The following is a 144179-nucleotide window of genomic DNA, read 5'->3' as shown; positions in this document are numbered from 1 at the left end:
TCAATCAAAATGACGGGGAAAACACAGTAAACTACAAATGAGAAAAATAACATCTAAAAGAATAAACTAACCTTTGGGGATAAAACAAACACTTGCTTGTGAAATCCAAAAACAAGTGCACGCACTGCAATATGTAAACACAGAATTAGGGGAAAGAAATAAATTTCAAACTGATACAACGACGATCAAGGCATTTAAAGTCACCTCCGTTTACAATGAAGTTCATAAGATGAAAAACCTTCTGTGTAGTCCAACCATACTCCGGCACTCGCAGTTCAATCCTAATTAATTGAATCTGCAAAACATTAGCAACAAAAAAAAAGACAAGATCGTGAGAAAGCCAGGGTAACCAGTGGCAACCACTCAAATATAACTAGAAACCCAAAAAGCTCCACTATTCCAGCAGTCAAGGACTTGAAGCATCAGAAGAAAAAGATTCGAACTTTAACAACCACATTATTCCTAATCTAACTTCCATGTCATGTACAAAATCCAGAACCGGAAGTCCGGAATCTCATTTTCGACAAAAGAAAGCTGAAAATGATGATCAGCAAAAAATTCCTCCAAACAATTACACTGTATGCAACAGCCAACAATCCCCGATCACAGAAACAGTACAAAAAGAGGATCGAACCTTCATCACAAACCAAAACTAATTCAATCAAATCGGCCATAGAGGGAGAGAGAAAGAGAGATAAGCAAGCAGACCAGAGCAACGGCGGAGACGAGGGCATAAGTAGCGCAGAGAGAGAAGAAGATTCCATCCTGCCAGCGAGTAGACTCGTTGATCTCATCCCACCAATTAGAAGACAAGGCACGAAGCTTCGTAGGGGCCATATTTAGAAACATTCTCGTCATATTACCTTCTCTGAGCTTCGTTTAGCTTCGTTAAACGAAACGAAGCTCTGCAAAACTCAAAAAAAACGAAAAGGAAAGCTCAGAATCCAAGAATAGAGTGAAAATCACCATAGGGACTAAGTACAAAGAGAAGAAGAACGAATCCAAAGAGAAAGATAAAGAGAGGGAAGAGATCAGTATACCAGACGGTCTTGGAAAGAGACGTAATTCACCTCTCGGCTCCTCCGGAGTCTCCCACCTAAGCTTCCAAACTTTAGGGCCCCCTGTCTGTCTGTGAAGGTGTGCCGGTGGGAGTGTAAGAAAAGAGAGGGAAGAAGACAGAGAAAGAAAAAGCAAATAACAGTTCGATCCTATTATGCCCTTAGCTATGTCTGAATATACAGGTTTACCACTATCTTTCACGGGAAGTGGTGGACTTCCACACTTCTTCACTGTAAAGTCTGAGCTTGTAGCTCAAATGCTCAACGCGCGTCAGAGACCGTGGTGACGTCATTTGAATGTCTTTGTGTGGTATGCAAATGTAGGGGATCGGCGTCTGGCACGCTGCACGCGTGGAATAGAATCTCCCACGTATGGATGCTTCTAATAAGGGGCTTTGGTCATTTCGACCAACCGATTGTTCCCATTAGATAGCCTATTGCATGATCATTCATTTGCACGGTCGTGAAAAAAACAAAAAAAAATTTGCCAAAAAACAGAAAGAATAAGAGTGCAGGAGGGAGGGACTAGGGAGGACTGAGGAGGCATAGTATTATTTCGCAAAACAGAAGATCCATATCAAAAGGGTGTCAATCCAGTACCCAAACCGTATACCGGAACCGAAACCATACTGTTTTATCATATCGAATACAATTTGATATGGTACCGGCATAGAAATCTGGTATCGGTATGAAGGTTAAAACCGTTGGTACATACTAATACTATACAGTTTTACCCAATACCGGCTGTACCAAATTAAAAGCTATATACATATAATTGTATGTCTATATATACAAGTATATATGTATTTTATATATATAATAAGGGAAGTAGTTTTCTGTCCAGGAGTGTGGCCTATGCCAGTACTCCCATGTGTCTATCTATCTCCTCCTCAAAATAAGGGGGTAGATGTGTCTTTTCAAATGGAAATGAGAGAGATAAACTCATGGGAGTGTTGGCATAGGCCACACTCTCCGACAGAGATCTTTCTCCCATATAATAATTTATATATACAATATAACATATTAAATATAATCTATTTCATATTCCCTAATTTTATTAATTTATATATAAAATATAACATATTGAATAGCATATATAGGTACAATATCGAATACCATAGCAAATATGGTATCGCATAAAAACCTTACCGAGTCAGTACGGTATCGGTATGGAAAATTCACCATTTATCCGGTATGGTATGGTACGGGACTGGTATGGGGTATAAGACTTTTGTGCCGTACCGAATACCAGTACCGTACCGGATTGACACCCTTATCCATATGTTGAGTGCAGGGAATGTTCACATACGCGCGTACATGAACAACTCACAGCTCTTCAGATGAAATCTATTCTGTGGGAATGTTCTATCTGAACGGCTGTGAAGGGTATAGGGATATCAATTTCCTGTACGAATGGATTAGATTGAAAAAAACGAGCAATTCAACTCGAATTGGGTTGAATGAGCCCTTATTGATTTGATTTCAATTTTAGTTTTATGGAACAGTAGAAACCAAAATCAAATTGGACTGACTGAATGGACCGATCAAAACAGATAAAAATCGAAGGAAAAAATATTGATAAAAATCATTATTTTCAATATTTTATAGATGTGAAGTAGTTTTCTGTCCGGAAGTGTGGCCCACCCCAACACTCCCATAGTCCCATATTTCTATCTCTCTCCTCAAAACAAGGGGGTAGAGATGTCTTTTCAAATGGGGTGGAAAGAAATAGACTCATGGGAGTGCTGACATAGGCCACACTCCTGCACATAAAACTTTCCCTCTTTATATATATATGGGAAAAAGTTATCTGTCTGGGAGTGTGGCCTACGCCAGCACTCCCATGAGTCTATCTCTCTCCTCCCCATGTGAAAAGACACTTATGCCCCCTTGTTTTAAGGAGGAGAGAGATAGACACATGGGAGTGCTGGCGTAGGCCACACTCTCGTACAAAAAACTGATTCCCTATATATATGTAGGGAGAAAGTTCTCTGTCTGGGAGTGTGGCCTACGCCAGCACTCCCATGAGTCTATCTCTCTCCTCCCCATATGAAAAGACACTTTTGCCCCCTTGTTTTTAGGAGGAGAGAGATAGACACATGGGAGTGCTGGCGTAGGCCACACTCCCGGACAGAAAACTACTTCCCATATATATATATGAAAAAATGACCTAACTTACAATAAACAATAGGGGCGGAAGGGTCTTGAAATTCGAAACCAACATACCCCAAACACCATTACGACCAGTGGTCCCAACTCCCAACCCTTAGTCCAAGACTGATGTCCCTAAAAGTAATAAAATTAATACATAGTAATTATGTGACTTAAATGCCATTAAGGAGACTTGATTAATTGATCAAGTCGTTGAGAATCCTCCAAAGAGAGTAGTGTCAACTGCTTGACCAAATCCTAGATTCGCGTATCCATGTATTCACTCAATCCAATTCTGATTTATAAATTTGTGGGCTTTGCACAACACGAAGCAGTTTAGGCTTCAATTCCAAATCTCAAAAGTTTAGACTTTCAAGTTAAGCCCCACATTTCCACTTGCATCCTTACAGTTTTTTTTTTGTTTTTGTTTTTTTTTTTATGGAAGCATCCTTACAGTTTTTTATCATGTGTTTTACGTGGTTATCCTTTCCTTACAAAAGGATCTCAAAGGAAGGACTTTTAAGACCGAGGAAGGGTGGATGTACACAACACACATCACGCTCATACATTCGATGTGGGATTAAATTCACTCATTGAACGCACATGTCGCAACTTTTTGATGAAAATGTTTCCCACACTCATTCTTGATCATGGTGTTCAAATGATGTCCATAGGGGATTGAGAATAGTGATGTATTATCAACTTGGTCACTAGAGGGGTAGATGTTACTATAAAGAGGTAAAACATTTACGAGCTTTGATTGGTGTATTTTTGTTGCACCCATGGAAAAAAACCTTTTACCTTTAAAATGAAAGGTTCTTTGAGCCGCTAGGGTAGGGCATGCTTGCACTTATGAAACTATCTCTCTTTCTTCACATGAAATGACATTTTTGCCCTCTTATGGTGGATACCATTTTGCTACAATCCATTGGTTCTATCATGCTCAGAAAACTATCTCTCTTTAATTAAATATATCAGATTTTTATCCCTAATATTAAGAAATCAAATATTGGGAGAGGGTTCTCTGAAAGGCAGTGTGGCCCCGGCACTAGCGCGGGAGCCAATGGGAGCATGCACGAAAACATCAACGGGTTGGGATTTCTACCTTTCATGGGGTTAGGGCAGTCATTTTGCACCCCTTTGTGTTTGGGCACACGAGCCAAGCTGCCTTGCAGGGTTCTTTTTCCTCAAAAGATTTTAGAGCAAGGGTTCTCTAAGTCGTTAGGGTACTCTACGTTCCCTCACAATAATTTTTATATGGGAAAGAGATCGTTGTCTGGGCCTCTAAAGCCTGCACGTGTGCACATGCAAGCATCGTCTTGGGCGGGAATTTCACTTTTCCATGGGGGCAGTGCAGTACTTTTGCGTACTTTTGTGTTTAGGAGTAAGAGCCATTTGGGCCACATGGTCAGGTAGCATTCCCCCCCCCCCCCTTTTATAGGAAAGAGATCGTTGTAAAAATCATACCAAAACCGATCGAGCTATTTACACCGAAACCGTGAAACCATTTAATAAATGGTTTTGTTTTGTTTTGTTTTAAAATTTAGACCGTTTAGTTAAATGGTTTAAATCGAACCAAACTGTTTAAACCGATGGTGAACCATTTAGAAAACCATTGAAACTGAAACAAATATTAGTACTATGTAATGGCAATATAAAATCTACATTTCCTAATATAATCCCATGATATCGACCTCATTTCTTATGGGTGAAGTGAAACTTCGGTCCATAAGTTTTTTGTTTAAGCTCCATTTGTTTGGCAGGGACTTAGGTAGGGTAGGAAAGTGTTGATGTGGCACGTCAAAATCTCACCCCAATTTTGTTTGTTTTAACCTGGGAAGGTGAATTAATAAATGCTCAGGGAGCAATATTAAATGCTATGTCTGCTGACATGACACCTGAAAATCCCACCCCTATCTTATCTAAAGTTCCACAACGAATGATTTTGGTTACTATTCTTGAGAAAAGTAAAAAATCCCATCTTTATTCCCCAACTCACTAAAGTGTATTCCCACCTCATCCTCCTAAGGGTGTCAATTTAGAACTGAAGATGAAAACCTAAACTCAAATCCGACGTTTAAAATCAAACCGAAGCAAAGTGGTTCAGTTTTGGTTTCCACAATTGGAATCTTTTCTAGGTTCGGTCGGTTTTGATTCATGCCTAAAACTGTTAAACCGAACCAAATCAAACCATGTAAAATAATATTTTTTGAATCAAATGTTAATGATAACTTCTTTTCCATTTTAGTGTTTGGGAACAGTTTGATGCACTATGATCCTATCAAATAAATGTTATTTTATTGGTGAAAATGTAAAAAAGATGACCCAAACATTTAAAATTTGAGCTAAATCCAATATGAGACCAAATTAAAATCCACTACGAAGCTAAATACAAAATCGAATCGAATCGAATCAATTCGATTCGGTTCTAAAAATGTATTCCTATTATCGATTCGGTTTTGATTTCTACATTTTGTTTCTTAAATTGAACCGAATAATCGACACTGAACCAATTGACATATGATCCTCCCCTAGAATAATTATCACCTCCAATTCGTCCAATAGGGGGGGAGTGAACCCCACCTTGGATAGTGTTTTCGGGCAAGGGGTTGGATGATCATTTCCACCCCCATATGAGGATTTGGAGGAATTGGAGGGGACAGCGAATTGGAGAGAACAACGATTCCCCTCCCCCAAGTCTAACAAAGGGAGCCTTAATGTTTACAAATTATTTGGCGTATTGCTAATCACGTAAATAGGATAGGAAACTATGGTCTAAATTGCTGTGATGCAATTGCTTGAGGTGTCTCACTGTGGGCCTTAAGTACAATTGTCGTTTATATTTAACTTCCCTTGTGGCCTCGTTAGATAAGCATCAAGAATCTCCAACTCTGTCTCTAGTCTCTACTAAACAAAGCGTGACGACAAATCTCATTTAGCAAATCCTTGTAATCTGACCCCAGCCCATGACCCCACTTTAAACGTTTAAAGTTGAAAAGGCATTTATTAATATAGAAACTGACATATTATAATCAAGTTTATCAAAAAACAGACTCTTATGTTATAACGAATATACTTCACATATCCAAGTGCTCACCATAGGTTTCTTGTTGTTCACCCATGCTTTAAGGGGTTGATTGGGAATTTTAAATCTCAAATGTCACAATCATGGTTCTAAATTTTGGTATCATGGGATTTCGGTCGATTCGTATCGATATTGTACAGAGACTGATAATGATATGATATCGATATCAATATCGGCAAAAAAGTGGATCAAATTAACGTCTGGTAACAACCTGATGTGGCCCGATTCCAAACATGGTTCGTAATCTGGCATCAGATTGGATTGGTATCGATCGAGATTTGATCGATCCGACAAAGTATTCTTGGATCGGTCAACTTGGTTGGATTGACCAATTCGATTCGATGCTTGTTATTTTGGGGGGTTTTCTGACCAGTATTTTGGGGATTTTGACTGATTTGTAGTGATTTTTACTATTTTATTAATATTTTTGACCGATCCATATCAATATTGGCCAACACTGATAAAGATGGTCACAACCCTTTGTGCATAAGATATCCTTCTACCACTTCCACAACTACTGAGCACACTTAGAATTGGACGGCTGCATACAATTTAGAATATAAACTAACAACAAATAAGCCTTATCTTTGATTATTGGCAAAAGTATTTTTTTTACCAACAATGTAGGAATGTTGTATTGTCTAATAATCAGGATATAAGTGATCATTTTAAGCTTCATTTACCTACTTTGGACTTTCCTGTTTTGGTTTGCGTAGGGCTTGATCCCACGGACATAGACTGTTCTGGATGGACTCTTGGCATCTTGTTAGATGGGAATTTCATTTTGTCAAATGCAAGAAGAGTTAAAAGTCAACATGAGTTGGAACCAAAATTGTTAGCTATTCTCAATGGTTTTGATCTGGCTAAATCGAGAGATTTGAAGCTGAAAGAAGTTTGGTACTCTAACAAGGTGCTACCTGGACTTCTTCCAACTCCATCCCTTTCTCGTTGACCGTTAGAAGTTCTAGAATATTTTTTGCAGATTTTGGATCGTTCATCAGGCATCTTGTTTAAACATATACCTGACCTCTCTCTCTTTTCTTGGCTTAAATCCCTAGCTCAACAAACTTTTCTTACTAATGTAACTTGGCTAGACGATAGTTGTACATCTTTTACTTCTTAATATAAATATTTCTCTCTTTCATCAAAAAAATAAAAAAAAAAACAATGTAGGAATGCTTTCTTATGTCCTCTCATTTTCTGACCCATGTGGGTTTTGTAGTTTTATGTCCTCTCATATTCTTCCCTCTGATCGTGTGAGTGCCCTACAAAATAGGCCAAATGTTTTTTGTGTTGGCGGCGTAGGTTGCGCCTAGACACATGGGGTAGGCAAAATGATCACCCTACCCCTGAATGGCAAACCCATGTGTCTTGATGCAGGCTATGCTGTGACACAGAGAACATCAGCCCATCAAGATAAAATCATTTTCAACATTATGATTGATGTAGGGTAGGAGATTTCCCCCACACTGTCACTGTGGAAAACCCTCAGAAAAAGATCTTCTATCGGTAGTGTGGAGATGCTATCTTACACCCTCATCTATCCTAAGTCCTAACCATGTTACTCTCTCTCTCCTTTCTGATCATATGTGCATATTATTGAAAAGATTACCCCACATTGTCGGCGTGGGAAACCATATCTTTTAATTATTTTATTCAATTTAGACTTTAGACTTATGTGAACAACTGGTCGGTCGACTGAGCAGGTTTGGGTCAGGCTTAGTGTGGGGTTAGCACATCAGGTCGGCAGCTTATGCCTCAACCTAACCCTTTTAAAATGGCTGGTGGTCGGTGGATTAACCGTAATGAGACCGACTGCCCATGCATTCATCAGTAAATATCGTTGTCCACATCAGGTATATGTTGTGCATATCCGTCATTTCGTGGTCCCAAAAATTGGTTAATCTTTTAGGATTGATGTGTGATTTGTGTGATTACATAAAAAAAACCATCACTTTTGTCAAATTTATTAATTTTTATTAGTATTTTTTGAATAAAAAATTCTATTCAGCCTGGTGCTTAACAAATATGATAAAAGAGAGAAGGTTCTTTATGCCGCAGTGCAGCCTGCACCTAGGCACATGCCGGCGCCCCAAAGAAATATTCAAGTATCTATACGGTTTTCAAAAACGATATTGAATCAATAGTGTCGATTAGACCGATCAAACCAAAATCCAAACCCAGAAAAAATGAGAAGTTGATAAAACATTAAATTTTTTTTATAGTATATATATAGTAAACCGAACCAATAACAACCCAAAAACAGACCATTAGGAGTCTTGAGCCAACCTATTAAAAGGACACGGAACTGAAACCAAATATCTTCTTAATGACTCAATTATGGCTTGAACCGGTACATGAAAAACTGATCCAGACTGATCAAACCAGACCAAACCAACCGTTTGACACCTCTAGGTTGAGCAGAGAATTGCTAGAGTTCAGCTGCCATTCTCGTATGAGAATGGGTCTTGTACGCTCAAAGGCGTACACATAGAATCCACTCAAGTGAGTCCCATATGATGGATTCCATATGCGCGCATCTGAAACGTACAAGAATGGGATCCCATCTCGAATTGCCATAGCTCTCTCTATCTCTCCCAAGAATCTGGTGAGAACTATGTTGTAATTTTAGAGACCAGAGAATGGGTAGGTACGGGTTGGAATTGGACTAACTGTATATCCAACAAGAATTCAACTGTGTCCAACACCAGCGAAGGAGGGTTTCTAACTAAATTTTAGTTTAGGTCCATGGAGAGTTACATTGACTGTTAGGTGTAGAACGAAGCAGGCAGCAACAACTAGAAATCAATCAAATTAAACAGATAACTATATTTTGAATCTTTGCCCGCGTAATTCTCTCACTCATCCCATAATGTTTGAATTTTGAAGCCTCCATTACCGCCAACTACTCAACCAAATGGAGGGAAAGAAAAAATGTGGGGTTAAAAGCTTTTTGTTTTTTTAAAGGAGAGAGTTCTCAAACCTCCAGTATAGCCCACTTCACACCAATCACATCATGGGAAATTATTTTGTTAATAATGAGTTTATATGATTATGGCGGAGAGAGTGTCAATGTGAATTCCACACAATTAGAATGTGAGAGGCTGTGGAAAAGGATCACCACACTCTGGGCCATAATTTCAAATATTGGTATCGGATCGGTCTATCCGACGATTTGTATTGGTTTACTTGGCCCATCCCATATCGGTGGAACTGGTTCTTATGAAGGGCAAATTTGTTTACTTTTTAAAAAAAAATGAAGGGCAAAACCATTGAATACGACCTATGTATCGATATCGATATCTGTATCGAGAGACCGATACCGATATTAAAAACCATGCTATAAGGGTGGAGATTTTTTTTTCTTTTTTTTGGATATGCTGAAAAGGAAAGGGGGAAGTAGATTATCAGTGTCTTCACGAGAGTAGTAAATACATAATATGATTAGGTAGATCATTAATTAACCCACGTGGATCTCTTTGAATGGAGTTGTAAATGGTTTGAGGCCAACCTAACCTTCAATGAGATAATATTATTCATCTAAGAATTGGTCTCCTGTCTATTAAAATATGTTTCAAAAGCTTAAGGCCAAAATTATTTAGTCTAAGTATATATTAGGAGTGCATCACCATATTTGGATTTTTATTTATTTGTTTTATGATGTTCCATGTAAAACTATTTCTGTTCTACCAAAAAAACAAAAAAAATGTAAAACTATTTCTGCACTTGATAGTTCCCCACACGATCAAAATACAAATAGATAGAAGTTTGAGAAACTTCTATTTTTAGGTAGAAAATATATTTATTCAAAGAACCTAAGAGAGCAAATAAGATGCCAACAAGTTAAGGGTGAAAAAAAGTAAACCTAAGCTAAAACTATCAAAACATAAGCACCTTTGGAAAAATCTCTAATACATCAAAAAGAAGAAAGGTTCATAAGTTGGATGTGGGTGCCTCCCGTCCTATCACTTTCAAGTTAGTGAAGAGGACTCATTTCCCTTAAATTCCTAAGACCAGCTTCTCATCTCCCAATCAATGTTTTGAAGAGATCTAAACAAGTACTAAAGAATTAAATCTCTGGCATGAAAGCTCCTTGATCCCCATCTCTTTAGCAATTTCAAATGAGACCCTCCAATTGGAGAGAGATTTGCTTTCACTTTGTAACTATACTATGGGAAAAAGAAGAAATCTTTTCAGATTGGGGTGTGGTTTGTGTGATTACACTTTCATCAAAAAAAGAACACTACCTAGTTGCATGGCCCTTGTGCAGTCGCGCCTAGATACAAGTGGATACAAAATGACCACCCCGCCTTGATTGAAATGCAGAAATCCCACCCCCATGAGGCTTGCACGCAACACGGGCCACACACGACCAGGTAGTGATCTCTTGCCCCTATACCATTGGGAAAAAGAAATACTTCCTTCTCACGTTCTCTCTCTTTATTAAGTGTGTGGGTCTTCTTCTCTCTCCTCATTAAATATGTGGCGAGTGTAAGATGTTAATATAAATAGGCAGCATGTAAATTTCCACTTCCATCTTATTATTTTTTGGGGAAATAGTTTTCTGTCCGAGAGTGTGGCCTACGCCAGCAATCCGATGTCTCTCTCTCTTCCTCAAAACATGGGGACGAAGGTGTCTTTTCATATAGAGAAGAGAGAGATAGACTCATGGGAGTGTTGGCATAGACCACACTCTTGTATAGAGTCCTTTTTCCCTTCTTTTTATTTGAGAGGGAGGAGGGAGGAGGGGGGAGGGGGGGGGGGAAGAGATCGTTGTTTGGTCATGTAACGTTTGCACCAGTACGGGACCAATGAGAGTGCAGACAGAGGCATCAACATAGATGCAATTTGAATATAAATATTTTCATTTGATGCATGGACCACACAATAAGCACATTTAATATCACCCAATCAAGAAGAGGAACAGAGGTGATTTTCTACAGGAGTTTCAATCAGACTGAAAACACATTACATTCCAGAGGGATAGTTATTTCATTTCCAGTAGATATTCTACCTGCAACAATTATAAATTTAATTTTTAGCCTTAAATTAGCAAGCGGCATTGCCTATGCCTCCTCACATGATTTTTTTTTATGGGAGAAGGATCGCTGTCAGGCTGCGCCAACATAGAGGCCAATGAGAGGGTGCAGGGGCATTCAATAGGGATCGGATTTTTCATTTCACAGTGGGCAAAGCGGTCATTTTGCCCTTCCCATTTCTGGGTGCAGGTACCACGCAGTCTGGGATGGGAGCCTTATTTCTTCTTCTTTATATTCTTTTTAAAAAAATCTCTGTGAAGGGACGCAAGCAACCCGGCTTGCTTCGAGAACCCTCTCCCTACAATTTAACAACATGGACAGAAGCACAAGGAAAACTTAGAGAAGCTAATGGGAAGAAAGTTGCAATCTCATATTGCTGACTAATTTGCTAGTTACAATTCTGCCTATGGTTAAGGCAAAAAGTACTAATCTCTGCCTCTCAGAAAAAACCACCAATCTTTCAAGATTCAGGTTGTGTTTATGCATTCTCAGAATAGATTCTGGGTTTAAAACGCATTATGAAGGGAGAAAATAGAGAAGAATCAGGTTTCAGAAAGCATTCTAGACCCAAAATTTATTCCGAGAATGTTTACCCAACACAGCCCCAGAATGAAGTTAAGATCATGAAAAAAAAAAAAACACTTTGCACTAGGAAGAGATGAGTTCTTATGGACTTCGATAAACAATGAAGAAGGGATATCTCCTTTGAAAAGCTAGGTTCACATTAGAATGCTTCAGAAACCCTTGTTTTTACCTGTAAATGAACAATTGTTCGTCGTCACTAGACTGGTGGAAAACATGAGAAACAGTACCCTTCAAAATATATGCCTGTCTGAAATACCAAGAATAAAGTTGAATGGTAAAACAGGATGACGTTGTCAACCTCTCCAGTGTAAACCAGAAACAAGAAGAGCATTCATTTTGTGAGTTCATATATATATGTCAACAGGCATTGGCAGTGGCTGCTCCAAATGATCATAATGGGATCCCTCTGAAAGTAGATGGCAAGCACATTTTTTTCCCAAGATAACATGAAATTATTTTGAAAAATACTAAATGTCACATGTGGAAGTAATATGCAGTAAAGTAGAACAAAAAGGAAATGGAGGGCAGTTTTTTTTTTTAAATGGAAATGGAGGGAAGGGGGTGAAGAGAAAATATACACTAGGCGGCTGAAACTTTGAGGAAGGAAGTCTAGTGCTTTTCAACACTCCTAAAAAATTCCTTAAGCAAACATCATTCACCTAATGTGAAAAAGCAAACAAAAAAGGGTGGTTGGGGCAGAGGGGGGCGGGGGGCGAAGGATATAGTAGGGGACTGAATTGCAGACAATTGGGATACTAATCTCATGAATTTCAATATAACTTAAATAATTGCTTCTGTACACATCATTCACTTCTCATGAAGTAGGCTCATTACAACTTTGTATCACTGGGAGTGTCTACCCACATTGCCCTACAAACTTCAACAGCTAATAACATTAATATATGCCAAAGATTAAACTGCTAAAACAATCTCAAAACATTTTAGCCAATTCTATTAGTTAACAACTAACAAAAATTACTTCCAAAGCTAAGTTAGAATTCTGAGGCCAATAGTTGTCACTTTCACTCTCCTCCAGTGTGTATAAGATACTTCACTCCCAGAAAGAAGAAAAAGTAGTCCACAACTAAGCTGTTATCCCTATGGCTTCTTTTGGTATCAAGAATAAGAATCCAATTGGGATGAATATGCAGATCACTTGAACAAATATTCCTAACAGAAGGTTGTCGAAGGAACCCGATGAGATGTTCAGCACAGAGGCCAAACCAGCACCTACAAATGATCCCAATGTGGATCCAAGGTTATTTATGGACATGAAGAGCGCAAATAGGGTCCCCTCAATACCTGGTGGACAAAGCTGTCCAGAGAGTATCAGGAATGGCATAAACCTGCACAAAAGAAAATAGGAAGTCAGGATATCCATGAAGTATTTGCTGGTCTCCTCAACCTTCTGCTAATAGAAGACTTGGTTCTTGGAAAAGTTATTAACACTAGTTCCTAATTAACAAGGCCTGTGCTATTTCTTTCCATTGGACGCTAGAAAGTGTGTACTTTTCCCTTATCTGTTTAGCTATCTGAAAGTTATCATAGTTTGGCACTTTCCATTGCTATCTGAAAGTTATCATAGTTTGGCACTTTCTATTGCTATCTGAAAGTTATCACAGATTGACGCTTTTCTACAAGTATCTATAAATATGGATAAGATATATGAATGGCTTTGGGTTCACAACAAACATGGCTTTAAATATAGTTGAATGGAAAACCAGGACTCATGCAGCCAACCCATTAAGTTGGCAAAAGGCTTTGTTGAGTTGAGTTGTGTGTATCACTATGGGCATCTGAAAAGAGACAAAAGATTCTATATCCACCAATAGAAAGAAAGGAAAATGATGCCATGCTGCAGGTATCATTAACCCTCTAACACTCTCTCTCTCCCCCCTGACATGTGGGCGCCGCGCTATATATGAACTGTGCGCCACCTCTCCTGTGCTCCCATTGGCTTGGCATGGGAGATCCGTTCCCACACTGGCAGTGTGGCGATCCCCTGCCTTAAAAAGAAATAGATGCTGGACAAACAAAGTCATTTCGCCAACTACTGCCCAATAATAGCAGACGAGTACAATATAAAATTGCTCAATATATTAACACTACTTTGGTTGATAATTAGTTGAAAGTTGAGACCAAGATGTCTCAATTAACTAGGGTAATGTGTTGCAACTAAATCTGGTTGAAATAGGAAAAGTTTGGCATGAGTGCATGTTTTGATGTGTCCTATTGATTCAGTAGTAGAAAGGGAAAATAGTAGGGAAGGTAAAGTACACATACTTAAATTGATTGACTGCATCGGCAAGAGCAGACCCACATAGAACCATAATTTTATCTGAGATGCCAAATGAAACATTCACTCGAGACACTAGAGCGATATCGAGGAGACTCAAAATAGCAAGACCAACATGGGCCAACCTGCATGTTTTATTTCGTGGATAAAAGAAAGTAGTTTCAGTGATAACATCATTAGTAATGAAAAAAAAAATCATGACGTAAGACTTTCCCGCCAAAACAGAAAACATGAAAGAGAGAAAGACTTCTAAACAAAACTACTTACATGAGAATTCTTCTTAACTTCATGTTCCTCATGAAGCGATTGAAAATGAAGGTTCCAACCATAAGGCCTAACCACCCAACAATGCGTGAAGTACCCAGAAAGGATGCATCCAAGTTTAAGAATTCGGTCTGGTAATAGAACATGACCGACGACAGGTTTGGAACAGTGACATGTGCTAAGAAAAACCAAGTCATTGGTCTGGCCTTCCCAAAATGAATTCAATCACAACCATAATTAGTAAGAATAACAAATGGAAGATTCTCAAAGAAAGGGAAAAGTATTTAACCTTGAGGGAACCTACCAAGGATGGACATTACATTGGGAGAAACTGATGGTAGTGGCCTGGTGGGTCCCACAGATGAATCTTCCAAAGAACACAACACAAAGCACAATCAAATGGTCAGAATCAACCCAGCTACCACTCTTTATTTGAGTTCCCTAACAAATTTTCAGGTTGGACAGTTAAAAACATAACATTGGAATTTGTTTGTGTTTGGCGTTGAAGAGAAAGAGTGGGAGAGACAAACTAACAGTGACCACCACCACCACCACCACCAAGGGTGCACCAAGTTAAACAATATGACATTGGTAGATGATCCCCAAGGTCTACTGATACCATTGATTTCTTCAAAACCTACCTGAGGATGATGGGTTGCCCAAATGCCCGACACAAACTATAAATTGCTGATTTTAGAGACTGGAACCACTGTTCAGCCAAGGAACCATCCTTTTGCAGAGTTTCAGATCCAGTTGAGATGAATTTTCGTTTTTTGCTGTTTTTATGGCTCTTTTTTCTCCTTGTAGTACTTGCCTTGGAATTTTTGACTGATGAATCGTCAGAATCTGAGATGCTACCATTTCTATCCTCTCTATGAGAGCTTCTTGAGTTACTAAGCTCCAGAAGACCTTTGACACCTAAAGAATCTTCTTCAACCAAACCACATGATAATAATTGCATGGCTGGGAGTATAGAGAAAAGTAGAAAAATCGTCTCTATCTGTAAGTTGGTAAGTGCGAATCCACCTAACAAACTCCCGCAGATTCCTCCAACAGCCATTGCCAACCAAGACATTGACTGAAGGTCTCCAGCAAATGCTGCCCTGATCAGGAGAACAATAAGAACACAAGTCAGATCCCCCAAACATGATTGACAACAAATTCAGGTAATGACAGACTATAAACTTCCAAACAGCAGCGTACTTGCAACCGTAGCTACATCCAACAGTTGGCATACACCATTTTGACAAGTCATACAAATGAGATAAATGGTAAAAGGTTTGGGCTGCATGACCGTGTTCAAGTCTTGAGGGTGACCACTTTGCACAAAAATCCAAAGGTTAGAACCGACTCCAAACTCACCCCTCTCAGGACCTTGCTTAGGCAGGGCCAACACTGAGTAATGGCCCTTTTATACATGTGAGATCAACACTAAGAATCGATTCGTGCAGAAAAAAAGGTTTCCATTGGTATCTCTAACCCAACCCCCCCCCCCCCAAAAAAAAAAATTTGATTCACAGTAATCCTGCTGAGGGGAGTCATTGCAATCCTCTGTTTGGTATAGTTTTGGCACAAGGAAATCTCAAATGTGGCACTCATCAAATGGTGGGTCCAGCATCTATATATAAAGTGGTATGCTATTGATATATCTCTGTCGCAATCTGGTTGACAGGTACCTCAGAACTCATCTATACAAAGAACTGAAATGAGTAGCAAAATGAAAGAACGAACATACCGATCACACCGTACTGCTTCAGCAATCATTGCATCAACCACAACATCTGTCATTGCTGAACCTAAGTTTTGCACAGTTAAAATAATCATAAGAGGTCCACTGTAACTCCTCAGAGATGCTTTTAGCCCTAGAATTAGCCATGGGAACAGAGAGAGTATGGTTGAGATGACTAAGTATGGAATCCTTTTCCTCCCTCTTATAGGAATACAATCCGACACTATTCTGCATAAGAAGAAAAAAGTTAGGCTTCTGCTGGAAAATATAACTACAATAATAACACAAAATGCCATGTTGTACACCATATACCTGCATGATTGTATACACAAAACCTTCGTCAATAAATTTTCCTTCTGCCATTACTTATAGTCTTATACATTATCAGACATACAAAAGTGCGAATATTGGCACCAAAAACGAAATCTACATATAAGTCATTTTGTACAACTCAAAACTTAAAAAGGCATGTGATGCTTTATGTTTTCATTTTATTTCTTTAGGCAAACATAAAGCAGCTCATGCCTTAAAGCTTACACTTCAGTGGTGAAGCACATAGACTTTCAGACCATGAAATGCTGGGGCCAATTGTTTCTATTATCATTACTTCCTTTCAAAATTTTGTCCCCACATTTGTTATATACTTCCTCTATATTGTTGGTTTTCTCCAAAATGGATGAATATGTCATGTATTTTAATTATTAAAGAGTAATGTAAAGCTAATGTTCCATGTTGTGAGGCTTACACATTACTTTTTATGCAAGTTGGACACCCCTCATTATACTTCACGTTAAAACACTGGTCAAAAGTAAAAGCTACATAGCAAGACAAGATAAGAGAAAATCACAAGTTCAAATATAAAGAGATTGAATAACATAAAAAGATGATATGCCCCACATAAACTTTGTCTCCTAAAGAAAAGCAAAAGGACATGGAATGGTGATGGAGCAATTTCGGCCATTGAATATCCAGGGAAATGGTCTGGATTGGCCACCTTTCAAATTTTAGACTAAAATTCAATCATATACCCTCCCATATATTGGCATTTTCCCCGCGTACTTTTCCAGCAATCCATTTCTTTCCAATAAGTTTCATTTATCCACTGGATTTTCCAATGCTTTGTTTTGCTTCTTGGCTAACTCCATTTGAGCTGGAGCTAGAAATATAAGCAGGGACCTTGGGTTCTATCCTATCCACATAATTTCAGCCCCATCTGACCTGCCACATGGAAATACTTTTGCACAACCTAGAGGTACCCTCCAGGCCATGCGACCTAGATAGAAACCTGGGTCCTAAAATAATTTATCAAGGTTTCATAACACAACTACATAGAAAAACATATATGCTTTAATGTTTCAATAACTTACCACCTACACTTTTGTCTCTTAAAAATATTTTGTCTAGGGTTTCATAATTTTGTATTTTCTGCAGAAATAGTTCTAATACATTTTGAATGAATATCCTATTTTCCTCTACTTGAATATGCTTGTACATTTTTGTTGCTTATTCCATGTCTAACACCCATTTATTGGTCGAATACAAAGTAAGATGTCATTTTCAAGTAAAAAAGTTTAAAATAGAAGATTCAAGAGAGGTAGATAGACCAGTACCCATAAAGGGGCTTTATACTCCATGGGAAAAATGATACAGAAAACACAAGCTGAGAGGCTGAAGGTGACAAATTAAGGTTGTCTTTCAGTTGATAAGAAACTGCAGTCCATACAAATGATCTGAAACCCTGCATTCACATGTAACCATTGAGATTCAGAAAGCGAAGATAGTGTAATTGAAGCTGAGAAAGAGAAAGTGGGGAAATATCCTCATTGACAGTTCAGAATACCACATATAAAAACTGTTCTAAATGTGCATCCTATAAGAGAAAAAATAACTATAAAATGCAGGATGCATGCAGTTCTAGAAAATAGTTATTAATTTTAGTATAGGGGAAACCATTGTGTCAGACTAAGGTCTCAATTCACATGATCACAGTCCTACAATATAAATCACAATTTTTCACCAATAATTTGGGTTTGAAAGATACGACACCCTTCTTGTATTCTTTGGGTAAAATTTTTCATAATTTCAGGAAAAACCACTTTATGGTGACTAGCAGTCGATGTGTTGAAGTCACAGGATGCAGCCAAAAATAGGGTAGAGCATATTATCATGGGCTAAAAGGGCCCATAGAAATGTGTGAAAAGAAGAATTAAAGAATGCAGTATATTTCATCACTTTTGCATTATGCTATTCCCCCTCTTGCCTTGCAGTGATGAATTTCTTATATAGAGGAGATAAGGACATTGGGGATGAATTTCTGTTATCATGGATGTTTGAATGAGAGCTCACATTGGGTCTTCCTTCGGGGGAAATCCAAGAAATAGGGAGCCTCAGTGTCCGATCACAGAGAAATGCGAGGAGAAATTTTCAGTTTGGAATAGGAAGTACGTCCAATTAAGAGGTAGCCAGTCTTCTGATTTACTATCACTTCATAATTAAGGCTCTAGGAAAAACATTCAAACAATTGTCCGCAAACCAGAGAGGGTCTTTAGCTTACTTATTCTTTCTTAGTCTGCAAAGCCCCAATACTGACTCAATAGGAGGAAATGCCTTACTTTATAGGTGTGTTCCCGAACAAACAAAATGTTGAATTAAATCGTACCAGTCTCTACTGGGGGTTATTACTCATTATTGTAGTTGCTCTTTTATTTTCCAATAATTTCTTCAATTAAGAGAAAGAAAGAGAATAGTAATAGTAGGAATTCTCTTATCCCATACGTATTTTAGTAGGAATTCTCTTATCCCATACGTATTTTTTTGTTTAAGTGCACATCGGAAAGAGATAAGACAGAGATAAGACCCAAATTCTTATTCCAATTAAAAAGTGTAATCGTAATATTATTACTGTATTGTAATTGACTGAACAAAACAAATCAAAATACCCACAAAGAAAACTACTGCGCAGCTGCGCTACCGTGCTTTACTTACTCTAAAGGGCACGCTAGCCATTGTATATAGTCAGGCCCTTGCTTGTTGCATCCGTTTGTGATCGTAGACCACCCTCCGTTTGGTCGTGCTGCTATGATGTAACAAGCAGTCATCCCAAGGCAGCAGGATGTATGGTATAGGGTCCCCTATTTCCTCTCACCTAAAGTCTCAATTGGCAGTGGCTTATTTGGCGCTATATCACAATTCATGAGCAAAAGAATGGGAAAGGACGCCTTGGGCAGAGAAATATCCAATTAATAATGAAGCGCTATTTACCAAATCACTATGGCAGTATCCTAGGAGCCAGAGAGCTTGTGGCATACGTTACAGTTTGGCAGGTGGATAGGACTCAGGTCAGCCGACAGTCATCACCCTTGCACGTTTCCTTGGAATAGCATGAGAAGACTGCTTTGAAAAGTGTACACAGTTGTGACATTAATGTGGATGGAGGAGGCAATGTTGCAGTGTGGCAGAAGACAGACTGAGAGCTTGTCGTATAAGGTCCCTTTCTCATAAACTGTGGCATAAGGACACTAGATCTTGTTATGGTATTGGATATAGGAGGGAGTCAAATTCAGCCACTAGTCACCCTTGCATGCCCTTGGAAAAGCTTCAGGAGACCACTTCCAAAATTGAACAGCAGATATTTTATGTGGGTAGAGCAGATAAAGTTAAGATGTGGGAGGACCTTTGGTCGGTGCATTCTACTCTTCACAATAGATACCTTCACTTCTTCAAATTCGCTATGTTTAGCGAAGGCCATTGCTGAACATATATTCTTTCTATAGCTTGGGCTGGTCTACAACCTGGTTTATGGAAAGAGTTGAAGGAGGTGGAAGTAGAGGAAATCGCAGATTTTGTTGGCCACTCAGAAGATGTAATTATTCATTGTGTCAGATGGACAGAAGGATTAGGATTTCCTCTGTAAGAGACTTTTCCCTCACACTCCATCTGGTACATTTAAAATTTAAAGAGGTAAAGTAAAATCAAAACAAAAACAAAATAAAAAATTTTCCAGTCATACCAACGACAGTTTTGTACCTTATAATTTTACTAAATATAGTAACTAACATTACCAATCCTTCAGCTTTTGTTAGAAAAATATTAAAAGAAGAAATATGTTACTTTAGTTTCCATATACTATCTAAAAGTCTAACCATTTTCTGTTCTGTCATTGGTCTTCCTTGTGAAAATACTTTATTTTCATATATTTTGTATCCAACCAGAGGGAGCCTTCCTTCTTGACCTACTAAACTGACCTAACATAAACCAACCCCCCAAGTTCCATACTCCCTACAGTATTATTTGGAAAAGTAAAGGGTCACTATCTGTGACATGATTCAAAGAGAAAAGAAAAAATATATTCTCATCCCCAAATTTGTTGGGTAAATTGAATAGTCCTTCAGCCAAGCCTCCAAACAATTGTTTGAAACAATATCCTCAACATTAAGATGGAGGGAAGCATATAACTAACATTAACATGGTCCTCTTCAGTCAGCAAATCTTCCAAAAGGTGGAAACCTCGTGCACATCTCCAATTAAGGCATGAGAAAATTGTCCTTGGTTGAGACTAAAAATAATGCTCTTTTACACTCAAATTTATGTCCAAGGTAGCCACACCAACACTCAGCTTCCAATTAATCAAACTCTTAAGACATCCTCCCATAAAAGGCAGTCATTGGTAATTTAGTATTTATTATCTATCTATCTACTCAATTTCACTCAACTAATTCAACAAGAAATCCAGGTCCATCACTCAATAAAAGTATTTGATAAGTCTCACCAAATAAATGAGCTTCGAAATCCTGAATCAAGTAAGGAAGGTAAATGTTCCAAATCTAAAAGACCCAAAATCATAAGAATAGATAACCTCAAACCTACAATATCCTCGAAGCTCATCACCAAAACCCCTAAAATAAATAAATTTTAACGCAGCAAACGAAAACGATAGGATCACAAATACACAACAACTCAAAAACCAAAACCAATTTAAATTCTTCAAAAACCATCAATGGATGAATTCAATTCAATCAAGCCAACAAATATCATAGCTTGACGTGCGAAATCCAGACCTGAATGAAGTAAACCAAAGAGATAAGCCATAGGAACGTAAACCCGTACGCGGCCTGCAACTGTTTCAGCCATACTATCATTTTGAGTGGAAAAAATGGAGTTTCTCTTGAAGCATGAACGAATTTTCTCTCTTCTTCTCTCCTTCTCTCCTTCCTTTTCTTCTTGGACAATGAAAAGCTTTCCATATTTGAAGGCCATTCGGGTTCTCTTACACAGCCTTGGACTTTCTTCTTACGAGTTAACCGCCATTTCCCTATTTTCCGTTGTTGCTTTCTTTCTAAAAGTTACAGTGTAATCTGAAGTACCAGCCAGCATACTCCCTTGGACATTTGGACATACGCAGGGATATCGTGGCTGTTGATTTAGATTTACACCTACATTTGTGGGACCACTTGTTGATCTGAGAGCTTAGATTGGAAGATGATCGGAAACACTTGATCAAATAATTAGCACCGCGTGGGGCTCTCTTGATCCAAATTTAACGATCTCAAGCCTCTATGGACCAATCCAACGGTTGTGACTTGTGAGGATGTGTTGGCAGTTGGGACTTGGGACCAAAGTCTTGGACTACTTGTACACGACTACTACGTGTCAACAATCTTGACCATTTCGATTTGTTTGACTATCTTGCAGAATATCATTGACTTGTGGTTGATGGTCAATACTTAATTGTACAGATGAAGGACACATCATTCGATCTAGTTTTAACCGTCCGATTAAAAATAAAAAACTTCCCTTACTTTAAGTGATTAATCAACGGGAAGAAAAGGAGAAAGTTTTCCTCCTTAATGGTTTTGGGTATCTATATTGGTTGCCCGTATTGGTCTCGATTGATAACCATATCAGGCCGGATTGGACCATTTTACCTCTCAAAATATTGATGTCTTGATTTTTTTGGATCATTCTACATTCTCTTACTGTTCCTTGGCACCCATCTAAGCACAATGATGGCCATCATGACGTGGCTTAAGATAAATTAGGTTCCGAAGGTAAACCTATAATTCTTCAATTAACATTTTGTGTCCATCTCTCTCTTTCTCATATGAAATGTATATGATACCATTTTACCACATCTCATAGTTGGGCTTTTTTATGCCGCTTACTCAGAAAATCCTCTCCCTTAAGCTTAATAGGGGCAAAAGTTTTCATTTACCGTGGTAAAATGTTCACCAACAAATCTACTGTCAACATTAGTTCCCCACTATATGTTGGAGGTCTGAAATGCCCTTCACTATTCCAAATTAATTTGGTATAAGTTTTACAGGGTATTGGCACATATTTTTTGTTGTTGGACCCTTGCGTGGCTCCTTGCCCATTTGAAACAAAATCAATCAGAACGAATGGGTTGCAAGATATTCGGGTTAAGTTTTCATTTCATAAGAATCACTAACTCGACTACCCGATGGACCTTGATCTGCTCCATTTCTAGGCAAGTCCATTTCCCCAGATTCCTCTAATAGAGAGGGGGGGGGGGCAGAAATGACTACTCTACCTTTGCCTGAACACACTGTTTGGGTGCGATCCAACCCCCTCTATTAGAAGAACTTGGGGAAATGGAGCAGACAAGAAATGGAACAAATAAAAATACCTACCCGATAATCTCACAAAGAGTAGTAGATTAACTTTGAAGCTTTTATTGCTTCCAACTACCTATATATGTTTTCAATAATAATAAAAAACCTGGGGATGTGAAAAAAGACTTTATAGGCGACTTAATTTGGATCGAGATAGATGAGGCACACATCCCGGTGCAATGGAGTGTGGATCGAGGCCTCCCCAGCCAGACGATGTGCGCTGGACATCGTCCCACGCGGGAGAGGATCTCAATCCACTTAATTTACCAGAACTACTAGTGGAATTATATAATTTCTTTTTAGGTAATGAAATGTCGCTTTATTCAATACAGAAAATCTTCCTTCCCATCGGTTAAGAATAGGGAGCCATGGAAAATTCATTTGAACGGCTCCTTTGCAGCTCATTCTCATTGTGGCACATGGAATTTTGATCCGCAAATTGTTGTATTCATAGTAAGTGTTCTAAATTAGCCACGTGTCAAATTTCAAAACCAAGTCAATCGAATACCTTCATTTGTGCTGGCATGCATCCCATAAATATTCCATGCATGCCTACGATACTTCGCCCACTACTCTGCACTCTCCCTTAACCTTGAATTTTCAAACATCTATTTTGCTGATTTATATTCCCTCCATCCCACATAGCAGTGGGTAATACTTTGCTGTTCATGAAATCATCCTCTCTAAAATACTAGCTCTTGACAATTTTTTGCAAACAAAGAATCAGGGCAGGTTAGTAAACACCAAGCCACTTTGGCCAGCATTGCTTGGTTTAAGCATATCAGTCTTTTTTTCTTTCTTTTTTTGCACAGTTGCTTTAACATGACAATTGGCAAAATCCAAGTGAATATATTGCACCAAGAACAGCTCAACTAAGTTATCTAACTATATGAGGAGTTCCATTGATTTGAACAGCATTACAGCCACCATCAAAAAAGAGAAAGGTGTCATCTTAGATAGGGTTCATCAATATGAGGGTTCAGATCCATGTGGTACGCAAGAGGCAGAACATGGGAATTTTACTGAACATAACCAAGTAATATGAACACAGCAATAGAAGTTGCACACATCCAAGGAATTCGAAATACATATCATTTCATGTTTATCCATTTTCTTACTAGCACAAATTTATACTGTATTATACATTTATATATATATATTAAGTATAACATTCAGATGCAGTACATCGGAACATTGGCAGGCCGATAGAGAAATGGCTTGACGGCATGAGAATAACCTGATGGATGACTGTAACTGAACTTGACCCCAGAATTGGCATCTGCCAGTTGGGTACAATGCTCATGGATACTACTCATTGGCCTTGCCAAGCATGCATCCCAGCGATCACTTTCTGGCATAGTCTCAGCCACTGAGTAAATCCCCCTTGAATTCGTGAATGCTTGATAATTGAGCACCTCCCCAGATTTCGTAATGCAAAGAACAGCTACCTCTGCACCTGCATTGAGCAAGCAAATCTAAGAAACCAGTTACTGAACTAAAGCTTTTTTTGGCTTTCAATGAAAAATATCCCTTTATAAATGGTCAGTTTACAATATAGAGACATTTAGAATTTCATTTTTCAGTACTTTTTTGTCTTATTCCATGGTTGAAACATACAAACTACGAGTCAAGTGTGTATGACAGGTCAAATGCTTCATAGCAGCGGGTTACCAGAAAATTCCCCAAGAACAGTATGTTTTGCAACCGCATACCATTTGTGCAGATACCACAGTCAGTGGTACCCAAATGCTAGAAGTACTTCTAATAATACCTAATTTTATAAAAGTACTTGAAGCCACTTTGGCCCTGAATAAAATACTTCACTGAAAAATACATTCAACATCAATTATGCAAGCACTCAAGCAAGGACCTCTTTTTGAGGTGAAAGAAAGGGGGGAGTTTCACTTAAAACATAGAAGAAGCTAGCCTGTCCCTCTCCAACATATTTCCTTGCACATTTCGGAAGACATTTACTTAAGTTGTCATAATCAAATAAAAGGCCAATTACCTGAGCTCTTGCCTTCATTAAAAGCTTTTCTGTAACCAATTAATAAGTGTGACAAAATTGTCCAAATAATGACTATGTACACCATTGGTCAAGAGGGCCATGAACAAGCAAAAATTCTCATGCTTTTTTATCCCCCAGTCATGAAACTAATTAAAAATAGTATATCTATTATCAGAAATTCAATGCCATGATAATTGGGAAAATGCTTTATTGGATGACTGGTTGTTTAATGTGTCAGAATGAGTTTTTTGGCCAACCCCAGCCTCAAACAGAATAGATAAGTCCAATATATAAGCACATTACCTTAAAGAATGCTGATAAGCAAAACACAACACAGATCAGCTTAACTGAGACAATAGTCATGAGAGACTCCTTAGAGTTCGTGTTATTTCTTTTTGACAATGAAATGAGGCACAGCACTCAATGGTATCCCCCAGACACCCCATTTTCTGCACCTTTCTCTTTAACTGAACAAGCACAAATTAGTGATTTGTAGGCTAGTAGTAGTATGACTTTAAGCCCAGTTATAGAGCTCATGCAGGATCAAGAAATGAAAGAGCGTCCCAGTGCACGAGGCTCCCGCTACTGCAGGGTCTGGGAGGGGCAAATGTACGCAGCCTTACCCCCTGCTTTGCAGAAGAGGCTGTTCCAAGTTTCGAACCCACAACCAACAGGTTGCAATAGTGCAACTTAACCGTAGGGCCAAGGCTCATGCAAGATCAAGGAATAATGCAAATAGGATTTAGGGGATGAATTAGCTTTACAAAATACAGTTGCTGTGTTCATCATTGGTTGATTAAAGATTTTAAGAATTGCACGATTTGAAAAGCCAACGGGGTCAACTGAGGCTATGGGAGCTAGTGAAGTGAGGAAAAATATGGAGTTTGTCTCTGGTTTAATCTTGATAGCTATAGTGTTGAATATTAAGAAGGCAAGTTCGATAAGATGGTTGGTAAAGTGTTCTTTGAGGTTTTCTTTGTTTGAAAATGGATGACTACTAACGGTAAAGGTTGTACCAAGCAATGGCAGTGGGAGAATAGTGGGAGAATTATGTAAGTGAAAACTTTTACCAATATCCAGCATAACCTTCCAATCACTTGGGAAATGTCTTTTGTTTTTTAAAAGGGTAAATGAGACCCAACATCCCTTACGCTTTGAAAATTACACACAGGATCTGCAAGTTTAATTACGGGAATCCAAAACACAGGAACTGCTCCCGTGACCTCTAAAGTTTAAACATGCAGTTGTACTTGCCCATCTTCATTTCCATTTGAAAGAGAGAAATTCTTGGATCTGAAAGAGCATTCTTCTTCCATGTTGTGCGTGACAATCGGGATTCTTGGCCCTGTCTGCAACAAAGCAAGCTATTCCTTGTTTAAGCCAGTACAAGCCTCTGTACACATGACAGCTACCGATCTCCATTGGAGGAGGAAGGACAGAGCCTTAAGCAAGGATATTCAAGGTGAAGGAAATGAGAATGAGATGTGAGGGGTAATGGATCAGGAACTGGAACACAGCACACAAATTAGAACCTCGGTTGAGTAATTGAAAAAAACGAATCTTCCCAGACGGGGAATGTAATAAAATGGGAACCACAATACGAGACCAGTGATGGTGTGTCAGGAGTTGGCTTTTCTTTAGGTAGTTGCATCAATGCCCTTGGAAATATGTAAGCTAACAGCATAGCCTAAACGGATGCAGATGAAATTGGGAAGATGAGAGGAGAATTGCATGGGGATGATTGAATTCATTTCTTAATGGGCGGAAAAAAGCAAATTTGGGGGAGATAGGTTGGGAGATTTTACCTGTTTCGCTTCCCAAACTTGCAATCCTGATGATTAGAGGCTTAGGTGGTCGGTCCATCAGAAGACTCTTCCTCTGGATCCAAGAAGAGCTTTTTAGAAGGTTCAGATGGTAGTGCTGCATCCATGAAGCAAGGAGGGGCTTGGCAACAGCTCTAGGTTATAGACAGCAAAGTTCGAGAACTCGCGAGATCTCGGCGTTTCTCGGATATTTGAAATCTCGAGACGAGATTGCCTGCGAGTCTCAAAAGTGCAATATCTCGGCGAGATCTCGGATCTCGGTTGGATCTCGGTTTCAACCCATTATTTTAACCCACCTACCATTTAAATACCTTACCTAATTGGACAAAACTCGACATATCTCGGCGAGATCTCGGGTCCAGATCTTGGGTTGACCCAAAGTTGAGGCTTCGAGTTGAAAAAAAAAAAATGCACCAACTCGGCGAGATCTCGACTCGTCTCGGTTTTTCCAAGAGTCGAGTTGGCACCGAGACCCAAGTTTTAGTACCTTGATAGACAGTTTAATCGTACAGAAAAGACCCAGTATCACATTTCCTTGGTTTAGGATAGACTCCAATACTGCTGAAGACAACAGTAAGTTAATATATTCTCTCGATGGCCGAAGAACAACCTATTGCTAATTTGCTACCCAAAAGCACCATTACCCCATAGGAAAATTTAAATATACTTCACTTCTAATCACTGCTTTATAGCAGTTATGTTGATAGATGTGGATCCATTAAAACTTAAAAGTGTGCAAAAGAATAAATGCATGACAATGCCCAAGCAGACTTTTGGGTGACAAACCAATCTCCTTCATGCAGCATTAACAGGAAAAAAAAATCTTCTTTGTGGACCTCCCAAGTCCAAAAGACTCGGAGTCAAATACCACTTTGGATTGGAGATCAGGAATAAAAGGAACTTCTACCAGAGAGCATAAATGAGTGCAAAAACTAACATATGATACAGCATCTCTCTCTCTCTCTCTCCAAAGGAAATTAGTGTGGGTGAGGATGAGCAGAGGTTTATCCAATATTCTATGGAAGAGAAAAGTTTTCATACAATAAATTTTTAATGGTCAATGATTCTTATGACTTGCACTCACACCAAGTTAACAAAGAGAACCCTCGAGTGTAATTTAGAAATACGAGGGGACCTTGGGACCCTTTGTGTAATTTGTAAACATAAGGAGGCCTTGGGAGTAATATACCCTTTTTACATTGAAATTTCCTACGAAACTACCCCTGTGGCTCACTGAAATTTCCTACAAAACTTCCCTTTGGCACAGTACATTTGGAAGTATGAAAACCTCTGAACTAAGACTTAAACTAGCAAAGTAGCCCAGCCACACAACACGTATGAATCTCCAAAAAAAGATTGGGGAAGAGGGGGGAGGGGAGTGAAGCCCACACTCAATCAACTTTTTGTCCCTCGAGCTGCCTTTTTGAATTATGATTTTCTAATCAGTTTAGCTATCTGATCCCATCAGCAGTAATCAACCGTCACCAGGATTTACCAACAGATTTAGCAACCATACTTGAAAATACCATAGAATATATCTGATAATCTACATATACCGAGTCCCATGGAAAGCTTATAGAAGTTATCTTCATGCCAATTTAATGCCCATAGCAATTACCTTGCAACCAAATGGATACAGATAACACCGTCACATTGGCCATAAGTCCTATAGCCACATTCTTATTTTCTGGTTTCCAAGTAGATTTCAGACTGGCTTGAAAATGAAAATTTACCAAAATACTATTGAAATTTTGAGATTGTGGACTAAAAGCTAGAATATCCTACTTCTCTATCTTTCATTACATCCTATTTGTTCTACTTTCTCCTCAAATATTCTACCTCTTTCTCCCTACCCCTTCTTGTCTCACAAAAACAACAACTCAGCCTTATCCCAACTAAATGGGGTCGGCTACATGGATCCTTGCCCTCCAATCAGCTCTATTCGAGGTCATACTTGATACAAGGTCTAAGCTATGCATTTCTTTCTTCACCACTTCTCCTAAGGTCATTTTAGGTCTGCCCCTAACTCTTTTAGTTCCTTCAATCTGAATCAAATCACTCCTCCATAGTGGAGCATCCAAAAGCCTCTGTTGAACATGGCCACACCACCTCAAACGACTTTCTCGTAATTTATCATGTATCAGAGCTACTCCCAAATCAGCTCTAATATGATCATTCCTTACTTTATCCTTCCTAGTTTTGCCACTCATCCATCTCAACATCCTTATCTCAGCTACATTGACTTTATCTATATGATGCTTCTTAACTGCCCAACATTTCGCACCATACATCCATCTGTCCTTAATCTTCTTATGTCATCTCCTTTGTGTTTTATTTCACAAGAAAATTCCTTTCCATTGTCATTTTAACTTTATTCCAGTCTCTCTCAAAGCCAGAACAAAATCCTAAAATGTAGTGGATGTGGATCTCCTTTAAATTTAAATCCCGTACTATTGCCGAATCTTAAAAACACTCCATTGCTCAACCATAAAAGTATGGAGTTCGTAGATATCTGCTGTGTTTGTGAATTTGTGGAATAATTTACAGACTAATGTTTAAAACCTGGAGAAAAGATTCAGCTGGACAGGGAGAAAGGGCAGGCCAATCACGTCATTTGGCAATTCAACAATCACCACCATGCTGATCTCATCCAACTGAATGAAGACTTATTCTATCCACTGAGAACCAGAAACACAAATTCTTCTTCACCACTCCACTCCAAGGCTATGACTTCCATTAAATCAACAACCCTTGCTGTCTCATTAGTTCAGCCCCAAACACCTTGTTCCGTCTTCCCCTCTGTGGTTTGAATACCTTCAAGTTGCACCACAAAACTCCTTTTTGATAACTACAATTACTCCATCTTAAGTGCATAAAACTTTCAAAGAAATAGAAAAACAGAGAAGGAAGGAACTACTTCATTCTCTAATGTTGCATAAACCCCAGGTAGTTCGGATTATAATCAAACTGTCCACATCACAATTTCTGTCCCACTCCCTCGTTTCAGTGTTTTGGGAAATCAGAACACCGTATATGATAAAGAGTTTGATAGTTCTAATAAAATTTAAAATATATGTAGATGTTAAACACTCAAAATGAATTTTATGTGACACATACAGCAAGAGTAGTTGTCAAATGAAACGCAACCAAGCCACCAATCACCAACAACCTATAACATTCGAAACCCACAAGCCACATGAAGTTGAAATGAATTACTCTATGTATAAACTGCAACCCGCATAAATCATAAAATGAGAACATCCCGAAAGCAAAATTAGAAGATGGATTTGCCCAATCTATAACCCATGGAAGAAAATCCAAATATCAATTCAATAAAATCCAACAAAATCACGCTCATGTTTCCCAACCTGCTTTCCCAATTCAAACCCAGCCAGACTAATGATACTTAAGATCAGTTCAAAACCCCTAACAAACCCAATAGCCCTTTCAAGGCAAAAATCAGAAACAACCACAAATATATTCAACAAAGGATTCAATTTCTAGCAGAAGACACAATTCTAGTCAGCTACCTTCCAAAGCATAATCTCGCCCATAGCAAGAGAAAGTCAATTATGATAAAAACAAAAAAAATTTTGAGGGGAGGGGGGGGATGGGATGAAGACCCACATAAAAAGTCTGAAACTGAACCTACCCTCCAAAGCATGGTCTTCAGGTCCGATAGAAGAATCCCCACATACGTCACAGACCACTCTGCCATGGATTTCTCCCGTCCAAGCTCTCACACCAGATAGCATGATTAAAAGAAGAAAAAGACCCATGACCATACTCTTTTGCATCTCCATTTCCAAACTCGAAGTCCCCGAAAGCGAAAAACTCAAGCTTCTACCGCTATATCTCTAAAGGCTTAGCTCAACTGCTTAGGCTAGTTGAGGTGAGTCGTGAGTGAGAGGCGTGGCTCCTGTTGCGTGTTGTCTTTTTGTACGTCTTTCTTTCGAAGAAGGAATGCCAGCCGCACGCGCTCGTCCACGACGATTCCGGTGAATGACTGAAATACCACTCTGGTACAAAAAAAAAAAAAAGGGACAAATTTCACGGACACCTCCTATAACTATTTGAAATGACAAGTACATCCTAAATTTTGTCAAAATGGCAACCTTCCCCCTAACGTTAAGCAAGGTTACCCCCAAAATTAAAATGTCGATTTTACCCTCTTAGTAATTTAAATAAAAATTACTAAGATTCCATCATCTTCCCAAATCGAACTTCCTCATCACCGACCACCACTGTCTCTCCGACCGCCACTGATTTCACCCAGAAGCCCATAAACAGGAAAGTACGACACAGTGAGCAATAGCACCGCAGGCGACGCTCTCTGCAACCGGACAGAATAAATTCCGGTCACAAAAAACTCTCATTTCATTTCTTTCCCTCTTCTCAACCGCCATAGCAAATCAACGAGCTTGCGCACATCGTTTTGAAACTCATATTTGGAATCAGAGTTTGGAGCAACATCACCAACAGTAAGAATCATCCGAACCAATTGCATTCTCCGACAACAACCATGGAAATTAAACCAGAAAAAAAAAATATTACAAAAACCCAACAAAAATAAATTCAATTTTCTCTGTCAAAGTCTCTACCTAACCCCTCACAACCCTCTGTGTCTGCAGACAAAATTACGGTTTATTTCTTCAAAAAAAATTCCTAACAAAGAGACTACTTTTTCTAGACTGAGATTTATAAATAGCATTCCATCCAACAGTGCCAATATATGAAGAGAGAAGCAAAGAAAGAACAAATTAAACTTTAAGTGCTTCTTTTAGATAAGGAAGAAGAAAGCGAACCTCCACTCCCCCACCTTCCCTTTCCTTCTCAATTCTTCTTCTTCTCAGTAACACACTGGCTGAGGCAGAACTGAAACATGCCCAAACCAACACCCTATTGCATCTCTAGAGGCCATATAGGGTGTGTCAACTTTCACAAGGTGTTCTGGTGGACTGCATCTAAATTTTCTTCTGGTGTTTTATAAGCTTTTGCTGTGTGTTGTTCCAAGTCAAAATAAGAATTCTTCCATGTAATTGCTAGCCTGGATAATGATTTTATCTTTTAGCTATTTAAAAAAAAAATTGGAGCACTTCTTTTTCATATATTGGTTTCTAGAACTCTTATTGTTCATTTTAGGATTTTCGCACATCTTCGAGGAATGTGATATCATTCATGCTCCCAAAAAAAAAAAAAAAAAAATTCTCTCCTATTCAAATTTTGATTGATTCATATCATCATGGCAGTTTCCAGCTGCGCTAGGGTTCTTCCTTGTTCTTTTGATTGCCGCCTAGATCCCCATTTCACCGGCAACCTTCGCCCTAAGATACCCTCGTTATCTTCTAGCAAAGCCCGTTCGCTTCCTTTCCACGGAGGATCATCGCCTTCCTATCCCTTCTTTGGCTCGAGTTTATCTTCTCTTATCCTCAAGTTCCCTCCCAATTTCGTCTGTCAGCTCAGCAACAAAGCTCGGAGGAATTGCAGCAACATCGGCGTGGCCCAAGTCGTGGCGGCTGCTTGGTCAAACAATCCTTCTTCTGCTGTACCTGCTTCTGCTACATCACAACCACCACCTCCTCTGCTTCTCCCAATTTCTAGACTGAGCATGAAAATTGGTCAATAATGGCATCTATTGCAGGTGGAGGAATTCTCTGTTCTTGCTTCTTCCACCGTTAGCCAAGCGAAAACAATGAAGAAAATCTGATTTGTATTTGGGATATTGGGAATTTAACCTTATGGTAAGGGTATAATAGGAAGTTCACCCTATGGTAAGGGTAATTTTGCCATTATAAAAGAGTTAACAGCCACTTAATTGCACAGACCTCCCGGAGTGGACTAAGTTGAAATAAAAATATAAAATAAGGGTAGTCTGTGCCATTTTGATAAAATTTAGGGTGTCCTTATCATTTCGAATAGTTATAAGGGGTGTCCGTGAAATTTGCCCAAAAAATATAAAAACAAATGGAAGAATGTTCTCTATGCCGGGGGCGCAAGTTGTTGCGCCTAGACACATGGGGGTGGGCACATTGACCACCCTGCTCCCACTCAGCGGCACAAAGAACATGAGCCCAAAAAAAATATGTGAAAAGTGAAAACTCAGTGCGAGCGTTCCCTTACGAGCGCGTGTAGTTATCATCAAGGGTAAACTACTCTTCGAAACCTGGATCATATTATTTTCTGGAAAAATTACACAAATCTCCCTTGACGAATGCCTAAATTACACTATTCCCTTGTGTTTCTAAAATTACAGACATATCTCGTGGTACCCTTGGAATACAAAATGTTAGATAAAGACCAAAGTGCCCTTTCTTCTAAATGACTTCAATCCTAGCTGCAAACCCCGTTCTCTCGAATGTGGAGAATTTAAATCACGTACCTCCTACTCATTGATTTGTAACAATTCCCCTTACAATTTGTCACTTCTCTCGTCTTAATCTCAACATTTTTCAAATCGAAGGTTCAATTCAGCCCTAAAGTCCAGTAAATTAAAAGGATTAATGCAAATAGCAAGGTGTTGTGCTGCGTGAAGTGAGATTGGCTGCCCTAAGTGAAGTGCTTCCTTATTACAACATGATCTTGCTCAGTATGATCTGTTGTCGCGCTTTTCTTGAAATCTACAACTCTACTAAGAGAAGTACTTTTTGACTCCCTCTGTATCTTCCCCTCATCTAGCATTAATACATACATATTTGGGGATTCCTTTTCTATGGAGAAGGATCAATAAAACCCATTGCCAAGACCTTGGCATTGCAGGTCCCCATACTCTTATTCAGTCGATCTACTCTATCATCTCTTACCCAATACTATATGTATTGATTCTCTCTCACTTCCCTTGTTTTATCCCATCTTTATCAATTTAGTAAAAGTTTCTTTTGGTCATGTGAGGAAAGAAAATCGGTTCCAACGATCAATTGGCAATCAATTTGTACTTCCTAAAGATCTGGAGGTCATGAACTTGGCCTTGCTTTCTAAAAAAAGCTTGGGAACTTCTACATCCTGAATTCTCTCTTCAGGGTTAGATGATGAAATACAAGTATTGACCCTGTTACTTCGCTCCTCTAAGCTTCTTGTGGTTGGAAATCCCTTATTCGTAAAGGCTTATTCTTTCAAGCATGGAACAAAAACTCGATCGAAACCTGTTGAAATCATCGAGTTAACTTGGTTTCCCAGGTTTTCAAGACGAGTTGAAGGGGGATTTTATAAAATCCCTGGATTCGACCGTGTTTCGATGGTTTCGACTAGTTTCAATCATATTTCGGTGGTTTTGACACATATGCCCATCGAAAATAGGGGAAACTTGACTCGAAACTAGGACAGATAGATATTTATGCCAGAAACTGTCAGAAATCAGGACAGACACTTAGTTAAAGTAAATGTTTTTGTATTTTTATTTCATTTACTTAAGATATTATTTATAAATAAATAAATACCCCCTATTTGAATCCAATAAAAATAGTTAAAAAATAAATTCCAAAAGGATAAAAAGTCAACCCCAGTTTAAGAACAAAAACTGGGTTTTTTTACGGTAGGTGCAATTTTCAACTTTCTAATGCTGGGGTTTTTCTCAAATCTAAAAATTCCATAAATCTTAATATGGTAAAACATTGTTAAAAACCAAAAGTGCGGTAGAATATTCATTTGTTTTTATTTCCAAAAAAATATTTTCATCATAGCGATTTTGATAGTATTTGCGCACACCAAATTAAATTTGACCGGTACATAACTCCTTCAATATAAATCAGATTTAAGCAATCTTGGACTTATTGGAAAGCTATCAAACAAAGGTTTCTAACAAATCCAAGATTGCTTAAATTTCATTTATATTGAAGGAGTTATGTTTCGATCAAACGTTATTTGATATCATGTCTAAGAACAATATACAGTATCAAACTTTGATCAAAACCACAAGTAATATTTTTAGTGTTCTCTATGTGAAACTAATGCATGGATTGAGTTTAAAATGTAAAAAATAGACAGTACAACAAGAATCAAGGCAAAAAAACAACTTATGGGCCTCGAAACCAAGGTTCGAGTTAGCCTAGAAAAAGTCCCAAGTTTTGACCAAGATATGGTCGAAACCGAGACAAACTCGTTTTCTGGCTGATCGAAACCTAGTCGAAACCCGACTTTTAGAACCTTCCTTTCAAGTATGAAGGCTCATGCATTAATTATGGTTTGATTAATGGATCCCTAATTATCCCCCATCAATTGTTTTGTTCCCCCCCCTCCCTTGATTCCCCCTTCTTGTCATCCATTGGTTTTTGTCGAGTTACTATCGGTCTAGTCCCGATTTTTTAGCGGATTTAGTCTACTTTTTTATTTCACGATTTAGTTTGGTTTTGTTTTCTACTGGTTTCATAAAACTCTAATACGAAACCAAACCAATAAGGATTTGGTCCAATCTACGATGAATCGATCAGTTTAGGTGGGTCCGACCGTTTTTTAGCTAACTTTGACACTCGAGTTCATTGACCACGTAAGGGCGATCCATCTTGATGATGAATTCCATGAATTGTGCTAGGTACGACTTGATACTAGCTAATCCATATCAATATCATTGGTGAGCGATATGGGCATGGATACCGAGAACTTTGCTCCCAATCCAATACAGGTGTGTCACATGTGATCCTTTTGCATAGAAACTTATAAAATAAGAGAATTGGAAAACAAATATTATTTAGGGCAATGTAAAAAAGGATACACCAATGAAGGGTTGAAAAATGGTATCATCCACATGGGATTCACATGGGTCCCACATGGTCATAATAGGAGAGAGATTGTCAATGTGAACCGCATTCTTTTTTCGCTAACGAGGAAACCCTTGAACTTGTCGGAATTTATGATTCAGGACATAGGAAAAACCCCAGTTACACGAAACCTCCCCCTACATGGTTAGAAGGGGAATGTCTCTTCGGACATGAGATGTAGCAAACGCCTACTCACATGAGATTTATTATTATTATTTCCTCATTCATCGTAAAAATGAATAAAATAATATAATGTAAGTAGGACATTGCATACACTTCATGTTTAGTTAAACCTTTACCATCAAAAAATTTGTACAAGGGTTAGCAATCTTTTTCCTCTTAATTGATATATATATTTTTTTTAAATGGGAATAGAAAACTATATTAACAAAGCAAACAGATATATTTGGGAGACGTTAGACCATTCAACGTTTGTACAGTAGTGAAAAGTAATATTGTTAAAGTTATCAGTTTCTTCAACTAAAACAAAAAAGTTATGTATAAAATTCCAAGGTATAGGGTGAGTGTTGGTATAAATAAAAAGGTGATAAAGTTCTTTGTTGCATAACCAGATGTGTTTGATAGAAATCTTTTCTTTTCTGGCTTTTTTCCATTCTTGTAGAATTCCAAAAAGCTTCGCTTCCTTGACTCCTATGTTGGGAGGCTACCTGCATCTGTTAGAAAACTTTGTCAATCTATCAAAATGTTAAATGCCCACTATTTCAATTTAAGAGCTGGTTCAAATATTCTTGCGACCATTAAACTAGGCAGTTTCATTTTAGGGTTTGTTGGAAAAATTAGAAATGATGTAAAAGATCCACAATATGGTGAATCCATCAAGGATGGGTTCATTGTAGGAGGTGTGATATTTAGGTTCATGAACTATTTTAATACATTTCTAATGACCAGCATAGGGTCAACCTTAGAACCACGTATAATAACATTGCTTCTTACAATCCAAACAAAATAACATGTTATACTAAACATAGAGAAAAACCAGATTAGAGATTGTTTATCAATATCAATGGGTCCAAGTAAAGATGCACAAAGACAGATGAAAGATGGGCCAGATAGATGCTTAGTTTTCAGTCCAAGAGGACTAGAAGTCCAGATATGCTTAGTCCAATCACATGATAGGAATAAATGCCAAGTTGATTCATCAGTAGAGCCATTGAAAACATATGAATGTAAATAATGTAATTGAATAATTTTTGTTGTTAGATTATTTTACTATCATACCAGCATCTTCGGATCCGTGGCGCAATGGTAGCGCGTCTGACTCCAGATCAGAAGGTTGCGTGTTCGATTCACGTCGGGCTCAATCCCCACAAGTTAAATTTTTTATTCCCCCACTTTAAAAATGCTTTTAGTTTTCAACTGCTTAAACCCCAGGCCCTAACAATGCTGTACTGACGGCCGCCTATGATCTTCTCTCTCTGGTCGAAGCCCTAGAATTGTTTCAGGATCAATCTCCGTTACTGCAACTCAGGAGGCAGGAGGTATAAAACTGGAATCGCACTCTGAAATAGCCATTTTCTCTTTGTTCCTTTATGCATTTCTACAGAGATTGTACTAATGGTTTATCATTGACCTTGTTCAGAACTGTAGCTCCTGTTTGTAAGCTCCATCATCACAGCCATTTAATCTGAAATTCATGGCTTCCGCCTGTCGTTTGCGCCTCAACTTTCTTCTCCACCGTCGTTTCTCATCCATCCTTAGCTCGGAATCCGCTCCTCTCTCCAGCAGACAAAAAACTCGAGATGCTCTCAAGCTCCTGCAATCTGAGAAAAACCCTGAACGTATCCTCGACATATGCCGCTCTGCTTCTCTTACCCCTGAACTCCACCTGGACCGCGTTGCATTCTCTATTGCCGTTTCCAAACTCACCGAATCCAAATCCTTCGAATCTATCCGCTCCTACCTGGATGAACTGAAAACCCGCCCTGACCTTCGAAATGAACGTTATATGTCTCATGCCATCGTTCTTTATGGTCAAGCTGGGCTGCTCGATCACGCCATCCGCACTTTCAAGCAAATGGACGAACTGGGTATCTCTCGCTCAGCCAAGTCTCTAAATGCTCTCCTGTTCGCTTGCATTGTCGGGAAAAAATACGACGAGGTAAGTCGAATTTTCATGGAATTCCCCAAAACTTATGGAATTACTCCAAATTTGGATACGTATAATACTGTTATTAAAGCTTTATGTGAATCGGGTTCTTCTAGTTCGGTTTACTCGATTTTAGCTGAGATGGATCGGAAAGATTGTAAGCCTAATACTACTTCTTTTGATACGTTGCTTGCGGGGTTTTATAAAGAGGAGAAGTTTGAAGACGTTGGAAAAGTCTTGGAATTGATGAAAAAGCACGATTTTCTTCCTAGAGTTAGTACGTATAATGTTAGGATCCAGAGTCTCTGCAAACTTAAAAAATCCGCAGAGGCTAAGGCGTTGTTTGAAGGTATGCTTTCAAGGGACATGAAGCCTAATTCTGTTACTTATTGCAATCTCATTCATGGCTTCTGTAAGGAGGGGGATTTGGAGGAAGCAAAGAGGCTATTTAATGATATGCCAAGGAAGGGGTGTGTCCCTGATAGTGATTGCTACTTTACTCTGATTCACTTTCTTTGCCAAGGCAAGGACTTCGATGCTGCATTAAAGGTGTGTAAGGAAAGTATGCAGAAGGATTGGGTCCCAAACTTCACGACCATGAAGACACTTGTGAATGGGCTTGCAAGCATTTCAAAGGTTGTAGAGGCACGGGAACTTGTTGGTCAAATGAAGGAGAGATTTCCTAAAACAGCTGGCTTGTGGAAGGAAGTTGAAGAGGCTTTGCCCCTGTAGGAAAGTTAATTTATTAACCTTCAGTTATTAAGATCATGGAAATAAGAGGTGAGCATTTGGCCAAGGTTGTGTAAAAAATGGCAGATCTTCAAAAAACCTGTTTTTGAATTCGCATTTGTTTATTCAACTACAAAGAAATCTCTTGCATCTACATTTCATTAGGTTACCGAGGATAATGTTGTTTTGGATGGATATCTTTTACTGGACTGATGTCTTTGTTGCTTTCTTTTTTCCCTTAGCCCTTTATGAACATTTGCATTTTTGTATTGGTGGTTCATCTGAGATTGTCGTTTCCTGTTACTACCTTAATTGTGGAGGAGCTTCTGCTTTTCTGTGTTTCCATTTCTATGGAGTTTTCTGATAATTCCTTTGCTGACTGTACTCAAAACAGAATTATGTTGTAGGTTTTGAGTCTGTTTAGTAATCTACCACTTTTGTTCAGTTAGAGTTTCCCAAGGTGCACTGCCTTGTACATGTGAAGAACCACCAACATAAGGTTGGGAAAAAACTTCTCGAGTTAAAGTTGTAAATAAAATGTGGTTTGTTTCTTCACAGAATGATTGTATTTAGATGAATACTCCAGTTTATCAACCTTGTACCTATGATTTTCCCTGCACAAGGCAACCTCTGTCATGACCCAAACTGGATATAGGTAGGGGTTCAGCCATCGCGGGTGCTGATTCAACGATCGCTAAAATCAAACGGAATCATTCGAAATAAATCATCAATTTCAAGCCTCAAACATAAAATATTCAACAATAGCATTAAATCTCAAATAACTCCTACTTGTGGCAATCTAAGGTTTGCCCAAACTAAAATCTCAAAAATCCAATTTATTAGAGTTTACATCTCAAATTGTTCACTATTACACCCATCTAATAAAAGAAAATAAATAACAAATATTAAAAATAAATCTTCAAGTCACTCTCGAACTCCCCACCAAGAGCATACCTCCATCTCAATCCTCTGTGAATATTAGAAAAATAGGGGTGAGCTAAATAGCCCAGTAAAACAGAATATAGTAAGAGCATAACATAGAAATAACAAACAAACCATCACATACGATTAAACAAAACACTTTTTGTTTTCTCAAAAGTAACACTTTTCATCAATACACTTTTTGATGTAACTTGGCTGTCCAAAACCAAGTTCCATTCAGCCATAAGACTATAAATATGTTAGAGCTCCAGTTGAGCCCCCATGATTTTATGAAATAAAGAGTTTGCTTTTCTGCAACATTGCTGTCCTGAGATAGGCTGTAAGGTTGACATACCCAGGCTGAGATAGCCTTCCCCAACCCTATTCTATCGATCTCCATTCAAGTTCCATTTAAGCTCCAATTCTGTTCTAGCCGATCTCTTGAAGTTCACACTCAGCTGCTGGAATTTCTCTGCAAGGATTAGAACAATTCATACAACTAGTAAGTACATCATTCTCAATCCAAACCCTTCTTCTAATCCTCCAAACCAAACCTTAGCATCCCCTCCATCTCTGAACATCATCCCCATAACCTAAATTCTGCCCAGACCAAACCAACCATCAGAAACATCCCAAACTTCACTTTTACTTATAGTTACTCTTTATCACTCTAGCCAGCGCTGAGGGAAACAGGCTGCCACCTCCCATAACATGAGAGAAACACACCCCTCCTGCAATTAGTCTCTATTGTCATTCACTCTGACTATATATACACCACAGACAACTCACATGTATACAGTGGAGATATGTTTCCGTGGTTTATTTGGTTCATTTAAGTTAGATAGTTTATTTCATTCTCTTTAAGTGTTTTAAGTTGGGTCCACATTCTTTTTAAAGACTATTTAGACTAATTAGACTTAAAAAGGAATGGTGAGTTCTAATAGGGATCGGCTTGGGGATTTCCTAGCCAGATTCAAACTTTGCTTTTGTTATCTTTATAAAGAAAGACCAAGGGTTCTCTTTAGCCCATGATTTTGCTATTGAAATTGTTGCTTTGTTGCTCCTTGCATGGAGGGTCGGTCTCCCCTTATCTGAATCAAGGGGTGATTGGTGTGAAACCAGTCAACACCTTGCCACAAGAAGCTGGGGTGCTATTGCTCTTTCTCTTGTCTACTTCAAGGTACTGTTCTGCCATCTTATTTCCTACAATTGATTTCATATTTTGACCTGCGATTCTTCATTCCTATCCTTACTGGGATTGTTAGATTTTGGGTGCCTCATGTTGCTGATCTCACTTCTGATGTCAGAATTGTTCTGTCAACAGTGTTCCCTTCCAGATTCTGTTCTTGATTTTTTAATCTGTCAAGTTTCTGATACAGTCCTACCTCAAGTAGGATTGCATCCTGAAGACCTTGAAACCTGAATTCGAGTTAGCCTATTTTCTGGTTTGTTTGATCTGTAATTAACATTAAATACTGATGTTTTCTTGAGTTTTATAAATATGTACTCTATTCTTTGATCTGAGTTCTAATTTGACAGATTTGCCCCTATCGCAACTGGGAATCCCCCATAATTTCTGATCCAGCTATAGGATCAAACTGATATTTTCAGCAAGGTTTACACCCCTTAAAAGAGGGACCCAACCAGGTTTATAGACTGATCTGAGGTGCTGATTTTGTTATATATATTTTCTCCCTAATCTAAAATTTGTGCCTCTGTTTTCGATTATGTTTTAGTATTGGTTTAACCTTTTAATCAGTACTACATTAGGTTGGGTTATGTATGTGTTGGGCCTTTGATCCAATGTGTTTTCATTGCAATGGGCCACTTTCATGGGCCTATAATATCAGTAGAGGTTAGGCATACGAGATTAGTTAAGTAAATGTCTTTTTTTAATTGTTTTTAAGTGTTTCAGTTAGGCTGGATTAGGATTCTATAAGTCTAGTGCTGTTTTGAGTCAGTTTTGGTATTGATTTAATATTTAAATCAGGACTACATTATGTGATATCAGAGGGAATTAATTCACTGCTGGCCATGGCTCTGATACCGCTTGATGTGGTCTGATTTAGAAGTTAAAGCCAGTGCCAAAACAGGGTGTAATTGAGAGAACTTGTATAAGTTCAAATCAACACAACAGATCAGACTGTAAATCTGGTTGAGTGTCACTTTTAGAAACTATGCTGAAAATTCCGGTAAGATCCGATGGTCAGATCTTGCTCAAAACAGGACTGGACTTATGCAGTACTTATATAGAAGCGAGAACAGGGGCCCCCAAGGAGGTATGGACCCCCTTACAAACTTATATAGAAGACTCAATAGTAGATTCAAACACTAAAAAGGAATGGCCTAACCCAATTCTTAACTAATAAGGTAACCTAAATTGACTAGGAAACTAAAATAATGAAGGAAATTGACCCAAAACAGGACTGGACTTCTACAATCCTAATCTAGTCTAACTGAAACACTTAATAACAATTAAAATAAAGAAATAAAGACACTTAACTAATCCCGTATGCCTAGCCTCTACCCATATTATAGGCCCATTAAAGTGGTCCATTACAATGAAAACACATTGGATCAAAGGCCCAACACATACATAACCCAACCCAAAGCTTGTTTCCAATAAAATAAACCCACATCTGTTATTTATCTGCATTGCCTTCTCTGTGAATCTTTTGCTTCAGTTTCTGTACAAAGCACTTCAATATCCTTTCATACAGGTTAATGGATGGTGTAGTGCAGTGACTGCAGTCTATTGAAACATCATGTGTGCATGTTTTTATGTGCAAATTTGTGATCCTTGTAGGTTCTGATTACTAATCCCAATATTCCATTACATGTTTTTTCTTACTCTGTTATATTCGGTCTTATACATGTTCTTCACTGTAGTCTGTATGATGCTGACTCTTCCAATGAACTGGGGTAAGGGTGTTGGTGCTGTGGTTGTGCTTTACTGTTCCAAACGCATCTTTGATTAGGTTTTGTGTATTTGGGAAGAAAGCTAATTTTATTATTTTAAGGCAACTATGGAATTTTATCATATTCCACATGGTATATTGGAAATTGATCTTTGTTATCCTCCCCTCCCCCTCTATTTTTTTTCCTCCCAAAATCATAATTTGGGTGGGCAATTTGTCCATCTGATGCCGTGGTAATAGAGTTTGGAAACCAAAGCCCAAGAGATTGTAATAACAGGTTTAGGAATTAGGAGTTTATATAGTCTAGTTGAATTCTTGTTTCTGCTTTTATAGAAAGATATGTAACCCCCAATGGATAGCTTAGTTGGAATATATTATTTTATTTTGAGATTGTGTGGTATGAATAATTGTCTCCTCTCCCTCTTTCGATCTCTTTTCTCTCTCCTCTTTCTCCATTGTAGCTCAACTTACTTGCTTCTTATATCTTCCCTTTTACTCTCTCTCTCCCCCTTCCATACCCTGTTTTTTTCTTCTCTTTTGGCTGTCTCAGTTACTGAGACGAGGAGATTTCAACAGCCTGGTCTCTACTGTTGCAGGTCAGTACTCTTCCTATATTCTGATAATAAATTACCCAACTTTTGATCTGTTCTGCCATGTTCTTTAAATCCTTCGAGTACCCAGTGGTTATAATCCTTGGGCCTGTTTAGCAGTATGACATACGTATAATTATTTAGAACTTAGAGTCGGGAAACAGCCTCTCCGCGAAGCGAGGGTAAGGCTGCATATATATGACCCTCCCCAGACCCTGCAGTGGCAGGAGCCTTGTGCACTGGATATGTCCTTAGAGATAGATTCCACATAGACAGCATATTGTCATGGTATGATAAACAAAAAAATTGGGGATCAAGAGATGAAAGCTTGCATGAGCTCATGTTTTTATTTACATCTATGGTCTAAAATATCAGAAAGAAGCTAGAATTGAAGGCACATTGTTTTTTGGGGGGGGGGTGGCATGAGCAGAAAAAAATTCTAATCATATCATGGTGATTGCCTACAGGAGACAAAATAAATAAATAAAATAATTATTGCACACATGACACATTTATGGATTTGTCTAGAGTCTGGTTTTTAGTGTTCCGGCTAAGAGATTTTGTAACTTTGTTGGACAGTGACGTGCGTTTCTGTTTTCTTATTACATATCTAGGATGGAAGATGGGGCATAGAATAACAAACAGCCATTCCGTATCTTGATGTCTATAGTTTGTCTTCAGAATTTTGAATTCAGCCACCTTACTAGCTACTAGCTGTGGGGTGGAATTGTAGAATGGTTAAATTCTCAAAGTCTATACTTACAGTTCATAGAGTTGACAGTTTATAAATTTAGTATCAAGGGAGCTACGTAACCCATCGTTTGTTGGATCTTTACCAATGTGTTTGATAGATCCATGGATCAGTCAGTTTTTACAATTATCTAAGTCATTGCATTACTTGGTCTCTAATTTTCAGACCGGACTTCTCACCACACATGTAAAACACTTTTTTTTTTTTTTTTTGGGTAAATAAAAGACTATATATTAAAGCTTGACCAACGCAAGGAATGCAAATTACAGAGATAGGAAAGCCAGGGGTTGGAGGGTTGCCATTGAGTCCTACACGCGACGGCCAAGGCTCTCCGGGCCAAGGAGTTAGCCAAGCTGTTAATCTCTCTTGGGATGTGGGAAAAGGAAGAGCCCATCTCTAGGATGTCCTGCACAATGAAGTCAGAATTAATGGAGAGGTTTGGGGTGCGCCCATTGAGAAGGCCCACTAACTCCATATTATCAGACTCCACCATAACGAACTGCAGGCCAGCTTCAAGGCAGTGTTGTAGACCTGACCGAAGCGTTAAAGCTTCCCCTTGTAGAACTGAGGTATAGTGAGAAGGGTCGGAGACTGCGGCTAGGGGCTGACCCTCAGTGTTATGAATAATGTAGCCAAGACCCATCCTTTCTCCAGCAATGGCAGCGTCAGAGTTTAACTTAAAGAACATGGGGGCGGAGGGGCCCATGGGCCTTGCGGAGGGAGGCTTTGCGGGCCTGTCGAAGTGGTCTGCAGATGGGGGGGTTATGATGGGGCGCCTGAAGTTGGGCCTGGGCCTGGGCCTTGCAGAACTCATCAAAGCCAGATTCAGCGTGGGGAATAACTTCCATAGGGCTCCAGACAGTGCCCCTAAAAAGCAGCTCGTTTCAGGCTTTCCAGATACCCCAACAGAGGAAGGCACTGAAACCATTGATCTCCTTGCTCAAATTCTTGTCCAGGGAGGGAGAGGAGGACCAATGCTGTAAGGCTTTAGCAATCTGTGGGTCATCCGATGGAGGTATAAAGGAAAGGCGAGATCCAAACCAACATGCTCTTGCAAAAGGACAGTCTAAGAGAATGTGATCCGCCGTCTCAGGCTTGCCACATCTGGTGCAATTGGGATCAGTTGGGACCATTCTTCTTGCAAGGCTTTCCCCCCGTAGCAAGGCCATTTGAACAGGCACGCCAAAGAAAATTGTGGATCTTAGGCGTGGTGCTACAACTCCATAACTTCCTCTAGACAGTTCTCGGTATGGTGGGACGGTTACCTCAATGAGAAGTAGAGGGGAGGGAGGCCTTCTCTACCTCACCGACATTGCAGATGTGGTGGTAGGCAGACTTGACCAAGAAAATGCCGTTCTTCGCAGCCCCCCAAATTTGAGAGTCAGGCCTGGCAAACAGACTCAGCTTGATGTTCTTAATGGCAGCTACATCCTCTGGGTGGAATAAGGCATTTAACAGGTCCTCTTTCCATAATCGGTTCTCCTGATCTATGAGCTCCGAAACAAAGACATGGTCGTCATCTCCTTGCTATGAGTGCATTAGGCGGAGAGTGGGATTCGTGGGGATCCAATTATCATGCCAAATCCTGACGCTATCACCCGTACCAATTCTCCAGAGCAGACTGGAGAGGAGCACCTTACGACCTTCGATGATGCTCCTCCAGGCCCAAGAGGGGTTAGAACCAACCTTGGCTTGTAGGAAGGCTGAATGTGGGAAGTAGATGTTCTTCATATATTGAGCCCAGTGAGACCGAGGGGATTGCCATAACTTCCAGGCTAACTTCCCCAAAAGGGCTTTGTTCTGGATGGCTGGATCTCTGAAGCCCAGACCTCCACTCTCTTTTGATTTAGACAGTCTATCCCAGGAGATCCAACATATCTTTTTCTTCTCGTCCGTGTTACCCCAAAAGAACTGAGTACTCGCTGAACGAAGCTTGTCATGGTGAACTACCGGAAGCTTGAAGTGGCTAGCAGCATAGTTGTTCATGGTTAGGGCTACGGACTTCAACATGATCTCCTTCCTAGCTTGAGACATGAGCTTCTCCTTCCAGCCCTGTAATTTGTTTCTACTCTTCTCATTGATCTCCCTAAATAGATCAAGCTTGGAGGTACCAAACAGGGATGGGAGACCGAGATACTTCTTTGGAGTGGTGCCACATGTAAAACACTTTACTGGAGGATGTTACCCTATTCTCCATCCCACACCCCACACACCACTCAAAAAAAAGAGTAAAATCATATTGAAGGCAAAGCATTTGCCATGTGGTCATTCTTTGTGTTTATCAATCAACTGATAGGATCAGATCATTCTGCTCTTAACAGCAAAGGCAAAATTCAAAAGGAAAAACTTGATTGTCAAACTTGCGGGAATATAAAAGAAAGACCTCAAGGCAGATGCTTTGCCTTATACATATTTTTATTCTCTGTTTTTGGGGTGGGGTGGGGAATAAGGTATTATCCTCCTGTAAATTGTTTTATATGTCTCGGTTTGCCTCCTCCGGCGCTGACAGTCAGAGTTACTAAGTTGGTGTTTCCTCTGGTCTCCCAACCTTATCTCCCATTATCTCAACGATCTGCAATTCCAAATACAATAGATTCATGAATTAGATGCAGTCCTAGGATCGGAAGTACAGAGAGTCTATCCTCAGCTATTGAGAAAATGAGAAACTATGGATACAAACTAGTGCAGTAAAGTGTTTTACATGTGTGGGTTTGCCTCCTTCGAGAATAGGGTATCATCTTCTTGTACACTGTTTTACATGTATGAGTTTGCCTCCTTCGGCACGACAGTCAGAGCCACTAAGTCGGTGTTTCCTCTTTTAACAATCACCTTCAAGGGTCTCCCAACCTTATCTCCCATTATCTCAATGATTTGCAACTCCAAATATTTTTTGGATTGTTTCTATTATGAAATTTGTGCCATGGTTGGTTAAGCAGGGGAGGTACATGAAAATTTCCAAACCTCACGAGGTGAAAGTGTACATAAGTCATACCTTAGTGTTTTTTATCGCCCCCAGTGTGGTACACTATCCAGTGCACCACATTTGAGAATCCAACCATTAAACCAAGGATAATGATGTCTTTTTATCTTCTCAAGTGTTGGTTTAATGGTTGGATTCTCAAGTGTGGTGCACTGGGAGCGAAAAAAATCACATACCTCAGAGGAGTTACGTGAAATTTTGTAATCAATGAATTACAAGTACATTGTATAAGAATGATAACAAAAAAATGTTTCTGTTTGTATACAACAAAATAATCCAAAGGTATGACCACAAGCAAATAAACACAAATCTATTGGTCATCGGATATCTGTGCAATACGGGGATATTATCAACAAATGATAAGCGTAGCCCACACAAATTTAGGGTTTTGCAACCCTAGCTTTACTTACATTTTGACATTAGATCTTTGGATCAACAAAGAGAATGAGAGAGGAAGAGACAGAAAAACAGAAGATGAGGGCATGATGATCAATAAATTATTTCATGGGGACTAAAGAATTTTTCTCCTCTAAGGTTCCTTGCCCGGGCAGGTGTGCAGGTTCCTCTCATTGGAGGGCGTAAATGACGACCTCACCCCACCCGAGCAGTGTGTTTGGGCAGGGGGTGAGGCTATCATTTCTGCCCCTTCTATGAGTGGAACCTACACACCTGACTGAGCAGGGAACCTGAGAGGAGACCGATCCGGGACTAAACAATCCCTACCAATTTAATACCCTGTCTTATTACAAGAGATCCTACGAGCGCCAATGAGGGGCATTGCTGATACAATAGATAAGTACCTAAATGGGATCAAGGTGTTCCACCTCAAGGTTGTACCTACTCACGTTAAAAGAGGGTAAATGGGTAATAGGGAGTATCCACCTTAGATAAGGGTCTATGACTCATAAATGTCTCCCTTTTTAGGCACCTATGGTGGGTAAGTACGTAAATGGGGTCAATGTGTCTCCAAAATCTCAAAGAACCTGAAATAATTGAGTTTGCTGCAGTTGCATAAGGGTGGAACTCTAAATTTCTTGAATATTATGATTTAGCATCCCAATTAATTGAGAGCTCTTGGTGGAAGCCATCGCTTCAATATGCTGTTGTGTCTTGCAGTTGCATATGATTGGGGATTTTGGGTGCTCCATGCTTGGAGACCTAAAAACCCCTCCCCCTGTTCTTCCCCTACCTAAACGAGCCCAGATCTCTTTTGGGTGGAATTATGTTTCATCAAATAGATGGACACCACCAAGAAAAACAGCAACTCCAAAGACAAAATTTGAAAAAAAATTCATTAAATTAGTCAACATGAGAGTCTCGATGGACTCGAACCATCATCTCTTGGGAATAAACCCAGGTGCTCTTCCTTTTTGAGCTAAAGATTCACCTACTTCCATAAACCAGGTAAAAGTTTAATCCAATATATAAAAAAAATGATGATTTTAAATAGTAGTGTAATCTGTATAATCCATAGAACAGCAACCAATGGACCTGCTAAATAAAAGGATCAACAGCAACCAATGAACCTGCATGTCTTTGATAAGAATCAACAGGGAAGCAGGGAAGGGATGTCTTTGATAAGGGTTGTATTGTCTTTGATTGATGGGATTTCATTGTCAAGGATCTTATCAATCACAGCAATAATGTTGAACCATATTGAAGAAGGGAAGAAGCAACAAATATTTAAGTGGGGATCAGTTCTGGTTGAGCCAAAAATACAAGAAAAGAATTTCAGATTGTATGATTCAAATTACAGATTTCAACATATAATTTTTTTTTGTGATAAATTTGGACATATAAATTGAGCTATGGTGTTGCACAGTGAAGGCACTAGTTTTATTTCAGACTGGGTTCCCCCTTCCTGTGTGAACCAAATCGGATTTTTCATCATCATTTGGTTAGTTCATCAAATCAAAGCATTTACTTTAATGCTAGAAAAAGCCAAACAGAGAGAGTTTCATCCATTAAAGCTACAAATGTTAAATTAGACTGTGGGAATCAGACTTCAGAAGAAGACAGAATAAGTTGAGAAAAGTGTCAGATTTTTTCACTTCTAATAAGATGTATGCTTTTGAGTTCATGGCTGGAAATAACCCACCCCCTCCACCATTACCACCGCACCCTCACCCACCCTCTTCTAACTCCCCTACCACTCTTGCTGCACCTCCCCTCACAATATATAACTTTAATAAAGGTTTGTTTAAAGTCAACATGATAATAAAAGCCCCTCAAATGGTATTCATAATCTCTCTTGCACAAAGATAGAAAAAAAAATTCATAATTGATTCTCTTGTTATTTAAAGTTTAAACTCAATTGAGGTAGTCTTTTTTTGTCAAAGAGAGTAATTAGAAGAAGCTTCTAATCCAACAAATGTAGGGTATCTCTAAATTGATACAGATATCCGTAACATGGCAGATAAGATAGAACTGAAATTTTGTGGCAAGTGGAGATTCAACTTTTAATGGAATTGCCTAACAAATTTTAACCGAATTGCCCAAATTTTGTGTGACATTTGGTTAAGCAGCAACAACCATCAACATTATAAGAACGAACACCAACAACAAATTAAAAGGTTACAGGTTCCATCTTTTTTACTCTTTTTCATTCAGGCTTCGTTTGGTTGTAAGGGAAATTAAAGGGAAGGGAAGTGAAATTTTCATACTTAAAAAATGAACTTTTTTAATTATTACCTCATGTGACACCATGTGACAATATATCTAACTCCAAATCATTCCATATTTAGTTATTAAATTTCACTTTACTTTACATTTATTTCCCTTTAGTTTAAGATGTAAAATAAGTATTACATGTAAAATGTATCTTTACTAGGTATGAGAAGAAATTTAAATATTTATACAATCACATGGGCTAATGATTATAAATTTTTTTTTTTTATATTTGAAATATTTTCCTTTCCGTCTCTTTAATTCTCCTTGCAACCAAACGGAACCTCAGTTAATTGGAAGCAACAAATTAAAGGGTTCTAGTTTTTCTATTATCAACTATAAGAACTGGAAATATAGAATAAAGATTTGTCTAAAAAAACAGAACAGAATCCTCAAAGAAACCAAACAGAGAGAGACAGAGGAGTGAGAGAGTGGTCGAACCTGAGAGTGGGAGAAACAGGGGTGGAGATCTGACTTCCGCTGGGCCCTCCGGCAAGGCGAGGAGTGAATCAAGAGGCTCGAACCTGGAGACTACGGCCGAGGTCTTCCGGCAAGACGAGGTTGCTCCGGAAAACCGAGAAGGAGCGAGGGTAAGGGTTCGCGTGTGAGAGATATTACGCTAATTAATCCGAAATTATCTAATTGACACTAAGGCTGACTCATCACCCATATTCACTTCTCCATCATCCGTAATAACCTCTCTGTCAATATCTTGTACATCTGTTGCCTTATCCCACTTACCTAACTTAATTTTGTCAATATCTTGTGTAGCTTAATTGTAGTATGAGAATAATAAGGCTGTCAACCGGTACGGTTTTGATAATATGGTACGGTACAAAAAATAGGTACTTAATATCGTTATTGTACCGTATTGTTTAGGAGTCCTATTTCTAATATCATTACCGTACCGTTACAATACGGTTTCGATACGATATATAAGCGGGATGTAAAATGATATGAATACGCTACAAAATGGTATGAAATTCGATTTTAGGCTTTTAGCCTTTAGGTATTAGTATTTAGTGTATCATCGTATGGTGTATGTTCTTTTATTTTTCATTTTTACATGTTTACACCCCAAAATGGTACGGTTACGGTACACATTCGGTAAAATAGTACGATTTTGGTACATATCGACGGTATGACCGTAAAAACTGTTATCGTACCGTACTGTGGTCAATACCGTTTGACCATACCGTATTGTACCCCTTGATTTTAACACCGTTAGTCATGAGTTGACGGAATGGGTTTATTTGTTAATGTTTGTAAACCTCAGGGGGTACGTAGAATTTTCCAAAACTAGGGGGTAAAATCATACTTTTGTTAAACCTCAGGGGTAGTATATGTAAATTACCCAAATTATTTTAAATATTTTAAGGGTAAGCCCTGAAAGAGCAAGTACCTATGATCTCTTCAGTCTCATTTACATGCACCACCCCACGTACTTATGCTTTCTTACCGTGATCTTGAAGGCTTCTCTTATCACAAGCTACCTCCAGCACTATCGGGCACAGTGATCCTTAAGGCTTCTCTTCAAGCCTTGCTCGGAAGAAGACTGCTAAGTGACTCACTTTAAGTTTAGTTTTTCAAGTTTTTCTTGAATTGTCATTTATCTATCAACATGGAGGGCACAGAAGAGATTCAGAGTGGCTCCAAGGGGGGGCTCTCAGATGCCTAAGTCAGATTCTGTGCGCCAGTTAGTATGAGGTGTGAGTACAGAGTGCCTTTTTTTTTTCTGTCAACATGGAGGGCATAGAATAGACCCACAACTTACTCAAGGGGGACTCTCTAATACCTAAGTCACATTCTGTGCGATAATGAGTATGAGGTGAGAGTACAAAGTGAGCAGAAAGAACTTGAATCCCCCCCCCCAAACTATATATAGGAGAGGCAGTTGTTGAGGCTACTGTCAACTTCTGACGGCAGTTAGAGTCCTTCCCATGTCTAGGAATCTCACAAATTCCTTGATATGTGGTGGAGTGGGACTAGGGGTTCAGTGGGAACAAGTGGGGTTCAACTGTTCAAGTCTTAAACAGCCTTTGACAGTGATGAGTGTCACTTCGTGGGAAGTTTTGAGTCCTATCTTTGTTTGGTTTCCTGCCACATGTCATGTGCTTATTGAGGATTTATTTTTAGGTATATCAGATGCCCCCACTCCCTTGGGTCTGATGCAGGTCCGAGGGAGTAGATTTTTTTCTTTCTTTTTTTGGTATGAGACAATACTTTGGTTTCTTCACCTCGACCAACTCATCTAGGCCTGTTTACTTGAGCTCATTTACCTCGGCCAGGTGCCTAGAGGTTTGGCCATGGTGACACCTCAGCCCATTCACGTCAGCCTGGTGCCTTGTGGTTTGACTGTGGTGACACTTCGGCCTGATGCCTTGAGGTTTGGTCGGGGTGACACTTAGGTTTATTTTCCCTTAGTATTGCAGGGACTAGCTATGGTGGCACTCCAGCTCATTCACCTCGGCTAAGTGCCATAGGGTTGGCCATGGTGACAATTAAGCTTATTTTCCCTAATTTAGAATTGTAGAGACTGGTTGTGGTGCCACCTCGGTTCATAAAGGAATGAAGTAAGGAGATCACAGCTCACATGAATATTGAAAAACCTACATAAAGCTTCTGTTCTATTGCATAACTAAGTTGGAAGTCATGAATTTTCTCACCCCATAATGCTAAGTGATGTGAAACTATAACCATTCACATCTTTTTTTTTAAACCCCTTTGGGACAATTTCTTTTTCTTTTTCTTTTTGGTAGAAGTCCCCTGGGACAATTAACGTCACCATTAATGGTGTTTGATACATTGCGGTGATCCAAATTGATTTTGGTGCAGTTGCTTTTTCCCCCACTACAAAATGTACTTCATACCAACTTATCAAAAACACTGAAAAGAGGCACTAGAAGAGGTAAAAGATGAGCAAATTCACATACCATATGACATGTTAATTAGGGCTCATATCCAATAAACATATTAGCCACACCATCATCTACTCACCCTAATTTTCAGACTTGACTTCTCAATGTGGCAACATACTCCCCCTTCCCCCCCCCCTCCCAATTTTTATCACCTTCCCCTGCTCGGTACGGTTTCCTAGTGCCTCTAATAAAAGGAGGGTGAACCCCACCCGGGCAGTGTGTTCGGTCAGAGGGTGGAATGGTCATTTTAGCCCCCTATGAAAGGAACCGCACAACCATACCAGTCAACGAACCTCAGAGGATAAAGGTCCCCCCCACCCCAAACACAAAAAAAGGACGACCAACCATAAATTGTATGTGGCGCGAGAGGGTTTTGGATAAAAATCCTCTACTTGGATCCTCTACTGCCGAGCTGCCCGGCAGGACCGTGCTGCCCAGACACGGCGTTGCGTGTAATGTTCGCCTTACCCCTGCCCAAATGCCTTGCCTGAGTGGGGGTAAGGTGATCTTTGCACACAGTGCCGTGTCTGGGCAGCACGGTCCTACCGGGCAGCTCGGTAGTAGAGGATCTAGATCTATGCACAAACTGGTTGTGCAACCTCCAGTGAATGCCATGTGGACTGCAGAGATTGTGCGATTGTTAAACGTTTGCTGTACTTCAAGCAATACTACCCATTTAGGATTCGATTGGAATATTTGAAATCGGATTGCTTAATGGGAAAAGGCCAAAGTCCAATTGATGGACTCATCTGCTAAGACGTATCATCATCGTTGTCGTCATCTTCAACGTTCCACCGCCCTGCCAACCCAAGAAAACAACGGCTCTACTGCATTACTGGAAACAAGAAAATCAGTGAGCCAGAACAGTAGGAGGTCAATACCATACCGAAAGCCCAACGAGAACGACGAGTATGGCACACCTCCTTCCTCCTCCTCCTCCGACCTTGGTTTGCTTCTGCTCTCAGCTGCACAGTCCCTCCATGCCATGGGCGATGAACCCATCAAAGCCAACAATTTGCTCTAAAAGCCATTGAATTCTTCCAACATCACAGGGCTACCCCGTACCTCTAGGGGAATGGATGCAAATTCGGTGATCGTAGATCGACTGACTAAGACAGTCCACTTTATACCTATGAAGGTGACATACCCAATGGACAAATTGGCTAAACTTTATGTGGACAACATAGTCTGGCTGCAAGCAATGTGTTCTGGTCAGCATTGTCTCCGACAAAGATCCCCGTTTTTACTTCTAAGTTTTGGGATGGCTTCCAGAAGGCCATGGGTTCACTTGTGCATTTTAGCACGGGAGTTCAAAGCTTCCTCTGATTGCAGGTGATGTTTCTCATAGTAGGGGTAGTCTTTAAATTTTTAACCCAAGGATTAGGTACACCTATAGATGGGAATCTTATGGAATCAAATCAAATAGAGAAGGTGAGTGAAAGAAGGGAAAACATAACAGAGCTCTTAGCAGCTAGCAAACCAATAATTTCATTCCATTCCATCATCTCTCGATGAGTGTTTACATATGTATGGAAAAAGAAATAAAGAAAGAGGTTTCCTAATCAAACTCTAAAAGTGATTCTAAAATTAACTTCCTTACATTATTTAACATTTTAACTCCAACAAGATTAAAAAAAAAAATCAAATTACAAAAAGTTTCCTAAGGCTTTGTTTGGTTGCAAGGGAAATGGGAAAGGGAAGGAAAGTGAAGGGAATTTTTTCCCCTTTTAAGTCGTTTGGTTGCAAAGGAAGTAAAGTGAAATTAATTTTGCTAAGTTGTTTGGTTGTCTATAAAATTAATGTAAAATCAATGTAAAATTTTTTAAAATTTGTAATCCAAACCACTTTACTAACTTGCACTTATTAAGGCTCTTTCTTAATAATATAAGGAAAAAAGAATGTTAATCGGTGCTGCAGTGCGGCATGTACCTGTGCCTAGGCACAACCACGTGCGAAATGACCAGGGCACCCTTGAAAAGGTGTAAAGGACCAAGGGAGGTGCGCCGGTCATTTCAAACTTTTGTTATATATAACAGAATTTTGATGAATTTGAAATAAAGTTTGAAAACACATCATAGCTACCCCGTTAAGACTCACATACACTTACACACAAATGTACATAGGTAATTAGAGAGCCTCTGAATTCTAACAATTTGGATGGTCGGGAGAGGGTATCACACACATCAATGAGGGGATATCATCGGACATTCATAAATAGGTGGGCAAACATTTATAGTCATTAATGACCATTAGAGCAAAACCAAGCTGTAATTTCGGGCTTAATGATTCAAAATGTAAACATTCAACAATCCTCTTCTGCATTTCTCCAACCTAATAAAACGATTTCCAATGACAAATTGGATAAAGGAAATTCTATCTACAATCGGTTGGATTTTTCCTCAATCAACTAAAGAGTACATTTTACTCACAAAAAAATAAAAATCCAGAAATGGCCACAAACAAGATCAGCATCAATTATATATCGAAGCCATTGCATTACTTGGTCTCTATGCAGTTGACAGAAAGATTAGGGTTGAACTTATTTAAAGTTGTGTATAAATTGCTCTCTTCTCTATCAACTGGAAGGTTTATCTTTGACCCTTGAATCTCCAACATGGCAAGCTGACAGACGTTAACTAAGTGGAAAAATCCTTGACTCTGTTTATGATCTATTGAATGTGCTGCTGAAGAGAAACAATGCCTTAATGAAATTTGTCCAGGCCCTTGTCTACGACAAGAACTAATCTTTAAGTTACTATAATCCTACGATTGTCCAGTTATAGAGGATGTGATTGTCCACTTGGAGGAAGATTTAGGTCTCGATATCATTTTTTTTTTTAATTTTTTGGGAATTGGAGAGACTTAATTAGGGGGAGGGGGATAGGGGATGGGGATAGGCCCCAAGATGGTTTGGACTCATGACCTCTTATTTGTGGAGTTGGTCTTTTGCCAACTGAGCTGACCCCTTGGGGTGTCTCGATATCATTTCCACTGTATAAGCCGATGATACGTATCAGTGAATCAGCTAAAATGCGAAGATTTTAGATTTAAAAAAAGAGGTTTTGATATAAAACTGACTCAATACAAACTGATACGATTGTTTGTTCTGTTTGAATATAACCCATGAATTTACGCATTCAAGAGTCAAGACTACATGGTTGCTATTGATACGATATTTATACGAATAAAAAGAATGGTTAGTGATGTCGTTATCAGTTGGTTATATGTATTGGTATTGCCCATACTTGATTTTGATACGATATTTATACGAATGGCCAAAAAGTAGTTTATGTTTTTAATTTATATTCAATATTGAACCGATATCAGCTGATTCATATCGGTATTGGCGAATACTGATACAGGCATACATAGCGATACCGGCATCGATATTGATACCTAAAACAAGGGTTAGTGATGTCCTCTCAGTGGGTAGGTATCCCAACTCCAACCAGGAAATGAAATTGCACACCCCTTCAAATATCAATGGTAATCCATAGGATTAAAATTTTCTACACCATGAGGGCAAGGCGGTACTTTCCTACCTATGGTCCTTTCGCTGTATGAGATTTTTTAATTTAATTATTGGCAAAAAAACCCCTACTTGGTCGTGTGGCCTGCATGTTTCATGTGCCTAGAACCCCTACCCCCATGGAAAGTACCGCCTTGACCTCATGGTAAGGTGGAAGTCCCACCCAAGTTGATGTCTCTCCCATTGGCCAGTGCGCGTGTACAAGCTCTAGACGCCTAGGCAGTGTTCTTGCGCCTTTAATTATTTAATGAAATACGCAAATGGATGCCCCACTTGATGCCCCCATGCATGTGCATGAGCTACGCTCTGAGAGAGAGAACACTTCCCTTCTTACTTCCCTAAGAAGGGGAAAAAAAGTCTCTATGGGAGTGTACATCCTGGGCTGATACACATTGGGGCAAAATGACACCCCGGCCCCATGAAATGTGCAAATGACACTCCACTTAGTGCCCCATGTACTCTCCCATTGGCCTGCGCATGACAAAAGCAATGCTCCTGACAAAGAACACTTTCCCTAAAAAAAAAACTGAGAGAGATAGAGGTCCAAGATGGCAACTACTCGGATCCAGCTCCTCTCTAGGAAGCCTGGTGCCCAAGGGCATCCAACAGCTAGGCTGTGCCGCACACATCTCGGCACGCGCATGTCGACCGTTAGGATGTGTGTGGCATAGCCCAACCGTTGGATGCCCCACTGGGCACTCCCTGGGCGTTGGGCTCCGTGGAGAGGAGCTGTCTTGTGATCAGTTTGGATCCTCTACTGTCGAGCTGCTTGATAGGATCGTGTTGCCCAAACACAACGAGGTGTGCAATGATCGCCTTACTCCTACCCGAGCGTCTTGTCAAAATGGGGGTAAAATGATCATTGCATGCCTCAATGTATCTGGGCAGCTCGGAAATAGAGGATCTGGATCCGTCCTGTGATCCAGTCCTGTCGCGATTTGGCGGAGAAAACCCCCCCGCCACCCACTAAAAATGTCTAAATCCCACCAATAACATCCTTATTTAATATTATTTAACCTTCAAAAGTTAAGACTTAAGAATTACCAAACCTCGAAGACATAGGTATTTTCCTTTCCTTTCCTTTCCTTTTTTTCTTCACTCTATCACCAACCTCTGCTCTCTCACTTGCTTTGGTTCGCGGACGAGGAGAAAAACTCAGTAAGGTTTTTTTTTCTCCTTTTTTGATTAGTTTTCCTTCTCTTAAGCCTGCATTTCATTATCATTATCTCTTTCGACATTCGTGTTAGAGATCTCCTGATTTATTTATTGCGTTCGTGTTCTCTTTATCTCGTCTCTGCCTTTCGTTCACATCGATATGATTGTTCTGCCTTCCTTTCGAGATTTGGTAATATTTATCTGTAGTTATTGTTTGATTTATTTGTAAATTCTTGATGATTTCCTCTTTCTCTCTCTCTGAGGTTCTGGGAGATTTATCTTGTTACTGTATCTGGTTTTTCTGCAGAGATTCCTCTGTATGTACAGAGACAGATTCTAATGCCACTACCCATTTCTCGATTGGCCTTTGATGCTTTGGTGTATTCTAGAAATCTGGCTGCAGATTACTAACTTATAATTCTCGGACATTTCTCTAATCTGTTTCATCCTATGACGTCTCAGGTCGTATCTGCAATATGAGAGGAGGTCTATGGCAGCTTGGACAATCAATTACACGCCGTCTTGGTCAGGCAGATAAAAATTCTGTAGCACGCCGATGTTTTGCTTCCGAAGCTGAGCTCAAGAAAACTGTTCTGCACGATTTCCATGTCGCCAATGGTGGGAAGATGGTGCCCTTTGCTGGGTGGAGCATGCCAATCCAGTACAAGGACTCAATTATGGACTCCACTCTGAATTGCAGGGAGAATGGTAGCCTCTTTGATGTGTCCCACATGTGTGGGCTCAGTCTTAAGGGAAAGGACTGTGTTCCATTCCTCGAGAAGCTTGTCATTGCTGATGTTGCTGCGCTTGCCCCTGGGACTGGAACCCTTACTGTATTCACAAATGAGAAGGGAGGGGCAATTGATGATTCGGTGATCACTAAGGTGAAGGATGGTCACATCTACCTGGTTGTGAATGCGGGTTGTAGGGATAAGGATCTTGCACACATTGAGGAGCACATGAAGGCATTCAAAGCCAAGGGCGGGGATGTATCATGGCATATCCATGATGAGAGATCTCTTCTGGCTCTCCAGGTCAATTATCATTTTCTTTCTGCATCTGTTTTACAAACATGGATGTTTTTTCATGGCTAATATGTTGCTACTTTCTTTATTTAATTAGAGCTTGTTTTGGTTTCAATTACTTGATTGTGTGAATATTTCTTTAATTTGAATGGTTTTGTATTGTTTCAATACGAGCCAGTGTTAGATATCTGGGAGTTTCAGTGTGTTTGGGTTGAGATTCCAGGATTTTATTTTTTCCCATTTTTGGTTACCAATAAAGATTTGATAATCTCCTTGCTGGTCTTGCATGGATTCTTCAACCATAAACGGACTGCTCAAAGCCTTGAACCTTTGAAGATGATTCTCATGAAACAATGGTTGCTCTTCCTTTTTATGTTCTTTGGCTTGCTGCTTCATTTTTGCATTTCCTTTTTTGTTACCTTTCTCTTCCCCAGTGAGTGAAACTTATACAAAGGGAAACAAAGATAAAGAAAAAAATATTAGCTTATAGAGTTGTCTGTGTACAGTTGAGATCTACTTACATCTTGATTTACAAGTTGTTGATCAGTGCAAAAGAAATAGCCAACAATTCTACCAGTGACTGACAGTTTTACATTGGTGAATCTTAGCACTTTACTCTGGTTGGTTGATAGCCTTCTGAAGATTTTTCAATCAAGCGTTTTCACGTATGGATCTGGTGTAGGGTCCTCTTGCTGCACCAATTCTTCAGCATTTGACAAAAGATGATTTGAGCAAGTTCTACTTCGGGGAATTTCGAATGTTGGATATAAATGGGGTCCACTGCTTTCTCACTAGGACTGGGTATGTTGCTTTCTGGATCCTTATTGCTAATTTGTTAATAATAGTTAATGATGCATGGTGAGGAGCCCAAGGTGACCATCTGAGGTTTTATGCTGAGTTCCTCACCCCCCCATCTTGGGACCAGTGCTCTTCAAGCAGTAGCTCCTATGTTCATCCTCTTCCCCCCCCCCCCCCCCCCCCCCCCAAGAGTTTTGATATTTTCTGCTTGATTTCTGTTTATTGATTAAATGATTTAATTCTTGGTCATTGAGTTAATGCAGTCTTCCTTTGGTCACACTGTTTGATTTTTTTTTTTTTAAGGAAAGAACCAACAAATTCCTAATTCCCAGAAAATGTATATTCACTTCCGTCAAGCTACTGACGGAAGTGATATAGGAGGCTTGGATGTCAGAGGTTAAGAACAAGCTACTCTTGGCCGATTTCTTGGGTTGAAAACCCACACTTAAAGCATACACAAACAAAAAGCCTAAAACCAAAACTTTTCTTTACTGATAAAAAAAAGGGTATTTGAGAATTATGAAAAAGGAATAGATGCTATAGTGCCCAGAATATTATTTTCTCTCATCAGAAGAAAATTGCTTTACCAATATTAGCTTGAATGGTTACCTAAAAACAATTATTATATGTATGTGTGATTATATCAGTCCTGCAATGAAGGAAAACAATAAAAGAAGCAAGGATATTCAAAAAAACAGATGTTTTTGATGATAGGAGTATGTCTAGGAATGCCGTGGGGCAATTTGATGGCAATAGGTTAGGGTTTAAAATAAGAAGGATTAGTTAGAAGTTGATGATTAGTAGCAGGTCCACAGATCCAGCACTTGTATTACGGTTTGAAATAATAAAACTAGGGTTTCAAAAAAAGGGACATTAGGTTTTTGATAGGATGATGAATAAATGGAAATAGAGGGTGGGCCTTGGTGCAACGGTAAGGTTGCTCCACTGTGACCAAGTGGTCATGGGTTCAAGTCTGGAAACAGCCTCTCTGCGAAAGCAGGGGTAAGGCTGTGTACATTATGACTCTCCCTAGACCCTGCAATGGCAGGAGCCTCATGCACCTGGGTACGCCCTTTTTTTTTTGGATGAATGAATTGAAATATTACCTTGTAAATTTCTGGCAATCAACTATTTATTTCTAGTCTCAGCAGGGCAGGATCCATATAAACCAATTATCCAATTATTTCCTGGATTTACAGGGTTATCTTTCTAGTGTACGACTAAATTCTTCGTTGGCAAGGAGTCAAATGCTAGAAAATTCGTTTCTAATAGATATTGCTTTTATTACTAAGCTGATGAGAGAATGCAAGGATCTGAAGAATAGAAACTAAAGAGTGAATGAATACCATGAACAGAAACTGTGAAAGAGGTGCTAGACCTTTACTCAAAACTCTCTAGTTCTTTTTGAATCCACAAATTACTGATAAGATGTCACAGCTCACAACCCAAGATAGCATGCAGTAAAAATAGTCCATAAACAAAAACATAACTCTATTGCTCTCGAACTTCTCAGGTAGAGTAGCAAGAATCCTTCATTTTGGAGCTTTACCACACTCTTATTTTGACTTTAGTTTTGAATTCAAAGCTCAGATAGGAAATATAATCTTAGGACTAAGTTACCCACTTACGCATAAACTAACTTGACCAGAAAATAAATCTGGTCAACAACAAAACAAACTGCAACCAACCCAATATGAACCAAACTTGGAACATAGGAGAAAATTACTTAAGTAAACCAAAATTGATTAGACTTTAACCCAACTAACCATCCTAAAGCCATTCGAGCATGTCCCTTGTTAAGGGATGATGGGTTGGACCAGTTGATGTACCCAAGTGGTTCCTCGAGCCAGTCAACCCTTGTTGGTCATGCCTTGCATCATGGTCCTTGGAGCAAACTGAGTCGTCTTGGGTTGTATTTTGCCCTAGGAATTATGATGCTCAATCTATTTTTTTGGGAATCAGCCCTTGGGGTTAACATGGGATTTCACGTTTAATTTGTGATATTATTGCCATAAAGATGTAAATTTAAATGTTTTTAACCATGAATTTGGCTGTTTAGTGATTTTCAGGTTTCCCCCCTTCTATTCTTCAAATATCTCAGTTGCATATGCAATGTATTAAACACCGCAATGTTTTTATTAAATCAAGGATTTTATAGCTTCACCTCTGAAAGTTCTGGTAATTCTTTAAGAATTTTTATATCATCTGAATGGACTTTGTAATTTGTGTTGTCTGGACAAAATTACCCACCTGTTTGTTGCTCAACAATACTGGATTCATTTATCATGCTTTATAAATTTTACTTCCTATTTTATTTTTCCTCTTCACAAGCATGATTTTGGAGAAAATACAATCATCATAAGCTCAATTTTTTATATTTCTGCATGGTTTCAGGTATACAGGTGAGGATGGCTTTGAAATATCTGTACCTTCAGAGCATGCTGTAGATCTTACAAAGGCAATCTTGGATAAATCTGAAGGGAAAATAAGGTTGACAGGGTTAGGTGCTCGTGACAGTCTGCGGCTTGAAGCTGGTCTATGTTTATATGGGAACGACATGGAACAGCATATATCACCTGTTGAAGCAGGACTTTCTTGGGCCATAGGGAAGAAAAGAAAAACAGAAGGTGGTTTCTTAGGTGCTGAGGTGATCCTCAAACAGATAGCAGAGGGTCCAACAATCAGACGTGTTGGTTTTTTCTCATCAGGCCCTCCTCCAAGGAGCCATAGTGAGATTATTGATGATAAAGGTGAAGCCATTGGGGAGGTTACTAGTGGAGGATTCAGTCCATGCCTCAAGAAGAACATTGCAATGGGGTATGTGAAATCTGGATCACATAAGGCTGGGAGTAAAGTTAAGATTGTAGTGCGAGGTAAATCTTATGATGGAGCCGTCACTAAAATGCCATTTGTGCCTACAAAATATTACAAGCCACCTAGCCCATCAAAATGATGAATTTTTGCTCTTGGTTTCTTCTCTTCATTGACATGTTGTTTTGATGGAATGCAATGCTGTAATTAACACTACATCTTTTTCACTTCCAAGAATTCGAATTCAATTAACTACTTTTTATATCCAAGTAGTTTGAAAGAGAGAATAGTATCTTCTTCAGGTTATGATGCATTAAAGTGTATGATGATCGGAGCAGCAACTTGCTTTGTAGTTTTTACTGAACTGCAGATAGTTGAGCCTACATAGCCTGTGAAAATCACATGGATGCTGAACCATCTGGAAAGCTCGAAACCGTGCGGATGCATTAGAAATGGGGCAATCATAGGGTACTGGTTGGGGGGGGGGTGTGGAAGGGGGAAGGGTTTCAAGTAATTTGATCCTCTACTTTTTCTTTTTTTTGGTTAACAACACAATATTATCAAGACTGAGTTTTTCTTCAGCCATTCGCTGCGGGCCGAAGGATGGGCCGAGTGGATATCGGGGGTTACTTTAGGAATTATACTAAAACCCTATAAGGGTGTGTAAACCCTAGGATGGGTTCTACACCGTGTGGTGAAGGGAAACTTTCTCCATACTATTACGATAGATAAATAGTGTTTTGATACATATAGAGATGTATCCAACCATTATGGGATGGTTGGTATTACCCAATACTTTACCACCTCGTTTAGCTTATGATACCATTCTATAATCATTGTAGTTATCTTTATTAATCTATTTCACAAGCCCTTGAAGTGGATTAATTGTAAAGGGATTGACACAGCCATCATCTTCCATGTGGTGAAAACAAGGTGTGCCATTAAGAGATTTTTAAAGTTTAATTAGCATGCAAATTTCTGTCAATCCCTAAACTTAATCTTATTTACTCAAACCTCCTAAAGGATTACTTCTTCTCCTCTGGTTAAAATGCCCTGATTACTTCTCCATGGCACATTTTCGTTATATTTTCATGTTAGTTAAACTAAATTAATACATAGATTGAAAAGATTAAAGTAATACACAAAATGAAAATGTGTTATAATATTTATCGATCCGCATCACACATATCAAATATTATACCTTGTTGGATTGAATGTGGCCATGTGGACATTATAATTAAATATAGACATTAAAGGGACAAAATAACATTAACAATTATGTAAACCATAGTTTGATCATCTCAATACTTACTTAGGAGGTAAAACTAAAATGTAATGAAACAATAGCAAAAATATAAGCCATTAAGGGGTACTTTTAGTATTTTATAAAAGCTTGGGGAGAAGGAGATGAAAATTTGCTTTTTTGAGGGAATGAGAAAAGAAGTATTCTAAGTGAATTTAGGCAATTACAAGTAAAATTTAGGGGATTCACAGAAATTTTCACTTAGCATATTCACAAAGGTTTAAAATTTAGGTGCATCTTGCAGTCACTAAGTAGGTGAACTAAGATGTTGCTTACCAAAAAAAAAAAAAAAAAAGATGTGTATATCCGTCATTTTGCGTTTCCAAAAGTTGATTAATCTTTTGGGATTGACCGGTGGTTTGTGTGATTACCAAAAAATAAAAGTAGGGTGAATTAAGAAGTTTTTGTAACCTTACTCTTTACCCATTGTTTTATTCCCAAAAATTGTTTTGGCGTTTCATGCACAGTCGTGTCTACAACTGTCAGATGGGGATGATGGACTATGTATTGTACATTATCATGCTCATCCAACAATTGAAAGCACAATTGTGCACCATGCACTGTTGTGTACGAAAATTCTTCCCAATTGTTTGTCATTGATAAAAAGTGATTTTCAAAGTAAGTCGAAAGTAACTTTCATTATCTCATTTTCAAAAGTTATCATTGTCAATGTGAAATAACAAGATTATCCTTGGATTAAATAACCTTTGAAAATAAGACAAGAGGTGAAAAAGTAAAATTACAATCCTATCATAACCAACCATGATTACAACAAGATTTTGTAACCTTGTTTTTTGCCCCTTTTCTTATTCCCAAAAATTGTTTTGACAAAAGGTTTCATGCACAGCCGTGCCTACAACTATTAGATGGGGATGAGGGGCTGTGTATTGTACATTATCATGCCAATCCAACAATTAAAAGCACAACTATGCACCATGCATCGTTGTGTACGAAAATTCTCCCCAATTGTTTGTCAATGATAAAAAAATGATTTTCAAAACAAGTTGAAAGTGACTTTCATTATCTCATTTTCAAAAGTTGTCATTGTCAATGTGAAATGACAAGATTATCCTTGGATTACATAACCTTTGAAAATAAGACAAGAGGTGAAAAAGTAAGTTTACAATCTTGTCATAACCAACCTTGATTACAACAAGATTTTCCCATTAAATTAATTTTATTAAAATTAAATTTTAAATTATTTTCATTTTCCTTTGTTTCTTTTATTGGCAAAGCACCAAAATGGTTTTCATTTTCCTCTAATATTTGCTTGACAATTTTTTTTTTTGGGTGCAGTTGTCAAGGGCTCATTGGCCATCAATGCCCCACAAGGAGGTAAGAGAAGACCCACAAGGGATCAATATGGTATCCACATAGGCTCCACTTCTTGGAAAGCAAGTAAATGTGTGGACTTGGTGTTGCTAAGGAGACTTGAACTACCGATCAAACGCCTGACATAGTTCTCCCAAGGGAGTAGCAAACCACCCTTAACTCCTTTTGATAATGACATAACGATATATCATTTTCAATTTATTTTTAAAACTCTTTTTATATCCTTAACTGGCTTATTAAAGTACATTTGAGAATAAGACAATGGAGGATTAAAGGAATGTGTCAAATTTTTATTTTTTTTCGGTTGAATGTGTCAAATTTTAAATACAATTAGAAAGGTGGGTAAGTAAATGAAAAATGGAAACCCAACTTTGGGTAATCTTTGTAATTTTCTCCAAATAGAAACCCAAAAAAGGAAAATAGCGATGGTGAACGGTAATAACTAACCTGTACAAGTGTCCTTGATCGTTTCATTTCCCGCCACTGTTCTATATCATAACGACTATAAAGCTGCAAGACTGCAACTCTCCACGCCAACTCTTGAAACTGACTTAAAACAGCTCCGTTTCCGCCATTTTTTTCATTTTCAAGAAAAGGCTATACAACTCGTACATCTACTCCATCGCTCTTCCTGCTGAAAGCAAAGAAGTACTCAGGAAGGTAAGGATTCAAATTAGCTCCTTCTCCTTCTTCTTCTTCTTCTTCTTCCCTCTCCCCCTGGGGTTTCCAAGAAATCGTTTATTTTATGCTTGTAATTATATATTTTTCTATCTTTCTTTCTTTCTTTCTTTCTTTTATTAAAGTTTAAGCTCGAACATAAGTCGATGAATTGATGACTCTCTGTAACGAAATTCGAATTTGAATAGCCAAGATGCAGGGGAATGGAGATAATTCCGACGAAGAAGATTCTGTATCAACATCAGGTTTGAACTCAAGCGTTAAAGAAGAAGGTAATTCTCTGTGTATTCCTTTGTTGTTTTCTTCTAGCTATCATAATTCGTAAAGAAGGATAAATCTTTGAAAGGTTGGTCAGACCTGTAAGCATGGAACAGAGAGGTATTATCGTCGTTGATAAGGTTTTATGGTTATGTAGGTGGAAGTTCCCCGCCTGAACCTTCGACGGCGGAGGAAGAGAGAAAAGGTTTTGGCCTAGTAGATAAAGGGAAAGCTGTTATCGAAATTACTGATGATGATGATAAGCAGGTCAGAAGGGGCCATGAGGCCCTTGACCTTCTAGCGGCACTATGCACGCACTTAAAAGCTGAAATTGAGAGTAAAGAAAGCACTGAAAAAGAACCGGATTTCCATGTTGAAGAAGGTAGAGTTGATCACTTGCATGCACCCAAGAAGAAGGAAGTGGGTAAGAGAAAAAGGCCAATATTGATGTGGGAGGTTTGGAAGAAAGAGAATGAGAAGTGGATCGATGCTCATGAGAAAGGTAATGCTAAATCAGACCAAGTAGATAAGGAAATGGATGAAATTGCTGAGCCTCCCCCAGATTTGCTGATTCCCCTGCTTAGGTACCAAAAGGAATGGCTTGCCTGGGCTTTGAAACAAGAAGAATCGGAAATCACAGGAGGAATCCTAGCAGATGAGATGGGAATGGGTAAGACCATCCAGGCCATTGCACTCGTTCTTGCCAAACGGGCAATCCATCGATCGACTTGTGGATCTAGTGAGCCCTCACCTTCACCCAGCTCATCCACAGTGTTGCCTGAAACAAAATGCACTCTCGTTATTTGCCCCGTGGTTGCAATGAAGCAGTGGGAGAGTGAGATATATCAGTTCACACCCAAAGGGAGCACCAGGGTATTAGTATACCACGGGCCCAAAAGAAAGAAGAGTTCAGATGAGTTCTTTCAGTACGATTTTGTCCTGACCACATATTCCACAGTCATGGCAGAGTATAGAAATGTGATCTCAGTGTTGCACTCTGTGAAATGGGAGCGCATTATTTTGGATGAAGTAAGCTTACATGCTCCCATCATTTATATTAGGAAAATGCATCGTAAAGTATTTGTGATTTTACAAATAAATTTACTCTTTGTCCTTCTGACTTCCCTATGTTCTTATTAAAAGTTTCAAGAAGACACTTCTGCATGTTTCAAAAACTTCAATTTTTCTTCAAATAAGTTGGCCCTCTGCCGAAACCTGCTGTGTCCTTACAAGTGAAAATCCAAAAAGAGAAGAAAAGGAAAATGGTGTTTGCGATTGCATAATGAGGGGGAAATATGTGGAGCAAAATGATTGCTTAGGGAATTGTATATCATTGTGTTCTTAAAACCCATGACACCATGGGTGAACTCTCTTAGAACCTCATTAAAGCCTAGACAAGAGGTTCCTTTTAGCTTCAGGGGAACACTATGAAAGTATTATATGAGATAACAAGCATGTTAAAATGAAGTTCATTCCTTTAAAAGGAAAATAAAAAGGTGAATATCATCACTTTATTTGACTGACCCACCTAAATATAAAGCTCATACTGTATAAATGATATAACTGAAAAGGTTTCCCTTCTTCAATCCTCACTTGTTTTCTTTTATAGATTCTAGGAACTATTTGAATAATTTTAGCTGTTTCAACTCAACTCAGCCTTTTCCCTACTAAATGGGGTCCGCTACATGTATCTTTTTTCTCCAATCATTTTTATGCAAGACCATATTTATTACTAATCCTAAGCTATGCATGTCTTTCCTCACCATTTCTCCTAGAGTCATTTTAGGCCTACATCTGGCTCTTTTAGCCCCTTCAATCTGAATCAGATCACCCTTTGATACTGGAGCATTCAAAGGCCTCCATGCACATGTTCATGCCACCTCAAATGACTTTCTCGCCACTTATCATGTGTCGGAGCTACTCCTAAATTAGCTCTAATTTGTTCATTCTTATTTTAGCTTTTCTAGTTTTACCACTCATCCATCTCAATTTCCTCATTTCAGCTACACTTGTTTATATGTTGTTTCTTCACTACCCAACATTCAGCTGCATACATCGTTGTTGGTCGTATAACTGTCTAATAAAAAATTTCTTTGAGTTTTAATAACCGTAATGTCTATAGTCAGTTTGAAATGTAGATGGTGTTTCTTTCATGGGAAAAAGAACCCTGAATGACAGCATGGCCCCTGCCCCCTTGGATACAGAGGGACGCAAAATGACCGCCCGACCCCCCAAGGAAAGGCAAAAATCCCACCCTGTTGATGCTTCAGTGCATGCTCCCTTTGACCCCCGTGCTGGTGCAGAGGCCACGCTGCCTTTCAGGGAACCTTCTCCCATCTTTTATTTACACATTTACTTGTTTCAAATGACATAATATGTTCTCAGTTGATCTATATGGCTTCCCACTTCTCAGAACTCATTTTCTAATGTTCTTTTTAATTATATAAAAACTACATCTTATTTTTTTATTTAGGCTCATTACATCAAAAGTAGATATGGGAGTGCAGCAAAAGCTGTTTTTGCTTTGGAATCTTCATATAAATGGGCTTTAAGTGGCACTGTGCTTCAGGCTCATGTTGGAGAACTTTTTTCTCTGGTTAGTGGCATCTAAACTCATTGGGGATTGAGTTGTTTGTAGTCTTTCACATTTTAAGCTGATTAATTTGAAACTTGAATTGTACAGGTCCGTTTTCTACAGATAACACCTTACTCATATATCTTCTGTGAGGAGTGTGATTGTAAATCACTAGAGTACAGGTAAATTACTGGGGTGCTTATTGTCTTTGCTTGGTCTAATAAGATGTGTGTTTCCAGTCAGCTGACCTTTATTATTTTATTGTGTTCCTTTCATTCTATCTGTTAATATTAACTTTGGAATATTTCATCTTATGGAAAAATTGATGCAGTTGGATATAACTGGGCTTGAAATCCCATGGATGTGGCCCATCCCATTAACATGTTTTTCAAATAGCTAGTACAAGTCCTAAAGGGAAGCTCTTGAATCTTTGCCTTATTTATTCTGTTTAAGTTCACTAATTCCCAAATATGTTTGGGAGCTCTATTTAGGAGTTGCTTTGGTAATCTAGAGATTGGAGCCGAAATAAAATAAGGATGCATAATCCAAAGAGAAAAAGATAATTTTCATCTTTGAATTAGCGGTGTCAGGAAAAACAACAGGTTGAAAGGGAGTTAGGAGTGGGGTTGCAAAAAATTTCATCTCCCTTTTCGCCAGAGGAGGAGGCCCTTTTGGCCCGTGTTGCTCTTGATCGGCTTGGTGTATATGCTGGGATCCCCCGACGATCGAATAGGATAAGGACCCCCTCGGTGCGCCTCACAGATCCCTCGTAGCCTTATTTTATTATTTCTCTTGGGTGAGCGAGTAGCTTGTTGCCCTCACCAGTTTTAAGACTGAGTCCCTAGCTTAAGCTTTCTTTGCCTTTAATCTGTCTTAAGGCTTGTTTGCCTCCTATTTAATCTTCAATAAAATTTTATTTGAAAAAATAAAAAATAAAAAAAATTAGCGGTGTCAGGGAAAAAAGTTGCTACTGCTTCCTTCATTGAAGGGACTGAAAACATATGGAGTTAGGTGACATTACTTATGTGTTATATTAACCGTTTGAAGTATGAGCTTGATCCCAAAGTCTATTTACTAATTTCCTTTTATGCTTTAGTATGTGTTTTAGGCAGTAAGATGTGCTGAGCATTGAAGTCTCCAACAGAGACCAAATCTGGCCTGAAAGATCCTAATGCATTTGTATTTTTCCTTTCTTAAATCTGTTTCATGCTCTTATCCTGTACAATTAAAATGAAAACTGAGGTAAGTGGTGGCATTTAATAGGAAAGAATGAAAGAATACTTCTTGCAACTTTACTGCTATAGGTGTTGTTGGTTTTGGGTGAGAGGACAGAGAACATGTACTGTCAAACTTTTCGGTTTTGTCAGAAACACTTAAAAATGAGATATTCTTGAGAGAACTGGAAGAAAATATCTTCACCATCTCTGGTAGATTTTTTGGGCATAGATTTAGGGCTGGAATGAGTGGTAAGGCACCAACCTTTGGTTAGGTCGAGTATAAGAGATCTGTACTGGATGAAAACACAGTTATAATCTAATTCAGTCTTAATTCTTTTAATGTTATGAAAGGGGGAAAAATAAATAAAATTTTCCAATGAGTTAGTTATATTAATTTTTAGCATATAAGATCTTCCTGGGGGAACCCATCAGTGCATCCTGAACCTGCCTGCATGTGGGGCTCGCAGACACATATCATGATGTGTTGCTATCCTCAATTCCTCATTAGTCATTACCATATTTTGTGTATAAGAAGTTAAGATCCTCTAGGAATACTAGCCATTTGGTCACTTGCATAGTGTAATTTAGTCAATTTCTTCTCTTCATTACTTTTGGAGTTCCTTTTTTCATTCTTAACTCACTGAAACTGACAACTCTGCTATATCTATGTTTTGGAACATTCTGCCAATTACGATTCCAAAAGAAAGTGCAACTGCGGCCATTTGAGGCATTTTTTGTGGTGGAAAAGAGTGAGTTTTACACATCGTTAGTCAATGTTGTTTTTAATATTTTCTTTTGTTGTTGTTATCATGGCTTGAGGTTTGACTCTGACATTTTTTGTGCTTGTACTATCTTCTTATCTCTTCTATATTAGTATATTTCTAAACCTATACTAGCACCGGGAAACTATTTCCTCGAAAACAGAAGGCGCAGAAGAGCAATGATTCTACTAAAACATAAACTTTTGAAAAGCATAGCACTAAGACGCACTAAGAAGGGGAGGGCTGCAGATATTTCCCTTCCTGATAAAATTGTAAGTGCAGCTATTCCTCTCTCTATCTCTCTCATATGGGTTAAGGAGTCCTAATTAAGAAGGTTATCCTGTCTGTGGGAATCAACTTTGTTTCTTATAGCTGATGAAAATTTTGATTGTCTTTCTCAGAATTTCTGATGTCCTCCCTGGTTTCCTAGGTTCACTTGAGACGAGATTATTTTGATATTAAAGAAGAAGATTATTACAAATCACTGTATAATGAAAGTCAATCACAATTTAATATGTGAGTCCTCTTGCTTCTTTTCTTCTCTAGTTGCTTTGTGTTTGGTTATATGCAGCAGCTCCATCTTAATTCTTTTACATATGTTTCAAACACCATGCAACTCTCTGCTATCTCCTTCTTCTTTTCACCACTTACATTGGTTCTATGATCCAATTTTTATTGTGTTTCATCTTTATTAATTTATTAGCTTTAAATGTGTGTATGAGTTTGTGTTTATCTGTTTACATTCCATAAGTTTCATTTATTTCCAATTATATATAATATTATATATAGGGAGAAGGTTTCTTGTCTGGCGGTCCACATAGCCAAGCCTTGGTCGAGTGACTACTTTTGCCACGCAGCAGATCGGATTGGGCTGAAATTTTGTGATGGTAAACCCCAAGGGCCTTTGCTTACATGTCAAGTTTCAGTCCAAACAGACTTTTCCATGTGGCAAAACAAAGCATTAAAAAATAAGAGATCTTGTAGTGATTAGAGTACCAGTATGTGTGAAAGGGCATACATGGGAACACATGCCAATACATGGGAGAGTAAATGATTGAATTTGAATCTGAAATTTACGTGGTCTTTCCAGACTATCTCCCTACTCCTAGGTATCCAATGGTAGGATTTGCTATTTGACCCTTCCAAATTGCGGAATTTGGTGTCCAGACAAAGACCCCTGGCCCACCGACTATGGAAAATTGTTGGCAGAATCATGGATTAGAAAGAAAGAATGAGAGAATGGAATAGCTTAGTTTTATTGATAGGCAAGCCCCTCTATTTATAATAGAGAGGAACATTACAAAGGGACTAGAATAGACAGTAATACCCCTAACTAACTGACTCTATAAGAGCAGCAGTAAATACCTAATAACATAAGAATTAAAGTCCCCCCTAAAGGACCAGAATACCCCCATGGTATTCTGGATTACATATTCCAACACTCCCCCTCAAGCTGGATTATACAATAAGAGAAGAAAGAAAATCCAACTTGAACTAATAAAAAGAGGAACTCCATAATAATGCTAACACTCCCCCTCAAGTTGGCGCATATAAGGTACTAATGCCCAACTTGAACAAAATGGGAAGATACTAAGTTGCAGCAGAATCCAGCTTGACAGATGAATGTAGTTCCCAAATAAACTTTCAAGAGCTTGAAAAAACAGATGTTCAAAACCTGGGTAGACTTGATCAGCAAAAGAGGCAGCTTTCACCAATCTTCTATAGCTGTCCAGTGATGAATCTCTGACTGATAATCTCGAAGATAAGTAACTAGGGCAGCAAGCAGCGGAAACAAATGAATCAGGCAGCAGTAATAATCAACCCAATTGTAGATCCTCATATAGGAACTGTAAAGGCACTGTAAATCCTCAAATAGGCAGGCAATAACCAAACATCTTCAATACTCTTCATCTCCCCCTTACGGCAAACTCAACCCAATAGTGAAGGATACCCAATAGTAATGGTGGAGAAGACTGATCTTCTATATTTTGCACCAATGTTCCTGCATGTTCTGCTTTCTGCAATGGCTGCAGGTGTACTGTACATAATCCCCCCCTCACGTGTAGTATTACACGTGGACAGATAACGGAGTTAATGTAAGAAATAGTGCAAAAATATAATATTCTAGAATATTCCAAAAGGTTCTAAGGGTAATGAAAAAGGAAGAAATGGCAATTTAGAGAATACTATAAACTTCCAAAGTGGTTCTGGATATATGCCAAAGGTATGGTATGGGAGGTGGTGAAGTAAAAAAAAGCAGTGCGATATGGGGAAAAACATTGCAAAATATAAATTGTCAACCAGCTTCAAACGATCAAATAAACTCCTTAGATGGAAACTCCTGCAGGGGAGAGACACCAAACTCCAATAGTCAAATCTGATAAGCAAACAGATCTGATTTGAAGTAAGGAAAGACTTCAATCTTCAAGGCTTGATCAATCTTCAAACACGGAAGAACCAGTGTGCAAAACTCCAATTTGTAAACTCCCACATGCTAAATAGAACTGACGAAGATATCTAGGCAAAATTGATGTAATAAACTTCAAAAAACTTGGATCAGATCTGAATTAGTGAACAATGCTAGGATCAAGCTCTTAAAGTAAGCTGGATTTGAATTAGTAGAGAAAACTTCACACAACTGAATAGGTTCGTAGTTGCAACCAATAACTATGGAACACACTGTTGTAATCCCAAATAAACTGATCTCCAAGGTAGTAGATTCGAGTATTCAACAATGAAAGAAATTCGATCTCCAATAGTAGGATACTCAATCTCAAGAACAGGGCAGCAATAACATATCAACCAGTCATGGTTACAGAAGCCACTCAATAGAACAAGCAAGGTATGTAGTAAAGCTCAATAGACCCAGCAAGTGTAAGATAAATAACTCAACAGATCCAATAGTAGTTGAAGCAGCCAGCCACATAGGAACTAATAAAAGAATAGGTTGATAGTTGAAGAAATCGAGCCATAAGAGTGAAACCTGAATTTTTTTTCAAAAAACTCCATGAATGATGCTGAAACTTGGGTTGAATACTCCTGTGATATGTATAAGACTCTCCTAAAAAAATTAGCTTGATAGAACAGCCCAATCCCTAGAATCGATTGTAGTCAAGGTTTTGGAAAACCCTGAAATTGAGATTGATATAGGGAAAGGGGGCTGTAATTGCTGATGTAGACTTGCAATAGATGTTGATTAGTTTTGCTTGAATGGGACCTCCAATGTGAACAACCAAACTCCAGTTAGTATGAGACTTGTTCTTCAAGAGGGAGAGACTCCAGAAATTGCAGAAAAGTAGGGCAGTATTACAACACTACAGCAGCAAAAAAGACCTTCTTCAAGCCATTAACTGTTGAAGTAGAGTTCTCTTGTAATGTTAGACCCACCTCCAAAGCACTACAACAGCAACAAACATCCTTATCCCAAATCGATTTTTATCAGGGTTTTAGAAAACCCTGAAAAGAAGATATCGATTGGGGTAGGGGTCTTCAAAAAAGCTTGGATAGGTGCAAATTGAGGTCGATTGGTCCTTGTAATGGAAGTAATCAGCCCTCCAAAAATCAGCAAAAGCTGAAACCTGTAACCCTAAATTCGATTGGAGTCAGGGTATTGTCAGGGTTTTAGCAGGTAACCAAATTAGAAGGTTAAGGAGGCTTTGCTGTAGAAACTAATCCAGCCATCAGAAAGGATCCAAATTCAGGTCAAGTAGGGCAAATAGTAGTAGTGAATCACCCCTAAAAAATCAGCTGCATCTGAAAAGAGAAACCCTAAAATCGATTGGAGTCAGGGTTTTGAAAAACCCTGACAAGTTGAGATCGATTAGGGTATCAAGCCTAGAAAGGTTAATTAAAGATGGAAAAAAAATAAAAAAGGAAGGAGGACAATGGAATAGGGTAGAAAAGTGCTGGAAAAGGGTGCATAGGAGTCTCCAACAATGGAGGATCAGCCCTCATTAGTGATAGAAATCAGATCTCCAAAAAATTCTGGAAAGCTCTAATATCGCAGGTATGGTTCTAGCAGATTTCGAACAGAATTTTTTAATAAAAAAAGGGTAGTATGGGAGGAGGGCAGCAACTAAATCATTGGATGCTTTGATTACCTCATTAGTGCTGCCCCCTTACAAGGATGAGAAGAAGAAAAAAACAGAAGAAGGAGAAGCCGAGAAAGAGAGAAAGGAGGGAGTAGTCGATTGAAGAGAAGGAGGAGGGTTTTTCCTTGTTCTCTAACCTAGATCAGACCTGCTCTGATACCATGTTGGCATAATTGTGGGTTAGAAAGAGAGAATGAGAGAATGGAATAGCTTAGTTTTATTGATAGGCAAGCCCCTCTATTTATAATAGAGAGGAACATTACATAGGGACTGGAATAGACAGTAATACCCCTAACTAACTGACTCTATAAGAGCAGCAGGAAATACCTAATAACATAAGAATTAAAGTACCCCCAAAAAGACCAGAATACTCCCATGGTATTCTGGTTTACATATTCCAACAATTTTTTTTGTTAATGTTGGATTTTACTCCTCATCTGTTCATTCCATGAAAATTTTCCTCCAAAACCTGAGCTCTAGCTTTGGCTACCAACTGAAGGAAGCCTCTTTGATCTTGCTTTAGCTTTCCCTTATTAATTTCAGAACATCCCATCCTCATATTTTACTACCATTTCTTTTCCCAGTCTTTTGAAAACAAGGAATTTGATCTCATAAATGTTTTAAATATTACACCTCTATCCTGTGTTCATGGATATGTAAATATTTTCTATGTAAATGTTCTTCTGGCTGCTAATCCATCCAGTTTTTTAGAACCAAAACTTCCACATTCCTCTTGAATCAGCACCCACCTCTCCTCTCACCTTCTGCCATAGTGCTTTAGGGATGTACATTAACTACAATCCTTTACACCTCTAAAATCTTGCAATGCCTTATACGATCTTCAAAAAAAAAATTAATATATTTACTATAAATTATGACTTAGAATTCCACCCCCTTTTTAATATCACATGAATGTGGTCTGTATTTTTTCTGAGTTTGTGTGACAAGAACTCTAGCCTAGGTTTCAATCTACAGAATAGAGAATGGAAGACAAAGAATACAAAGAATAGGAGAGAGAGAGAGAGAGAGAGCAAGGGAATTGATATAACTAATTCTCCCATCGGTGCACATATTTTTTTATTAATTTCATAGTTGTATATAATGACAATGTAACCGCTTGACGGATACAAAAGACAAGTATAGACATTAACAACTAATAGACAGTATTAAATATAAGAGTGTAAGAAAGTTGTTGATTCTCTAAACTGTCAACATGAAATCCTTAAGTTTTTTCCATACTTTTAATGGTATTAAATAATTTTCTTTTAATCTATTTGTTGTAATAGACTTTACTACTGAGAGGGGGTGAATCAGTAGTCTTTTAAATTCGTTCCCAAAAGCCAAGTCCCACTGACAGTCAACTGATCACTGCACACACACACACTGGCTGCCAAGAGCTGATCTAAGTGAACTGTAAGCACCACTAGCTGGGGCACCCCATTGGCCAGCTAGAGTTTGTGTGTACCCCTGACTTCCACCAAGATTGGTAAGGAAGGCCTACCAGGAGTAACACACCCACTCTGCACACACCACAACACTTCACAAAACACAAGCGATGATCCACAACACATAGATATACGTGGTTCGGCAATAACCCTACATCCACGGTGCAATACCCATATTGGGTTGCATATTTGCACAAATACTCTCCAACACTGCAACAACAGATATGGCTTCAGTCCTTGATCGTACAAAGACGAAGGACAACTACCCCAATCACTCACAGCCCCAAATATGAGTACCTAGGTCCGTCTAGGATTTTTATCAAACACCTAGTGAGAAACTACTCATAAGGGTATTACAATGCAATAAAGTGGTTGAAATAAAATCCCAATCCCAACTCAGATCAACTAGGCATTTACAATAACATTCATCACCATCTAGGATCTAAGAATGTAAAAGTTGGGAAGAAATCACCTGAGTGGGCTAGCCACTTGAAGTTCTCCACACATAACAAGAACCATAAGCTCCACCATGCTCTTGAGACCTTCAATGATGTGATCAAGCTTGAAGAAGATGAACCCAATCCTCCAAATGACGCCAACACCAAAGAACCTCAGATTTTAATTTCTAGGTCACCCTTGAGCTCTATCTCTCCATTCCAGCCAATTCCTCTCATTCTTGTGAGAAATCTGCAACTTGGAACACCCAAATCCAAGCTAAAAGTTATGGTCATTTGACATTCCAGGGGCATTTCTAGCATTTCGAGCAATTTTTAGTGACATTTGGAAACACACTATTTAAAGTCGTGCTCAATGTAGCGTCACGACACTGTCAGCTGCCATAAAGACCGTTGGATCCTCGAGATTCATGCGCCTGAGACATGAGCCATCGGATCTGACAAAGCTTGCAGCATCATTACCAACCATAGACAGATCATAAAGAAGAATCTAGGGTGCTGTGCATGGTACACTGACCAAGCACTCAATCAACTCAGACCTCTGACAAAGTGACAGATGTGACGCCACATTCAATTTCATCTCTGTGCGACCAATAAAAACTCATGGAATGGAATCTCGAGCGAAACAGATTTCCCACACATCACGGCTTACCAAGGCATATTTGTGCTGCCCAATAATGAAGGCCGTGCCTGGATCTGACGCACTTTCACACTCACATACCATTCGATCAGCATTTATGCCGACGTGGTTCGATCTGGGCTGTCCGCTTGTATTGGACCAAACTGTTCATAATTACACTGAGCCCCCGTGCCAATTTGTGAAATTTCTTCGAGGCCCCTCCGCCTTTTAACCTTTATTTATTGGGGTTACCGGTTTTGTGATTTTGCTTTAATGGGTCTCTGTAGGAAATGGGTCTCCATTAGCTTCTGGAGGCAAAAGGCTTCAAAAAAAACTAAGGCATGAAGACTTTGTGCACATGTCTGGCATTGCCAGGCTGTGCGCGCGGTGACCATGCCCCTTGCCTGCACACAAGGCCTCAATATTGCCCTTGACGCATGACTTGAGCTATATATAAAGGCCATAGCCCCTGCAGCTGCCTATGCATGTGTGCATGGCAAAGTGCCTTGCTGCCCAGACCTTGGCCTTATGGCCCAATGCTGCCCATGCGTGTGTGCCATGGAACCATTTTGACGCTCATGCGAGCAGACATCGATGCCCAATCATGCATCTCTGAACCCCTGCTGCCCAGCTGCTAACCCGAGCCTCTTCACAGGCCATGTGGCCTTGATTTTTGCCACATCAGCTTCTTCATGTGGACCCACACCCATATTGAAAACTACAAGCAACTCATCATCATGTAAACTACACATGTCAAACTTACCGAACTCATTCAAGATATAACAACTGCATCAATGCGCACCCGAGCACGATGCCTATCATGTCAAGGCTAGAGAAAATTATGAAAACACCCTCAAGCCATAAAAACACATCAAATATATACCGAATCAACTCGAAAGCATCTGAAACTCATCAAACACATACTGAACACGTCATCAACTGTATTGAGGCCAAATTAAAATTACCAAAATGCCCTTGGGCATCAAAACTCAACCAAACACATGCAAATCACCCCAAGCTCATCTTTAACACTTCCAACACATCCCAATGCCAACACCAATGTACTGTTGCCAACAATGACAACATATATACCTCGAACACTGCCAAAGTTCAACAATATTTTTTGTTGGTATATGGTAATTTTCCTATTCTTTCCATACTTATAGCTTTTCTATTCCTTGTTTTTGAGTATATCTTTTCTTTCTGTACTTCAACTGTTTCTTAAGACTATTGAACAAAGCCCCAGAGGACCAAAATAATTGAAGATTCCCCACAATAGGTAGTCCAGTGGGTGAGAGTTCTGATTGATTGTGATACTACTAAATATCATGCTGCTTTACAAGTGTTCTCATGTTGTTGGTTAATTCTTGTATTATGTTTAAGCAGTTCCTGGACAAGTTTCTATATGATGCGCTCTGTAATTGGCAGATATGTTGAAAATCGAACCATATTGAATAATTTCATGCACATATTTCAACTCCTTACAAGATTGCGACAGGTGGGCATTAATCCTGTCTTAAACTCCAACTATTGGTTTTTGCTACATCTATATGATATTACACTTCTTAACCATTTTCAAGTTTAATATGCTTCTTGATACTTTTCCATCTCAAAATCAATTTTTTGTTAGTGTTTGTACTTTTAAAAGCAAGGTTAAGTTACAGGTTTGATGCAATAAAGTTGCAGACCATGATCAAGTTGACTTAGTCTTGGTTGAGTACTTGATGGAGTTACTTAAACTTTCTGTCTTTATTTTCTAAACATTAATAGCAGTTGAGGATGTTGGACATGAGGAAACTGCTCTTCTTCTTTTTTTTGCCCTGCCTCATTGTGCAGGAAGTCTGATTTGAGGTGGTAGATGCATAAGCTCCATCTTGGTTAGGGCTTTAGATGGACTGAATATGGACCAAGTATACCTATTTGTGTATTCTCTCTGATTATTTAACTGGATATCTAAGATCTGATGGGTCATATGGAGCTAATCGATATTCAGATCCATTTGATATCAAAATATTGCGTCAAGATATCAGATATCCAAGTAAGGATTAAAATATTTTTTTTTTTTTTTTTGGGGGGGGTTTGGGGGGAGGGACAAATAATGTAAGACTAGGATACTAGTCCCAAAAACCCACAAAAAATTTGAAATATGAACACACTCAGAATTAGAAAATTAGGGTTTCTAGGTAAACCAGCCAAGTGATGGTTACCCAACTTGGCGTAAGGGGATGCTTGACTCCAAATTTGGTTCAGTTCTGATGGCCTGATGTGGAGATATCAGTGAAACACCAAAATAGAAGGTTATGGAAAAACCTCCAAATAGTGCTGGACTTGAGTTCCTGTACAGATCGAGTGAAGGAGTGGAGATAACCCTCTGCTGAAAGTCTCAGCCAATTGTACTGGTTGAATTGTGAGATATGAGAGATTTCCCAAATTACAAGGTTAAGCCTACAGGCCTAACTAGCCGGCAGAATCTTCTCAAACTGCGGTCGAGAGGAGGAGGTGGTGGGGAGGTTGTGTGCTCCAAAAATCAACCAAAACTGATGGTTACTTATTGAGATATGATATCCACAAGTCACAGCACCAAATCTGGAATTGCAGAGGCAGCAGCAAAGTGATTCATCCTCCTTATTGAAGAACAGCAGCAGCAGTGGTAGCACCCGGATGGTCTTCTCAATGGTTGGAGCAGTCACAATATCACAGCAGCACTCAGAAATCGATGGAGAAACAGAGAAGATGGAGAAGATAGAAAATAGAAGGTTGGAGGATAGATAGATTTGGCTCTCCCAGTCAGGCTCCTTCAGTCCTTCAAGTCACACATACTTGAAAAACAATCATACTTTATAACAAGCAAATTTTTCATTCAATCTATGTAAATTGTGGGGAGAGGCATACTTGCACCTCAAGTAAGAAGAGAAATAGAAACTTAACATAATAAGTTGCACCATGAAAATAGAAACTATTCTAATTAACTAGGACTGAAATAAAATAGAAACATAATAAAATCTTCTAAATTTTCTTAAGTCTTCAAATCTCCTTGTGGGACCCACTTGGATGACTTAATTGCTGCAGCCGAAATCTCCAGCCTGTGCTTCCCATCAGTTCAACTTATTAGCTTTAGAAGAATGACAAAATTGCCTTACACTTAAGGACTTGAATCACTAATACTTAAAAGACTAATCTGCCCCCACAATTCTTCAAGGAATGTTCTCACCAAGCCAAAATAAGAGGCTGTGACGTGAACAGAGTTTTGGCCTCTTTTCTTCATGTTTTGTCCTACATCAACAACCTAACAAACTCTTGTGTATATCATATATGTTTGTAATGGTAGTACTTATTTATACTTGTGATGATAAAAACACAAACACAACACAGTACACATCCACACACACGAAAGAGTACAGATTATGTAGTTTGTACAAGCTGAAAATATACTTACAAATTATATTATTAAAAATAAAAATATACTTACAAATTATATTATTAAAAATGAAAATATACTTACAAATTATATTTTTAAAAATACTGGATACCCAACCTGTTTATTTTTAATACGTATACGTTGCTGATTATAAAAGCTATATGCGCCATCCTTAGTATATCTAGTTGATTTATATAACCATATGCATATATTATTATCAGATATACATGTATACTTGTTCATATGACTGATAGAAGACATTATTAACCAGTCCACATGTTAATCAGACCAGATATTGACATATCCGTAATCGGCTTAACAAACCAAATATTGATACAGATCTGGTTAAAGTCTGACCCTTTTACAGACCTAATTATGGGTCTTGCAATATGAGATTAATGATCGATACCTTCTTAGATCCAAGAGGAAGAAGACCCTTGTTATCAATCACAGATTTGTCATTCAGAGCCTTTGGTTCAGAAAGATGTTGTGGCATTTGACATCTATATAGTACATTCTTCCATCTCAGCAGGTGGCTTTGAGGTAGGGCATCCATTTGTATAGAGTTCATAACACTTACAATTAAAGCATCCTTTTTCCCCCTTTTTTATATATATATTTTTTAAGATTTTGTTATATAAGGTATTCTGTTCTTTACAACAACAACAACATCATAGCCTTATCCCAACTAAATGGGGTTGGCCACATGGATCCTTGCTCTCCAGTCAGCTTTATTCGACGTCATACATGATACTAGGCCTAAAGCTATACATGTCTTTCCTCACCACTTCTCCTATGGTTAGTCTAGGCCTGCCCTTGGCTCTTTTAGTCCCTTCAATTTGAATCAAATCACTCTTCCGTACTAGTGCATCCCAAGGCCTCTGTTGGACATGGACCATGCTACCTCAAATGACTCTCTCGTAGCTTATCATGAATCGGGGCCACCCCCAACTCAGCTCTAATATGTTCATTCCTTACTCTATCTGTTATACCCGCACCCCAGGAGTATAATTAATTATTAATTCTTCCCCGTGACGTGTAGTTATCACTGCCACGTATGCCGGTGAGTTGTTCTCACTGGTGGTCAAACCCAGCTATATTGACCATAGTACGAGGTTGCCTGTGGAAACTAGTCGGGACCACGGAGGTTGCACCTTGACGTGTCAGGGGTAAGTAGTTGACCAAATTTTGTTGTGTGCTTACTGCCCTCTCAAAGCCCTCGAAGTGTGGTCCAAAGGCCCCGACCTCTTATGGTGGGAACCACCTTCCTACTCGCATCGGAGGCAAGGTTACTGCTGCCTCCGACCCCGCATCCAATGCGCTAACAAGGACCCTTGTGGGTGAGACCACGTGGCTAAGGTGCTATTGGTGCCCTGCCATGTTTGACCCTACCCAAATAGACCCTAGGTTACACTTATGAGGCCTTATCCAAATAGGCCAATAAATGTGAAGTCTATATGAGAGAGAGGGGTAAGACTATTCCTTAGTCTTTCTTTTTTCTTTCTCTTTCCTAACCTAATCGTGAAAGGAGAGGAGAGCTTTGAAGAGAGGAGGAGAAGGAGGAGAAGGAAGGGGAAGAAGAAGAAGGAAACGGCTCTGGGTTTGGAGCTTTAAAGAGGGCACCTCGTGTGTACCTCAAACCAGGTAAGCCAAGTGCCCTTTTCCCCCATTTTTCTCTCTTCCCCCTTGCTCGTTTGAGCTTGGGTGGTTCGTTGGTTGCAGCCCCAAGATGGGGATTTCTTTTTGGAAACCCAAAGGGTTAGCTCGAGCCATGTGTAGTTTCCCCTTGTAGGATGCTATCCCATTTTCATTACAATCCTATAAAGACCTCTAGTTTGACCTCTTGCTGAATCTATTTGATTCTAAAGCTTCAACCACCAAAGAAAACCCCAAATCTGGATTTTTGAGCTTTTGATCCTTTAAACCCCCTTAAATCTTTGAATGTTGGGTGTTTCTAAGACCCAAATAGACTCCAAGACACCCCTCCCTAGTCCCTTGGGGCTTAGAGAACCAAATGGGACAACCCTGGGCTTTTAAAGACCTTGAAATCACACTTGGGTTGCATCGGAGGCAAGACTGCGTGAGTCCGATGTTTGCCTCCGATGTGTCCGAGCTGCGGGGAAGGTCGGAGGCAAGGTCGGAGCAGGAGCTCTGAGTCCGACGTTGCCTCCGATGCGTTTTAAGGCTTATAACTTATGTAAACGGTGGGGTTTCTCTATGAGGCCTCCCTACACTCTCTCACACTCTTATTCACTTCCATAGGCGCCAACATATGTGCAATGGGGTGATTTTGAGCGGGAATCGTTGCGCTTATACAAACTCCATTTGAAGTAATTGGTGAGTGGGTTTGGGTGTATTGTTGAGCTTGTTTACTATTGCTTATTCATGCATTTATGAATTATATTGTGACATTATCATTCAAGCATGATTGCATATTTGCATTTATTCTTATTCGATGATGATGATTTGGATGATATGAATTTGTGTTGGGTTACGGTGCCGGGAAGTCTGCACCGGAACCCCGTGTACGTGGAATTGTATATTGCATCTCATTCTTTCAGTATGCGCCGTGTTGTCTTGGTACCGGGTGTTAGATGGAATGGGACGCTGACACACCCGGATGTACCTCTCAACACGATAGGATTCATGTAGTATATCGTGGTTAGGCTCGTTCCTATGCTACGACCCTTACCAACAGGGGTTTAGGTGTTGGGTAGCCGAGAGCACTCGCTGCTGTGGAGAGTTAGAGAGGCCAGGCCGGGGGTAGTAATGGTTATCGGGAGTCCCTTGGGTGGTGATGACTACGACCGGCGTGGGCTCCATAGTAATAATTGAGGTTGCATTGTGGTGAGAATGGAAGGATCCACAATGTCTTCCCGAGTTATTGCAGTAGTATATACCCATTGACTTAGCATTGTGTGTTAGGTGGTAAATGGCTCAGTTCCCTATGCTACGACCCTTACCAACGGGGGTTTAGGTGTTGGGTAGCAGGCACTTCTGCTGTGGAGAGTTAGAGAGGCCAGGCCGGGGGTAGTAATGGTTATCGGGTCCGCCTCTGGGTGGTGATGACTACGATCGGCGCGGGCTCCATAGTAATAATTGAGGTTGCATTGTGGTGAGAATGGAAGGATCCACAATGTCTTCCCGAGTTATTGCGATAGCATATACCCATTGACTTAGCATTGTGTGTTAGGTGGTAAATGAATTAATAATAGCATGCACCATGGACTATTTGTGATTGTGTGATTGTGCATCCCCTTTTCTCTCTCACTAGCTCGGTGGAGCTAACCCCCGTGTACACATTCTTTTTAGATTTTGATGCGAGATGATTCTTGTGGAGCCGAGACGTGGCGAGGATCATGGCGATGGTTGCCCATGATGATTGTGCCTACGGGCTGTATTGATACTTGGGACTTGTTCCCTTCTTTTGTTTTTTTTGGGGCCACGTGCCTTGTATAAATATTTATTATTATACTTGTTTTGGGGTAGTTATGCTATGGTCATTCGGGATATCCATCCAAACTATTTATGTATCACTTAGCCGTGTGAACATGAGGTAACTACTGTAAACGCTTCCGCTTATTTTATGATCGTTGGAAATGTAATATTCCTTTATCTTTCGCACTCTGATATTATTGTATTATAATATTGGTTTATGACTGTGAGTTGGCCACTGCATCGAGATCCTGGCGGTGAGGTGGGATGACGCGTGTCACCCCAATCACACCCTGATATTGTATTTTATCCCTTGTCGGGATAGGGGTGTGACAACATGGTATCAGAGCAATGATGCTCTGCACTGACCACAGTCTCGCGGACTCTTGATTTACTCTCCACAATTAGGTTCTAAACTAAAAATCTTCAAGAATATAAATGATTATGTGCAGACATAGGAGAAGACTGATTGTGGTGAAACAAAAACTTAGAAGATAATAGGCAACATGGCACTTAGGACTTGAACCATAGGCTGTTAAGCTACAACTTTGAAATTGCTTGGTTGAGCCTTAGGTAGGTCATAAATGAGTAACTATATGTTAAAATTCATAAACAATAATGAACCAATTATAACCAAGCATAATTATCAACAATGATTTAAACAAGAGAGAATTAAGCAAGTACATAAAGATATATATAAGATTAATTAGAAATGTCAAGTTGTTCCAAATCTTCCCAGAAGGCAACCATATCCTTCTTATTTCAATATTCATGATTTCATCCATTCCAACAAAAACATATGACTCCATCCTACTCAATCAAAAGATACCAATCTAAACACCATAATTGTTCCAGACTCTCTGCTTCGGCATAACTGTGCCTTTCCCAACTCAGAATACAAGATCTCATCTGTTCCAACTCAAAACATTTGATTCTGTTCATCTCAGATTAAATATACAAGTCTACCATTTCTAAAAGTTCCCAGTTGTTCATCCTAAGACAAGAACTATAAGAACTGATCCGGGATAACTTTAATTGTTGAGAGAAAGCTGAGCTAGACATTGCACCACCGCCACCATCGCGACCAAGAAAGCTGTCGATGTCATCTACCCCTCTCTCGATACCCTCTAGGTGCCAAGTCTGATTGGAGAGTTGCTTCGTGACCTCATCGAAGCCATCCACCACTCGCAGGTTCAGCCGCCTGATGGTCGTCAGAATGTCAATACCTCCCACTTGATTAAGGTATAGGAATTCCTTCTAAGTGAACAATAGGTCCTTGCTCCTCCAATGGACACGTTGATAACACCAGGCCAACTGTCTGCAATGAAGGCTATAGGAACCCCCTTGACATATGAAACAACCCGATAGTTTTGTGTGCCCGGGTTCCCGGTGTTCAGATTTGCATAGAAATAGAGAATGAGTTTTGGGTAGTATGGTTCAGGAAGGTTGAGAATGTTGGTCCACCCCAATGCCTCGAATCTCTGCCCCACCATGTAAGCTTTGAGATCATCCAATACTACATTCCGCCCTTCCACTATATTTTTTTAAGCGAAAGTAGTCTTGGTAAAGCTCTTGGTCCTCTATCTTTTGAAACTATAGTGGATCTAGCACAGCTGGTGCAACTTGTTCAACGCATGCACGCTGTGTTCTTGGAGCCATTAATTGTTTTAACCTGCAACCAAGAGTCAAATAGATAGCAAATTAGTACCTTGAATGTTAAGGCCTAAGTAGATGATCAATGTAAAGTTATGAGGTTCAAAACCTAGCCCTTGATTTTCCTTTCAAAGCAAATTAAATTACAGCAGAATTCTTAGGCTAAAAAATTCTGATTTTTTATCCAATTGTGATCTAAGAAGTTGGAGAAAAAAGGAAAGGCATGGCCATTATGTGAATGACATGATAAATAATGAAGATTCATGGTCATAATATGCCTAAAAAGTAATATTTTATACAAAACAATGGGTTCAAGCAAGAAATAGGTTTATTCAATCATGGAGCATGCCTTGAACTTCAAAGAAAATTTTCAGATTTTGTGGTTGGAAGTTTGAATCTTAGGAAACAAGTAAATATGATTTGTGACAACTCAGAGAATGTAAGCTAAGCCCTATCTAGTAAGACCGAATCAAATATGGCAAAAGAGAAGAGGAAAGATTCTAAGGATTTTATCAACAATCATGTATACAAGGAAATATGTTTGAAGATAAGACAATGTGATAATTTTCTATGAGATTTTATGGCATGTAAAAGAATTAGATTTGAACTTGGAGAGTTTTCCCAAAATATTGTGAATTGATAACTTTACCACAATCAAAACCTGAATATAATCCTAGTAAAATTCAACTAGACTTGACAAACATAGCAACAGTCTCTAAAATGCGCAAAGACTTGAAAATTTATAAAAGATGCAATAATCAAACAAAGATCCAACAACTTAGTGTCATCGATCAAATAGGACTTGATTTACACCTAAAAACCCTAGTTTCGGCCAATCGGTTTGGTATGAATTTGGTGTACATGGCCATGGGATTACAAGCAAAATCAAGACATGATCACAACTTGAGATGATTCATCCCAAATCCAAGAAAGAGAAAGTAGGAATGAGAAGAAAGTCATATCATGAATAAGTAAGAGTTGAACCTTGAGGCTTAGGATTACAAGGAAACCACCTAAGGGGAGCTTAAACGGAAGTCCCTGTAGAGATTTTTCTCCCTACGGTTATGTCCTTTTCTTTGAAGCCAAAAATGAGTTTTAAAACTCGTGGCTCTGTTTTGTTAAAATTCTACGAACAAACGAACGAACGGATCCACTTGTCGTGAATCCGCTCTGCACAAAACTTGAAATTATCATTTTAAAACTGTGCGGATCAACGAACGGATCCACACTCATGCGTCTATCCATAGATTCGTTTGACTTCAACTCTCTCTGCCTTTGAGACTTCTGAGACCGGACGAATGAACGGATTTGCATTCTACATCCGCCCGTTAATCCGCTCTACCTATTTTCACGGAGGAGCCACGAACGCACCCGGAGTGCTGACGTCGCTTGTGAGTCCACCCGATTTTCTTTTAAGATTTTGAGCCTATTTTGGAGACCTTTTGACCACACTTATATGTGATGATTATGTGCCTATACCCTAGATCGGACACCCCGTTGTGTGACCCATTGGTGGGAACCACCTAAGTCTAGTCAATACCTCGAATTGAAAGAGGTTAGGACTTGTACCCGACTGGACCAGCTAATAAAAAGTAGCAGGCATTGGTAACCTTTGTGACTCCTCTCTTACATAAAGGAAGAAGAGTTACCTTTGAGGATGAAGATCCTTAGACCCTATGAATGTAAGGACTCAAACCTTATGGATAGGGAAACCTAAATCTATGCGGGTAGAGACCCTTAAGGGGGTGCGTAGAATCTAAACCTGTGGGTAGGTACTAGGAAAGGAAAGTAATAAGCTGGTTTGGGCTGTTTATTTGAGTAAGCCATGAAGGTCACGTGTATTTGGAAGTCACTCATAACACCTCAAGCTAGTGATGACTCTATTTGGACTTTACTTGGTCCATCCAAACCTTGTTTAGACTCATAGAGAAAGTCCTACACCGTGATTCGACTTTCCAAAGAAAGGACTTAGCGAACCGTACCTGAGAACTTCTTGTTCTTGTGGATTGACCTAGATGACAGATATGTCCATAGGGATTTGAATGTAATTATTGAATCTATGCCTACATATTGGTGTGATAAATATATATAGATATCCCTTAGAACCTTGGACTTGTGTGACGAGTGATTCTCTGGTACTACAAGTATGACTTACCTCGACCTTCTTGTGAAACTAGCGGAGCCCGACCTTGGTTGACCAAACTTTAGGGTAATGAATAATGAATTTAATGACCGGATAGGTTAAATTATGGAGACTGCTTGAAGAGTTGACTTGGACAAAAGCTAGTAAAGGTTGTTGGTTCTCGAAAGAGGACTGATGTGGACTCTTTCCTGTGGGATAACGTGTTATAGGTTTAAAGGTTGTGAAAGCTAAAACGAAGGATGTAACAAAACCTTCTCCAACGAGATATGAATGGGGTAATGGATCACCAAATGCGTTCCCTCCGTCTGGGAGTGAACAATAGGAGATTCCATCAATATTCCAAATCATTCTAAAGTTGGGTTAGGTAATGAGACAACCGATGTGAAAGCCTTCGAGAATGTGAACCCTATGTTGGGTCATGGACGGTTAAATCCTGTAACCCAAGAATGACCAGTACTCAAGGCTAGAGTGGTATCACCCGATCTGGAAGATCTAGGGAACCTTTGTTCCTTGAGACTTAACTTAGTAGTTGGAACCCTGTTTTCCTAGGGTTATTGTGAACCACACCCCAGGTGGTAATGTGACCTGTAAGGAAAAGAGAATTGTGGAACCGACTTTGCGACATGTAGGCACTGCCATCTTGACCCGACCTTTGACTTAGTTTAAGATGTGGGTGACTTGGGATGTTGTTATCCAAACCCTTATCACTGAGACCCTAGTGCCTCAAATTTCGGGGGAAATTTCTTGTAAGGTGGGGAGAATGTTATACCCGCACCCCAGGAGTATAATTAATTATTAATTCTTCCCCGTGACGTGTAGTTATCACTGCCACGTATGCCGGTGAGTTGTTCTCACTGGTGGTCAAACCCAGCTATATTGACCATAGTACGAGGTTGCCTGTGGAAACTAGTCGGGACCACGGAGGTTGCACCTTGACGTGTCAGGGGTAAGTAGTTGACCAAATTTTGTTGTGTGCTTACTGCCCTCTCAAAGCCCTCGAAGTGTGGTCCAAAGGCCCTGACCTCTTATGGTGGGAACCACCTTCCTACTCGCATCGGAGGCAAGGTTACTGGCTGCCTCCGACCCTGCATCCAATGCTGCTAACAAGGACCCTTGTGGGTGAGACCCTGTGGCTAAGGTGCTATTGGTGCCCTGCCATGTTTGACCCTACCCAAATAGACCCTAGGTTACACTTATGAGGCCTTATCCAAATAGGCCAATAAATGTGAAGTCTATATGAGAGAGAGGGGTAAGACTATTCCTTAGTCTTTCTTTTTTCTTTCTCTTTCCTAACCTAATCGTGAAAGGAGAGGAGAGCTTTGAAGAGAGGAGGAGAAGGAGGAGAAGGAAGGGAAGAAGAAGAAGGAAACGGCTGCTGGGTTTGGAGCTTTAAAGAGGGCACCTCGTGTGTACCTCAAACCAGGTAAGCCAAGTGCCCTTTTCCCCCATTTTTCTCTCTTCCCCCTTGCTCGTTTGAGCTTGGGTGGTTCGTTGGTTGCAGCCCCAAGATGGGGATTTCTTTTTGGAAACCCAAAGGGTTAGCTCGAGCCATGTGTAGTTTCCCCTTGTAGGATGCTATCCCATTTTCATTACAATCCTATAAAGACCTCTAGTTTGACCTCTTGCTGAATCTATTTGATTCTAAAGCTTCAACCACCAAAGAAAACCCCAAATCTGGATTTTTGAGCTTTTGATCCTTTAAACCCCCTTAAATCTTTGAATGTTGGGTGTTTCTAAGACCCAAATAGACTCCAAGACACCCCTCCCTAGTCCCTTGAGGCTTAGAGAACCAAATGGGACAACCCTGGGCTTTTAAAGACCTTGAAATCACACTTGGGTTGCATCGGAGGCAAGACTGCGTGAGTCCGATGTTTGCCTCCGATGTGTCCCGAGCCTCGCAGGAAGGTCGGAGGCAAGGTCGGAGGCAGGCCGCTGAGTCCGACGTTGCCTCCGATGCAGTTTTTAAGGCTTATAACTTATGTAAACGGTGGGGTTTCTCTATGAGGCCTCCCCTACACTCTCTCACACTCTTATTCACTTCCATAGGCGCCAACATATGTGCAATGGGGTGATTTTGAGCGGGAATCGTTGCGCTTATACAAACTCCATTTGAAGTAATTGGTGAGTGGGTTTGGGTGACTGTTTGAGCTTGTTTACTATTGCTTATTCATGCATTTATGAATTATATTGTGACATTATCATTCAAGCATGATTGCATATTTGCATTTATTCTTATTCGATGATGATGATTTGGATGATATGAATTTGTGTTGGGTTACGGTCTGGGAAGTCGCACGGAACCCCGTGTACGTGGAATTGTATATTGCATCTCATTCTTGCTCGTATGCGCCGTGTTGTCTTGGTACCGGGTGTTAGATGGAATGGGACGTTGACACACCCGGATGTACCTCTCAACACGATAGGATTCATGTAGTATATCGTGGTTAGGCTCGGTTCCTATGCTACGACCCTTACCAACAGGGGTTTAGGTGTTGGGTAGCGCGAGCACTCCTGCTGTGGAGAGTTAGAGAGGCCAGGCCGGGGTAGTAATGGTTATCGGGTCGCCTGCGGGTGGTGATGACTACGACCGGCGCGGGCTCCATAGTAATAATTGAGGTTGCATTGTGGTGAGAATGGAAGGATCCACAATGTCTTCCCGAGTTATTGCGATAGCATATACCCATTGACTTAGCATTGTGTGTTAGGTGGTAAATGGCTCGCCCTATGCTACGACCCTTACCAACAGGGGTTTAGGTGTTGGGTAGCCGAGCACCCTGCTGTGGAGAGTTAGAGAGGCCAGGCCGGGGTAGTAATGGTTATCGGGTCCGCCTGCGGGTGGTGATGACTACGACCGGCGCGGGCTCCATAGTAATAATTGAGGTTGCATTGTGGTGAGAATGGAAGGATCCACAATGTCTTCCCGAGTTATTGCGATAGCATATACCCATTGACTTAGCATTGTGTGTTAGGTGGTAAATGAATTAATAATAGCATGCACCATGGACTATTTGTGATTGTGTGATTGTGCATCCCCTTTTCTCTCTCACTAGCTCGGTGGAGCTAACCCCGTGTACACATTCTTTTTAGATTTTGATGCGGATGATTACTTGTGGAGCCGAGACCGTGGCGAGGATCATGGCGATGGTTGCCCATGATGATTGTGCCTACGGGCTGTATTGATACTTGGGACTTGTTCCTTCTTTTTTTTTTTGGCCACGTGCCTTGTATAAATATTTATTATTATACTTGTTTTGGGGTAGTTATGCTATGGTCATTCGGGATATCCATCCAAACTATTTATGTATCACTTAGCCGTGTGAACATGAGGTAACTCATCAGAACGCTTCCGCTTATTTTATGATCGTTGGAAATGTAATATTCCTTTATCTTTCGCACTCGATATTATTGTATTATAATATTGGTTTATGATGTGAGTTGGCCATCGCATCGAGATCCTGGCGGTGAGGTGGGATGACGCTGTCACCCCAATCACACCCGATATTGTATTTTATCCCTTGTCGGGATAGGGGTGTGATAACATGGTATCGAGCAATGATGCTCTGCGACCGACCACGCCTCGCGGACTCTTGATTTACTCTCCACAATTAGGTTCTAAACTAAAAATCTTCAAGAATATAAATGATTATGTGCGACATAGGAGAAGACCGATTGTGGTGAAACAAAAACTTAGAAGATAATAGGCAACATGGCACTTAGGACTTGAACCATAGGTGTTAAGCTACAACTTTGAAATTGCTTGGTTGAGCCTTAGGTAGGTCATAAATGAGTAACTATATGTTAAAATTCATAAACAATAATGAACCAATTATAACCAAGCATAATTATCAACAATGATTTAAACAAGAGAGAATTAAGCAAGTACATAAAGATATATATAAGATTAATTAGAAATGTCAAGTTGTTCCAAATCTTCCCGGAAGGAACCATATCCTTCTTATTTCAATATTCATGATTTCATCCATTCCAACAAAAACATATGACTCCATCCTACTCAATCAAAAGATACCAATCTAAACACCATAATTGTTCCGGACTCTCCGCTCGCATAACTGTGCCTTTCCCAACTCGTAATACAAGATCTCATCTGCTCCAACTCAAAACATTTGATTCTGTTCATCTCGATTAAATATACAAGTCTACCATTTCTAAAAGTTCCCAGTTGTTCATCCTAAGACAAGAACTATAAGAACTGATCCGGGATAACTTTAATTGTTGAGAGAAAGCGAGCTAGACATTGCACCACCGCCACCATCGCGACCAAGAAAGTCGTCGATGTCATCTACCCCTCTCTCGATACCCTCAGGTGCCAAGTCTGATTGGAGAGTTGCTTCGTGACCTCATCGAAGCCATCCACCACTCGCAGTTCAGCCGCGATGGTCGTCGAATGTCAATACCTCCCACTTGATTAAGGTATAGGAATTCCTTCAAGTGAACAATAGGTCCTTGCTCCTCCAATGGACACGTTGATAACACCAGGCCAACTGTGCGCAATGAAGGCTATAGGAACCCTCGACATATGAAACAACCCGATAGTTTTGTGTGCCCGGGTTCCCGGTGTTCAGATTTGCATAGAAATAGAGAATGAGTTTTGGGTAGTATGGTTCAGAAGGTTGAGAATGTTGGTCCACCCCAATGCCTCGAATCTCGCCCCCACCATGTAAGCTTTGAGATCATCCAATACTACATTCCGCCCTTCCACTATATTTTTTAGCGAAAGTAGTCTTGGTAAAGCTCTTGGTCCTCTATCTTTTGAAACTATAGTGGATCTAGCACAGCTGGTGCAACTTGTTCAACGCATGCACGCTGTGTTCTTGGAGCCATTAATTGTTTTAACCTGCAACCAAGAGTCAAATAGATAGCAAATTAGTACCTTGAATGTTAAGGCCTAAGTAGATGATCAATGTAAAGTTATGAGGTTCAAAACCTAGCCCTGATTTTCCTTTCAAAGCAAATTAAATTACAGCAGAATTCTTAGGCTAAAAAATTCTGATTTTTATCCAATCGTGATCTAAGAAGTTGGAGAAAAAAAGGAAAGGCATGGCCATTATGTGAATGACATGATAAATAATGAAGATTCATGGTCATAATATGCCTAAAAAGTAATATTTTATACAAAACAATGGGTTCAAGCAAGAAATAGGTTTATTCAATCATGGAGCATGCCTTGAACTTCAAAGAAAATTTTCAGATTTTGTGGTTGGAAGTTTGAATCTTAGGAAACAAGTAAATATGATTTGTGACAACTCGAGAATGTAAGCTAAGCCCTATCTAGTAAGACCGAATCAAATATGGCAAAAGAGAAGAGGAAAGATTCTAAGGATTTTATCAACAATCATGTATACAAGGAAATATGTTTGAAGATAAGACAATGTGATAATTTTCTATGAGATTTTATGGCATGTAAAAGAATTAGATTTGAACTTGGAGAGTTTTCCCAAAATATTGTGAATTGATAACTTTACCACAATCAAAACCTGAATATAATCCTAGTAAAATTCAACTAGACTTGACAAACATAGCAACAGTCTCTAAAATGCGCAAAGACTTGAAAATTTATAAAAGATGCAATAATCAAACAAAGATCCAACAACTTAGTGTCATCGATCAAATAGGACTTGATTTACACCTAAAACCCTAGTTTCGCCAATCGGTTTGGTATGAATTTGGTGTACATGGCCATGGGATTACAAGCAAAATCAAGACATGAATCACAACTTGAGATGATTCATCCCAAATCCAAGAAAGAGAAAGTAGGAATGAGAAGAAAGTCATATCATGAATAAGTAAGAGTTGAACCTTGAGGCTTAGGATTACAAGGAAACCACCTAAGGGGAGCTTAAACGGAAGTCCCTGTAGAGATTTTTCTCCCTACGGTTATGTCCTTTTCTTTGAAGCCAAAATGAGTTTTAAAACTCGTGGCTCGCTTTGTTAAAATTCTACGAACAAACGAACGAACGGATCCACTTGCCGTGAATCCGCTCCGCACAAAACTTGAAATTATCATTTTAAAACATGCGGATCAACGAACGGATCCACACTCATGCGGTCTATCCATAGATTCGTTTGACTTCAACTCTCTCTGCCTTTGAGACTTCCGAGACCGGACGAATGAACGGATTTGCATTCTACATCCGCCCGTTAATCCGCTCTACCTATTTTCACGGAGGAGCCACGAACGCACCCGAGCGCCGACGCGCCATGTAGTCCACCCGATTTTCTTTTAAGATTTTGAGCCTATTTTGGAGACCTTTTGACCACACTTATATGTGATGATTATGTGCCTATACCCTAGATCGGACACCCCGTTGTGTGACCCATTGGTGGGAACCACCTAAGTCTAGTCAATACCTCAAATTGAAAGAGGTTAGGACTTGTACCCGACCGGACCAGCTAATAAAAAGTAGCAGGCATTGGTAACCTTTGTGACTCCTCTCTTACATAAAGGAAGAAGAGTTACCTTTGAGGATGAAGATCCTTAGACCCTATGAATGTAAGGACTCAAACCTTATGGATAGGGAAACCTAAATCTATGCGGGTAGAGACCCTAAGGGGGTGCGTAGAATCTAAACCTGTGGGTAGTACTAGGAAAGGAAAGTAATAAGTTGGTTTGGGCTGTTTATTCGAGTAAGCCACGAAGGTCACGTGTATTTGGAAGTCACTCATAACACCTCGCTAGCGATGACTCTATTTGACTTTACTTGTCCATCCAAACCTTGTTTAGACTCAAGAGAAAGTCCTACACCGTGATTCGACTTTCCAAAGAAAGGACTTAGCGAACCGCACTCGAGAACTTCTTGTTCTTGTGGATTGACCTAGATGACAGATATGTCCATAGGGATTTGAATGTAATTATTGAATCTATGCCTACATATTGGTGTGATAAATATATATAGATATCCCTTAGAACCTTGACTTGTGTGACGAGTGATTCTCCGGGTACTACAAGTATGACTTACCTCGACCTCGCCGTGAAACTAGCTGGAGCCCCGACCTTGGTCGACCAAACTTTAGGGTAATGAATAATGAATTTAATGACCGGATAGGTTAAATTATGGAGACCGCTGAAGAGTCGACTTGACAAAAGCTAGTAAAGGTTGTTGGTTCTCGAAAGAGGACCGATGTGGACTCTTTCCTGTGGATAACCGTGTTATAGGTTTAAAGGTTGTGAAAGCTAAAACGAAGGATGTAACAAAACCTTCTCCAACGACAGATATGAATGGGGTAATGGATCACCAAATGCGTTCCCTCCGCATCGGGAGTGAACAATAGGAGATTCCATCAATATTCCAAATCATTCTAAAGTTGGGTTAGGTAATGAGACAACCGGATGTGAAAGCCTTCAGAATGTGAACCCTATGTTGGGTCACGGACAAGTTAAATCCTGTAACCCAAGAATGACCGAGATCGAAGGCTAGAGTGGTATCACCCGATCCGGAAGATCTAGGGAACCTTTGTTCCTTGAGACTTAACTTAGTAGTTGGAACCCTGTTTTCCTAGGGTTATTGTGAACCACACCCGTGGTAATGTGACCGTAAGGAAAAGAGAATTGTGGAACCGACTTCACGCGACATGTAGGCACCGCCTGATCTTGACCCGACCTTTGACTTAGTTTAAGATGTGGGTGACTTGGGATGTTGTTATCCAACAGCCCTTATCACTGAGACCCTAGCGCCTCAAATTTCGGGGACGAAATTTCTTGTAAGGTGGGGAGAATGTTATACCCGCACCCCAGGAGTATAATTAATTATTAATTCTTCCCGTGACGTGTAGTTATCACGCCACGTATGCCGGTGAGTTGTTCTCACGGTGGTCAAACCCAGCTATATTGACCATAGTACGAGGTTCTGTGGAAACTAGTCGGGACCACGGAGGTTGCACCTTGACGTGTCGGGGTAAGTAGTTGACCAAATTTTGTTGTGTGCTTACGCCTCTCAAAGCCCTCGGCGTGTGGTCCAAAGGCCCCGACCTCTTATGGTGGGAACCACCTTCCTACTCGCATCGGAGGCAAGGTTACTCGGTCGCCTCCGACCACGCATCCAATGCCGCTAACAAGGACCCTCAGTGGGTGAGACCCGTGGCTAAGGTGCTATTGGTGCCTGCCATTTCCACCCTACCCAAATAGACCCTAGGTTACACTTACGAGGCCTTATCCAAATAGGCCAATAAATGTGAAGTCTATATGAGAGAGAGGGGTAAGACTATTCCTTAGTCTTTCTTTTTTCTTTCTCTTTCCTAACCTAATCGTGAAAGGAGAGGAGAGCTTTGAAGAGAGGAGGAGAAGGAGGAGAAGGAAGGGAAGAAGAAGAAGGAAACGGCTGCTGGGTTTGGAGCTTTAAAGAGGGCACCTCGTGTGTACCTCCAAACCAGGTAAGCCAAGTGCCCTTTTCCCCCATTTTTCTCTCTTCCCCCTTGCTCGTTTGAGCTTGGGTGGTTCGTTGGTTGCAGCCCCAAGATGGGGATTTCTTTTGAAACCCAAAGGGTTAGCTCGAGCCACGTGTAGTTTCCCCAGTAGGATGCTATCCCATTTTCATTACAATCCTATAAAGACCTCTAGTTTGACCTCTCAGAATCTATTTGATTCTAAAGCTTAACCACCAAAGAAAACCCCAAATCTGGATTTTTGAGCTTTTGATCCTTTAAACCCCCTTAAATCTTTGAATGTTGGGTGTTTCTAAGACCCAAATAGACTCCAAGACACCCTCCCTAGTCCTCGAGGCTTAGAGAACCAAATGGGACAACCCTGGGCTTTTAAAGACCTTGAAATCACACTGGGTTGCATCGGAGGCAAGATCGTGAGTCCGATGTTTGCCTCCGATGTGTCCCGAGCCCGCAGGAAGGTCGGAGGCGAGGTCGGAGGCAGGCCTGCCGAGTCCGACGTTGCCTCCGATGCAGTTTTTAAGGCTTATAACTTATGTAAACGGTGGGGTTTCTCTATGAGGCCTCCCTACACTCTCTCACACTCTTATTCACTTCCATGGCGCCAACATATGTGCAATGGGGTGATTTTGAGCGGGAATCGTTGCGCTTATACAAACTCCATTTGAAGTAATTGGTGAGTGGGTTTGGGTGATTGTTTGAGCTTGTTTACTATTGCTTATTCATGCATTTATGAATTATATTGTGACATTATCATTCAAGCATGATTGCATATTTGCATTTATTCTTATTCGATGATGATGATTTGGATGATATGAATTTGTGTTGGGTTACGCGTCGGGAAGTATGCACCGGAACCCCGTGCGTGGAATTGTATATTGCATCTCATTCTTTCTGTATGCGCCGTGTTGTCTTGGTACCCGGTGTTAGATGGAATGGGACGTTGACACACCCGGATGTACCTCTCAACACGATAGGATTCATGTAGTATATCGTGTTAGGCTCAGTTCCTATGCTACGACCTTACCAACAGGGGTTTAGGTGTTGGGTAGCGAGCACTGCTGCTGGAGAGTTAGAGAGGCCAGGCCAGGGGTAGTAATGGTTATCGGGTCTCGCCTCAGGTGGTGATGACTACGACCGTGCGCGGCTCCATAGTAATAATTGAGGTTGCATTGTGGTGAGAATGGAAGGATCCACAATGTCTTCCCGAGTTATCGATGGCGTATACCCGTTGACTTAGCATTGTGTGTTAGGTGGTAAATGGCTCGGTTCCATGCTACGACCCTTACCAACAGCGGGGTTTAGGTGTTGGGTAGCCGAGCACTCTTTGCTGTGGAGAGTTAGAGAGGCCAGGCCGGGGTAGTAATGGTTATCGGGTGCCGCCTGCAGGGTGGTGATGACTACGACCGGCGCGGGCTCCATAGTAATAATTGAGGTTGCATTGTGGTGAGAATGGAAGGATCCACAATGTCTTCCCGAGTTATTAGATGAGCATATACCCATTGACTTAGCATTGTGTGTTAGGTGGTAAATGAATTAATAATAGCATGCACCATGGACTATTTGTGATTGTGTGATTGTGCATCCCCTTTTCTCTCTCACTAGCTCGGTGGAGCTAACCCCGTATACACATTCTTTTTAGATTTTGATGCGTATGATTACGTGGAGCCGAGACCGTGGCGAGGATCATGGCGATGGTTGCCCATGATGATTGTGCCACGGCGTATTGATACTGGGACTTGTTCCCTTCTTTTGTTTTTTTGGGGCCACGTGCCTTGATAAATATTTATTATTATACTTGTTTTGGGGTAGTTATGCTATGGTCATTCGGGATATCCATCCAAACTATTTATGTATCACTTAGCCGTGTGAACATGAGGTAACTCATCAGAACGCTTCCGCTTATTTTATGATCGTTGGAAATGTAATATTCCTTTATCTTTCGCTCTGATATTATTGTATTATAATATTGGTTTATGATCGTGAGTTGGCCATCGATCGAGATCCTGGCGGTGAGGTGGGATGACGCGTGTCACCCCAATCACACCCTGATATTGTATTTTATCCCTTGTCGGGATAGGGGTGTGACACTATCCTTCCTAGTTTTGTCGCACATCCATCTCAGCATCCTCATATCTGCTACACTTAGTTTATCTATATGACTCTTCTTAACTGCCCAACATTTCGCACCATACATCATAGCTGGTCGTATGACAATCCTATAAAATTTTTCTTTAAGATTTAAAGGAATACGCCTATCACACAGAACTCCAGACACATCTCTCCACTTCATCCATCCTATTTTAATCCTCTGGGCAACATCATCCTCTATCACCTTCTTTATTTACGGTTGAGCCCAAATATCTAAAATAGTCACTTTGTGGGATCTCCTTCTCAACAATATTCATCACCTTATTAGCCATCCTACTGGCACTAAAGTTACATACCATATACCCGTCTATGTTCTACTTATCTTAAGACCTTTTGATTCCAAGTTAGATCTCCATAACTCCAACTCGGGATCTCCATAACTCCAACTCGGTGATAATCCCTTCCTTTGTCTCATCTATCAGAACATAATCATCAACAAAAAGCATATACCAAGGAACTTCATCTTGTATGTCTCTAGTTAAATCATCCATGATAAGTGCAAAACCTTTACTATAACCATAGGTAAAAAACTCGGCGAAATTTTGGTAATTTCGAACCCCCTGAGACGAATCATACGAATGCCAAAACCCAAAACAGACAATGTTTCGACCGATCGGTCATTTCATTTTGGAATCTTGCTCACTTCGGTCTAAAAAATGCACCGCTTCATTGAAAATTTGGTTAATCCGATCATTTTGTTTCGGTATTTCACTCATTTTGGCCTTTTGCACCCTGAAATGCCCAAGAAAAATTAATAGAAAAAAATACTATGTTTCAGCGAAATGTCAAGGTTTAGATGGCCTCGACCTGGTCGAGACACCAAAACGAGACAAGTTCGTTTTCGAACTATGGTTGTAACCCAAATTGTAAGTGGGAATTCACTATCTTGACTGCCTACAGTTTTTACGCTAGTCACTACATCATACATATCTTTAATAATGTCCACATATTTACATGACACCCTTCGCTTCTCCAGTATTTTCCAAATTAACTCTCTAGGAAATCTATCATAGGCTTTTTCTAGGTCAATAAAGACCACTGGAGATCCTTCTTGCCCTCTCTATATCTTTCCATTAGTCACCTAAAAGTAAAATAGCTTCCATCGTGGATCTTCCTAGCATAAAACCAAATTGGTTCTCCGAAATAGTAGTTTCCTTTCTCAGGTGGGTTTCAATAACCCTCTCCCATAGTTCTTGCCTCTATAATTATTGCAACTCTGGATATCATCTTTATTTTTGTAAATCGGGACCACAATGCTTCTCCTCGTTCATCTGTCATTTTCTTTGAACTCATAATCTTGTTAAACAGCTTGGTTAGCCAAGATAAACCACAAATTCCTAAGCTCTTCCACACCTCTATTGGGACCCCGTCTAGGCGAGGAGCCTTGCCTACTTTCATCTTTCTTAAAGCTTCTTTTACCTCATACACCCTAATTTTGTGCATATACCTATGCAATGTGGTGTCAGGATGAGTAATACAACCTTCTGGAGCCCTATTACCAGAAAAGTCTTCATTAAGTAGGCTGTAGTAATACAATCTTCTTTAGAACCTTGTAAAGCATGCCGAGGCCAACATCTTAACCCCATGTTTTCTCCTCTTGTTTATTAAAAAGCAAAGAACTTGAAGAGGTCCTAAATTTCAATGTCTAAAAGAAGAGAGAAACAAAGTTGCTGGGGGTAAACTTGAATGTTAATCAGCAGGAGGATGTAAAGGCTACTTTCTTCCACAATCTCACTGCATGTAACAAAACATTTTTACTGATAAGAGAAGGGCTGGGTAAAAAGTATCAAAAGGCATGTAACTTAGGTCTGATTTGGTATGATTTCAATTTCAATTTTGAATTGATTTCATGAAATAGTCAACAAACAGATTTTTGGTCAAGAACTTGAAATTATTTTGGTTGCATCATTTGAAATATTTCGAGCATAAGAAATCCATTTGGTAGTTCAATTTCTGAGAATAGATTCTCTATATTTCTTTGGGAGAGGGGGTGGTGGTGGTCAGACCATTAGGAGAAGAAGAAGGGTGGTGTTTTATTTTTAAGATGAAATTACTGCTTTGCCCATCAAATTAACCATGTGCTCATTAAAGAGCAATAGTGAATGCAATTGCAATTTCAATTTCAAAATTGAAACAGCACCTCAGCTATTTCACTATTCAGATGAACTTGATTTCAATTGGTCATAAAAAGGTAAAAAAATCAGTGGGCGAGCCTTGGCTCAACGGTTAAGTTGTGGTATTGCAACCATCAGGTTGTGGTTTCAAAACATGGAAACAGCTTCTCCATGAAGCGGGGGTAAGGTTACATACATTTGCCCCTCCTAGACCCTGCAGTAGCGGGAGCCTCGTACACTGGGACACTCTTTTTTTTTAATAAATAAGGTAAAAAAAAAATCATACCAAGCACCTCAATTTCAATTTATGACCCCATGAAATTGAAATAGAAATCATACCAAATCAGCCCTTAGTTGTTGGTTCTTATGGGAAAGCATTTTAGAAGCATTCCAAGATGTTTGAAAATTAATCAAAAGTTGATGGAGTGAGGCTATGGGAAGATTTATAGTGTAGCATACCTTTTCCATGCCTTAGTGGAGAAATGTTAGACAATTTAGATGGAAGGAGCCTAGAAGTAGGAAAGGAGGCAGACGACCAGGGTTTTGCAATTCAGGAGGAATATGAATGACAGAGTGTTCGCTACCATTTCACCTAAAAGCTTCGTACACTGGGACACTCTTTTTTTTTTAATAAATAAGGTAAAAACAAATCATACCAAGCACCTCAATTTCAATTTATGACCCATGAAATTGAAATAGAAATCATACCAAATCAGCCCTTAGTTATTGGTTCTTATGGGAAAGCATTTGAGAAGCATTCCAAGATGTTTGAAAATTAATCAAAAGTTGATGGAGTGAGGCTATGGGAAGATTTATAGTGTAGCATACCTTTTCCATGCCTTTAAGTGGAGAAATGTTAGACAATTTAGATGGAAGGAGCCTAGAAGTAGGAAAGGAAGCAAACGACCAGGGTTTTGCAATTCAGGAGGAATGTGAATGACAGAGTGTTCGCTACCATTTCACCTAAAAGCTACGTGCAGGCCAAGATCCCATGGTCATTGCACGTGGAACTCACGCGGCACCGAGGGAGAATAAATGTCGGGAAAACTCTTTCGATACACTTCCTAGGAGTCGAACACTTGACTTCCCTGCTCTGATACCATGTTCCCTACCATTTCACCTAAAAGCTCGAACTGTTAGGGAAGGGCAGTGTAAATGTATACATCAATACAGAGAAATCATCTCATTTGCTAATATCTCATGTATATCAGGAAGACCTTTTGACAGAACATCCCATAGACGATGGCTCTGGCAATGCGGCCCAATGTGTATGACAATTGCTTCATCTTTTTAGATGGCTTATTTGGAGAAAATTCCTATGGCCCACCTTTGCATCATCACTGTTTATTATGTAAAGACACTTTGGCTGTTACTTGATGAAGCATGTGAGATTTAGAAACACTTTCTATGGCTTTTAAGGATCTGGAACTTCCAAAATGACTTTCTTTGCTCTTATTTTAGGGAAGAGTAATAGCAGCTTTGGGAACAGATCCAAATCTGCTGAAGTACCCAGTGTTGTTCCAAGGAAATTTTGCAACAGAAAGAGCAATAGAGTTTTCAAGGATGAAGCATGCAGTGGCTAGAATTATTTTATTACTTTGTTTTCATTGATGGTTTATTATTTTATAAATTCAGAAGTTTTTAATTCTCCTTAAGGAATCGTTAGGACCCCCTCATCCCTATTTCCAGCAACAGCTGCGGTTAAATTTATAGGATAGCATTTGCATACTCAAGACATTGTCTTGTTGTCTTGAATGTACACTTGTTTGAACATCAGGTCACATGAGGAAGGAAAACGAATTATTCAAAATTTTATCAAACTTCACTCAAGCCCATTCATATTTCAAATTGAAATGTTTTACAGAACTTGAGGATAGAATTTTCTAGATCTTCGTATCTTTCCAAGGAGAAAGTAAAGATAACAGTATTAAGTCTTTGTTTCTCTAAACTCTGGGTTGTTTCTTCATGTGCTAACTTGGTTTCTCCTTAGGTTTCTCAAGACTTGGCTGTAAGTAAAACTTGACGAAGTCTGGATAAAGTTTTGACTGATAAAACCTCTTTGAGTTCTACTTCAAGACCTTCTCTCTGTTATTCTGAACTTCTAATATGAAGTGAGATTGTCTGTACGATTGACAGTCCATGAGAAATATCATTTTTGCAAGTTCGTATGGCTGATTTGTCTCTTTTAATCACCACAGGCAGCGGATCATCCATACCTTGTGGTTTATTCCCAAACTGCTGCACTAAAGAACAGAAACACAGGCCTTCCTGATAATGGTGAACAAGTCTGTGACATTTGCCTTGGGGCAGCAGAAGATCCAGTGGTAAGACATCAAGTTGTGTTTAGACCATCTGACATTGTGTACATCCAATCCTTCTTTTCATTGTCATCCTCACCTTTCAGGTTACCTCTTGCCAACATGTCTTCTGTAAGGATTGTTTGATAAATTACTCTGCAGCAATGGGAGAAGAAGCTTCATGCCCCTCATGTAGTAATATGCTTACCACTGACTCCACATCAAAGTTGAGTCCAAGGAAGACTAAACGCTCAAGTATTCTGGACAGAATTCGTATTGAAGATTTTCAGACTAGCACAAAAATTGAAGCTTTGGTATGGAGGCTCTGAGTAGATTCCCCCATCTTCTCTCTTTCCTATTTTAATTGACAAAAACGTATCTTTTTTTATGAACAACAAATTTGTTGAAGAATAAATGAAAAGAAAAGCCAGAAGTCTCCAAACATGCTAAAAAAGGTAATTGAGAAATCAAAATATATCAAAATCCCAAACCTCAATCATCTTGGAAGAGGACCAATAATAGCAACTCCAAGCTGACCGTTTGGCAATATCTTCTGCTGTGAGATTTGCGGACCTTGATCTTCAGCTGAATGTGATATTCAGGAAGGATGCTAAATGGTGCATTTCCCTGTTAAGATTGGAGAATCTCCATTCAAAAACACCATCAGAAGAGAAACATCTGATAACTATAGCACATTCCCTCTCCCCTACAAGCTGTCTGGAAGAGGACTTCAATAAAACCAAACAAGCTGATTTGACTTTATACCATGACTGAATCTGCTACTTCAATAGGTCCCAATTGCAGTTGCATCTTAGACCCCAAGCCATCATTTAACCCTCTTACAAACCCCGAGGTTCTGTCATCCCCTAAGAGCATTCACTAAAATTGAGGTTAATGACATCTCCAGGAGGATAATAGTATCTGGTCTTTAAGCATATTAAAGAAGCCAAAAGGAGGGTACAGCAAGGCTAGAGAGAGAATTCCTGGAGTACCTTTTGTCTTCTTTTTTTTTAATATATAATTATTAGATAATGCATATATCACAATTATGGAGTTTATGTGTGTGAAGAACCACCATGGAAGCATCCCTACTTGACTTAAATCTATAATGCAGGAGAAAATGGAGTTTGTGTAGGCCATCTTTCTGTCGAAGCACTTGCTTTTGATTTTGATTTCTTTTCTGTAATGAATGGGCCTACAATGTAAATCGATGGATTATACTTTCTGATGAGTTGATTTTAAGTTTGTCGGAACCTTTGCTCGCATATTTGTTGAATTACCTTCAGAAAATCCATATTCATTCTTGAATGTACCACAGAACCTAATTCCCAAGGATCTTCCATCATTATTTAGCCTTGTCAAAAGATTCCAATGAACATTGCCTCTTATGCTAAATGTGCTACACTCACTGCAGAAACTCTTACAAGATCAAAGATCTGAAAATCTGTACCTGTCTTCTCTATCATTGTTTAGCCTTGTCTATCGATTCCCAAGGATCTTCCATCATTATTTAGCCTTGTCATAAGATTCCAATGAACATTACCTCTTACGCTAATTGTGCCACTCACCGGCTCACCGCAGAAACTCTTACAAGATCAAGTATCTGAAGATATGTACCTTTCTTCTCTATCATTGTTCATTGAAGTGTATGGGCTTCTTCTTTTTTCCTGTCCAACTACATCTTATTCTTTCGTTGAATTGGTCCCTTTGTTCATCCAAATTCTTACAAACCACACATTCTTTGGAGAAGCTACCATAGAAGAATTGACAAATAGCTATCAAGTACACCATGCACCATTAGAATGGTTGACGATCAACAAAAAATAATCATAATGCAAATTTGAAGTGATAGCTGTTTATGGTAGACCTAGCAAGAAGATGGACTGATTGGATGATCCTAAGCATTCTGATTGTCAATTATTATTATTATTCATGTTTCTCAATAATATGGGATAGGATTTCCGAAACACCTTGAATCTTAATCTCTCTCTCCATCTATTTATAGAAATTATCTCTATCATTTCACACATGTTTTTCTTCAGGTTTGGTCATTCATTTTTTATAGCCAACTGATTATTGGTTTTTGGAACTTCTACAGAGGGAAGAAATCTATGTCATGATTCAAAGAGATGGTTCAGCAAAAGGAGTTGTTTTTAGCCAGTTCACATCGTTTTTGGATTTGATAAGCTACTCTCTGGAGAAGGTAGAATAAATATGTATAAAACCATATAACTTTTGGTGGACATCCTGAAAAGTGGACCATTATTGAGTGTTGTACTTTTGCAGTCTGGAATAAATTGTGTTCAATTAGTGGGCTCCATGAACCTAACAGCAAGAGATTCTGCAATAAAGAAATTTAATGATGATCCAGGCTGCAAGATTTTTCTTGTGAGCTTAAAAGCTGGAGGTGTTGCCCTCAATCTGACAGTAGCATCTCATGTGAGTGACCTTTTTCCATTGATGATTATGTACATTCTTTTGGTTTTATAGGTTGTGGTCACAGAAAATACTCAAAGATATATGATGACCTTCTTTTTTTTTGGGGTGGGGGGGTGGGAGGGGGGGAGAACAGAGAAGGCTCTGAAGTTTCACAAATAAAAACAGATTTCTCTTGTTTCCTCAACATTATTTTTCTTTCTCCAGCTTTTATTCAGAGCAGTTGGTTCAGGATGGGGAAAAATACTGAATTTTCTCACTCATGGACATGGTGAATATTCAGGATTGTAGGGAACACTCACATAATTGGGATGTCCTCAGGAAAATCTTACGTGATCAATTGGTTCAAATCATTTGAAAAGACATATCCTTTTGATTAACAGAGGAAACATGATCAGAGTGGTTCGTAAATGAATACATCTGGGATATCTACAGTCACTGTATTCAAACCTACTGGTTTAGGAGATCTCGAAAGTGTAGCCCTTTCTGAATTTTTTGTCAAGCCACCTCTTCCCAACCCCACTATTTCGTTTTTCTTGCTCTCCACTAGTTTATGTGGCCACAATGCCATCTTATGTTGGAATAGCTGCACTATGACAGTTATTTAGAAGTAGTAATATTTCGATTACTTCTATTTGTGGCCTTTTTGCTTGTCTACTCAGTTCTGATATATGTGTTTTTCTCATGAGCCCTGCTTAGGTTTTCTTAATGGATCCCTGGTGGAATCCAACTGTGGAGTGGCAGGCCATAGATCGAATCCACCGAATTGGACAGTACAAACCAGTCTGGTGTGGTTCTTCTCCTACTTGTCAATTTCTACCAAGTCATGCAATAATCAATTTAAGATATAAAATTTTATTCTGGGATATTTTCTTAGGGTCACACGTTTCATTATTGAAAACACAATTGAAGAGAGAATTCTGAAGCTGCAGGAGAAGAAGAAGCTCGTGTTTGAAGGGCAAGTCCAATTCCTTGACCCATGTCTCATGCTTATTAGCATCTGATGAGATTCCACCCATAATGCAAAACTAATCTGAGTGTTCCTTTGGGTTTTATAGGACTGTTGGTGGTTCTCCTGAGGCTCTGGGAAGATTAACAGCAAATGACTTGAGATTTTTGTTTCATACATAAGCAAAAGTCATACCCTCAAATGGAGTATGACTTTTGATAAGAAGGCATGAATTGTTTTCAAATGGAGTAGAGACATCTTGATCAATGAATTCTCTTCCATGCAGATGTTAACACTAACATTAGATCATGCTTTTTGAGTTAATTGGATAGAAACACTCTGATCTTACATTGGAATATTGGAAAGGTTACATCACTGTAAATGGGTCTTATTTTTTGGTGGCACATATTATGTATTTATGCCTTATATCCTACTTGCAAGATGAGTACATGAAAATTTTGAATTTCGATTTTTTTTTCCTCCTTTTGTCTATGATTGTTTATTGCATTATAGTGATCAACTTCATATTCAGATAAATTCCATGAAAATGGACAGTGTTGTTTACCAGTTCGATTTTGTCTAAGAGATTGAAAAGTCTTCTGTAAAAGCAGCAGCTCAGGAGATTAATCTATACATAAAGGATGTCCAGTTTTGTGGTTATGTCAATGTAGTCATTTCTCTTCCATTACAAAATTCTCTTCATCAAAACACGTCACTCACACCTGATGAATTACTCCTGAAAATCTGCAGTTGACTGATCAGACGAGTCTTCATTCCTAGTAGCACATTTCTAGACCCTTACAATGGATCAATGGATCAAAAAGCTCACTTATGAATTATCATCGGAAGCATATTTTGATGATTCCTGTATTTCCCAATCCAACCTCCTAACTGATAAAATCAAATGCAATCACAGAGTATTTGGAGTTCAAATACAGGTGGCTAGCACTTCATTTCAAGCTTGGTTTGTCTTATTAATGAAAACTGTAAGAAATATAGATAAAATAAAAAATTAAAAAAAATTAAAAAAATAACAAAAATTTGAATCTGGACTCCTAATAAAAAGTACCAAAAAGACTAAAACAAAACATTGGAAGGAGCCTGATGTGATATAAGGATATGTTGAGGTTTTGGTGTCTTGACTTCTGATGATGTTCTGCTGTGTGGAGACTCCTTAAGCTTCTCTTCAAGCCTTGCTTGGAAGAAGACTGCTGAGTGTGTAGCAGGGGTGTGACGCTTACAATTGAGTATTGAGAGTTCCTTCAAATAGCACAAAAAACACTCTGAAAAGCATCATGACCGCTGCGCCTAGACAAAGAGGGGGCAAAATGTTGCCTCGCCCCCATAAAGGGCAGTAATGACCGCCTTGTTGATGCTGTTGTGCACATTCCCATTCGCCCCCGCGTCGGTGCTGCAGCCACACTACCTGTTGGAGAACCCTCTCCCAAGGTTTCAGACTAAGTTTTCCTTCCGTCACGGAGAATGGGGGGGGATCCATTCACCGAGGTGGGTTCAGATGTGCACAAGGGGTATCAAAGGGTATTTTGGGGATCATACTAAAACCTTTGAGGCGTTTGTGAAACCTAGGATGGTGGAGGGAAACTTTTTTTTTTTTTTTTGGTGCGATGATCAAGGGAAAAATGTTAAAACGTACAATGGTGAGGGCGGTCCCTATATAGGGTATTACTACATCTCTTTATGAGAAGTAATATTGTGTCCGAGAGTGTGGCCTACGCCAGCACTCCCATTTATTTATCTCTCTCCTCCTCAAAACAATGAGGGAGATGTGTCTTTTAATATAACGAGGAGGAGGAGGGAGAGAGAGACTCATGGGAGTGCTGGTGTAGGCCACACTCCCGACTGAGTTCTTTTTCCCTATTTTTATTGTAGATAATTTGATCTATTGAAAGAGATGGGATCACGGTTTTAGGAATCGATATTGGATCAGCTACGAAATGAATATGATATTTTCAATAAAAAAAGTAATGTTTTGATTTGGAATCAGGCTAATATCGCTGATATGTAACGGTACCGTGAACTAAATCCATGGGTGAGATGCATAATTGATTGACGGATCAGTTTTGGATAATCTTGTAATTTTACCGAAATAAAAACCCCAAAAAGGAATATAGCAAGGATGAACGGTATTAACTAATTCTACTGGATTGTTATTTCCCGCCTCTTTTCTACTTTCCCATAACGACTATCAATCTGCAAGACTGCAACTCTCCACGCCATTCTTGAAACTGACTTGAAACTGCTCCGTTTCCGCCATTGTTTCATTTTTTCACGAAAAGGCTACACAACTCGTACATCTACTCCATCGCTCTTCCTGCTGGCAGCAAAGAAGTACACAGGAAGGTAAGGATTCAAATTAACTTCTTCTTCTTCTTCTTCTTCCCCTCTTATATCTCGTGTTTCAAATAAATCGATTCTTATAAGCCTGCAATAAGATGCTTTTTTTTCTTTCTTTCCTTCTTTATTAAAGTTTAAGCTCCGACACAAGTCGATGTATTGATGGCTCCCTGTAACGATCCTCGAATTTGAATAACCAAGATGAAGGGGGACGGAGATAGTTACGACGAAGAAGATTATTTTTCGAATTTGATTAGCCAAGATTCAGATTCGGACTTGAGCGTTAGCGAAGAAGGTATCTCACTGTACACTCCTTTGTTGTTTTCTTGTTGCTATTTTTTTCCGATGGATATTTTCTTTTCTGTCTATATAGATGGAAGTTCTCCGCGTGAACCTCCGACAGCAGAGGAAGAGAAGGAGGGCTTTGGCGTCGGAGATAAAGGAAAAGCTGTGATAGAAATTAGTGACGATGATGATGTTTCTGAGTGTGCCCCAAAAAAGAAAGACAGAGGGGGCCTTGACCTTCTAGCGGAATTAATTCTAGAAGATGAATCTAAGAGTAAAGAAAGCCGTAAAGAAGACAAAGTGGGCCTTGCCCTTCTAGCGGAACTATGCACAGAAGATGAACATAAGAGTAAAAGAACCAGTGAAGAAGAACCGGTTCTCCATATTGAAGAAGATAGAGTTGGTTGCTTGCATGCACCTGAGAAGAAGGAAGGGACAGAGAGAGAGAGACCAATATTAATGTGGAAGGTTTGGGAGGAAGAGAACGAGAAGTGGATCGATGCCCATGCAACAAAAGATGCTGAATTGGACCATGCAGGTGAGGAAATGGATGAAACTGCTGACCCTTCCTCAGATTTGCTAACTCCTCTGCTTAGGTACCAGAAGGAATGGCTTGCCTGGGCATTGAAACAAGAAGAATCGGCAATGAGAGGAGGAATACTAGCAGATGAGATGGGAATGGGTAAGACCATCCAGGCCATTGCACTCGTTCTTGCCAAGCGGGCAACCTGTCAATCGACTTGCAGATCTGGTGGTTCCTCACCTTCACCGAGTTCAGCCACAATGTTGCCTGAAACAAAATGCACTCTCGTTATTTGCCCCGTGGTTGCTATGAAGCAGTGGGAGAGTGAGCTATATCGGATCACATCCAAAGGGAGCACCAGGGTATTAGTATACCACGGGCCCAAAAGAACCAAGAAGAGTTCAGATGAGTTCTTTGAGAACGATTTTGTCCTGACCACATATTCCACCCTTGCAGCAGAGTACAGAAATGCGATGGTTAAGAAGAAAATGCAATTGCCTGGTCTAGAAGCTGAGACCAGTCAAAGTGCTGCTTCCAGTGTCTCAGTGCTCCACAGTATGAAGTGGGACCGCATTATATTGGATGAAGTAAGCTTACATGATTCCATCTTTATATTGGGAAAATACATCGTTAAGACTATGTGATTTTACAGTAGAGTTACTCTGTGTCCCTCTGATTTCCCTATGCTGTTATTAAAAGGTACAAGAAGACACTACTGCATGTTTTCGAAACAAAAAATTTTCTTCAAATAAGTTGGTGCTCTGCTGAAGCCCGAGGTGTGCTTGTAAGTGAAAAGTCAAAAAGAAAAGCAAAATGATGTTTGAGTTGGCACAATGAGAAGGAAATATGTGGAACAAATTCATTGCTTAGGGAATTGTAAAACATGATATCACTTAATTTGACTGACACACCTAATTATAAGGCTCATGCTGTATAGATGAAATAACTAAATAAGATTTAACCATTTTCCCTTCTTCACTCTTTACTCGTTTTCTTTTTTGAAATTCCATGAACTATCTGAAGCATGTTAGCTATTTCATAACTAGAATGTCTTTAATTAGTTCTGAAATATAGATGGTGTTTCTTTTATCTACACATTTACTTGTTTTCAAATTGCAAAAAATGTTCTCAGGTGATCTATGGCTTTCCACTTCTCAGAACTCATTTGCTAATGTTCTTTTTTACTATTTAAGAATCACAGCTTGTTTTTTTATTTAGGCTCATTACATAAAAAATAAACACTGGAGTACAGCAAAAGCTGCTTTTGCTTTGGAATCTTCATATAAGTGGGCATTAAGTGGTACTGCGCTTCAGCTTCATGTTGGAGAACTTTATTCTCTGGTTAGTGGCATCTAAATTCATTGGGCATTTAGTTGTTTGTGTAGTCTGTTACATTTTAAGGTGATAAATTTGTAATTTGAATTATACAGGTCCGTTTTCTACAGATAACACCTTACTCGTATTTATTCTGTATGGAGTGTGATTGTAAATCACTTGAGTACAGGTAATTTACTGGGTGCTTACTGTCTTGCTTGGTCTAATAAGATGTCTGTTTCCATCCAGCTGATTTTTTTTTTAAGAAAAATTATATTTCTTCCTCTCTATCTATTAATATTAACTCTGGAGTTGTTAAGATGTGTACCACGATAGGGGGAGTATTTCCTACTATGGAAGGATCAATGTGGTTATAAGTGGGCTTGAAAGACCATGGATGTGGCTCAGCCCATTAAAAATGTTACCCAAATAGCTAGTACAAGCTACAAAGGGCACCTCTTGAATATTTGCCTCAATTTATTCTGTTTTAAGTTCACTAATTCCCAAATATTTTTGGAGCTCTATTTAGGAGTTGCTTTGGTTATTTAGAGATTGGAGCCTAAATAAAATAAGGATGCATGATGTCCTTAAAGGATAATTTTCGTCTTTGAATATGCGGTGTCAAGGAAAAAATTTGCCGCTGCTTCCTTTCATTAAAGGGACTGAAACATATGGAGTCAGGTGACATTACTTAACAATATCTAGGCCTTATATAACCATTTGAAATGTGTGCTTGATCCAAGAGTCTATTTTCTTTGTATACTTTAGTATGTGTTGTAGCTGGTAGGTAGTAAGATGTACTGATAAGTGATAATTGAAGTCTCCAACAAAGACCAAATCTAGCCGGAAAGATCCTAATGCATTTGTATTTTTCTTTTTCTTAAATCTGTTTCAAGCTCTTATCTTTCACAATTAAGATGCAAACTGAGGTAGGGTGACATAGCTATAGGTTGTAGAATGTTGGGTGAGAGGACAGAGAACATATACTGTCAAACCTTTTACTATCATAAACGCGTAAAAAAGTGATCTTGATGAGAGAGGAGAGCTGGAAACTGTCTCTGGTAGAATTTTGGGCATAAATTTAGGATTGGAGTGAGAGGTAAGGCACCAACCTTTGGTTAGGTAGAGTATCAGCGATCTGTACTGCATGAAAACATGGTATGAAAGGGGAAAAAGTAAAGGAACTCAATATTAATTCTTTTAATGGTATGAAAGGGGGAAAAGTAAAAAAATTCTTCCAATGAGTTGGTTATATTAACTTTTAACATATAAGATCTTCCTGGGGGGACCCATCAGTGCACCCTTATCCAGCCTGCATGTTGGGCTCTCATATATATGGTGTAGACGCATATCATGGCTTGCTACTATCCTCATTACCATATTTTGTGTATATGAAGTTAATATCCTCATTACATATCATGGCTTGTTCACTTGAATGCTGAAACTTTGTCTATTTCTTCATTTCATTACTTTTGCAGTTCCATTTTTCATTCTTAACTTTCTGAAACTAACAGCTTTGCTATATCTATCATTTGGAACATGCTTCCAATTACAGTTCCAAAATAAAGTGCAACTGTGTCCATTCAACGACACATTTTTTGTGGTGGAAAAAAGTGAGTTTTACATCTCGTAGTCATTTTTGTTTTTCTCTTTTCTTTTGTTGTTGTCATCATGTTCAGAGGTTTAACTGTAACATTTTTTGTGATTATAATATCTCTTATCCTTTCTGTATTAGTATATTTCTCAACCTATACTAGCATCGGAAGATAATGCCAATCAAAACAGAAGCCGCAGAAGGGCACATATTTTACTAAAACATAAACTTTTGAAAAGCATAGCATTAAGACGCACTAAGAAGGGAAGGGCTGCAGATATTTCCCTTCCTGTAAAAACTGTAAGTACAGCTATTCCTCTCTCTCCTGTCTCTTATAGGGGTTAAAGAGTCCTAATGAAGAAGGTTGCACCGTCTATGGAAGTTAACCTTGTTCTATGATATTTCTCATGGCTGATGAAAAACTGATTGTCATTCTCAGAATTTCTGATATCACTGTTTTCTAGGTTGACCTGAGACGAGATAATCTTGATATTGGTGAGGAAGAGTATTACAGACCACTGTTTAGTAAAAGCCAGTCACAATTTACTGTGTGAGTCCTCATGCTTCTTTTCTTCTTTTGTTGCTTTGAATTTGATTATATGTAGCAGCTCCATCTTAATTCTTGTATGGACATTTCAATGTTCACCATGCACTTTCTGCTATCTCCTTTTTTCATGCCACCACTTATATTGGTTCTATGAATCAATTTTCATATCGTGTTTCAACTTTCTTAATTTTTTTGCTTTAAATGTATGTATGTGCTATTGTTTATCTGTGTATTTTATTATATGCCATAAGTTTTGTCTACTTCTTGTTATAAATATAATTTTAAAATTTTGTTAATGTTGGATTTACTCTTCGCATCCGTTCATTCAATGAAATTTTTTCCCAAAAACCTGTGCTCTAGCTCAGGCTACCAACTGCTGAAAGCCTCTTCGTAAGTATCACTCTTGTCCTGGATCTTGCTTTAGTATTTTGAAAACAACGAATTTGATATCATTAAAATTTATATATTAAACCCAAGGTTTTAAGTATCTTAACGTATCCTCCGAAACTAACCGATACATATCTTATTTTTAGGGTATCGATACGATACCACACCGATACGTTACTTAAAAAGTATCAACTGTATAGGGTTGATATGTGACCCGATATGGTTAATACTCTCCAATACGATCCGATACGTCTCTTAAAATCACCTTTCCGATATGATACCCGATACCGATACTTAAAACCTTGATTAAACCTCTATGCTGTATTCAATGTATTATGTAGATGTTTTCCAGGCTGCAAATCCATACAGTTTTTGAGAACCAAAGCTTCCACATTTTATTTATTTATTTAATAGTTGTGTACAACCTGCAGAATAGAAAACAGAAGAAGAAGAAGAAGAAGAATAGGAGAGAGAGCAAGGGAATTGATATAACTAACTCTCCCACCAGTCCACATCTTTTGATTTATTTAATAGTTGTGTACAATGACAATGTAATCGCTTGACGCCGATGGATACAAAAGACTATCAACATTAATTATTAATAGACAATATTAAATATAAGAGTGTAAGAGAGTCGTTGACTCTCTATAGTGTCAATGAAATCCTTAAGTTTTATCATACTACTAATGATACAAAATAATTTTCTAATAAGATATATTTTTTGTTGGCAATTTTCTAATTCTTTCCATACTTATAGCTTTTCTTTTCCTTGTTTTGAGTATCAGTACTTCAACTGCTTCTTAATACTACTAAACAATGCCTTCCTTGTTTTGAGTATCAGTACTTCAACTGCTTCTTAATACTACTAAACAAAGCCTCAGTAAACCAAAATAAATTGAAGCTTCCCCATAATGGGAAGTCCAGAAGATGAGAGTTCTGATTGATTGTGATGGTACTTAATTTCACACTGCTTTATGAGTGTTCTATGTTGTTGGTTAATTCTTGTATTATGTGCAAGCATTTCCTGGACAAGTTTCTAAATGGTGCACTCTGTAATTGGCAGATATGTTGAAAATGGAACCGTATTGAGTAATTTCAAGCACATATTTCAACTCCTTACAAAATTGCGACAGGTGAGTGGTTAATCCTGTCTAAACCAACTGTTGGTTTCAGCTGCATCTGTACGATATTAAACTTCTTAACCATGAAATTTCAGTTTAAGATTCTTCTTGATACGTTTTGTGTTTGTACTTATGAAAGCAAGGTTAAGTTACTGGTTTGGTGCAGATTTGGTTGCAGACTATGATCAAGTTTTTTTCTGGATGAGTAACTATAATCAAGTTGACTTAGTGTTGGTTGAGTACTTGATTGAGTTTCTTAAACTTTGTCGTTATTTGCTAAACGTTCATAGTAGTTGATGATGTTGGCCATGCCTTTTGTCTAATTTTTTGCACTGCCCCATTGTGCACGAAGTCTGATTTGAGATGGTAAATGCATTGGTCCATCGTGAGTAGGGCTGTAGATTGACTGAATATGGAGTAGTTATACCTATTTATGTATTCTCTATGATTATTTAACTGTATACCTAAAATCTGATGGATCATATGGACCTAGATCCATATTCAGATCCGATTGATATCCAAATATCAGGACAAGATATCAGATATTCAAGTCAGGATTAAAATAACATTTTTTTTTTGGGGGGGGCGTCAACCTTACAAACTCTTGCATCTATCCTATATGTTTATAATGATGGTACATATTTATACTTGTAATAAGATAAAAACCCAAATACAACACAACAATACCTACATACACACTGAAGAGTATAGATTATGTAATTAGTACAAGCTGAACATATAAAACCTAACAAATTATATAATTAAAAATACTGCATACCCATAATTTTATTTTTTTAGGTGTATGTTACAGATTACAAAGCTATATGCGTCATCTTAAGTATATCTAGTTGATGTATATAATCGTATGTATATAATTTTGTCAGATATACATACATGTATACTTGTTCAATATGCCTGATATCAGACATTGTTAAACAGGCCACATCTTAATCAGACCAGATATTGGCATATCCATGGTCGGCTTAACAAACCATATATTGATACATATCTGCTCAAAATAGAATCCTTTGACAGACCTAATTATGAGTCCTGCAATAAAAGATTAATGACCGGTGTATTCTCTGATCCAAGAGGATGAAAACTCTTGCTATTAATCCTGGATTTGTCATTCGGAGCCTTTTGTTCACAATGAATGTTGTGGCATTTGACATCTATACAGTACATTCTTCCATCTCAACAGGTGGCTTTCATATCCAATGAATTAGGGCATCCATTTGTGAAGAGTTCATAACACTTACTATTAAAGCATTTTTCCTTCTTTTTTTTTTTAGTATAGAGTGTATTCTGTTGGGAGTTAGGACCTTGTTAAAGCATGTCAAGGCCTGCACTTAACCCATACTTTCTCCTCTTATTAATTAAAAAGGGAAACTTGAAGAGATCCTAAATTTTAATGTCAAAAAGAAGAGGGAAACAAAGTTTCTGGGGGTAAACTTGAACATTAATCAGCAGGAGGATGTATATTCTACTTACTTCCGCAATCCCATTACAAGTAACATAATATATTCACTGAAAAGGGAAGGAGCGGGTATAAAGTATCGTGAAGACATGCAACTTAGTTGTTGATTCCTATGGGAATTTGAGAAGCACTCTAAGTTGTTAGAAAATTTATCAAATGCTTGATAGGTGACGAAGTGAGGCTTTGAGAAGATTTATAGTGTAGCATGCCTTTTCCATGTCTTTCATGCAACTTAGTTGTTGATTCCTATGGGAATTTGAGAAGCACTCTAAGTTGTTAGAAAATTTATCAAATGCTTGATAGGTGACGAAGTGATGCTTTGAGAAGATTTATAGTGTAGCATACCTTTTCCATGTCTTTCATGCGGAGAAATGTTACATAATTTAGATTGAAGAAGCCTTGAAGTAGGAAAGGAAGCAGATGACCAGGGTTTTGCAATTCCGAAGGAATATGAATGACAGAAATCAACTCTACCATGTTTATCTTTTTTTTTTCCTCGCCAGATCATTCTAGGCAACTTAACTGGATTTGTATTCAACCTACTATGTCTATTTTCGTAAGGGTGTCATAGATTCAACTTGCTGTCTGAAAATTTTTTCGTAAGGTACTTCTGCTCCTGAAAAAATTGATTTATCATTTTTTTTGGGTGAATAAATAATTCATTACCAAAGAGAGAGAGAACAGGGGGCCCCGCTCAACGGGGAAGAAGAAAAAATACAAACTACAACAATCCAAAGAAAAATCCCCAGCTTCAAGAGGAAGAAGGGTGTAAGGAGTAAGGGAGACCCCAGGAAGCAACAATATGCCTGTTCCTTGGGGTGTCCTATCAAGAAGATGCGACCGAAGCTAGCTTGCTTTTGATGTCAAATGAGATGCAATCCCAAATAAGCTGAAGAATAAAATTCCTATGGCCCACCTTTGCATCATCATTGTTTATTATGTGAGGAAACAGTGACTGTTGATCTGAATCATTATTATTCTTCTCAAGTGAAATTTGGAAACCCTTTTTCTGTATTTTTAGGATCTGGAACTACCTAAATGTTTCCTTTGATCTTATATTAGGGAGGAGTAATAGCAGCTTTGGGAACAGATCCAATCGGCTGAAGTACCAAATGCTGTTCCAAGGAAATTTTGGAATGGAAAGAGCACTTTTTCAAGGATGAAGCATGAAGTGACTAGAATTATTTTATTACTTCATTTTGATTGATGGTTTATTATTAAGAAGTTCAGAAGTTTTTAATTCTCTTGAAGGAATTGTTAGGACCCCCTTATCCTTATTTCCAGCAATAGCTGCGATTAAATTTATGGGATAGCACTTGCATACTCAAAACATTGTCTTGATTGTCTTGTTTTCCTGAATGTATACTTGTGAACATTAGGTCATTACCCTCCTTTTAGTTTAATTCTTCTATATTACATCAAATAAAAAGTAGGGCCAGTTTAAGAACTTTTTCATCATGCAAATCCTAACAGAAAACAAATAGATAGACATCAAATGTAAGCGGAGCACACGAAGAAGGTAAAATAATTATTCAAAATTGAATCAGACTTCACTCAAGCTCATTTGTATTTCAAATTGAAATGTTTCTTACAGAGCTAAAGGATAGAATTTTCTAGATCTTCATATCTTTCCAAGGAAAAAGGAAAGATAATACTATTAAGTCTTTGCTTCTATAATCCGAGTGGATTGTTTCTTCATGTGCTAACTCGATTTCTCCTTAAGTTTCTCAAGACTCTGCTGTAAGTAAACTTGACAAAGTCTGGTTGAAGTTTTAACTCATGAAAGCTCTTTGAGTTCTTGTTCAAGGCCTCCTCTCCGTTATTTTGAGCTTCTAATTTTGTGGGAGAATAGTCCCACATCGGTTACCTTTAAAGCCTTCCGTTGCTTCATATACCTATGAGTCCCTCTACCCAATAGCTCGAGCTTTTGGGTTGGATATTTACATGGTATCAGAGCAGGTTCTGATCCTGCTTCCATTCTGTTTCATCATCTGTGCATCCATGCACGTGCATGTAGTTCCATCCTACTTACATTTGAGAGGAAATGTTGGCAAAATAGTCCCATCGATTACCCATAAAGCCTTTTGTTTCCTCATATACCTGATTCCCTCCACCCAGTAGTTCAAGCTTTTGCGTTGGATATTTACACTGATGTGAAGTGACATTGTCTTTAAGATTGACAGCTCATGAGCTATATCATTTCTGCAAGTTCATATGGTTGATTTGTCTCTTTTAAACACCACAGGCAGCGGATCATCCATACCTTGACTTGTTTCCCCAAGCTATAGTACGAAGTAGCTCCGGATACAAAAGCCATCTTAATTATCATGAACAAGTCTGTGGTATTTGCGTTGATGAAGCAGAATATCCAGTGGTTAGCCTTACAGTTGTGTTTAGATCATCTGACATTGTGTACATCCAATCCTTCTTTTCATTGCCACCATTATCTTTCAGGTTACCTCTTGCGGACATGTCTTCTGTAAGGATTGTTTCATAGATTACTCTGCAGCACTGGGAGAAGGCTCATGCCCCAAGCAGAGGGCAAAAACAAGAGTGAAGGGGACTAAACATTCAAGTTTTGCGAACAGAGTTTGTCTTGAAGAATTTCAGACCAGCACAAAAATTATGTCCTTGGTATGTAGGCTCTGAGTAGATTCCCCCACCTGCCTCTCTTTCTTTTTTTTAATTGAAAAAAACATGTATTTTAGATGAAAAGCAAATTCATTTGAAGAATATATGAAAAAGAATAACCAGTAAGTGTCCGAACATGCTACAAAAGGTAAGTGATAAAATAAAATATAACAAAATCCCAACCCTCGATCATCTTGGAAGAGGATCGAGGGTTGGGATTTGTTATGAGATTTGCTGACCTAGGTCTCCAACTGAATGAGATATTCAGGAAGGATGCTAAATGGTGCATTTCCCTGTTAAGACTAGAGAATCTCCATGAAAAACTCCATCAGAAGAGAATCGTTTGATCACTATAGTCTATGGCACAGTCCATCTCACCTACAAACTGTCTGAAAGAGGATATCACTAATACCAAACAAGCTGATTTCACTTATACCATGACTGAATCTGCTACTTCAATAGGTCCCAAGTGCAACTGCATCTTACACCTCAAAAAGCAACAACAACAACCATAACCTTATCCCAACTAAATGGGGTAGGCTACATGGATCCGAAGAGGCCGTGACAGTTTTAAAAAAAAAAAAAAAGGTAGTCAAAGCAGCATCCTAGGAACATCCCCTATAGGGGGTCGGCTACACGGGTCCTTGTCCTCCAAGCCACTGTATCTGCAGTCATACTAGGCTCGAGCCCTTCCACATGCATATCCTTTCTTACCAATTCTCCAATAGTCATTTTAGGCCTGCCCTTACCTCTTTTAGCTCCTTCAAATTGGATCTGGTCACTCTTCCTTACTGGTGCTTCCATGGGTCTCCATTGGACATGACCATACCACCTCAAGCGGCTCTCACGGAGCTTGTCCCGGATTGGTGCAACTCCCAATTTGGTCCTAATACAATCATTCCTTACTCTATCTCTCCTGGTCTTGCCGCACATCCTCCTCAACATCGTCATCTCCGCTACACTCATCTTATCTATAGTACTCTTCTTAACAGCCCAACATTCCGCCCCATTAATTGAAGTTAATGATATCTCCTGGAGGAAGTGATCCTTCAGCATATTGAAGTTATCTCCAGGAGGATGTGATCCTTCAGCATATTAAAGAAGCAAAAGGAAAGTACAACATGGTTAGGGAGAGAATTCCTGGAGTACCATTTATTTTTATTTATGTAATTATTAGATATGTATATACCCCCATGGAAACATCCCTACTTGACTTACATCTATAATCCAGGAGAACACAGAGATTGCATAGGCAATCTTTTTCTGTCGAAGTAGCTTTCGATTTTGATTTCTGTAACCAATGTGCCTACAATGTAAATCGATGGAGTATACCTTGTGATGAGCTATGATTTCAAGTTTGTTGCAATCTTTGCACGCATATTTGTTGAATTACCTTCAGGAAATCCATATAATAAACATTGAATCTACCTCAAAGTCCAAATTCCCATGGGGCTCCCATCATTATTTAGCCTTTTCAAACCATTGTATACCCCTATTGTATGATCCCACAGAACACAAATACAGATTTTCCAATGGACATTACCCATTCCACTGAATGTGTCACCACAGTAACTCTCACGAGATTAAGGATCTGAAATCTATATATTTCTTCTGTCATTGTTCATTCAAGTATATGGGCTTCTTAATTTTTTATTACTCTTTCATGGAATTGGTCCCTTTGTTCATCCAAAGTTTTTTCAAATTGGTCCCTTTGTTCGTCCATATTCTTACAAACTACACTTGTCTCTGAAAAAGCTATCATAGGGGAATCAACAAATTGCTATCAAGTACACCACGCACCATTTGAATGGTTGACGATCAACATAAAATAATCATAATGCAATTTTGAAGTAATAAAGTTGTTTATGGTAGATCTAGCAAGAAAGTGGACTGATTGGATGATCCTAAGCATTCTGATTGTCAACCTTTTTCATTCATCTTTCTCAAGAACACTGGATAGTATTTTTGAAACATCTTGTCAGTGAATCTCTCTCTCTCTTCTCCATCTATATTTAAATTATCTCTATCGTTTCCCACATGTTTCTCTTCAGGTTTGGTCACTCGTTTTCACTTTTTATCGAGTTAATTTTTCTAGCTAACTGATTATTGGTTTTGGAACTTCTACAGTTTGAAGAAATTGATAACATGATTGAAAGAGATGATTCAGCAAAAGGAGTTGTTTTAAGCCTGTTCACATCGTTTTTGGATTTGATAAATTACTTTCTCAAGATGGTAGAGTAAAAATGCACAAAACCATATAACTTTTGGTGGACATCCTTAAAAGTGGACCCTTATTGAGTGTTATACCTTTTGCAGTGTGACATAAATTGCGTTCAATTAGTGGGAACCCTGAACCTGGCCGCAAGAGATTCTGCAATAAAGAGATTTAATGATGATCCAGACTGCAAGATTTTTCTTGTTAGCTTAAATTCTGCAGGTGTTGCTCTCAATCTGATAGAAGCATCTCATGTGAGTGACATTTTTCCATTGAAGATTATGTACATTCTTTTGGTGTTATAGGTTGTGCTCACAGAAAATGCTCCAAGATATGATTACCCCAGAGAAGTCTTCAGTTGGACGTGCGGAGGGGGGAGGGGGGGGAATGGTGTTTCACAAATAAAAAACAAGTTTCTCCGGTTTCCTGAACACTATTTGAAAAGACATATCCTTTGGATCATCACAAGAAACGTGGCCGGAGTGATCTGTAAGTGAATACATCAGGGATATTCACAGTCACTGCATTCAAACCTACTGGCTTAGGAGATCTCCACAGTATAGCCATTACTGAATATTTGGTCAAAAACCTCTTCCCAACCCCACTATTGAATTTTCCTTTTTGTTTTTCTTATTCCATCTTACGTTGGAATAGCTGCACTATGCCAGTTCTTTGAAAGTAATAATATTATGGTAGCTTCTATTTGTGGCTTTTAGGTTGTCTACTCAGTTCTGATATATGTGTTTTTCTCATGAGTCCTGCTTAGGTTTTCTTAATGGAACCCTGGTGGAATCCAACTGCGGAGTGGGAAGCCATAGATCGAATCCACCGAATTGGACAGCTCAAACCAGTCTGGTGTGGTTATTCTCCTACTAATTGTCAATTACACCAAGTCATGTACTAATCAATTTAGAAATAAAATTTTATTCTGGGATATTTTCTTAGGGTTGTACGTTTCATAATTAATAAGACAATTGAAGAGAAGATTCTGAAGCTACAGGAGAGGAGGGAGTTGGTGCTTGAGGGGCAAGTTCAATTCGTTGACCCATGTCCTACCCTTTGTTAGCATCTGATGAGATTCAACCCATTTAAGGCAAAACTAATCTTATTATTCCTTTGGGTTTTATAGGAATGTTGGTAGTTCTCCTAAGGACCTGGAAAGATTAACAGCAGATGACCTAAGATTTCTGTTTTCCGATTAAGCAAAAGCACCTTCAAATGGAGCCATCTTGATCAGTAAGTTGTCTTCCATGCAGATGTTGACACACTTGAGTTAATGGGATAGCAGCAACAATCTGATCTTACATTGTAAAGGTTACTACTACACTTGTAAAGGGGTCGTGTATTTTTTTCCCATGTAAACCTGTTTGATTTTGTCTGAAAAAGCAGCAGCTCAGGGGATTAATCTAATAAAAAGATGTCCAATTTTCTGGTTATGGTTCAGCCATTATGTTTTTCGTTTTGTTTTTTGGCTTTTTGCTGAAGATCAAAGCTTGAGTGGGATTAAGGTCAGTAGGAGTTGATGTACATTAGAAATTTGAGAACACCGAATGGAAAACCATCTTTTCAGTTCTCTTCTATTACAAATCTGCACTGAACTGATCAGACGAGTCGTCATTCCTAGTAGCTCATGATCTGGCCATCAGGTTCCTTCGATATTGTTAATCCAAACAAGAAACATTTGGGCCTTTAAAACTTCTGAGAGAGAGAGAGAGAGAGAGAGAATGACCGTCAACTTCACCACATCAAGGCCAAAGGGTTGGTCAGGGATAGGTTCCTCTCTGTTATTTCACTCTGCAACTTCCAAAGCAGCAACCAAATAACCGATAGAGACCGAGGGTGTGCCAGAGAAAACTGGAAAATAGAGAGAGAGAATCCTTAACCGCAACTCCGCTGCGGCGTTGAGCCCTAGATGGAAGTGTCCGAATCTGCAGCGGAAACTACATAGTTCCGGTTTCAACGGAAACCAAACTCCTTTCGTCAATCGTCAACGAGTTTCAAGTTTCACCCTTGTCCCTCTCCGGTTCTTTTCTCATGATCTCATCTAATCGAAGGAGGAACCTTATCCCGAGTTCTCGATTCCCAAGTAATTTAGATAATTCCTCGTTGATCCCAATCCGACGGTTTAGGTCACGTTCTATGCCCGTTTCAGTTTCATCAGATGCACGTGTAAACTTTCAACACGTGCCCTACAAAAATATTTATATAAATCAGTGAATGGGCATTGCTTTTTCCCGCCGCGCGGTTGTCTTGTTCAGTGAAGCCTTGCTTCACACAACTACCGCAGCTCTCCTTCTCCCTTGTCCCCTCTCTCAAATTGTCTTGAAGCCCTTTTAATTCTCTATCGAAGAATACACAACCTCCGAACACTGACTAGATCGCTCATCCTACCGACAGCAATGAATCTACGGCCTCGTCGCACAGTTTCGGACCACGACAGGAAACGTAAATTTTCCAAAACTTATCTGCCCTTCCATTCTTTGGAAAATCGTCTCTCGTATTTTTTTTTTTGGTTTTTTAAATTTCAATATAAGTCCATGATTCCCTGAAACGATCCTTTAATTAGGCAAGAAGCGCCCGTCGGAAGATTTTTCTGACGAGGAAGATCTTGTCCTACTTTCAGATTCAGATGGGAGCGTTAGCGATGAAGGTATCTTTTTATATATTTCATTAGTGCCCCTCTTTGATTTCTTCATAGTGAAGAACGTCAGAGAGTTGATCCCCTTTGCAATGATTTTTGTATATGTAGATGCAAATTCTTCATGGGAAGCGGAGGAGGAGAAGAGAGAGAAATTTGAAGGAAACACTGTGCTTGAAATTAGTGACGGAGACGATCCTGACTTTACAAATTTTCTAATGGAAATAACAAGCAATGAAGTTGAACCAGTTCTCCCCATTGAAGAAGATTTTGTTCGCTACTCTCGACCAAAAAAGAAAAGAGGGAGGAGTGGAAAAAGAAAAGAAGGGCCAATATTAATGTGGGAAGTTTTGGAACAAGAGAATGAAAGTTGGATTGATGCAAATGAAACAAAAGATGCTGATATGGATATTCTAGACGAAGAAGTGCCCGAGATTGCTGAGCCACCCCAAGACTTGCTGATGCCTCTGCTTAGGTACCAAAAAGAATGGTTGGCCTGGGCTTTGAAACAAGAGGAATCTACAATAAGAGGAGGAATCCTTGCAGACGAGATGGGAATGGGCAAGACAATACAGGCCATTGCACTTGTTCTTGCCAAGCGGGCAATCCGGCAATCAACTTGGAGGCATGGTGATCCCAATCCTTCACCGAGTACATCAACAGTGTTGCCTGAAACTAAAGGCACCCTTGTTATTTGTCCCGTGGTTGCTGTGAGACAGTGGGTAAATGAGATTGGTCGGTTCACACCTACAGGGAGCACCAAGGTATTGGTATATCACGGGGCCAATAGAAAAAAGAGTTCAGATGAGTTCGCTGAATACGATTTTGTCCTGACCACATATTCCATCATTGAGGCAGAGTACAGGAAGAATGTGATGCCACCCAAGGAGAAGTGTGTGTTCTGTGGGAAGTGGTTTCATTCCAGGAAGATGTCTGTTCATTTAAAGTATTTTTGTGGGCCTGACGCTGTTAGAACAGCTAAGCAGTCTAAACAAGTGAAAAAGAAAAAGGAGAGTGGACTCAAACCCTCCAAGGAGAAAATGAAATCCTCCGGTCTTGGAAGTGTGACTGATCAAGATTGGGAAAGTATAGAAGGGGCTGGCAAGAAGGCTAATAAGCAATACAAGCAAGAAAAAGAGCCAATGGAGAACCCTACCTCAAGGAACTCAGTGTTGCACTCTGTGAAGTGGGAGCGCATTATTTTGGATGAAGTAAGTTTGTGATCCCACTTTTTATTTTAGGAAGATGTCTTACAAGGGTTCTGTGTTATGGATCTTCTAGAATTTTGGGGCTTTGTGAAATCCAAGGATGATAGGCCAAACTACAGTTAAGAATCATGTGTTTGTGTGTGTTTGTTCCTATATTATCATTATTTTAAGAATGCTGCGTCTTTCCTGGTTCTTCTGTTCGTTGAGTTTGAAGTTCCATTCTAGCTCACGGCCTTGAAATGTTCTAATTGTTGAAGAATCAAATTTAATTTATGTTTGTAGGCTCATTATATCAAAGATAGACGCAGCAGTACTGCGAAGGCTGTTCTTGCTTTAGAGTCTTCATATAAATGGGCTTTGAGTGGCACTCCACTTCAGAATCGTGTTGGAGAACTTTATTCACTGGTAAGTGTCATCTAAATTCATTGGGTAGTTAGCTGTTATGTTATCTTTAACTTTTGGGCTGAAAAATTTTGTGACTTGGGTTATACAGGTCCGTTTTTTACAAATAACACCTTATTCATATTACTTTTGTCGAGATTGTGATTGCAAATCTCTTGATTACAGGTAATGTATTTGTGATTCGTTATGATTCTTAGCTACTTATGGTCTTGCTTTAATCAAATCATACTTCTAAATGGCATAGTGAAATTAATTTACTTTTTTTCCCTCTCCCTAGCTTTTGTAGTTCCCATTAGGCCTTAGCATTCTTATCTTGCTGAATTAACTACTTTATAATATCTAAACTTTGGAATGCTTCTACTTACAGTTCCACATCAGAGTGTCAAAACTGTGTTCATAAATCTATGAGGCATTTTTGCTGGTGGAACAGAGTGAGTTTTACATATTTTCATTTTCTTAACCTGTTTTCTCTTTTTCTTTCATGTTTGTTGTTACGAGGCTGAGGTTTCACTGTAATTTTTTTCTGGTGGTAATATCTTTTTGTGTTGTTCATTTAAGTATATTTCTAAACCAATACAAGCATCGGGAGATCTTGACGAAGGCAGAAGCCGAACCAGAGCCATGATTTTACTGAAACATAAACTTTTGAAAAGCATAGTGCTAAGACGCACAAAGAAAGGCCGGGCTGCAGATCTCGCCCTTCCTCCAACAATTGTAAGTATCACTGTTCTAAGATCATTCTTAAGATCTTTCTTGATATCTAAGATTTGATTACTGTCTTTTTATAACTTCTGTAATGTCCCTGTTTGTCTAGGTTCACTTGAGGCGGGATTCTTTTGATATTAAAGAAGAAGATTATTACAATTCACTGTATAATGAAAGTCAGTTGCAGTTTAATACGTGCGTAGTTTTGCTCATTTTCTTCTTTAGTTCTTTGTTTCTGGTTATAAATAGCAGTTTCTTCCTTATTTTTGTATATTCTTTTCCATGTAAAGATCAACTTTCTATGTATATTCTTTTCTATTTTGGAATTCATTTTTTCAATTCTTTTAAATAATGTTTATATATGTCTGTGTGTGCATTTGAATTGCTGTATGCCTTAAGTTTATATATAATCTTAACGCAAACTCTAAGAAACACGAAGAAACAAAACAGATTTCAGCAAGGATGACACAAATATTTAATGTGGTTCATACCCATATGATGTGCTATGTTATGTGCCTAATGGGGCCCACTATAGTGTATGGACACTAGATTGGGCCAGCCTAGTATGGGATAGGTTAAAGGGTTTGATTTAACATATTGGTCAAGTACCTAACATTTGGTATCAGAACCAGTCACCACGTCACGGGTTCAAATTACAGAAAGGGCTACCTAGGAGAAGGGCCGCCTGGGGTAGGGGTGTCAACCGGTCGGGTTCGGTCGGTCTCGGTCGGGCCTAGACGGGCCTCACCAATTTTATAGGCTGCACCGTATCCGACCGTTTAGGTGTTCGGGCTTGCATTGGGCGGACATGGTACTGTTTAATTTCGGTCGGTCGGTGTTCGGTCTTTAATCGGGACAGCCTTATTCAAGGTAAACGGGCCTCGGTCAGGCTAATGGCCTATTTAACTCTAAACGAGCACTAAACGGTGTGGAAAGTAATATCAGTCCCATTTCCCATGTCCACAAACTATAACGTCCCATGTCCCATGTCCTATTTAAAAAAAAAAAGGTAACAAAATATAAAAGTAATATAGGAAAGTCTCATGTCCCATATCCGATGTCCCATGTCCACAAACTATAACGTCAAAAGTAACAAAATATAAAGTAATATCAGTCCCATGTCCCATGTCTACAAACTATAACGTCAAAAGTAACAAAATATAAAGTAATATCAGTCCAATGTCCCATGTCTACAAAGTACAGACATAAGAATCAAAATGAAACATCAGCTTGTAACATCACATTTCACAAGCATTCTTGGATCTCGGTAACTCAAACAAAATGGTTGGCCTCTCGGAGTCCAACGATTGTTGCCTTTGTTCGATTAAGCAAAATAAGTAGAAGAGACCTACATGAAACAAAAGACATTTAGAATAAATAGAAGAACAATATATATAGCAGAAAATAGAGCAACAACGCTAGATCTTATCTATCTATTCATGTCATCTTAGCAAAACTAGAAAAATAGAGAAACTTAAGTCTCAAGTTTGAACCAATTGTGTGCAATGTTTAAAGAGATGAAAACTTACTCGAAGATTGAGCTAGAAGAACTAGAAGATTAAATGACATTTGAAGATCGAATGACAATACCTGTGGTCCCCGTGGAAAGATAGTACAAGTCAAAACGTGATTGTAATAAAAGACAAGGCAAATAAAAAACATAAGAAGAAAAATGACAATACCTGTAGAAAGTCATCTAATAGACTAAATGTTATTTACAACCTGCGGTAGAAGCAATTGAAGATCCTTGTGTAGGTATTGGTCCTCACGGAGCCTCATTAGTTACACCACTCTCATTCATGGACAACACATCTTTTAAAGCATCAGCCAAATCATTGGCATCATCACCCGTTCAGCTTTAAAGAAAAAAATAAACAATAGTACATATAAGATAATAAGAATATGACCAAAAAAGAGAGAAAATAATATCAATTTAATAAAATGTACACAAATTTTTAAAAACTACCTCTAAAGTCTACTCCAAACATCCAATCTTGGGGGCAAATCAGTGCTTCAGCATTTGTTGGTAGTAGCTTACTTCTATATTTGTCAATAACTCTACCTCCAAGACTAAAAGCGATTCGAAGCAACGTTGATACCGGAATAGCTAACACATCCCGTGCCATCCGAGAAAGATCATGATATTTAGTTCCTGCGACTTCCAATAGGCCAATACATCATATTGCTTCGTCGTATCTTTGATCCTTGGCTCTTCCAAATACAAATACAATTCAGATTTATCTGATCTTGTTGTATTATTGCTACTCTCATATGCGTTTAGCTCCTATAAAATAAAAAATCAATATAAAAATGCAACATATTGAAATGAATATACAATAGAAATAAAAAACAAAATGATTTATACCTGCCATCCGATGCATTTCCAACCGTATCGCCTCTATATCATCCGAGTGTAATGCCCCCTCTTCCATGGTCACATCCATGCTTCGGTACTCTTCAAAGAGTCGTTCTAAACTTGTTTTTCCAAGTCTAAATTTCTCCCTTGATCTAGAGTCAAGATTATATATCTTATCAAAAGCACATGAAACAAAGGATAACTTGTATCGAGGGTCAAATACAACCGCAATAGCTAAAATAATGCTATATGAGTCCCAATACTTGTCAAACTTCTTTTTCATTTCTTGTGCCATCTTCTTCATAAGGTCATCTCCATGTACTATCACTTCCAACAAAGACTTATGTATATTCCATACGTTATGAAAATACAAATTTGCCGTTGGGTACTTGGTCCCGTATAACACCTCTGTGATGTCATTGAAAGGCTTCAAAAAATGCATTAATTGCTCAACCTTGGACCATTCCTCGAGACTTGGACACTCTCTATAATTTTTATTCACCAACCAAGTTCATGAAATGCACTCTTATAGAATATAGCAGAATCAAGCATGTGATAAGTGGAGTTCCACCTCGTGGTAACATCTCCATGCAATCCTTTCTTATTTGATAAACCCACCGCTTAGCATTCTAGGAATTTCACTTTCCTTGCACGAGATGCCTTCACATATGCTACTCGGATCGAACCAATTGTACACAATTATCAATTACCTTCAAACCATCTTGTACAATTAGGTTCAATATATGGGCACAACATCGATTATGAAAAAAATCACCATCACACATTAAAGCCTTCTTCAACACCAAATTTCTTTTCAAGTGATCAATAAAAGAGAGATTTGCGAAGCATTATCTAGAGTAATAGAAAACAGCTTTCTTCTCAATCCCCAATACAATAACATCTCCGATGCAATTTGACTTATGTTAACTCCTGTGTGTGGTGGTGGCATGATGCAAAATTTTAGTAATTTCTTATGCAATATCCATTCGTGTCAATGTAATGACAAGTGAGAGAAATATAAGAGTCAGTGATGGAGGACCACAAATCGAGTCAATGACATCCTACCATTGAAGGAATTCAAAAATTCCTTAATCCTCTTACTCTCCCTATTGTGCCACCTCAAGATATCAGCCAATTGGGTATTCCTACTAATCGGGCTGAATTGTGGGTAAAGATAGGTAATCAAATCCCTAAACTCTTGATATTCAACAAACACCAAGGGTAGTTCTCTTCTAACAATAAGCATGGTAATCATATCTCGCACCATTTCTGCATCAATCTTCTTGCTTTTACATGTCGATTCCCATCACCTCCACTTAATATCATTTGGGCAATATCTTTGTTTTTACGTTTGGTGCAATTCTTAAGGTGTCTCCTCAAACCGCCAATGCCATTGATATCCGAGTCACCAAATATATATTCCCACAAGCCTTACATTTTGCCCTCTGTCTCCCATCGAGGATTCTTTTCTTTAGGAATTTGAATAAACTCTTTCCAAACTATAGAAGTTATTTTCCTCTTTCTCATTGTAATACCGGTTGAAGTAGGAGCTCTAGTACCAGTGTAGCACCGAGAAGCAAGTAGGCTGGTGCAGCATTTGTCTTACTAGAAGACGGACTAGAAACGTTTCCTTCATTTGGAGTCATTTGAACTTCGGGATTCTTTGATTTGGCATTTCTAATTTATGCTAAATGACTAAGTGACTAACAATAAGCTGCAAATAATAAACAAGAATAATCTTCATCAAAATAAAGCTAAAATTCTTCAAAATATAGTCTCTAAAATATGTACTTTATTAAACTTAAATAAACCTAAAGAAATATTTTTCAAGCACCTAATAACCAAATGCATGTAAGGTTGAAAGAGGCTTCATGATGACTCCAAAGTTCAAACAATAATAATAAATATTACTAATAACAAATTTAAAAAAAAAAAAAAAACCAAGAACAAATTCCGAAATGGTGAATATTCTAGTCAATTAGGAATCTTTTGTGGAAGAGTTTTTATTTCGGATAAGTAGGACTACTAGGTTAGTATGAAACAATAAATGCTCAATAGGAACTACGAGAATGGGGTAAGATCCCAACTATAGAAATTCCCTTTAACCTCTTACTTAACCAACTCATCAACTAATGAATTGGCTGAATGCATCCTTCATACAAAAGATAACTCTTGGTTGGTGCATAATGCTATATAGCTTTCCAATGAAGTATGTTTATCTCCAGGACCTCCTATCTCTACTAAGCCATCCAATCATCATTTTAAAATTTCCTTCTAAGATTAAATGTACCCATCCAAGTAGAAGGGCAGTCTCAGACTGATCGACTACTTTCAATTCTACCGTGACTGAATTACAATTAGCCAATAGAACAAAACCTATAAGAATCGACCCCTCAAGGTCTCCATATGCCCCCTACTCCATGACCCTGGATTGCGAGATGGAGCTGCCATCAATATCGAGTTAATCACATTATGAGAGGGAGGATTCCACATATGATGGATCAGATATAGGCGTGTAGCATTTAGAACCATGTGGGAGAGAGTCGAGAGATGAAGATAAAAACTAAAAAGTGAAAGAACTAGAGTACTAGATGACAAAACGATCTAATAGAATAATAGATTATTTATAAAAAAATAATATATTCATGATTAGTTTATTACCTTTCCTGTTCTTTCTTCTTCTTCTTCTTCTTTTCTCCCTTTGCCGTGTGACTCGTGAGATTCCAAGACTTAAATTTTGACTTTGCGAGACTGAATAGAAAAAAGGAAAAAAGAAGTGCAATTTTGCCGTGGATGTGTGAGACTCAAAGACTAAATTTTGATTTTGTGAGATTGAATAGAAAAAAGAAAAAAAGAGGTGGAATTTGGAAGGTTAGTTAGGGTTAATGGTTTTTTTGGGTAAATAATTAGGGTTAATGGTTAGTCATTTAGGAGGGTTAGGTTACCGGTTGTTACTTGTTAGGGAGTTGGAAGTTGGAACGTGTTTACGTTTGGGAATTTTCTCCGGGGTTGGGGTAGAATAGGTAATAATAATCGAGCTTAGGGGTCGGGTTTAAACGGGCAAAGGGGGTCGGGCTCGGTCGGGCCTTTAAGCGGGCGGGTCGGTCGGGCATCCGACGGTGTTACTTCCAGCACCGGGAACGACCGCTTATAAACGGGTCGGGCTGAAGCCCGACACTTTTATTAATCGGGTCGGTTCGGTTCGGTCTTTAAACGGTCGAGTGGGGTCGGGTCTGCCGGTGCGGGTCTGGCATTGACACCCCTAGCCTGGGGTAGAGTGAAAGCCGTCAAGAAAGGGCTACCTGCCACCAGACAAAAACCTGGAGCAGAGTAGAGCCGCTTAGAAAGGGCTACCTACCGCCAAAGGGAGAGCTGCTGAGGACGACGGCTACAGAAGCATGGTGATCTGTTATATGCCTAATGGGGCCCACTATAGTGTATGGGCACTAGATTGGGCCAGTCTAGTATGGGATAGGTTAAAGGGCTTGATTTAACATGTTCCATCAGCTCTAGAGCTTTTGGCGTATTGGTCAAGTACCTAACATGCTACTTGCTAGCCTAATTTGGGATAGGTTAAAGGGCTTTGATTTAACGTGTTCCATCAGCTCTAGAGCTTTTGGCGTATTGGTCAAGTACATAACATGCTACTTCCACGGGTGAAGCTGAAAATGATTCACCATGTGATGGAAGAAAAGTACAATGGAGATCTCTTAAGAACATCGCAATTCGCAGCAAGAACTTTCCCCAGAAAACCCTAACACGAAATGCCCAAATCTAACTTCTTCCTCTTGCTTACACAATAAGACAATAAAAAAGGTAAAACTGCTCCAAGTCAGGTCAATCCATTAGGTCAGGTCGTTACCACTTACCATCACAGACCTCACAAAATTTCCCCTTCGGGTCACCACCAAAAAAAATGTTGGAGCAGGGCAAACTTCAAAATGGGTACAAGAATTCAAGACACACATAACATATAATAATATAAACACCATATAAAAGTTTCATCAGTGTTAGATACTCACTTCCCATCTGTTCATTGAATGAACCTTTTTATCCAAAAAATCTGGGCCCAAGTTCTGGCTACATATTGCAGGAAGCTTCTTCCTAAGTGTCCCTTTTGCCTTGATCTTGCTTAAGCTCTTTGAAGCTTCAGAACTTGGTGCAAACCCAGGTTGGAATAACCCTTATTGAGTTGCTTTTGGGCCCACCCAAACAAATAAATCCAGTGATAAACAAGCAGTGGCAATATTGTAATCAATGAAGTTTAAATCTCAAGAGAATGGAACTAACAACAACTACAACAACAAACTCAGCCTTATCCCAACTTAATGGGGTCGGCTACATGGATCCAAACAAAACAAGGTAGGGATGAAAAAAGAGGTCTTAAAAAAAAAAAAAAAAAAGATGAGAAATGAAATATGGGAAATAAAAAGAAAAATGAAAGATGAGAGATGAAAGTAAGAGGAAAGAGGCATAGCCTAGCAAGACAGGAGAATCTCAGCTAAGTAGGTTTGCTACACAGATCCTTGCCCTCCAATAGGCTTTATCCGAGGTCATACTTGGAACAAGACCTAGACTATGTATGTCGTTCCTCACAACTTCTCCTATGGTCATTTTAGGCCTGCCTCTAGCTCTTTTAGCTCCTTCAATCAGGATCATATCACTCCTCTTTACCGGGGTGTCCTTAGGCCTCCGTTGGACATGACCATACCACCTCAAATGACTGTCTCAGAGCTTGTCATTGATCGGGGCAACTCCAAGTCAGCTCTAATATGTTCATTCCTTACTTTATCCTTCCTAGTTTTTCCGTGCATCCATCTTAACATCCTCATCTCTACTACACAAAGTTTCTCAATATGACACTTAATTGCCCAACATTCCGCCCATACGTCATAGCCAGTCGTATAGCAGTCCTATAGAATTTTCCTGTAAGCTTTAAAGGAATACGTCAGTTGCACAACACTCCGGACGCACTTCTCTACCTCATCCATCCCACTTTAATTATCTGTGAAACATCATCCTTATGTCACCTTCTTTATTTATGATTGACCCCAGATATCTAAAATAGTCACCTTTGCGGTATCTCTCTTTTCTCAATTTGCACCATGTCGGTATCTATCATAGTATGACTAAAAGAACACATCATATACTTTATCTTCATTCTACTAATCTTAAAGCCTCTTGTTTCCAAGGTTGACCTCCATAGCTCTAATTTAGTGTTAATCCTTGCTTTTGTCTCATCCACCAAAACGATATCATCGGCGAAGAGCATACACCACGGGACCTAATCTTGAATGCTCTTCGTTAGGTCGTCTATGATAAGCGCAAATAAATATGGACTTAAGGTTGATCCCTTATGTAACCCAATCGTAATTGGGAATTCCTTGCCTTGACCTCTCATAGTTCTAACACTAGTCACCACGCCCTCGTACATATCTTTAATTTCATCCACATATTTACTCGACACTTCTCTCTTTACTAGAACATGTTGGATTAAATCTTTAGGGACTCGATTATAGGCTTTTTCCAGGTCAATAAAGACCATATGGAGATCCTTTTTGCTATCTCTCTATCTTTTCATAATCCTCCTCAATAAGTGGATAGTTTCTGTCGCGGTTTTATCTGGCATAAAGCCAAATTGGTTCACCGAGATATGAGTTTCTCTTCTCAAACGGGATTCAATAACCTTCTCCCAAAGTTTCATAGTGGGACTGACTCATTAGCTTTATGGTTCTATAGTTTTTTTGCAGCTTTGGATCACCTTTATTTTATAGATCGGGACTACAATGCTTCTCCTTCATTCATCTGGCATCTTCCTTGAGTTCATAATCATGTTAAATAGATTGGTAAACCAAAATACCCCACAACCTCCAAGGGTTTTCCACACTTCTATTGGAATCTCATCTGGGCCTGGTGTCTTGCCTACTTTCATCTTTCTTAAAGCTTCTTTTAACTTACGCCACACTAACCTTTAGTACATATCTATGGCGTGTGGTGTCTTGTTGAATAATGTAATCATTTGGGTCATTTCTTCTCATCCTACCTCCATTTAGTAGGTCACAGATATACCCATCCCATTTCTTTACAATGTCCTCATCTCTTGCCAATTTCCCCTTCTTTTGTATTTAGGTTGATATAGAGATCCTCATATTTCTTCACCCTAGCCATCCCCACAATCTTCCTAGCTTCTTTTCTGGCACCATAATACATCTTTTTATCCTATGTTTCTTTAGTCCTTTGCCATATCTTAGAACAATCTTTTTTTGTCATAATCGCTACTTGAAACTCATCTTTCCACCACCAAGTCTTTTTAGGGGCCTAGCGACTACCCTTCGCTTCCTTTAGCACATCTTTGGCAATCCTCTTAATATACGTCATCATCTTGTTCCACATCACATTGGTGTCTCCCTCAAAGTCTCACTGTCCTTGTTTGACCACATTATCAGTAAATGTCCTCAGGGCCTCCCCTTTTAGTTTCCACCACCTTATCTTAGGGTACATAGGTTCTTTTCTCCTGCACTTCTATACACTGAAGCACATATCGAAAGCCACCAGTCTATGTTGGGTGTTTAGGCTCTCCCCAGGGATAACCGTACAGTCCTTACACACCAGTCTGTTTGGCCTTCTTGTTAGGAAGAAGTCTATTTGGCTGGTATGATTCCCACTTTTATAGGTAACCAAGTGCTCCTCTCTTTTTTCAAAGAAAGTGTTCACAATGGACAGATCATAAGCTACCGCAAGGTCTAGGATTGAGGTCCCTCCTCTCCCCAAATCCGTAACCGCTATGGACACCTCCATCTCCTCTACAATCCCTCCCAACATGTCCATTCAGGTCACCTCCAAAAATAATTGATTCATTTTGGCCAAAACCCTGCATTAAGTCATCCATGTGTTCCCAAAATTGACGCTTACTACTTTCATCCAGTCTTACTTCATGTGCATAAGCGCAAACAATATTGACAACATAAGAGAATGAAACTCATAAAGGAAAGATAAGTATACGAGGAGAAGGGTAGTTCTGGAATGGAAAACCAAAATATGAAAAAAAAAGGGTAATAGTTGAGCAAGAGGCGGGTAATATGGGAAAAGGGAGTTAAAGGTTATAATTATCAAAGGGAAGAGAGGAGTCGTGGGAAGGCGAAGTCTTCTCCTACCTCAAGACGTAACCAAGGAAACTGAACCAGCAGCACTCCCTAAGAGAGAACTCCTTCGTGGGCTCTCCATTGTCTCCAAGGTTTAAAAGGTACGTCAATATTGAAGAACCCTCTGGAAAGCTCATCAATAACAGTGTCAAAACTAAACAAGAGAGAAGTATTTGATGACTGAAACCACTACTGGCGGAGGAGGACAAATCTGATCAGAAATTGGTTCTGCAACTTCACTAATTCAGCAAGGGTTTGGAGATGGGAATCCACAGGTAATATCATCCCAGGGTATGAATTAGAATCCCAAAGCCACACAATTCATTCTTTCCAATCTACTATTCCAATCATCAGTTACACATCTATTTATAGTACCCAACAATAGAGACTCCAAACTACTTCCTAAAACTTAGACTAATAAAAATAGAAACTCAATAAAACTCTAATTGGAAATTTCCCTACTAGCTACCCAAAATAAAAGATTACATATATTTCCCAAATAAAATAAATCATAAATATCCTACTGAATCAGAACAAGGTTGGGACCCGGTTCATCTTGGTCCCGATTCTCGAATGGATATGGGTCCAAGGAATTGCTCCTGCATCAGAACTTCTTGTCCTTAAATGTTGCTATCATTTTTTTTCCTAGTCCACTTTAATATGGCAAAGTATCATAACAATCTAATAAGTTAAATCTTGATGTTGTGTTAGTCAGATATGTGTGTGCTTATGTTGGTCTTTGAAGCTGCTATCTCTATCTTGATTTTTAAGTTCCAAAGCTTTTGCATTTCTCTTGAATTAGCAAACACCTTGCTCTCACCTCCTGCTACATTGCAATAGTGTTGTGCATTAGCTACTCAACTCAACAAAAAATAGAGGCTTACGATTTTGCCATAGGTTATATATGATTGGTCTTCCTTTCCTTTGCCCTCTAAAATATCACATAACGTATTTGGTAAATTTTGTAAGTTTTTGTTGACATTTTAATGAAAGTTTATCTATACTTTCAATGATACAAAGTAAATTTATTGTAATATCTTTTGCTTATGTAATTTTTCTTCTTTTTATATTTTCATCTATGTCCTCTGGCAAAAAGGAGGCAGGTCCACCAGTATAGATAGGAAAGGCAGTTCCCACTCTTGATTTTTTCCATGGCAAGTGGGATAGTCTAGATTGTTGGATGGAAGAGGACCTGCTATATTAGTCACATTTCAAATTTGAGGCTGTAATCCGAGCATATGGTCCACCATTTATTCAACTTGGCAGGGGTGCACCCCTCACTAAGATTTAGGCCCCACCTGACCTGCCATGTGGGATATGGTCCTGATGAAACAGTGTTCACTCCTGCATACAATCATTTCTCAATACCATGGTTCTTAATCTTGGTTGAAACTGCTCGAAACTTGCAGTTTCGATCGGGATATCTCGGTTTCGGCACTTTCCGAGACGAAACCTAAGGGCAAATACTGGATCATACCAGGTTTCGACCAGTTTTGACAATATTTCGTATATTTCGGTGGTTTCAACAAAAAAAATACCGAGTTTAACCAGCCCAGTTTCGACCTATTTCGGTAGTTTTGACCTGTTTCGATTGAAAAATACCAAGATTCGACCAGTTTTGGTAGTTAGGACTAGTTTCAACTTTCAACCAGTCCATGACCTTTTGAGTTTGACCCAGAAAATACCAGGTTTTGGTCGAAATTTGGAAAATCTCGGTTTTGGCCTATGTCAAAACCGGGCTCGAAACTGAGATTTAGAACCTTGCTCAATACTCAACTCAACTTATCCTTTCCGCAACTATATGTGGATTCACACGATCATATCTTGATTCTATTTTTAAATCTCCAAGCAGGCAGTTTTTAAAGGCTAGCAAACCTTCCTCTCACCCTCCCCCCCCCCCCCCCCCCAAAAAAAAAAAAAAAAGGGTGGAAGTCTCTCCATCATGGTAGAGTATGAGATTTCTGATTAACTGCCATTTACCAAGTTTATGCTGCCTTACAAGTTTCTTACTGTTGTATGATTAATTCTTGCATTATGTCTTACAATTTACCAGGCATTTTCTTACGATTTTCTCCTAACTTCGCAGATATGTTGAAGCTGGAACTTTGTTGAATAATTACGCACACATATTTGACCTCCTTACAAGATTACGACAGGTGGATGACTAATCCTGTATAACTCTTTTTTTTTGCACATATGTGAATATTACACTCCTAATCTAAGATGATTCTGGATACATTTGTCTCTTATTTGGATATTGTTTGTGCTTTTAAAGCGAGAAAAAGTTGGCCAATTGGGTAGTAAAACTTAATTCATTTTAAGAATTGTGTTTAATCCATATCCAAATAATAAAGTTGTAAAGGCTGGATAAAATTGACCCATGAAAACCTGAGTTCTTTTTTGGACCCCTCCCCCCTTCTGTATTATACTCATAATGTGATGTGAAATTGGCCTTAAGATTGATAATGCAATATCATTTCTGCAAGTGGATATGGTTGATTTGCCTCTCTTAAACACCATAGGCAGTTGATCATCCGTACCTTGTGGTATATTCCCAAGCTGCACTACTAAAGAATGGAGGCACTGGTGATCCTTATAATGGTGAAAAAGTCTGTGGCATTTGTCATGAGACTGCAGAAGATTCAGTGGTGAGTTCACTCTGTTAAAACCTTTTAAGCCTTGTAAGCCATCAATTTTTCCTTAGATAGATCTGATAATTTTATTCTAGTCTTTCTTTTCATTGCCATCCTAATCTGTCCTCATGTTTCAGGTCACCTCTTGTCGGCATATCTTCTGTAAGGCTTGTTTGATAGATTTCTCTTCATCACTGGAAGAAGCCTCATGCCCCTCATGTTCAAAATCGCTTACTGTTGACTTCACATCAAAGTTGAATCAAGGGGATCAAAATTCTAAAACAACAGTGACGGGGTTTAAACGTTCAAGTATTCTGAACAGGATTTGTCTTGAAGATTTTCAGACTAGCACAAAAATTGAAGCTTTGGTATGGAGTCTCTTAAAATGATTTGTTTTTCTTTTCCTTTCCTTCTTGCCTATTTTAATTGACAAATCATATTTCTTAAATGAATGACAATTGTATATGAAGAGTAAATTGTAGGGAACAAGAGGAAAGCCAGAAGGCATTGAACATGCTACAAAGCTTAGAACTAAAATCTAGGTACATCAAAATCCAAAGCCAGGATCATCTCGGAAGTATATGTCAACCTATAATCATTCCCTCTTTGGCTAGTTCTCCTTTTGAATGAGAGATTCAGTAAGGATGTGAAACGTGTTTCATGAGGAAGCATCATCCCAACAGAGCCATCCAATGGCTAAACCACAATTTTTCTCCACCCTGAGCAGTCTGACATCTGATCTTTTTTTTTTTTTTTTCTTACTCAATTTACTGCATCTATCACTTACTATGAAGTTTGCTGCTTGTATGAGGAAATACCATGGAAGCATAGTTGTCACTGCATCTAGGCGAACCAAAGCGTTTGAGAGGTTCTGGACGCAAGGCGACCAAGTCGACCAAAACACCTGTCTAGGCAACTAAGGCCACACTAGTTGTCAAGGCGACTGGATGCCTGGAAGTATTTCTTCTCGACTTATATCCATGATTCAAGACAAACTGGCAACCCGCAGTGTCTGTAGGGCATCTTTTTTCAGTTGAAGCACTTCCATTAGATTTTGAACAAGTGCTTTGTTTAGTCTATGGACCTCGAAACTAATATGAATAAATTTAAACTCTTGATGAGCTTTAAACTTCAACAAATTCAGAACTTTTGCACATATATTTATTGTATCACCTCGAGGACATCTCTATTTTGGATGCTTGAATGTACCAACAAACCCAAATCTCCAAGGAGTTTCCATTAGCCTTGTTAACCATTTAGACCCTATTGTATAACCCCACTAGACACAAGGCAAGGATCTTCAGATGGACATTACTCACCAAATGTATCAGTAGCGAAACTTTAACAAGCAGCTAAATCATTTTTGAATCCACGAGTTAACCCACTTAAACTTACAGATTTAAGCCTGAAATCCACAGACCAGCAAAGCATAAGCTTCTTCATTCATTAAATTCGTTTTTGAGGCTTTAGCCAGTCCCTTACATGCGTATAGAGTTTGAATAAGACAAGACTCTGACACGAAAAAGGTAAGACTAAAGTCAATCCTGACCCAAAAAGGAAAAAAAAATAAAGCATAGACTGACTCTTGACTCTTCCAATTAACCAGCTATGGAGAAGTCCTATTCTGACCAAACAACTTTATATATAATAAAGAAAAGACAACCAAACAGGACTGGGATTAAGCCACTTTATCGAGCCTCACTTAAAAAATTAATAGCAATTAAATTGGAAAATAAAACCCAAACAGAACCTAGACCTGAACAGTAGCCGGTGTCTGTCATGGTGGTTGTGACATTGCAAAACTGGCTGTGATATCATAGTCAGTCTTCAAAAGCTGTTTTATTTTCTTTCTTTTGCTGGCATGACTTAAATTCTAAATCAATGTATTTAATTCTTCCATTTCATTGGTGCCATTCCACAGAGTGTCTGCCCCAAATTCTTGCATACTGCACTTCTTGGGGAAATCTACCACTGGGGAATTGCCACATGCCTGCAAAATGATCCATGCCCCATTTGTATGGTTCAATATTGAAATAGGCATTTATGCAAATTTGAGGAGGTTGGGTTCTTTATGGCCTAGCTAGAAAATGAGCTGATTGGATTCAAGGTTTTAGGACTCAGTTTCGCCCATGGTTTCGACCAGCCATGAAACCTAGTTCTGCCGAGATCTCAGCAAGTTGGTGTATCTTTTTCCTGTCAGGACTCGGTGGTGGGTTTCAGTGGCCATATAGACAACATAGGTCCTGAAACTTGACATCCACCCTAGTTTAGGCCTTCTAAAATCTATACATAATGTATACATTAGTTTTTACACATTCAAACCCAAAATGGTACTTTGACTTTGGACCCTAGGTTGGTAGTCTACAACGTAGGTGAGCTCTACCGTAGGCTATTCCACTCAATATTTAGTACTAGTAGAACACATAATTGAGGTGTAAAACAATTTAATTAAGCATTAGGAATTGAAAAAACATCAAACCATAAACCATTTAATCATTAGGCACCATATTCATAATCATACATGGTTTGTTAATAATTATTAGAAACTTAGAAAGAGACATAGGTTAAACAAATACAAGTGGATGATTTACCTTATGGCTTATGCCCATCCATCCTAGAGTTTTGAGAAGAGTTTTTTACCTAACACTGTTTTTGTGAAGAAATGCAACTCCTCCTTTGTTCTTGAAGCTTCAATCAACAATCTCCAACCTTCAATCTTCAATCTCCAGTATTTTATGTAAAATGTCCCAATAAAAATAGTGTACAGCACAAGTTTGGAGGGGTTTTTCAAACCAGAGAGGCGAGCTCTACCGAGTCCAGCGAGATATGTTGAGTTTTGGGTCGAAATATGGTATATATACTTAAATCATTGGGCCTAGTTCATCTGAAATGAACCGAATTTGAAATATGTCCTGAAATCTCGACGAGATAGCGAGATTTCGGTCGAGATCTTGTATGTCTTATGTATCGCAAGGCATCTTGACTCGGTGGGCCACAAAAGCGAGATCTTGTACCATGATTGGATCTTAGGGTTCTGTTTGTCAACTACTGTTGTTCACCCTTTTTGGGGAGATAGTGACATTGGATTTCTGGAACATGTCACTGAATCTCTCTTTATCTCTCTGTTTGTGCATATATATATATATATATATATTGAAATTATCTTTTTAGTTTTTCTTTCATGTTTCCTCAAGTTTGCATATTTGGTTTTGCTATTTACTTTCTTTTTTTATTAATTTTATTTTTTAACTAAGTGATTGTTGGGTTTGAAACTGTTAAAGAGGGAAGAAATCAGATGCATGCTTGAAAGAGATGGTTCTGCAAAAGGGATTGTTTTCAGCCAGTTCACATCATTTTTGGATTTGATAAACTACTCTCTCCAGAAGGTAATGTAAAAACTGCACAATATCATATACTCTTAATAGATACCCTGTAAAGTGATCCCTTGTCTAAGTGTTGAACCTTTTTGCAGTCTGGAATAAATTGCGTTCAATTAGTGGGAAGCATGACAATGGAAGCAAGAGATTCCGCAATACGGAAATTCATTGATGATCCAGATTGCAGGATTTTTCTTATGAGCTTAAAAGCTGGAGGTGTTGCCCTCAATCTGACAGTAGCATCTTATGTGAGTGGCCTTTTCCCTTGATGGTTATTTGGTTTATTTTATAGGTTAGGCTCAATTTATTTCCAGGTAAGAACCATGTAAAAGAAATTTTTTATATAAAATCTTCCCCATCTAAAAATCATGTAGGTATTTTATTTACATGATTGTTGGCTTCCAAAAAAAAATGGAACCTTAAGGAACAATAACAGGTTTCATCTGTTTTCTGAACACCCCTTAACTTTGCAGTGATTCACCCCAAAAAAAACTTTGCAGTGGGTTGTTTTTCATGTAGAAGAGTTTGTTCAGGATGGAGACTTGAATAAGTTTTGCATTGTCTCTGTTGCTGCCCTCGTGGACATGGCACATGTTCAGGAGTTAAATAATGAACACACAAACAGGATATACTGATATGCTATGGAAATTCTACATGATCAATTGATCGTAACCATTTGAAACAGCATCTTCTTTGAATCATCACGGAAAACATGATAAGTGGTACATGAATGCATTTGTTGGATATTTTCAGTCACTGCATTTAAAGGTCTCCCAAGTGTGGTACTTTCCGAATTGTTGGTTGAATCAACCCTCCCCCTCTCCCCCCCCCCCCCGCGTGGTCCATCATTCTTTAGATTTTCCTTTTCATTTTTCTTCTTTTGCACTTGCTGTATGGGTACAAGCCAACTTTTGTTGTAGCAGCTGCATTATGACAATGCTGTGTAACTAGTGATATTTCTATTTATGATTTTAAGCTTCTACTTGGTTCTTATGTATCTGTTTCTCTTGAGGACGGCTTAGGTTTTCTTAATGGATCCCTGGTGGAATCCAGCTGTTGAGCGACAGGCACAAGATCGAATCCATCGAATTGGACAGTATAAACCAATCAGGTGCAGCTCTTCTCCTACTTGTTTCCCACCATATCATGCATTAATCAATTTGTGGATCTTATTATGGGATTTTTTTTTAGAGTCATACGTTTCATTATAGAAGACTCAATTGAAGAGAGGATTCTGAAGCTGCAAGAAAAGAAGGAATTAGTGTTTGAAGGGTAAGTCCAATTCATCAACTGTCTAAATTGCTATCGCTTCTGATGAGATGTATGCCCATTACGCAAAACTAATCTAGCTGTACTTATTTCTATAGGACCATAGGTGGTTCTTCTGAGGCTCTTGGAAAACTAACGGAGGCTGACTTGAGATTTTTGTTCAATAAATAAGATGCTGAATATCATCTTGATCAAGAGTTGTCTTCATGCATATGGTAATACTCTAATATATTAGAGCATGCTTTTCGAGTTAATGGGGTGGCAACATTCTGGTATTAATTCGAATGATATTGTGCAAGTGGAGCATCTTTTTGGTGGTACAGATCACTGTTCGTAAAAACGCGTTTAAAACTCCGTTTTAAATACGTTCCTGTTTTTTATCGTTTTAAACACTTTTTGTCGTATGCTTCTCAATCATACGGTAAAAAAGGGCAAACGGCAAGCATTCCTCTTTTAAACGCGTTTAGGACGTAAAGATGACTCGAAGGGTTACATTTTTCATGATATCACCTTCAACTCAAAGTCAATGCATGGATACCGGAAATAGAAGCATGTATTTCAAATAAAAATTCCTCAATTTATATGAGAATAGTAGCGTTTTTTTGGTCTCGTTTTTTTTAAATATAAATGTTTAAAATTTGTACCATCTGTTTTTCATTTTTTACCGTTTTATTTGACCGTCCATTTGTAATTTTTTATTGTTTAAAACACATACCGTAAAACTCTGTTTTATTACCGTTCCCCTTTTTGCTAACTATGGTACAGATTGTGAATGTATGCTTGAGGTCCTACTTGCAAGATGTGTACATGTAAATGCTCATAACCTCCTTTATAATCAGGGTTTAAAAGAACAGAATCGTTATCCGGATCAGAAGTTTGGATTGGTCAGTAATCGTACAAAATATGCCCCAACCCTAGTAATCAAGTATGGATCATCTGATCCAGATTAGTCGGAATCAAGATCAGCCTCAGTAGATTCCGGTCAATCCAATTCCAATTCTTAAGACACTGATAAAAATAGAGGAACAGCCTGTCTACCGACCCCCCTCTCCCCTTACATGCTCTCTTTCCCAGTATACTTTGCTTCCAAGAAAATCCCAGTAAATATTCGGATGAATCTTGAAGCCAGGCATTCTAAACTTGGAATTGGGATAGATAAGTAGATTCGTTCCCAAAAACCTTAGAATCGACCCCTCAGATCTGAAACCCAACAATCTGGTCCAAAACCCCTAGAATCGGCCACTTTGGAATGTCTGGAATTGGGATCGGTCACGGTTGATTCTGACCTATTCATCAAACCGGGTTGTCCTTCCAGAACTGCCACAACAGAAAACACTAGAGCCCTTTGATATAGCTCTGTCCTTTTTTGGCAGCGATGGAGGAAGCATGCCGTGACTCCAATTCAAAAGGGGAGAGTAAATTCATCCTTTGAGTTTATAGTATATATTTGATATTGTAGATCCAACATGTTGTAAATCCTCCAGAATTGCAATCTCTACCAGGTATCATTGAAGAGCCTTAGCGAAAGGCGAAAAAGCATTACTCCTGTAAATCAACAATCACCACAAGGCAATGAATGTACTGTCCTCTTTAGGCTCCATCTTTAAAGTAAAGGGAAAGGGAAAGGGAAAGGGAACTATTTAATCGTGACTGTGTAACCTACTTAAAACTATTGTTTTGTAATTATAATTTTCAGATGTAATCTCCATTTTCCTTTTCATATCTTACAAAGTAAAATTTAATAACTAATATTAAAAAAAAAAAAAAATCTATTTTAGTAATGATTTTATTACCCTTGCACCTGATGGAACAACCTTAATGAAAACATTAACCCAAACATTAGTTGGATTCCACATCACCAAAATCCTGATTAATTGCAATACGTCCTACTCTGGTTTCAACTATTGCGCAAAGTTCCAACCTGAACCTCTCAATCCAGTTGCAAATTGCAGCTAGCTTTTCAAGGGCGCCGAGGCTCCTGATGTTCCAACATCCATTGGTCATTGTGATGAAGAGGGAGGGAGGGAGGATCTGTGTCCTGTGAGCCCTCACACTCATCACCATTTCCAAATCCAACGTATCTCCCATTATTTCCTAAGACTCCCTTCCGTCGTTGGATTCAATGTTCATTCATTATCCAAGGACACCAAAGCATTAAAATAGTTACCCTCCTCCCTGCCCTCAGAGCTAGTACTCGGATTCGAAAGAGCAATAAGTGGGAGGTAGAGAGTTTGGTTGCAGGGTTATCTCCTGGCCAGGTGCCTGAGCCTTCCTCCCATAAGGATTGTCACGGATAGTAGTCGGGTGAATCGGGTCTACAAGCATTTCAGACTTTCAGTCCTCTCGCAATCAATGCGTCAAACGTTTGGTTCGCATTTTCTCTTGATGTCATTAGTTTTTTGCTATCGCCATTCTTACTTCTTAGTCGAGGGAGATTTCCCCCTGAAAATGTTTATCGTGCGTGTGGGAAGAGTTTTCCTCCATTACTCTCTTAGCCTTGTCTCGGTTCACCCGCTTTCTAAGTGGTAAATGATTGTCGAGGTATGTTATTATACCAAAAAACAGAAACCGAACTGTCGCCGCCATCCAACCTTCGGAGCAATCTGAGAACCATCTCCCACGCCGGCTTAGAAGAGAAGCTGAGAAGATGCCCACTTGGGATGCCTTCCTTCCATGTCACTTTGTCAAGGTCCCCTCTCCTCATACTTCTACTACTTAGGAATGAGTCCTCGCATTGGGCTGCTCCTCTGTGGTGCATATTCAACGGTCCACAGTGTTTGGGCACACAATCCAACACCCAATCCCGTCTGTGTGTTGGGATACATGCCCAAGGACTGTGGGCTGTCGATGGTGCACTATACTCCCTATCGCGCTACAGAGGACCCAACACGTCTAAAAGATCCGGACACTATGTGCATAGGATTACACTCACGATTCATTAAGATTGTATTCAC

The 144179-nt window shown here is 39.1% G+C and overlaps 8 protein-coding genes, 1 long non-coding RNA gene and 1 other non-coding gene across 13 annotated transcripts in view; 7 read left to right on the top strand and 3 right to left on the bottom strand.

The window, feature by feature from the left end:
* The window catches only part of LOC122640877 (tobamovirus multiplication protein 1-like), an 11693-nt gene extending 10511 nt beyond the window's left edge, over positions 1-1182 (bottom strand). The window contains exons 1-4 of the mRNA XM_043834146.1: positions 1041-1182; positions 709-905; positions 205-295; positions 72-124 (exon numbers count right to left, since the gene is read on the bottom strand). Coding sequence (XP_043690081.1) covers positions 72-124; positions 205-295; positions 709-858 — 294 coding nt within the window. The 5' untranslated portion in view covers positions 859-905; positions 1041-1182. The remainder of the gene's footprint in view (positions 1-71; positions 125-204; positions 296-708; positions 906-1040) is intronic.
* An 11490-nt stretch (positions 1183-12672) lies between these two features.
* Positions 12673-21421, bottom strand: LOC122639300 (probable folate-biopterin transporter 4). Its single transcript, XM_043832124.1, has 7 exons — positions 21265-21421; positions 17818-17945; positions 16214-16435; positions 15120-15581; positions 14482-14679; positions 14202-14339; positions 12673-13264 (listed from the first exon to the last, which is right to left on the bottom strand). The coding sequence occupies exons 1-7, from the start codon at positions 21343-21345 to the stop codon at positions 13003-13005; spliced, it is 1491 nt and encodes a 496-aa protein (XP_043688059.1). The 5' UTR covers positions 21346-21421; the 3' UTR covers positions 12673-13002.
* A 2499-nt stretch (positions 21422-23920) lies between these two features.
* LOC122638934 lies at positions 23921-30528 on the bottom strand. 2 transcript variants are annotated; one of them, XM_043831784.1, is made up of 2 exons: positions 30323-30528; positions 23921-24295 (listed from the first exon to the last, which is right to left on the bottom strand). In XM_043831784.1, the coding sequence occupies exons 1-2, from the start codon at positions 30471-30473 to the stop codon at positions 24012-24014; spliced, it is 435 nt and encodes a 144-aa protein (XP_043687719.1). In that variant the 5' UTR covers positions 30474-30528; the 3' UTR covers positions 23921-24011. The 2 variants fall into 2 exon arrangements, with proteins under 2 accessions (XP_043687719.1, XP_043687720.1); XM_043831785.1 differs by having other exon boundaries at positions 23921-24314; positions 30323-30462.
* A 6141-nt stretch (positions 30529-36669) lies between these two features.
* Positions 36670-36741, top strand: TRNAW-CCA. The gene has a single exon. It is a non-coding gene; the product is annotated as a tRNA-Trp (tRNA).
* A 296-nt stretch (positions 36742-37037) lies between these two features.
* LOC122639779 (pentatricopeptide repeat-containing protein At1g61870, mitochondrial-like) lies at positions 37038-38596 on the top strand. The gene has a single exon (XM_043832738.1). It carries the CDS (start codon positions 37075-37077, stop codon positions 38257-38259), a length of 1185 nt encoding a protein of 394 aa, XP_043688673.1. The 5' UTR covers positions 37038-37074; the 3' UTR covers positions 38260-38596.
* Positions 38597-53890: 15294 nt separating this feature from the next.
* LOC122639778 (aminomethyltransferase, mitochondrial) lies at positions 53891-61579 on the top strand. 2 transcript variants are annotated; one of them, XM_043832736.1, is made up of 5 exons: positions 53891-53901; positions 56680-56688; positions 57148-57719; positions 58393-58511; positions 60903-61579. In XM_043832736.1, the coding sequence occupies exons 3-5, from the start codon at positions 57162-57164 to the stop codon at positions 61459-61461; spliced, it is 1236 nt and encodes a 411-aa protein (XP_043688671.1). In that variant the 5' UTR covers positions 53891-53901; positions 56680-56688; positions 57148-57161; the 3' UTR covers positions 61462-61579. The 2 variants fall into 2 exon arrangements, with proteins under 2 accessions (XP_043688671.1, XP_043688672.1); XM_043832737.1 differs by lacking the exon at positions 53891-53901 and having other exon boundaries at positions 56649-56688.
* Positions 61580-65296: 3717 nt separating this feature from the next.
* Positions 65297-105365, top strand: LOC122639650 (ATP-dependent helicase rhp16-like). The gene is made up of 14 exons (XM_043832528.1): positions 65297-65919; positions 67364-67486; positions 67574-67647; positions 69386-69431; positions 69557-69715; positions 69874-69959; positions 77482-77551; positions 101563-101688; positions 101769-101975; positions 103760-103864; positions 103948-104100; positions 104797-104885; positions 104975-105055; positions 105156-105365. The coding sequence occupies exons 1-14, from the start codon at positions 65338-65340 to the stop codon at positions 105226-105228; spliced, it is 1974 nt and encodes a 657-aa protein (XP_043688463.1). The 5' UTR covers positions 65297-65337; the 3' UTR covers positions 105229-105365.
* A 2632-nt stretch (positions 105366-107997) lies between these two features.
* LOC122639652 (ATP-dependent helicase rhp16-like) lies at positions 107998-111875 on the top strand. Its single transcript, XM_043832532.1, has 7 exons — positions 107998-108796; positions 109428-109550; positions 109640-109713; positions 111079-111136; positions 111259-111301; positions 111353-111417; positions 111582-111875. Exons 1-7 carry the CDS (start codon positions 108146-108148, stop codon positions 111669-111671), a joined length of 1104 nt encoding a protein of 367 aa, XP_043688467.1. The 5' UTR covers positions 107998-108145; the 3' UTR covers positions 111672-111875.
* Positions 111876-116978: 5103 nt separating this feature from the next.
* Positions 116979-117188, top strand: LOC122639653. Its single transcript, XR_006329553.1, has 2 exons — positions 116979-117023; positions 117104-117188. It is a non-coding gene; the product is annotated as an uncharacterized LOC122639653 (long non-coding RNA).
* Positions 117189-122053: 4865 nt separating this feature from the next.
* On the top strand, positions 122054-141541 carry LOC122639648 (DNA repair protein RAD16-like). 2 transcript variants are annotated; one of them, XM_043832527.1, is made up of 17 exons: positions 122054-122145; positions 122245-122267; positions 122299-123223; positions 123266-123344; positions 123624-123746; positions 123835-123908; positions 124111-124174; positions 124302-124457; positions 124558-124643; positions 136033-136102; positions 136469-136594; positions 136717-136947; positions 139861-139965; positions 140052-140204; positions 140979-141067; positions 141148-141228; positions 141324-141541. In XM_043832527.1, the coding sequence occupies exons 2-17, from the start codon at positions 122258-122260 to the stop codon at positions 141394-141396; spliced, it is 2445 nt and encodes an 814-aa protein (XP_043688462.1). In that variant the 5' UTR covers positions 122054-122145; positions 122245-122257; the 3' UTR covers positions 141397-141541. The 2 variants fall into 2 exon arrangements, with proteins under 2 accessions (XP_043688462.1, XP_043688459.1); XM_043832524.1 differs by having other exon boundaries at positions 122299-123344.
* The last annotated feature ends 2638 nt before the right edge of the window (positions 141542-144179 follow it).

This window comes from Telopea speciosissima, chromosome 9 (assembly GCF_018873765.1).
Source record: "Telopea speciosissima isolate NSW1024214 ecotype Mountain lineage chromosome 9, Tspe_v1, whole genome shotgun sequence".
Taxonomy (NCBI): Eukaryota; Viridiplantae; Streptophyta; class Magnoliopsida; order Proteales; family Proteaceae; genus Telopea; species Telopea speciosissima.
The sequence above is the reverse complement of the archived record's forward strand: the minus strand, read 5'-3'. Positions and strand labels throughout refer to the sequence as shown.

Coding starts and splice junctions, on each gene's coding strand:
- LOC122639300 (XM_043832124.1), bottom strand. CDS start 21,345: ATGATAGTATGGCTGAAACAGTTGCAGGCCGCGTACGGGTTTACGTTC. Junction 17,946..21,264: donor CTTTGGTTTACTTCATTCAG/GTCTGGATTTCG, acceptor ATGTGAATGCAG/GGTTTCAGATCATTTGTATG. Junction 16,436..17,817: donor AGTATAAAGCCCCTTTATGG/GTACTGGTCTAT, acceptor CTTCTTATGCAG/AATAGTGTCGGATTGTATTC.
- LOC122638934 (XM_043831784.1), bottom strand. CDS start 30,473: ATGGAGATGCAAAAGAGTATGGTCATGGGTCTTTTTCTTCTTTTAATC. Junction 24,296..30,322: donor TGAAGACCATGCTTTGGAGG/GTAGGTTCAGTT, acceptor TGCTCAATGCAG/GTGCAGAGGTAGCTGTTCTT.
- LOC122639779 (XM_043832738.1), top strand. CDS start 37,075: ATGGCTTCCGCCTGTCGTTTGCGCCTCAACTTTCTTCTCCACCGTCGT.
- LOC122639778 (XM_043832736.1), top strand. CDS start 57,162: ATGAGAGGAGGTCTATGGCAGCTTGGACAATCAATTACACGCCGTCTT. Junction 57,720..58,392: donor GATCTCTTCTGGCTCTCCAG/GTCAATTATCAT, acceptor GATCTGGTGTAG/GGTCCTCTTGCTGCACCAAT. Junction 58,512..60,902: donor TGCTTTCTCACTAGGACTGG/GTATGTTGCTTT, acceptor GCATGGTTTCAG/GTATACAGGTGAGGATGGCT.
- LOC122639650 (XM_043832528.1), top strand. CDS start 65,338: ATGTGGGAGGTTTGGAAGAAAGAGAATGAGAAGTGGATCGATGCTCAT. Junction 69,716..69,873: donor TTTCCCTTCCTGATAAAATT/GTAAGTGCAGCT, acceptor CTGGTTTCCTAG/GTTCACTTGAGACGAGATTA. Junction 105,056..105,155: donor AAGAAGCTCGTGTTTGAAGG/GCAAGTCCAATT, acceptor TGGGTTTTATAG/GACTGTTGGTGGTTCTCCTG.
- LOC122639652 (XM_043832532.1), top strand. CDS start 108,146: ATGTGGAAGGTTTGGGAGGAAGAGAACGAGAAGTGGATCGATGCCCAT. Junction 109,714..111,078: donor TGTAAATCACTTGAGTACAG/GTAATTTACTGG, acceptor TTCCAATTACAG/TTCCAAAATAAAGTGCAACT. Junction 111,137..111,258: donor ATTTTTTGTGGTGGAAAAAA/GTGAGTTTTACA, acceptor TTTCTGTATTAG/TATATTTCTCAACCTATACT.
- LOC122639648 (XM_043832524.1), top strand. Junction 124,175..124,301: donor ATTTTTGCTGGTGGAACAGA/GTGAGTTTTACA, acceptor TGTTCATTTAAG/TATATTTCTAAACCAATACA. Junction 136,948..139,860: donor GCACAAAAATTGAAGCTTTG/GTATGGAGTCTC, acceptor AAACTGTTAAAG/AGGGAAGAAATCAGATGCAT.